The sequence below is a fragment of the Passer montanus genome, unplaced genomic scaffold (assembly GCF_014805655.1).
Source record: "Passer montanus isolate IOZ18808 unplaced genomic scaffold, ASM1480565v1 scaffold29, whole genome shotgun sequence".
NCBI lineage: Eukaryota > Metazoa > Chordata > Aves > Passeriformes > Passeridae > Passer > Passer montanus.
Genome location: NW_024367596.1, coordinates 106,824 through 250,261, shown reverse-complemented (window position 1 = coordinate 250,261; position 143,438 = coordinate 106,824). Strand labels below are relative to the sequence as shown.

General features: G+C 42.3%; 5 protein-coding genes across 10 annotated transcripts; 3 read left to right on the top strand and 2 right to left on the bottom strand.

Annotated features, from left to right (window-relative positions):
* The first annotated feature begins 41,442 nt into the window (after positions 1-41,442).
* Positions 41,443-46,143, top strand: PFN2 (profilin 2). 2 transcript variants are annotated; one of them, XM_039713508.1, is made up of 3 exons: positions 41,443-41,646; positions 42,094-42,286; positions 44,110-46,143. In XM_039713508.1, exons 1-3 carry the CDS (start codon positions 41,515-41,517, stop codon positions 44,205-44,207), a joined length of 423 nt encoding a protein of 140 aa, XP_039569442.1. In that variant the 5' UTR covers positions 41,443-41,514; the 3' UTR covers positions 44,208-46,143. The 2 variants fall into 2 exon arrangements, with proteins under 2 accessions (XP_039569442.1, XP_039569443.1); XM_039713509.1 differs by having other exon boundaries at positions 44,423-44,520.
* Positions 46,144-48,134: 1,991 nt separating this feature from the next.
* Positions 48,135-67,993, bottom strand: RNF13 (ring finger protein 13). Of its 3 annotated transcripts, none has more exons than XM_039713506.1 (10): positions 67,893-67,993; positions 64,428-64,555; positions 61,562-61,642; positions 57,363-57,488; positions 55,763-55,850; positions 53,950-54,040; positions 53,351-53,456; positions 51,308-51,401; positions 50,881-50,961; positions 48,135-49,603 (listed from the first exon to the last, which is right to left on the bottom strand). In XM_039713506.1, the coding sequence occupies exons 2-10, from the start codon at positions 64,539-64,541 to the stop codon at positions 49,239-49,241; spliced, it is 1,146 nt and encodes a 381-aa protein (XP_039569440.1). In that variant the 5' UTR covers positions 64,542-64,555; positions 67,893-67,993; the 3' UTR covers positions 48,135-49,238. The 3 variants fall into 3 exon arrangements, with proteins under 3 accessions (XP_039569440.1, XP_039569439.1, XP_039569441.1); XM_039713505.1 differs by having other exon boundaries at positions 67,862-67,992; XM_039713507.1 differs by lacking the exon at positions 67,893-67,993 and adding an exon at positions 67,425-67,745.
* Positions 67,994-69,389: 1,396 nt separating this feature from the next.
* On the top strand, positions 69,390-72,940 carry COMMD2 (COMM domain containing 2). 3 transcript variants are annotated; one of them, XM_039713800.1, is made up of 5 exons: positions 69,611-69,752; positions 69,839-69,916; positions 70,498-70,580; positions 71,828-72,001; positions 72,494-72,940. In XM_039713800.1, the coding sequence occupies exons 1-5, from the start codon at positions 69,686-69,688 to the stop codon at positions 72,689-72,691; spliced, it is 600 nt and encodes a 199-aa protein (XP_039569734.1). In that variant the 5' UTR covers positions 69,611-69,685; the 3' UTR covers positions 72,692-72,940. The 3 variants fall into 3 exon arrangements, with proteins under 3 accessions (XP_039569736.1, XP_039569734.1, XP_039569735.1); XM_039713801.1 differs by lacking the exon at positions 69,839-69,916 and having other exon boundaries at positions 69,660-69,752; XM_039713802.1 differs by lacking the exons at positions 69,839-69,916; positions 72,494-72,940 and having other exon boundaries at positions 69,390-69,752; positions 71,788-71,925.
* Positions 72,941-77,075: 4,135 nt separating this feature from the next.
* WWTR1 (WW domain containing transcription regulator 1) lies at positions 77,076-116,628 on the top strand. The gene is made up of 6 exons (XM_039713746.1): positions 77,076-77,464; positions 97,265-97,401; positions 106,468-106,646; positions 111,245-111,378; positions 111,929-112,041; positions 113,116-116,628. Exons 1-6 carry the CDS (start codon positions 77,076-77,078, stop codon positions 113,298-113,300), a joined length of 1,137 nt encoding a protein of 378 aa, XP_039569680.1. The 3' UTR covers positions 113,301-116,628.
* On the bottom strand, positions 115,888-125,446 carry TM4SF4 (transmembrane 4 L six family member 4). Its single transcript, XM_039713748.1, has 5 exons — positions 125,091-125,446; positions 124,758-124,847; positions 122,533-122,666; positions 119,804-119,993; positions 115,888-119,578 (listed from the first exon to the last, which is right to left on the bottom strand). The coding sequence occupies exons 1-5, from the start codon at positions 125,262-125,264 to the stop codon at positions 119,561-119,563; spliced, it is 606 nt and encodes a 201-aa protein (XP_039569682.1). The 5' UTR covers positions 125,265-125,446; the 3' UTR covers positions 115,888-119,560.
* Between the last annotated feature and the right edge of the window lie 17,992 nt (positions 125,447-143,438).

Sequence of the window (143,438 nt, the reverse complement as noted above, 5' to 3'; positions counted from 1 at the left end):
TGCAGAGGCGTGTGCTGGAAGGTGTGGCAGGTATGTGTGAGCTGTTAATGACCATGCTGAAGAAACCCTGGTGATGCAGAGGTGAAGGAGTCCAAGAACTGGAGGAGTCCAGAACCCATGCTGTAGGATCAGCTGAAGGATGGATCTGCATCCACAGCAGCTGCTGCAGGTTCCTGGCATGCAAATGCTGTACAGCAGCAGCACTTCTGAATCTCACACTAGCAGCAGGTATGGGCCTGCACTGGTATTATCTTAATTTTCAAAGACTTTATCATGCTTTTCAGAGCCATCCAATCTTTCATTTCAGACTTCACTGAATAGGGCACTCCACGGCTACTACCACTGTTCTCTGAACCAGCCTCTCTGAAGGTGACCTGCACTTACAAGTGAGGAAAGGCAGAAAAATTAGAGTTTAATGGGTAGAACTCTGGATGGAGCATGGATAAACCCAAGAGGTTTAATAGATGAAAAGTGGCAAAACCACTGGCTAGCATTTGCAGAGCTGAAATGCAAAAAGATTAAGTTCTGCAACTTGGAAAGTATGGAGTCTGTCTAGTTTGAGTGAAAATTGTGGCAGGATCTGACGCTGTCTGCTCAGCCCTGCAACTGAGGTTCTCTTCTCCATGTTATGGGCTTTAGCTGTAGCACAGCAAAGGGACCTGCACCATCCTGACATGAACACTGCTCTGCCTGCCCGCACTGCCTCACTGCAAACAGTGGCTCTGAATTATGGGTGGGCAAAATTCACCAACATGGATTTCCCCAGAAAGTTTGGTGCCATTCACCTTATTTGCTCCAAGGGCTTTCTTAACTCCCTTGAGGTCCCACGCCACTGGGGAGTGCTCTAGCACCCCTGGAACAACGTACACCTTGCTGGGGAAGTGACCTGTGGGCATAAGTGATCTTTCCTAACACCTGGCAGTTGTCCCACAAGGCCTCATCTCCTCCAGCCAAAGGAAGGACAGGGATCAGGCTGCTGGGTGAACAGCACGGTCCTGGCCCTGTGTCCAACCAACATGGCATGACCAGGCATGCCACCCACAAACATTCCCAGGACTTCCAGGCGGGAGACATGCCATGTCCATCTCATCTTGATTTTTGATATTTTTCCACCCTAAACACTTGGCCAGGTGATTGTTGGTTGGCTTTTTAAATTTTTCTGTGTGGTAACTGAAGATGTTTACTACCAGGCAGGAGTTTTGTTTCCCTACGAGCAGCAGGCTCAGCTCCTGGAAGCAGGCAGCTTCAGTGGCTGTACCAGGCATCTACTGACCTCAGGCCTTATTCTTTCACCTGTCTTGTCACTGACCTGTGTCTGCTGGGGCTGTGGGATTGAATATATGATGCCAACAGCCCTCCCCTCTGGGGAGGTGCAAAGGGAACACCAGACGTTGATTTCTGGTTGTCTCTGTTCACATTTTGTACTGGAAATTCACTGATAGGCATTGAAGCATGAAATGCAGCGATTGCTTGGAAGGTGGTCAGAAAACCCTGACATTCTGGGAGTGAGTTGTCTTTGCAGTTTGTCTAGCAGAGAGGCAATGTGCTTCAATGAAATTTTTCTGCCTATAACCCGAGGTGATGCTGGTTGCTTCAAGTCATAAGGAGCAAAATGTCAGGGTGAAACCCTCCAAGCCAGGAGTGGCATCTGTGTTAATACAGAAAGACACAGAGTTTGTTTCTGACTCATTTCCATGTCATAGGGTGTTATAATTCTGGGCTGGTAAGCTGTGCTGAATCTAGACATGGTTAATGGAGGGGTGAGGCAGCTGGGTGCTCACTGCAGGAGGAAGAGGAGGCTGCTGGGGCAGGGGCACCTTGGGGCTCACCAGCATGCTGGCCTTATCTCTGCTGTCACTGTGAACTCTTCAACCCCTGTGCCGAAGGGCTGAACATGTTCAACAGCTTCACATTTGTCTTCTCTCTCACAGACTTTCTCTTCCAAAATTTCTGACTGCTAGGGGCCACCGCCAAGCTGGAAGCCCACTGTCCCCTGGGAACTCCAGGTGGGGAGGGGGCTCTGTCCATTCCCAGGGAATTCCAGGCTGGGGGCAGGTGCCCTCTGTCCCCTGGGAGCCCCGGGCCAGCTGTGCAGGGCAGTGCTGGCACAGGTGGGATCAGCTGCTGGACTCAGCAGACACTGAGCATGTTTGCCCAAGGATTAAGCAAGGTAAGCCTCTGGGCTTGTCCATCCCCCATTTAGGGGGCCCAGTCCCTTTACCTTTCTCTGTCCACAGGGGATTTAAAGGCTGGTATTTAAAGGCCCTGGTCCCTCAGGAGGACACCTCGGGCTGGCAGGACGTGCTGTGGCCACGCTGCCCTGCTGAGCCCCTTGCTCTGCTGCTTTGGGCAGGCACAGCTGCTGGCGTCTGGTGTCTGCCCAGCTTCACTTTGAGGTATTTAAACTTAGCAAAGTGGCTTTTTTTAGATCCATATGCACAAATCAGGTGGTCACCTGTGTCAATATGTTTATTCACAGATCTTAGCTAAGGACCAGCCTTCTCTAAACATAATTAGGGCTATTTAAGTAGATTACCTCTCAGTTCACACAAAACACCGTGAATTCCCTCACTGAGCAAAAACTCCACGTGGCACGAGGGTGAAAAGCAACAAGGATTTTGCTGTTGAGTGCCTCAAATATTTCTATGATCGTACTGTCAATGGATGTTTACTTCTGAAGAGCTGCCCACTATGTCTACACTGCCATGAAGTCAGTTTTCAGACCAGCAGCTTCACTGGGCACTTTGGCAGCTGTTCCCACCTGTCAGCCTCCCTCACCCTGGCTCATACTAATTAGGCTGGAGGTATATGCAGTAAAGCCTGATTTGGGGCTGGATGTGAAGAGAGGCTTTTCAGCTTTTGTTCTTCTGCCTGCCCTAAAAAATTTGATTTCTGGGATTCCAGCAAGGCCATCACACTGTGTGTCTGTGTGAGTGTTGCTGAGCAGAGCTCAGCCCCACACCTGGCCCCAGCAGCTGCTGAACTATCGGGTCATCTGGAACATGAGTCTCATTTTCAGCACTGCACAATTTTCTCCACACTGATGTTATCTTTGCCATCAGCTACTGGCATGCAGCAGCTCACATATGCCATTAGCAGGTGGTAGAAGACATAAATGGAATTTTCTCTCAGAACATTTCTTCCATTCTTCCTCCCAGACTGATGAAGTACAAGTTCAAGCTAAAGGCAAGTAGTGACTACAGCTCGTTCTCAAACAGGGCCACACAGAGTTAAAAGCAGGCTCCAGGAGAAGCTCTGACATCTCTCAGTCTCTCTGCCGTGGTTAGCTGCTCAGCACAGTGCCCCAGAGCAGGGGGATGCAGCTGTGTGTGGCAGCAGAGCGGCGCAGTCGCTGCGGGAGCTGAGGCACTGCCCACGGACTCAGCAACCTGCTGCAGCTCTGGGCCCTGGAGATGGACACAGAGATTTACGGATCAGGCAGAGAGATCGCCACAAGAGGCATGAATTCAGGAACACAACATGTGCACTTTGTGTGGCCTCCAAAAGGAGGAGGCAGAAGCATGAGGAGCTCCCCATCATCCCACAGTTATGCTGCTGTGAGCTCAGGTTGGTCTGCCTTCCAGCACAGCCACAGTCAGAGGAGCCTGGGAGCTGCTGCTGGAACTGTGTGCCTGAGGGCACTCCTGACTCACCATTCGCTTTTGCATCTGGATGCCTTATAGAAGATATAAATGGCTTTTTGAAAAATCTTATTCAGGGTTCTTCTTTTATTTTTAATATGATTTTTTTTGTGTCTCCCTCAACTGCAGCAAATCCTGCTCAAAGTTGCTCCTGAACGTGATGGAAAAGAAACCATGGCTCAGGACCCCCTTGGTCTCCAGACCTGACATGAGCTTTTATTTTTCATCTATTTTGTTTTGTCCCCAAAGGACAATTTCATTCCAGGTTCATGAGCTCATAGTGAAAAACAATAGAACATTTCCAAAGTCACAAAATTCTGTGGAATTGCAAGTCTAATGCTTTGGATCCAAAGCTCAACTTTGGATTTTTTCCCCCACAAAGATACCTAGATACTTGACCAAATGAAAAGGGCTTCAGTGGTACAAGTGCCACATTGATGCTCATGTCTGTCTGACCTGTCTCAGGGACTTTGTTTTGTCAGATAATGCAGATGGGAGAGGGGACTGTCATATGCTTTTGTTCATGAAAATCTTTACATTCCAAGGTTATTTAAAATAATTTTCTTCCATACAAATATAGTTTCTATTTCCCAGTGTGCTCTCTCATCATATGTGGGAATGCCATTCCCTGGTTTCAAGAAGTCTTTGGGGTTTTGAATGCTGCTCCTTTCCTACGTGGGGGTACTCTCTGCCCCCTTCCCCCTGTGTTGCTGGGGGACAGGGCAGTGAAGAGAACACTGAACTATTGAAGCCAGGCTGCTGTGTGCACCTGGGCACAGCTGCCACTGGAAAGGTGCAGGGGAGAGGTACTTTTGTTCCAACCATGGAAATAACTTCCTTAGAAAAGCATTTTGCCTAAAGCCCACTATAGATTGCAGCCCCAGATAACTCGCTTGCTTTGGTCCAGGATCAGAGCTGAAACTCTGCAGAGGGGGCATGGCCAGCCCTGGTGTGAGCACTGGTGGCCACACAGGCAAGGGATCTCCTGTGCCAGATGACCCAGGGCAGAAGGGAAGAAAAGGCAGTTAGAAAAACAGGGGTTGTAATAATTTTGTTGTAATGTGGGGGGAAAAGAACTTGTCATCTGGCTAAGAAAGCAAATTCCACTGGATCCTAAATTTCCTACCTATCTCCATGGAACACCTTCTGTCAAGTGCTGTCAACACCTCACACTTCTCCCATGCTCCTTTCTTTTAAAGTTCAAAGTCAAAAGGTGACTTTGAGGTGGCTGAGTCTATTTGCCCTTTTCTTCCCTTGAAGCAAACAACCAGTAAAATTCCCTGGCGTATTTTTCTCCTTTCTGAAGTTTCTTTCCTCCATAAAATCAGACCCCTTTTCACACATGGGTGAACCTAGAAAATCATTTAGAGTGGGAAGCACGTGAACCACTTCAGTGAACACCAGGTAATTGTGTGTTAGAGGCCTTTTGAAAGGTCATCTATTTCTGGGTAATTTTTCCAGGTACTTTCTTAGTGAACTGAAGCTCAGTGGCACCGAGTGAAGAACAGGGTGGCTTTGCACACATCTCCAGCTCCCTGGCCCTGTGAACTGCCCACCCCGATCACTGTGGGAGTCCGCTGATGTTTTCTTTCCAAGATGCCATCCCCACGTGTCACCTGCTTGTGCCATGTTTGTATCACTCACCTGTGTCCTGGGAACAGCTGAGGTTTTCAAACACACTGTGCTCATTCAATTCTACACTTTTCTGAAAAAGGCTGACTTTTCAGTTGCATCAGGATAGGAAAAACAGCCTGAAAATCATGAGACACGCAAACAGACACACAAGCAGACAGAGCAGTGGAGTGCTGGTGAACCTGCCCATCTGTGGTTGCTCCTGGTGCATTTTTCCCACAACAAGGATTCCAGGTGGGCTCACGCTGCAGCTTTTCCTTCTCAGCATCACAAATTTGAGTATTATTCCTAACAAACCAATAAAATTTGCAATAATAAATAAGGAACTAAAACATTAATTTAAATGAACTGACAAGTGTTACAGCCACAAGATGTCACATAATCCCAATTTCCATTCAAAACCAGACAAAAAAAAATCAAGTGACACTAAAGAAACTTTTCGTTCTTTAGTAATGGAATTTCTACTACAGAAGTAAATAAATTTAGTTTATGCTAAGAATGGAAGCACAGAGGGACTTTTCTAGATAAAATTTCTATTTTAGCAGAAATTTAAATTTACTAAACTGATCTTGTTTTCTGAAAAACAATACAGAATGGAGAAGAGAACAATGACACCTAGGCTGTACATTTATTAAAGGCTTTTCTAAAATTGCAAACCTGGCAATCGAGGCCCTGATTTGTCCTCCTGGGAATGCAAGTACAGTCAGCTCCCAGTCCCAGATTCCTAACTGCTGCTCCTGACACTGCCCAGGTTCTGCCAAGTTTGCCTGTGCAGGGCTCTGCTCCTGAGGCTGCATTCCTGGGTTCTGACAGCAGCCACCACACAGCTCCAAACATGGCAGCGCTCACGGTCAGACATATGTGCAGAGGGCCATGTGAAGAGGCAGGAATAGCTGAAATTTTAATTAAGGAAAATGTAAGTGACGTATCTATTTGAGAAAGGGATGGTTGTGCAGTCTCCAGAGCTGCAGCCAGCAGCGCCTCTGCTGCAGCAGAGCAGGAGCCCAGCTCTGCCCCCATGCCTTATAAATCTTTTTACTAGTTATTGCAGTTACTGTTTGGAATGCACTTCACTGTGGAGGCAGCAAAGCCCCATGGACATTTTACATTAAAGAAACATTGATGTGACTCTGCTAAAGAGACCAAAAGGCATTTTGTGGACTTTTGAGTTTGCCCAAGTCCTGTATATTTGTATTTCTTGATACTGCTGCAGAGTATAGGAGCTATTGACAGCTGTGCCTTGGCAGCAGCACTGGCCCTGGCGGTCTGTGCCAAGGTCATGGCCAGTAGCCCCAGTCAGCACCTCCCTGACCCTGCACTGAGCCGCACTCTCACCGCCACACAACATTAATTCTGACTTATCCATGAGAATGAACGATTTTCCAATGGCAGAATTGCCTCAAATTGGGGATCTTGGCAGGCTCCAGCCAGGTGAAAGTTGACCCCCTTACAGTCTTGTGAGCACCAAGGAACGCCTCAGTCCTTGTTCTGACGTGTAACGGGGCCATAAAGCAGCTCTGACCCCTGGCACTGCCAGAAAATCCTACACTAACGTGTCTTAAACCTCTCTAGGCTGAGCTTGTCATCACTGATCTCTGCATGTTACTCATTCCAACGCAGATTCTAGGGCTAACCACACTAGAGAGAAAAACAGCTGAGGACACAAAACACCAGAATAATTTTAAGCATTCACTACTAAAATATTGTATAAATTAAAAATGCTGTCAGCATTTACACTAAAATCAAAAGCATCCCTAGTTTTAGGCTTTGTTTTACATTTCATGCTGAGTGCAACAATAAATATTCAATCACAAGAACTTAGTTTGAACATTCAGCAGTTTTTAAGACTGCCCAAAGAGAGTTTAGAGTGGGGCCTTTCCCAGCAGCCAGTGTGCAGAGGGGCTGTGGTGACACCATAGCAGCATCACCACAGAGCCTGCCTGTGGCAAGGGGGCTACGGGAGGATGAATCCACCAGGCTTGCTGTGCTGGCTGCTGTCACCCACCCAGGGCACAGCCCAGCATGAACCAGCCACTGCTCCTGTGGCTCTGGCAGAACCTCCTGCCAGCCGTGCACAGGACAAGGCTCACCCAGAGCTCATGTGGCACCATCCAGAAGGACTGGAGAGTGCCCGGTCAGGGATGGCTGCTCTGCTGCCCAGGCACCCCCCAAAGCCCCTGTGAGAGGCTGCACTCCCCCCATACACTGTGGATGGGAGAGATGTCTGAGCTCAGCAGGGCTTGAAGCACTTCATCACCAGTTTTCCTTGTTAATTAGTGTTAGTTATTGCTCCCCAGCCCCGGGGAAGCAGAAGTGCTTCACCAGATGAGCCACCAGAGGATGCACCCCTGTGGGTGGGACGTGGGGAATGTGGGCCCGTGGGAAGTGGGCACTGCCATGTGGGACACAGGCACTGCTTCAGCTGGGATGGGCACGTGGGACGTGAGCACCACTGCAGGGGAATCATGGCCATGTGCCCATTGCTTCCTCAGTAATTGTACAGACTTCAGGACCAGAAGTTCTCCAGAATGCCAAAGAGCAAATCTCCATACTTTCCTGCAGTAGTTAAATCTTTTCTTTATTTATCAAAGCAATATACTTCAGAAATCAAAAGCTCAGGTCCTTCCTCCCCCCGTGCAGAATTCATGTGATACCAGCAATACCCAGAACCAGAAACTCCTCTGCAGCACTCACCCCACACCACGGCCATGCTCCCAGGGCTGGAGACTGAGTCTTTGGGAAGTGCTGTCAGCCAGAAGTGAGTCTACCTATCTCATACATTTGCTGACCCCCTGAAATGAGAGATGAAATTAAACTCATTAAACTATTCAAAGCAAGGACCAAAAATATTACTCCAATGAGGAATACCTGCATTTAAAAGAAATTATACAGATATTATCATCTAAAGAGGCTGCTGTCTCTTCCAGAACATGCTGCTGCTGCTGACAAGACCTTACCATGTCAGCTGGTATCACCACTAACACCTGAGACAGCAAACAAGAGCTAATCCTTTCACCCTTCTTGTGCTAATGACTGCAGGAGATAACTGGTGTCCCTGGCAAGTGTCCCATTTAATTCAATTAACTCCAGCCAAGTCCTGTTGATTGCACTGGCAGTGCCAGAGAAAGCCAGAAGCCAGATCTGGAGTCGGATGGTAAAACCATGGCAGTCTCCACAACCCTCTGTGGCCCAGGGGTAACAACCCACCCGGCATCCACAGCAGCTTCCACAAAAGAGTGTGGAAAAGCATGATTTTTTCCTGAAAATAATATTTTTTTTCCCTGAAAAAATGCAGGCAACTAGTTTTGCTTATTTATTCTGAAATGCTGGGTTATGTGTTGGCTTAAGCAGGAGTTTCATAGTGTTCCCACCCCCTTCCATGGGTCCAAGCCAGTGGGAAGATCATGTTTCTCCTAACACAAGACAGATGTCTGCCAGCTGATCTGGGGGCACACAGAGCTGCTGTCCCCTCTAGGGGACCCTGACACTTGCAGAGATTGAGGTGTCAGAGGTATGAACTGAAACATTCTGATAAACATGAAAAATAAACTAACCATGAAAAATTAAGCTGCAGGAACAATTGGTATATTCCCTCAGTTGATACAATTTCCAGTTCTGTTTGATAGTAAAAAAATACTTTCCAAATATTTTCTTTTCCTTTTGAACATTTTTCAGCTGTGAGCTTCAACAGGCAGTGATAGATCGGCCAACTCACATTATTCAGTTAAGAAGTTTTGAAATAGAAAGAGATATGCAGAGAAGTTTCCTTGGTGGCACTTTTGAAGTGTAAGTCTGGGATAGCAGGTAAAATCCTGAGATGCCTGTACACTGCCAACATAAATAGAAAGTGTATTTAAAGACAGGAGATTATCCATTCCTTGACACGGCTGTCATACCTACTCTGTTGTCAGGTCTTAGTAACAGTTTTATTTGAAGGTCAGTCCAGCACAAATAATGCCCAGAAAAGCTCTTCTGCTGGAAAACAAAGCCTCCAAACCTTCAAAAGGAGCTGTAAGGACTTATATGTGACCATCAGCTTGGACATGTCTCAGAAGCAGCATGAGCCAGTGGAGATTTCTGAAGCTTCACTGAGTTTCTTTGTGGAAACCTTGTTGTGGCATTCCAGTCATCCTCCAGCCTTTGTGTATCCTCCAGGATGGCTGAGAGCACAACAGAGAAGCCCAGACAGTTAACCTGTCACTGTGTTGCACCTGCAAATCCACTGGAGAACAACAATTCTCTGCAAATCAAGCTCAGCTGCTCTATGTCAGCAACTGGCTTCCAAGTCAGAAAGCCTGTGCTGTGGGTCCACTCATTAACATTAAATGCGTGTTTAAATAAAATTCTACATCCTGTGGACATTTTTCCCATGCTGTGGCTCCATTGGATAAAAGTGCTGAGCTCCTGGTACAGATGTTGGCACTCATCTCCCATTTTTTCCCATCTATGTGTTTGGTATTTTCCAGAAAAGAACCAACCTGTGCTCCAAACCCAACCGTGCCCAGGTGTTTCCAGACAGCCCAGGCTACTCTGCCAGGCACCACTTTTACAGCAGTACCAGATCCACGAGGAATAACATGGGGAGACCAGAGCTGTGCAGAAATACCTGCAAGAAGAAGAATGCCACAAAGTGCAGCCACAGTTGGAATTCCCACCCCTGCCAGTGACGAGGAATCCTGGGCAGGCTGAGCTCAGTGCTACTGCAGCCCAGAGCAGGGGTGCAGGGAACACAGCACACATGTCCAGGGGAGCACCTAGCTGCACTCAGACCATGCCAGCACAAGTGGCACAGAGCTGGCCATCCTTCCTAGTGTCTCCCAGGAAGCCACAGGAGGTCACTGCCTAAAGAACATTCCAGTCCTTCCTTGCTGCCTACAGGTACAGGGTGCATGTCTATGGCATCCTGCAATTAGCAGCCTCCCCCCTTCAGACCCCCAAAAGGATGTGTTGAGCCTTATCTTTTGCCAGGTGAGGTGTCAGCCAAGGGGAAACTGTGCCTCATGAGGGCTGGTGCCCACATGAGCCGTGTGTGTGGCAGCAGTGGGACAGCAATAAAAAAAAATTGTATAAAAACCCCAGCGCCTTTCAAAGCATTTCCAAATGCTGACCCAATTTCCCTGCTGGGTTTCTAGGTTCTAGGAAGCAGCCACCCACACAAAGCAGCTGTGGAGCCACATCTAAAACTGCCTCACCTGTGGAACAGAAAGAGCTGACAATAGCATTAGCATGAAACTAAAATTAGAGGCTAATTGGGTTCTGCAGTCACTGAAATTGATGACAGCTCAGTAATTAACATCCCTGAATTTTCTTGACTAAAATAAACCTAAAATCTGCTCCCATTCATGCTTCTCCCTGCTCCATGAGCAAGCACTGTGGTAGCCTGGCGCGCTTTGCACACAGGGGAGTTCTGGCACCTCTGCCAGGGCTTGTGGGGCTCCCAGCAGTTACTGGGGCAGGCATAGCTCTGGGAAGAGCCTGTGTATCTCCAAATCAGCCCATTTCACAAAAATGGGATGTGCTATTCAATGCCAGGGCATGGGAACCATCACCAGTGCAGAACACACACAAGACACCACCCAACAGAACCTGTGAGAGGCAATGGCTGAAGGTGTGACCTTTGCGCAGGTACGTCTGGCAGTGATGCCAGACCAGTGCTGCTGCTGCTGCTCCAAGCTAGAGAGGGAGACACCAGCATTAAAAGTGAGGGACTAAAAGCATCTGCTCAGGATGTCAGTGGGACACAGCCCCAGCCTCTATCAGTACTTCTTGTAAGTGAATCAGAACATCTTTTGTTAAGGCGGGCAATAGTGCCTACCAAACGGCATAGGAACCTTTCACTGGACCTCCCTGGGGTGCATCACACATTTGGGGCACAGAAAAACATACTCTGTTTAACTGTACATGCTATTTTCAAGTTGAGTGGGTTGTTGTTCAAGATCCATAATGAGAGACCAAATGCACTGCCATTACAGCTGCAAGCAGCAATTGCTCTGCCTTAGACAATGTGCTGAAGGCTTGCTGTGCAGGATACGGCCACGTGCAGCCTCTTTCAGGCTTTCTGTGCACGTGTGCTGTGTGTGCCCATCTGGCTGTGCTATGCTCACCTGCCCTGTGCTCGTCCACAATTTGTGCAAGAGTTCTATGGCCTCATTTTCAGTTCATTGTTCTGTACAACATTTGGAGTCTCTGATCCATAAAAGCATCTTATGGTGCCACATTCGGAAATGCCACAGCATGCTTCTGCCTCCACTCACAGCTGAAGGCTCTGACTGCTGACAGAGCTGTGCTTCCAAAGCCAGCCCACCTTCCGTCCCTTCCTTCAGCTTGATTTTGCTGTGACCAGCAATTTTATCTGCACTCTCTGGTCCAGATGGCCTGTGGCTCTTCATGAGAACCTCCCAGTTCTGCAGTGACCCATGAGGCAAGGAAGGGGCATGCTACGAGGCCTGTTCCTCACCTCAGCTGTGATGAAGACAAGGCCAGGGCTGGGCCCCTGCTGCTCCTGCTCTCAGAGGGTAACTCACTGCCATCACCACGCAGCTCACTGCAGTCGCTTGCTCCCCTCTCCTGCTCCCTTCTCCTGCACTTGCTGCAGGCACTAAATGTTCCCAGGCTCCCACAGCCATGCCTGGGGCATGCCAAGTCCATATGTTGCTGTCCCTTTCACACACATTTCCAAGTAGCAAAAAAATTCACTCCTTGGAGATCCCCTTCTCTGTGCACAGTTCATCAAGCAGAAAGAACAAATATGGCCAAGATGGCCACAAAACCATGTCATTGTTTAGAAAGGCTTCACTTGACACCCAAAGACATCAAGTCTATTATTTTGGGGTAAAGTAGTATAACCAGTTTTATTTCCAGTTTTGTGTGTAACTTTTCTTAAGTAAATTGCTTTTGTACTCATTTGGCTTAAAAGTCTTGGTGTGCCAGGAAGAAAAATGTCTGTGTGTGTATTATATATCTTATACTACAGACATCCATTCCTTCCACTGTTTATATCAGTATTTCAGACTATGATCAGAGCACTCTTGGCTTTGTTCTAAACTCACCCCCACAGATTATGAGCAAACGAGTTTCTGTATTACAAGTCCACAGCTCACACTGTCCCTGGCTGTCCCTGGCTGTCCCAGCAGTTAACCCTGTTGGAGATGTCTGCTCTGTGCTGGCTTTGAGGAGACCATGACGTCCTGCTGTCTGTCCATGGCCGGAGGGGCACAGGGGCTGGAGTCCCTCCCTGTGGCTCTGGGGCCCTCGGCCTCCATGCCCCACTCTGCAGAGGCCATCGGGCTCTGTCCCCAAGAGCATCATCATGGGATGATGACAGAGGGATGATGACAGAATACAGACTGGGAAGAGTATGGATTTTACGTGCCAGATCTTTTCTTGACTGATGCTCCCAGCTGATGGTGAGTTCATATTTCAAGGTAACATCACATTCATCAGTGTCACAATCACTGCCTTAAGAATCAACAAAATGCTTCTCTCCATTAGGTCTCACCAGAAGAATCCCCACGTGCAAGGCATATGTCTGACAGCTCCCTGGGATGCCAAGGCATAAGCACCATAAAGACCCATGTGCTGGGTGAAAGCTCAGACCCAGAGCTGGAACTGTCCTGCTGAGCAGTAGCAATTGCAGCTCATGTCACAACATTCCCAATAACAACAGCTGAAGATCCCTGTTTCAAAGTGACTGAACCTTATAGCCAAAGCTGAACTCTTGTACTCATCACTGCAGCAGCCTCATGGGGCTCCTTCCCCTCCCTGTCCCCTAACATATGTGAATTATCCTCCCAAGTAGCTATTTTTCTATCAACAATATGCACATCTTTTCAAAGGCAAAGTGGAAATCCCTGCAAGCATTTCTGGTACCGCTTCCAGTCAGAAATAACAGTAATCTGATCCAAAAGTGAATTGCATTTCTGTTGCTGAATTCTTTTGTACAATTATCTTTGCTTTGAAAGAGTTTGGCAGCAGTGAGGCACAGGCTAATTTTACTTATAAGGTGTGAATCAAAGAAGATTTGCAAGTTTCTGAGTCACAGAAAGGAAGCGTCTGTGGCCTTTCACCACTTCTGTCAAGAGAAAATGTCACGGTTCAGCTATTTGAGATGCGACTTGAGACGGCTCACTGCGCCCTGCAGATCCCCATCTCCCACAGCTCACACTCTCCCCAGGCCACCGGGACAATTCCAGCCTGCTCTGGGGACCTGGGGAACTCCCAGCCTGGCTCAAACCTGCTGCTGTTAATGGGATGCATCACCACAGACTGCAGTGTGAAAGAGCTGAATAAATTATTAATTTGGCAGAATTCAGCAGACACTCTGTGGGAAAAAGGGGTGACCAAGGAAAGGGTGAGCTACCCAAGGCGGGGAAAGGGTGAGCTACTTCCCACATCACACAGCACTGAAATCCCTGGGAAGCTGAGAGCCTAAGCTACAAACACTTCTGCAGCAGCAGCAAACTTCCAGGGTCTGCACCGTGCCTACAGCCTGACTCTGCTGCCATGCAAACAAGGGACTACAATCAACCAACTCCTTCTGTGCTCCTCTGCTGCCATGAGAGCTCCCACCCGAGGCCAGGCTGTCCTGAGTGTGGGGACAGCTCTGCTGCACTGGCTGTGCTGGCCCCAAGGATAAATACAGGTGTTCAGCTCCACTTCCTCCAGTCCCAAAGATTTCATGTTCTCCGAGATGCTGTTGAGGCCACGTTTGGACAGCAGCTCCCCGCCCAGGGTCACTGGCTAAACGCAAACATGGGAGCTCATTCTGCCCAAGAGAGGAGGCTGGACAGCCTGTGCCCACGGTACCTGGCAGCGTGGCCTCCCCTGTGGCTCCCAGGGTGATGTGTGCAAGTGCTCCTCTCACTTTTTATCTCTTTATCTGCTGCTCATGGCACACCTGCTCTCCTCCAAGCCTACAGGGATATGCCAAGGACTGGCACGTTACATGTCATTACAGTGTCACCACCTGCTGCTCTCCAACTCCAACTGGTCATTGTGCTGCCCTGTCCCCAGCTGGGGGTGACAACACCATCTTCTGCCTTAAAACAGGTCTTCGGGGTTTACAGACAGCAGGCATGGTACAAAAACTGCACAGCAGTACCAGCAGGAGTGGAGGGTCCTCCACCTTCCAGCCATCTGTGGGATCTGTCCATTGAATATATGGATGAATTCTCCCATAAAAGTCAGTATTGGGCATGCTTATCTGGCCTAATTATTTCCATTCACTGCCACGTTCAGCCTCATCCAGCACAGCTCCATGGCTCCACAGCCACTGTCAAACCAAATTCTTCCCTGATAGTCTGTGGAGATGTGTATTTGTCATCTGCAATCTATCCCTTCATTTCTGGCATGTATTTTCAGTGCTTCCTCTTGAAAGCTTTTTCAGATTTCCCTGGGCTTCTCCCTCTAACCTCTGTGAGCAAAGCTTCACACAGTTTAATTGTTGACAGCTGTGTCAGAAGAAGTTTTTTGTTGTTTAGTTTTTTTTATGTTCCCCTCTTGCTGCAGCACACGAGCCACTACACAAAGGACTGCCTGGCTGTGTAGTGCACCAAAATGTGGAAAGCAGACCATGTCTTCTGAGAGGAGGTTTTGGGGTGCTTAACTGTTTGTGATGTTTTTCAGAGATAATTGCAGCTCCACACATGAAAATGCTGACAAATAAAAGGCAGCTGAGCAAACAGGTGAAAAGCTTTAAGTACTGGGTTGGATAAAAGTGAATTTCTCCTCCTTTCCAGGAGTTTGCATTTTGGTTTCACAGTAAAGAAAAATCCAGTTAAAAGGAAAAAAAGAACCTCACTTATGATTTCTTTTTTCCCAAGCAAAAGATGGGAAATGCAGGGGACTAGATTGATCTCCCTTTCCTGCCAGGCTGAACTCAAATCTGAAACATCTGTTCACATAACTTGGGACAAGCTCTCCCAGACAAATAATGTAAGCTAAAACTCTTCCTGCCATCAGTGCAGAACTATCAGTTAAGCTTTTTGTGGGAGCCTGAGAATCCAGACACTTCTCATGTTCCCTGCAAGCACTGAATAACGATGGGTTCTCACTACCAGCAAATCACTTGCAAAGATAAATTAGCACCTTTTCCTAGTATTCTAAATCCTAAAATCTGGCTTTTTTTTTCTAGAATGACACTGCACACATTATCCTTCAGGAGTTATTCAAACTGGGCAGTACCAGCTATATAAAACAGTGTCTCACCCAGCACAGTGGGTTTAACTCAGGTGATAGCAAATATCAAGGACGGGAATATATTTAGTTTTAGAATATAGAATCACAGACTGGTTTGTGTTGGAAGACACCTTTAAAAACCATCTTGTCCCCCAACCCCACCATCAGCAGGGTCACATTCCCCTATCCCAGCCTGCCCCAAGCCCATCCCTGGAAGTGTTCAAGGCCAGGCTGGGCAACCTGCTCCACTATTTAGCTGCAATCTGCAAGACAAAGAGTAGGATTTTAGCTGAAAGTATTGAGAACCAAATTTGCTTGCAGAACTTGCATACAGGGCAGGGTCCAGGGCTCACACCCCTCACTGCATCCCCAAGCTTGGCAGAACAGGACCTAAGGCTCATGCAGAGCTCCATTCTCATGCAAATGCCTGGGTATAGGTAAGTATAGAAGAAACATGTCGCTGGCTGTACAAGTGCAGGAGATTCAGAAGCAGAGCACTGGCAGATCACGAAAGAAGCCCCAGAACCGTGCACTATCCTGACCCTGCTCTTGCTCCTGCAGCCCTCCAAGAACTCTGTATTCAACATGTTTTGGAGCATGAACCCCATCCTGTCAGATAAACAGTCTGGAAATCAGGGTTCATCTCAGATTCTGCTTCTAATTCTGTGTGTGTGTGTACAAGTCACTTTCTTTCCATGCTGTATTCTCCAGCCTCATCTGACATGATGAACAAGTGGGGACTGACCCCAGCTATAGACCTGCACAATGTCCCAGTCAGGGAACTGGATTGGAAGTGAACGGCTCTGGAAGCCACAGGGGAGAAGAAAAAAAGAAGAAAGAGAAAAAAGGAAAATAAAAGCGCACGCAGCTTTTCTACCATAGCCGGTATCTTTCCCGTGCGGAGGAATGCCATCCTGGCTGGTTTTGCCTTCTCCCCACACAGCGGTAGATGGAGCCCTGCTCCCCTGCTCTCGCCAGGATGCAGCAGCACCAGAGATCCCCGCTGCACTCACTCTGCCAGGACCTGCCAGCGCTGCTGCAGGGGACAAACCTGGGCGGTCACACAGCCGGGAGCTCGGGCTCACTGCTCCTGCCCCACTCATCAAATTCTCTGAAACTTGTGACTAACAAAAGCATTTGACTAACCACAATACTGCCTTTTCTTCCATTTAGGCATTGGGTAATGTTTCTTTCTTTTGTTAACTGTCATCAGGATTACATGGAATTCACCAGTTTTATTTCTTTTGCAAAATAAGGAACGACAAGGTTTGCTTGCCATACTTAGAAAGAACATATGTAATATTTGTGTCATGGTTGTGAGCACTGGAGGCTTCTTATCCAGAGGATTTTACAGGAACCAAAGGTCAAGGGACCCATGGCTAATTTCTCAGCCAGGGCTCGCAGCTCTGCAGCTTGTGTGTGACAGCAGGACAGAGAAGGGATGAGGGAACACTGGCTGCCTTTTACATCTCTGCAAGATGGGAAAAATTATAAATGTGTAGGTTGATTTTCTCTCTCCACCTCCATCTCCAAGTGCTCCTGCAAGTGACACCAGTACAGCCTGCACGGATGCAGGCAGCCTCTGGAGTCATGCACCACTCGGCCAGAATTCCACTGCAGTTCCATCAAGGCATGTCAGCCAGGTCTTCTACAGCAGCAGCTCCAAATGGAACATTTCAGAGCAGTGAGAGCCAAATCCACAGAATCACAGAATCTGCTGAGTTGGAAGGGACCCACAAGGACCATGGAGTCCAACTCCTGGTCTTGCAGCACCACACAGTGTTCCTGAAAGTACTGTCCAAATTCTCCTTGAACTCTGTCAGGCTTGATGCTGTGACCACTTCTCTGGAAAGCCTGTTCCAATGCCCGACCACACATTTCTTTTAATATGTAGCCTAAACCTCCTCTGACAACTTCAGGCCATTCCTTCAGGTCCTGCCACTGGCCACCACAGAGAAGAGATCACCTTCTGCACCTCCTCCTCTCCTCATGAGGAAGCTGTAGACTGTGATGAGGTCTCCCTTCAGTCTCTTCTCCAGGCTTAACCCTCAGACACTCCTCATCTGGCTTCCCCTCAAAGCCCTTCAGCATCGTTGCCCTCCTTTTGACACTCTCTAACAGCTTCATGCCTTTTTTATATTGTGGTGGCCAAGACTGTTCCCAGGACTCGAGGTGAGGCTGCCCCAGCCCCGAGCAGAGCGGGACAATCCCATCCCTTGCCCTGCTGGCAATGCTGTGCCTGATGCCCCCAGACACGCTTGGCCCTCCTGGCTGCCAGTGCACTGCTGACTCATGTTCAACTTTCTATCAGCAAGGACCCCAGGACCTTTCCAGGCGCTGCTTTCCAGCATCGCATTCCCCAGTCAGTCTGTAGATCCAAGGGTGCCCCATCCCAGGTGCAGAATACAGCACTGGCCCTTGTTGAACTTCACAGGTCTGGTGGTTGTCCAGTACTCTCTGAGGTCTCTCTGCAGGCCTCTCTGCCTTCAAGGGAGTCAACAACTCCTCTCAGTTTTTTATCATCTGCAAACTTGCTTAGAATCCCTCTAGTCCTGCATCCAAGTAATTGATGAAGGTGTTGAAGAGCCCAGGGCCAAGGGTGGAGCCCTGCAAAACTCCACTAAGGGACTGGTGCCAGTCTCGTGTCACCCTCTGCACCTGACCCGTGAGCCAGTTGCTCACCCATCCCATGACATGTTTATCCAGCTGTGAGATGGACTGTTTGTCCAGAAGGATATTATGAGAGACAGTATTGAAAGCTTTACTGCAATCTCAAAAGATTACATCAAGTGACTCTCATTGATCAGCTAGGTAGGTTACTTTGTCATAAAAAGAAATCAGGTTTGATAAGCAGGACTTTCCTCTCATGAAGTTGTGCTGGCTCAGACTGCTCTCTTTTTTTTCTGAATTTTTGGAGGTTGGTTTTTTGGTTTGCTTGGTTGGTTTAAAAGTGCACCATGCACATCCTGCTTCATTCTGCTGCACATCCAAGTGCAGGCTTGACTGTGTATAGGAGCAATCCATGCTGCGAGGCAAGGCTATCCTCAAAGCCAGCATACAACCTGTTGCTCTCTGGAAACAAGCAATATATAAAACCATATTTTGTCTTGTTTTAGATTTTTTGAAGAAGACCATGTTATGCAGGTAGGAAAACTGAGAATATTGCAGTTATACAAGATGCTGGAGATTATATTTGCCAGCAAGGTAACTCAATATACATCTATTCTGGCACTCAATAATTAAAGAGAGGCCCCCAGCAGTGAATTGCAGGATGATCTGCTCACAGCAGCAGCTCTCCACACCAGAGAGGGGCCAGAACCTTCAGTCAGGCACTCACAACTGCACGCCTCATCTGCACAGTCCATCTGCAAAATGTGAGTGGGCAGTATTTTTAGCAGTACTGATTTTTCATTTCATCAAATAGAAATTAACAGAAGAAGGGAGATTAGATACCCATCCCTGAAGACAAGGGGTTTCTACTGATTAGCCTAGAAGTAACTGACTTTCTGAATTCAAGACCTTATGCTGCCTCTGATCCTGCCCCTGATCCTGACTAGGTCTAATGGTCTGTTCATACAGAATCCATGTCCCACCCTAACTGAGTAAAAATCTAGGTAAGAACTTTGGCATTTGATCTTTACAAAGCAGAAACTAACAACTGACAAATTAAATACTTTGGAGCAGTGAAAATTAAACAGTCCTGCAGTCACGAGTGCTGGCATATGGAAAGCTGCCACTAAGCTAATAATGGAAATGTCTGCCACAGCACAGAGGGAGGTCCCGGCATCCCAGAGCAGCCACACATCTGGAGACTGGGAACACAGCCATCAGCAACCTATGTTTAAGTAGCACATTCTTGCTGCCTGCCTGCCAGCTGCTCATCTTCTCTCACCACAGGCCGAGGGCAGAGGCCCACAAGCAGTAATGTGGCACTGGGGACAAACTGGAGCAGCCACATGCACAAAGGAGGGTCCCTGAGTAGAACCCTGCCTGTCTGCATACACCTGCTTTACTCATTTCACCAAAAAATGGGCACCTGGCTCATCCGTCACACACCTGCATTTGCACATTCAGGACACCAGCCACTTTCACTGGTTCTTTCTGGTACCTGTGAGGAGTGTAAAGTGCTGGGGGATGAATGTTCCTGGCTCACTCCAGCCTGGCCCCCGCACAATTTTCATGTGTGCAGCAGAGCCACACTGCTCAGGAACGGGAGGAGAATCAGAGCCAGGAAGTGGAAGATGAACCAAACATGCAGGTCTCACTCACAACCAGAGAAAGAGAATGATTTTCAGACGGGTGGGTATGGAGCTTGCACAAGGTACTTACCCATCAATAAATAACAGAGAAACCAAACCGGGACAGTGGATGCAGCTGGACAGAAAACACATCCAAAACTTTGTGAAGAATTGCTTTTACAGAACACAGGTTGTTTTGGAAATCACGAGCAAAAGACACTGAAGTGTGACAAGTTTTTGAAAGGTCAGCAGAAGATTCCTATGGCATTTCATACACAATAAAACCTTATGACTTCAAAATGTGAATCAGGAATACCATAAAGAAGCCTTACCAGAAACCACAAGTGAATCCCAGGGATTTTGATGTAAGCCTGAATCTGGCTGCTTCGAATCTTGCTGCAGAAAGCTTCATAACCCTGAAATCAACAGAAAGGACACAGTAATAAAGTACATGTAAGAATAAGACCCATTGGGTCTTATTTGCCCTAAATCTGATTTAGTAAAACCAGGATAAGATAGGATGCTAGTCTTGGCATCAATAGTTCTGAGCTGTCCCTCAGATATTACCCGTAGTAGAGGAGCTGTACTCTAAGATTAGACAATGAATTAGTTAGACTTTTTAAGGATCAAATTCTTTGTATACGTCTCACTGAAAGCTGACTCAAGCAGCCTTTTCTTTAGTGACTGCAGTTAGATTTTGGGGCATCACGCACTTGCATTGGGCCAAATTGCTACAATTTGCCTCTTCACTTCAAGTGAAGCTTTACTGGGGAAATAGCAGTTGCAGTAACGAGCCATCCCCAGGGCCCCAACAGCACAAACTGTAGTTCACTCTAACATAGCAGCTATTCCAGATTTCCCTCTAACCTACATTATACACAGGTGGAGGTTTTACCAGCTGAAATTTCACTTTGTGCAGAAGGTGATTGTCTGTCAGGCATGCAGCACCAGCCTGCACAATGGCTCAGCAGCCCCTGGGCGCTGGCTTCCAAGGCTGGGAGAGGCCTCCAGTCCTGGGGTGTTACAGGTATCAGATATTTGCATGAATGAGGCACACAGTTGCCCCAAATCTGGTATTTGTATGTGAAGCTTGGAAACATAAAATCAAAAGTTTTTTATAAAAAATTTGGCCATCAAAACAGGAAAGCAAAAGAATATATGGGCAGAAATCTAATTTCAAATGACAATCAATGCATGTTTGTTTTATGGATATCAGTTATCAACATAGGTCTTGAAAAATACTCAGAATAAAGCAGGGATGTCCCACGGTTTTCCTTTCCCCCCAAAGACAGCCTAAAGCAGCAGCTTTGGTAATTTGCTTTCCAGAGTTTCTCAGGTTATGACGTAAGGAGACAAAAGATATCTATTACTGATCCCTGCCTCTCTGCCTCTCTGTATTTCATCCCTCTCTCCACTAAGTGCTTTTTTAACCTTTTCTCATGACTGACTGACTACCTGCTCTGCCAGTCCTGGTTTTCCTCCCAGATGGCAAACGTCCATCTCCTGGCTGCGGTCACTCCCCACAGCACTGAAACAAGTGACAAACTAAGCCTCACTATAACCACCAAAGTACCTAATCCACTGAAAACTGTGGGGTCAAGCTTGCATGACAGGCTGCTTGCAGAAGTCTCAGACTTGGGGTACAACAGTACACCAGTTTCAGCACCAGTTTCAGGTGTATGTTATATGGTAGATGGAGAGCACTCATTCCACCGTTAGAGGTACATGAACACAGAAAAACAGAGTTAGGCCCAGCATTAGCAGCTGATCAATGCCATGTCAGGAGAGATTTATCCTGTAGCAACAGATAGATATAAATAATAAAGTCTTTACAGAGCATGCCACCTCTGGATCATAAGATCAAGGGACACACTGTAGAGATGATAAATAAAACCCAACAAAAAAAATTGAGTTACAAAGACATCCTTATTTCCATCATGAGACCTAGACCAGGATGGAGCCTCTGTTCTATGTGCCCCACAGTCATCACTACCCTCTTCCTTTGAGGGCATCTCACCTCAGTAACCCATCACCCTCTGGAGCAAGAATTGTGAGTTGTCTCATCAGGACACAGCAAAGGCCAGCAGAGAGCACCAAGCCTAAACCTATGAGTTTGAAGTTATTTGGAGACAAAAGCACACATCAAAAAACCTCCCATTTAAAACACTGGTTATAAAAGCCAAGCAGTTGTGCTCAGAACTGCAATCGAATGCCATCCTTATTCCATCACAGCTTGAAATAGATTGGGTAACAGGCAAACAACTGTAAAAATCCCGAGCTGCTGCCAGTGACCACGCAGCAGGCAGCGGCACCGTGCTGGCTCGCTTGCTCCCAGCACTGTGGCTCTTGGCCAAGGAAAGCCTCCATTATGCTTCAGGAGCACACTGACTGCCAGCACACCCAGAGGAGCCTTGCTGCTGAGCTGTACATTGCAAAGGCTCCACAGGCCCCAGCAGTACAGGCTGAGCATACCCAGACCTCCAGAGCGTCCTCAGGACACAGGTAAAAATGCCCTTATTTCCTTTACCCAGCCCATAGAACAAAAGCTAGGCACATGATTCACAGTCTTCCCAGATCATCTGAACCCCCTCTGTCAAGCCTAGGTAGTTCTCCTATTTTAGCTGCTGCCTGCACAGGCTTTGTAAGGGCTGGAGGCTGAGGCTTTGTACCAAGCCCCAGGAGTTCAGTACATTCTGTTCAGAGTGCCAAAGGCACTGAATAACCACTTACATTCACATTTGCCTAAACATAGCCTAAACATATTGCAAACAAATAGCAGGAATAAGTTCAGCACTTGAGGCACAATTAAAAGCTAAAAACACCCATCAATAATTTGGTCCTTTTCCAAAAAGACCAGAAAAAGCTAATAAGAATAATTGAAACGGTATTTTTGTACTGCAGAAAAACACAAAGAATAAAAAGCCTGAGATGTTTGCCAAGAACTTTAAAACCTATTTTTAACCAGTCAGTACATTTTATGAGCTTATCTGTAGATAAGATAAGCTGCTAAATACCATTTCTGGGGTTTAGACTTTTTGCTACAGGCATGTGCAATCTCTGTTGCTGCCTGAGCCTGGCTGTTTTCCTCTGTAGCCGCAGCAGGATCACAGAGGTAGCCAGGCTCACAGCAGAGCTGCTGCATTATGAATCAGATCATGCTCACCGAGGGAAGGAGGCTGGAGTGTCGAGGGTGGCTCGAGAGACTCGGGGCGCTATTCCTGGCAGCAGCAGCAGCGGAGCGCCCGTGGCCCCGCGAGCGAGGCTGGCTCACCGCGCGGCCCCGCTGCCGGACCGCAGCGCTGCCGCGGCCCCCGCGCTCGGCAGGGAGGAACGCAGCCGGACTGCATGGGAAAGAAAGGAAATGATGCCGTGCATGAGGATGCAGCTGCACTGCCGATTTCAAAGGCAGCTTGGACTGTGTTTAGAACAAAGACTCTAACCCACGTAATAAAAGAGAAATAGTGTTAGAAAAGGAGCAGCATCTCCTCAGTTATTTTATCCCTCTGGGCACTGAACGAGGCAGATATTACTGTAATCGAACGCCTGTGAGGTGTCTGGATGCTGCTACACCTGATGAGATTCATCCTCCCAACATGCCCGCATGAGCGGAGGAGGAGGCTGAGCCCTGTTTGGTCTGGAGCTGGGCTACGGAAGAACACTCCCACAGTTAAAGACAGCCCCTGTCGCAGTATGTGCGATGTGCACAGCGATGTTTTACCGCAGCTCTGCCTGGTAACAGCGCAGGATGCGGCCCACCCGTGCCAGAGAAACCCCCACCGCCAGCTCCGAGCGCTCCGGCCGGGCCGCGGCCCGGGAGCACGGCGCTGCCGACGATCCCTGCCCGGCCCTCCGGGAGCCCAGGGCCCGCGGGATGCCAGCTGGGCTGCCGGGTCACCGGGGGTTTCGCTGACACCACCCCAGCCGTGCCAGAGAGCAGGCACCGTGCGGCCGCGGGGCCCGGCCCGTGCCCGAGCCGTGCCGCGGGCCTTGGCTCCCTCACGGAGCAGGGGCTGCGGCACCGGCCAGCCCGCTGGCCCGCCCATTGTTCCTGTCCAGTGCACGGGAGGGCTGCGGCTGCTGTCCAAGCCAAGAGCCAGCTCCGGGTGACTTCAGGAAGCCATCAGCTCTGCTGCTGCACCACAGCAGGATTTCACTGCTCTCTAACAGAAGGCTCCAATTTGCACATCTTACCCCCACGTCCATACTTCAGGATCAGAACACACCACATAGCGCACCTGGAAACCTCCTATTTAATTCTGGAGATTTCTTCCAACCCAAACAATTCTATGAGTCTGTAAGACTGCTCTGCCTGGAACACAGGCCTCAGCCTCCACTGCAATAAATGTGAGTTTCCATCAAGGAGAAACCAGTCACCACCTGCTGCGTTCTGGGGTTGGGGTTGGTTGTTTTGTATCTACATGCACAAGGCCATTGTCATCAGTTATGCATGTCTGTGTCAAAGCTGTTTTTGAAAATACTGCCAGCCACAGCAGCAGAGAACACAACTGCCGTCCGATTGCCACATCCAGTTTCAAACCCAGGCAGATCCTAGATTGCATCCTGCAGCCTGGAATCACAGCTCCACCTCAACATGCCACTGCATGCTTTATTGGAATGAGCTGCCTCCTCTTCCTGTGCACCACATAATCTCACACTTGCTGTTTTCACTCCTTTTCTTCTAGGTTAGCTGTACCTTTGCTGAGCAGAAATACTGCAATTCCAAGGAAAGTGACAAGTCACTTCAGTGACATTAGCCATGACTGCTAACACATGGCATGGCAAGGCTGCTGAGCAGGAACCGTCATAACCATTTTACACACAGGAGAATGAACCAGTTCAGAAGACAAGGATGCAAACTGGCACTTTCCAAGTGACCAGATTAACTGTTTTTGAATGCCAATAATCACTTGCATTTGCTGTCCATTTACCACGGCATGTGTCAGTGACTCACTCTCCCCTCTGCCCCTGAACAGCCACACCTCTTCCCATCTCACCCCTTAATCAGTCACCAAACTCCCTGTTATTGGACAACCCCTATGACAAATCAGTTACCCGATTAACTCAATTTGAATAAACTCTGTACCTCGCCCAGACTGAGGTGGTGCACAAAGCCCTGCTCTGACACAGACTATTCACTGAATCCATCTTTGTTTTCTTTTTAATATTTTTAAGTGTTCCTTCATCGTAGTCTACATTTTTCTTAATAAATTTATCTTCAGAATAGGAAGAGGTGCTTCTACTAAGGTGTTTCTACTGTTGTGCTGAAGCCATTTAGGAATTCAGGCGAAGATATCCTTTTAAGTATTCCAAACACTGAGCCCCATCTTGTCCTTCAGAAGCACCTCGCAAAGTGACATTAGTCAGTGCTGCTCTATGCTCCATCACCATCCATTTGCAAGAGCTGGAAGTGCTCTGTGGGCGATATGGGATGCAACAGGCAGCAGTCCCTAGGGCACCAGACAAATGACCACGGACCCTTGTGTCTGCCTAGCTGACAGTTGTACGCGTGTTTTTTTCAAAAGCAGATAAGTGTATGGCTACAAATACACAACTAGCTTTTCAGGTGGCAGCTTTTAGGGAGCTGGCAATGAAACGCAGCCTGTTTCTGTGGCCAACACCTGCTTGCTGATGACGGAAAGGCACAACCAGATGATGCAGCTGCTGCAGGACAAGTCTGATCAGCACAGCCTTGCACTCAGCCAGTGAACACACCACCCATGCACAGACACCTCCTGTTGCCCACATGCCTGCTTTGCATTCGTCCAGTGCTCCATCCCACAGGGCTGATCTTTGAGGAGATCCCACAGCCTCTGGAAGCACAAATAATCACCACAGATCACCGCTGCTGGTCCTGCTGATGTCAGGCTGATCAGGGCAAACACCTGACTGAAAGGTGCTTTATTTGACCTAGCAGACTAGTAAACTGGGGTTGAAATTACGCACAGGTAGAAAATAGATAGACAAAGCCAACTAAAACCAAGTTATCTTTTCTTATGTAAAACATCAGTTGTTCCCACTCACATGGCTGACAGCTGCTGGCCTGTCCATAAGCAGGGACTATTGCTGAGGCTCTCCAGAGCTAGCCTGCCAAACTGGAGCTTTGGGGCTGTGCAAACTGACTCACACTTGAGAGCGAGCAGAGTTCTGTTCTGCCCTTTTGACAGTGGAAATAAAGCTTCACAAGGAAAGATGTTATGGGCCAAAGTCCACACATAGCATTAGCAAGTGGAACATGTGCCAGCCTGGGAGGACATTGCTGCTGCCCAGCAGAGACCCAGGGCTCCTCTCACTGCTCCCAACGCCCTCTCTCTGGCAGCACGGCCCCATGGCAGGGCAGGATGGCTCTGCTTCCAGGTGGAATGGCAGCACTGAGACTTTCTCCACACTGAGAGGTGAAACAGCTCTGCATCAGCAGGTGTAATGCATTTCTATACACTTCTGTTACAGAAGTGTACAGTACAGTTTCTCCTGTGCTGTCCAAAGACACAAGTTGTTGCCAAGATGCAGATTCAAATTAACTCAAAGTAAAAATAAATAAGTATCAGTCACTGCTTTATAATTCAAATTCATGTGAAGAAGCCAAACTCTAAATGCAAAATTAGATCAACCCAGATCTTGTACATAAACAGACCAAGTTTGCTCAATCTTGGATTCGTGCCACTTTCAGTGTTTTTCTAGTCTTGCCATGCTCCTCCTAAGCCAGGGACCCAGGAGAGCAATGTTTCTCATGTGCTACAATCACACACGCACCATGGTGTTTCCCTTGTGTTTCTGCTCTCTCTCCCCACAGGTACAAGGGTGTTGCAGATGCAGTGTTTGGAACAGCCCTGCCTGCTTCAGGGCTTCACCTCACAGCTGTCTCCATGGTTTATAGCACTGCCAGGCCACAAGTGTTCCACCTGTATTTGTCGTGCCAAGAGCCTATTCAAATGGAAGTATTTGGACTTGTGTAAAACAAATCAGCTAGTTTTAAGAACAGGGAATAAGACAGTGCTTTAATTAGACAAACATTGACCACTGCAGCTTCAGCAGAAGGCTTGGCAGATGAGGAACCAGCAAGCCAAAGAGGAATAAAACCCAGAGAGAAGTATTGAGGAATGATTGTACTGCACACACAATGCAAACTCTGCCCTGAGGAATTATGTCAGAACAAGGTTAAACATGTCACTGGGATGAATACTTTGCATTTAATATTTTTTTATAAATTAATCTGCATAATGTATGCTGGCATCCTTTATGTTTCAATTTTGCTTACAGTAATAAAACTAACTCTGCAAATCATCCTTGGCTGTATGTTATTTTTACATCCAAGAGCACCGAGAAGCTTGGCAGGACAGATCTGACTAAGAGAGAGAAAAAGCATTGTACTTCCCAAACATAGCAGAACAACCCTGATTTTAAAGCAGTAGGATGAAAATTATTCAGCCTGCAGTTAAAATTAGAGATATGGTGAGATTTAGACTGCAAGAGAAATACTGAATTAAATGTGTTTTTACTTGACTCCAACAAGCTTTTTTTGTTAGTCCCTGGTAAATGAAATACTAGCAACTTTAAAAGTCTGTGAAACAGTCAAATCCACACGGTGTTTCATGGAGCAAATGCCACCTGCCATTGTCACCACTGCAGGAAAGCCAGTGGTGACAGATGCCATGGGTCTGGCTCCCCGTGACTCTGCGGTCACTCGTGCCCTGCCTCCAGTGCTGGCATGGGAGGACAAGGCAAGCTGGGATAACAAGAGAAGTGGCAGCACTGTGCCACACACACACACAGCCTGCCAGCAGTGGCACCTGGGGCTCCGGACACTCCTGTCAAAAGCCTCTGCAGCCGCCTTTGCCTCCCTGAACCCGTTCACTGGAATGGTCACAGTGGCTTCCCCAGGCCTCCCCTCCCTGCAGCTGCCACTCCCAGCTTAGTGGGGAGAGGCCATGGGCAGCCACAGCCCCATCTCCCAGCCCTGCGGCAGCATCCCCGGGGCTCAACAACCACAGCCTTGCTCAGCTCAAACACTGACACCCTGCCCAGCCATGAGGCACCTGGCTCAGCCACCCTGACACCGTTTTCTCTATCTTCTGTTGCTTCATTGTGCTCAAGAGACAGACACACAGTACTTCTGGAGCCTCTTGTAATGAATAATTACAAAACCTCACCCCAAATATACGTATATGTATATGAATATGAATATGAATATGAATATGAATATGAATATGAATATGTATATGTATATGTATATGTATATGTATATGTATATTTTTTTTAATAGACATAAAGAAATATAAACCCCACAAGCATTTTGAATGCTAAATGAAGAAAATCGTTAACTGGAAGAGTTCATTAATCCAAATAACCAAATCAAGATATTCCCATTCCCCTCCTCCCATACACTATTTACAGCCATCAGGAATGTGTCACTGCTCAGCATTCCGACCCACTGCCTCCGCAGGCTTTTACTTTCTCCAGCAGGAAATCCTCCAGCTGGCCCTACTTGGTTCTGTAGAACATTTTAAATTCAGCTTCTTTGCATCAATTGAATGTAGGTGTATGCAGGCATGTGGTACCTTCATGTGGGTGTTCCTCCTGGTGAGATTTCCCTACTTTCAATTTCCTTATGAGCAAATTAAAAGGAAAAAAAAAATAAAAGAGTAATTCCTTCAGTGATTTTTCTGCTTTTCTGCAATATACACACACACACAAAATTCTTAAGGAAATGTAGAAAACAACAGCCACTGAAGGACTCTGCACCTCCCAATTGGATTGACCAAGTCCTGTCAAAAATTATGTTGAAGGGTTTGCTCAAATAAGTGTTGCAGATTTCTCCTTAACAGGAAAATCTTTGATTTCCCCAAGCCTTTATGCTTAGAAGCAATATTATTTGCAAGTTGGTGTCATACCACACCATGGGCCAAATGTTACCCTGCACAAGGTTCCGTGGAAACTTAAGGAATTGCATACTGTGTCCTCTCAAGCTTCCTTGGGCAAGCGCCATGCCCATGATGGCACTGAGCTTTTGGGGTAAGGGGCTTGATTCCAAGGCAGAGGGACAGAAAGGAGGCACAGATTATGGGTGAGCAGGGAAACCAAACCCTCAGTCTGGCTGTGGGTAGGGTTCAAGGAGCTGAATCACTCTTGTTTCAGAAGCAGAACCCTTAGCTTGGGGCTAAAAGAGGCAAAATAGTGAGTAAGGAAGGACACTTGCTATGCAGAGTATCTTTGGTTTGGTTTGGTTTGGGTTTTTTGATGCTCGACAGCTATTACCACTAAATAGCAGAACCTGTGAAAATACAGAGAATTTAATTGCTTTGCTCTAAGAACACGAGCTGCGTTTTCACCAAACAAGAATGGACGTGTTGGGTTGTTTTAATTCCTGGTCTAGTTGGGCATATCTTATCTCTGGCTCAAAAAAATGGAAATGCGTAATGAAGGCAGCCAGTTGTCTTGGAGGTAACTGAACGCAATTCCCACCACAGGATAGGATTGTTGGCAAGATGTGGTATCAGTACAGGAAACTTAGTACTGCCAGCTGAATAGATCTGTCAAGTTTGTTTCTGCAAAATGTTATGTCTACAACTACTAGAAATAGCACAGCTGAGTGATAAAACTTAAACAAGTGTGAAAAAAATATTTGCTTTATTTTCAAGTCTGTTTTCCTTGTGAACCTGACAGCATTTTGTTTTCTCAAAATTATGTTTCATGTGCCCAAGGACTGTACTTTTCCACCCCCTACACCTGTATTCTCATAAACAACAGCAGTGCTTAAACAGAGCAGCTTGTACAGGACTGAGAAGGCTTGTTGGACCCTTTCATCTAAAAAGAAGTAGGAATAAAATAACTTTATATAAGAATATTTCCCTTAAAACAGTGAAGTGCTCTTTAATGTCTGCTTGATGAGGCCTGGCCCTACAAAGACTGAAAGAATTTTCACATTGCCAGAACCTTCCTTCCATGAATAGGCACTGATTTCATGTACTACTTTAGGATAAGGTCTTAGAGGACACTATTTTTAACTATATGAAGAACAAACATGTCTAAAACACCTTAACCCTCCAGCTGAAGCTACATGTTCTTTAAAGCCACCTATAATATATGCATAATTAATGTGTATATTATTCAGCAAATGGTAAACAGCAAGTGTTGCAATCACTCTCCTGTCACTAATTTTAATACTGTACCAAAATATGCTACTGTAAATTAACTACTACATTATGGAGTGCCATAAATAATTAAAACTAAAATTATAACTGGCAAAATGAATGAAGCAAGAACATTTTGTAACTCAGTGTTCTTCCTACTTGACTTCATAATTTTCTAATTTGAGTTAAACACTAAATCTGATTCTGTCTGAGCACAAAAAGGAATTTGTTCATATAATTTACTAATTTGGAAAGTAGTTTGGTTGGAAAGAAATTGAAACGTGAAAACCTTCATATAAGCCATTCTATGATAGAACATCTGTCTCCATGCCACACAACACAAACTGCTCTTTTTGTCATCATTGCTGGGTCCCGAGGTGCAGCCAAAGGAAGCAGCTCACAGCAAGTGGGAACCACCCAGGACAGAGCTCTGCTGCCAACAGTGGCACATCAAGCCCTAAGGAGGAACCCACCCTGCCTGGTCTCAGAGGATGCAGGAGAGAGATGGGCTTCTCCAGCCACCCCACCCGACACAGGGTGAGTGAGCAGCACCTCTGTGTGCTCCACGAGCCAGGCTCTCCCACAGCAACAGTGCTGTACAGCACCCTGGGCCAGGACTGCTGAGTGCAGGGCAGGGGCAGGAGAAACAGGCTCTGCTTTGGCATGTGAGGTTAGACCACTTCAGCTTTGGACACCTAGGCATCTGAGAACTGACAGGTGAACAGCACAGGAATGACATCACTGTGTCTTTTACAGGGATTTTTAAAGCAGACCAAAGGTGCTTTTATGCAAGTTGGTAAAACTTGCTGCTCCATTACTTCAATCAATAGGAAGTGTCAAATTGTTTTTGCAGAAGTCTTCTTTTGTTCTGTATTGTTTGGCTTTTTAATTTTCATTCTTTGGTTTCACTGAAAGAGCAGGTCTTTTTTTTAAGATAGACATAAAAGAGGCTGACAGACAATGTCTGCTGCTTCATTGTCTTCAGGTGGATTCTATATTCTGCTCCTTCACACCTCTCACCTTCCTGCTCTGTCTTCTCTGAAGTACCATGGAACTTTCCACCTACCCATATTTTTTAATTTATTTTTAATTTGTTGGTGTTTATTTACTGGACAAAAAACTGCATCACTTAATCTGTTTATGCTGCCTGAGCTTACCCTGACTTCCACTGGAACAGAGCACCAGCCCTACCAACACACCAGGGCCAGACCTTGTGTGGCATCCTGACCATGCAGCCCATACCCCTCCAGAGCAGTGGGAAGAATGCTGAGGGGTGGTGGTGGTCCCAGGATGAACTCTCAGGGAGAAACCCCTATGGAGTTTGAGCTCTGACCTTGTTTCTGTAGCCTCCAAGAAGGGGGTTCCTGATCTCTGGAGCCCACCATGGCACAGAAGGATCCTTAGTGGCAGTGGCTTGGGCAGGTCCATGGGCTGCTGGCTGGCTGGTGGGCTGCAACCATTGCCCCACCAGAGGGAAAGGGGAGAGGCAGAAGGGAAAAGCTTCATCTCTCTGCATAAGCCTGACTTGTGCAGTTGCACTGCAGCAGATGGAAATCTTTGGAGAGAACAATCTCCCTGCTCCACAGGGTAAGGCAGCTCCCCCTGGCACAGCAGAGGCGGGCACAGCACTGAGAACATCCTGGGGGGGAAGCTTATTTAGAACTGCCCTCTGACAGTGGTAAAAAGGATCCTCCACCCATCTGTCCTGCCCACCCTGGCTATGGCACCCTCCCCAGGAGGTCGAGCAGGGGACACACAGCCTGTTCCTAGACACAGCCTGTTCCTAGTACAGACAGCCCACAGGCCACCCCACAGAGTCTCAGGATCATGTGAGGAGCTTTGTCAGGCACTGGGAGATGCTGGAGAGAATGGGATGCTCCTGCAGGGATGCATGTCCCCAGGAGATCTTGAGTTCTGGACAAAGCTGCGTAGGTGAGATTGTAATACCACTCTGCTGTGGACAAGGACACCAGGGGGTTGTGCTGAGTATAAGCAAGGACAGTTTCTAGTTCTCAGTTTTTTATAATAATGATGGATTAATCCTGTTCTTGCTAATCTGCCAGGACAGAACAGCTGACATAAAACTCCTCCAAGCTGCAACGGGTATCCTCAGCTGCAGGAGCCAGCAGTTGTTAAGCACACAGTTAACTCCCACAGACCAACTATTTCCTTCTTTTTTTTAATAACCATTTCTTTAGGCAAGTGTCTCCTGGTATTTTAAAAATTCATTTTAATCAATTTAAAATTAATAACAAACCAGCAAAATCCTTAGGGCCTGAAAGCTCCAATCTCTGCCACTCTGGAAGTGATGAGTCAGCTCCAGTGCAGCAGCCATGGAGCAGCTGAGGGCTGCCCATGAGAGCTGAATTAGGTCACTTGGTTTGCTATTCATGGAACTGTAGCTGTCCCTGTCATTCTGAGGAGAGCTGCTGCACTCCAAGGGCACTGCCACAGCACTGGGCAGCTGCTGCTGCTGCCATGGCTATATCCTGTGTGCTTACCAGTGGGAGCACCAGGACAGAGCGTCTCCAAGAGGAGGGAAAGGACAGTGGCTGCAGGACACAGCACACACAGAGCCCTCTCCCACTCCCTGGTGTCTGCATGGTGTCTCCTCAGGTTCCTGCCCTGGCCACTAACCCATGCTCTGCTGGGGCTAGGAACAGGAACCAGCCGTGCACAGAGCCAGACTTCTGGCTCCAGCCTCTTCCCAAAGCACAGCCCCCCCAGGCCCAGCAGCAGTTTCTTCCCAAGGGAGCACATCTGTGGGTGTGGAGCAGACCTGCTGCGCTCCCCAGCCATCACCTGTGTCTAACAGCAATGCCATGGCCCAACCACAGCTCCTATGGCAGCTCCTGCAAACGCTGGCTTGGAAGTTACCCACAGCACAGGACGCTCCTGGCAGCTGTTCTCATGCCAGTCATTCTGAAACCAGCTCAGACACGGGTGTTTTATGATCCAGGAAGACAAAGAGAACAGCCATCAGAGCTGCAGGACCAGACTCACTTGAGTCCAATTCCTGCTCTGGCAAATGTCCTCTTCCTCACAACAGCCTTCAGAAGAGTCTGGTCACTGCAGGGACTTGGAGCTCCAGCAGTCCTGTTTGCCAGCTGCCTGAACTCCCAAGTGCCCATGTTTCTGCAACTACAGTCTCAAGAGATCCAGAAAAAGATTTTCTGAACACCCTGGGAAGCAGATCTATCCAGTAGCTGCAGGGCAGTCCAGTGCCCATGTCCTGCTCAAGCCTCTCCTATTCAAGGAGTGGTTCTGTCCCTGCCAGAGGGGCACAACATGACAAAATGACTGCCTGCTCACCTACTAATAGTCAGCTGTGATAGAGATGAAAGATTTTGGCTCACAACCTCATTTGTTCACTGAAGAGAAATCAAAATGAACCAAAATGGTTGAATATTTTGTACATTAGTAAGTATTGAAGTTCCCCTTCTCTGTAAGGCTACAGAGTGACAGATGTAGTGCAATGGCAAATGATAGAATAACTCTATAAAGTTGCGGTGTAAGATTTCAAAAGACCTTCCTCTAATGTTCCAGACCAAGCACAACAGGCATTCCTGAGGTAAGTAATAGATTTATTTTCAAAAAAACAAGCAAAGCTTTCTTTAAGAGAACACAATGACAATTTCTGTGCAATCTCTGCAGGACACCCCAGGCACCCCACAAATACTCCCTGCCCTCCTGAGGCCTTCTGGGCACCCCACCTGTCCCTATCCTCCTGCTGGTCAGCACAAAGCTCTGAAGAAGACTGAAATTCAAAGTCAGATTTTGTAGTGAAGCAATAAAACAATATTTCAGTGCTTTAATGACAAAATCTATTATGAGTGTCACCATTTTGCTTCCCAACTTCAGTTTCTTTTATGACTACTTCAGTGCTTGGACAAGAGTTTTGCAGAGTCTCTTGCTGATAAGATCACGGGCACCCAAGAACAACTAAATCTACTTCCAGTTACTTCTGTGGAAGGAAAAGATGGTCTGAATTTCTGCTCTGTGTGTGGCCTGTGAGACATGGTACTTGCTAAATGAGAAGTATGAACATTACATTTTCAAAGCTCATTTTTGTTTGTTTCTATTTGTTCAATATTTTCAAGGGTAATACATGGAGGAAAAATGAAGTGACTTAGATGATTCTGAAATGTTAGTTTTGGTAGCACAAAGTGAAAATACAAGTGTATTTTTGCATGAGCATGACAAACAGAAAGGGTGGTCATCCCCACCACATCCTGAAATATAACCAGGTACTTTATTCAGAAAAGGCATTACCTTTATTCAGCACAGCCCAGGCATTACCTTAATTCTGCAGCACAGCTCCAGTACACTTAACTTACAGCAACTTCCACCGTGAACCTGAGAGTACATTAAAGGGTGTTAATGATTGTAATGCATGCACTAAAACAAGCAGATTCTGCAGCAATATTTTAATTTTCATTTAGATGAAATTTAAATTGTGGTTTACACCACTCTGCTAAAAACACGGAAGCAGGGATGCATATCTTCATGTATTCTTCCCTATTTTTATCTTGTCGTTGAACTTAACAGACTTCCAAGTGCAAGTAGATTGAAGCTCCATCTAGTGCCAGGGGCCGGGAAGTTACTGGGAGATTTTCATTCCAAAACCAGCAACCATTCTCAGAGAACTACCGAGGAGCAGCAGCCAGCCTGGCATCCCAGAGCTGCTGCTGCTGCTGCACAGTGAAAACACTGCGGAATTGCTCTACGGAATTGCTCTCACGGTTTTTAAAAGCTGCAGTACCTTAGGCCAAGCAGAGCACGGCACAGCACCTGAAACATGAGCCCACCACGGTGAGAGGGGTCCCTGCTCCATCACCAACTCGTTCTCCTCTCCTGGATCCAGGGAACCAGGATGCTGCTGGTGCATCCCAATTCACCCTCCTAACTTCTATCTAGAACCAGGCCATCAATGGCTCGGAAATGCCCTCGCTGTTTAATACATGGCTGGAGCACTTGTTAGCAAGTCACCATCACCTCCTCAAACAGCTGCTAATGGTAGCACAGAAAATGGGTGTCTATTACCAACACAAAATAGTCTAGCTGGTGCTAATGTTCCCTTCCTCTCTTTTTCTGTATTTTTTTTTTCTTTCTTTTTTTTTCAGTGGCAAGTGCTAGAACTGCACCTGTTTCTAGCTCTGTAACAAAGCCATGCTGCATGTCCCAGCTCCTACAGGCACACACTATTCTTACCCAAAACAAGGAGGAGGTTTATGTAGCAGAGGACAGCTGTTCAGATGGTTCAGTCAAAGCAGCAACATTTTAAGTTTTTTTACATGTGGAAGTAATGTTTCTTCGTTCAAAAAAAGTGGCCTTCATTGTACATTTTAGATTTCACTTTTAAAGACTGTAATGGGAGGAATCCTTTCACTGTCCTAGTCAAATGTAACCCACCTGAGTCATAAAGCTTTAAAAAGCACTATGCCAACTGGACACAGAGTACAGACAAACTGTACTAGATGCATCTGTCCCACATTTGTCTTCACATGACCTGAGCACAGACTGGGAATGGCACCGTTCGAAACAGGCGGGACCAAGCCGGGGTGAGCGGCTGAGGGCACGGCAGCACCCACGGATGGTGCACTGCAAGCACTGATGTGTCAGGATGTCAGCAGCACAGACAGGGGAGGATGCAGGTACACAGATGACGGGACTCTTCTTCTTCATGGTACCACCACCATGACTCTGCTCGCTGTGTAAAGGCTGACAGCAAAACCTCATCTGTCTGCTCCAAAGCAGCTCCCTGCCTGAGACCCCACGTTTCCTCCACAGGCACTCGCTTTGGTGCTGGGGGGCCGCCCACCCACAGCATGGGGGTACAGGCAAGATCACGACCTCCTGAAGCACCAGCAGGTCTCTGGGGATGCCACACGAGCTGCCCCAGCTGCACCGGCCCAGCAGTGACTCTGCTTGTCAAGCCTGCCGCACGCTCAGCTTCCACAATGAACAGTTTGGCTGAGAGACAGAACGATTTATTGTCTTTTGAGAGGTATTTGGAAAGAAGATAAAACCTTCTAAATGAAACGGCATCATTCTTAGGCTATTTTCCCCTTTACTCATTTCTACTTTCCCCCATTCCTCCCATTTTTATATTCGTAATGTTTCCTTTCACTCGTACCACAGTGGCTGCTCTACAGTTGCACAGGATTAGGCTTTCAGACTGAATAGACCTCTTCTAAGATTACATAAACAACTTTGAGAACAATTTCCATATACTTTGTTCCTCAAAAATGTGATATTTCAGTGGATGCAAATGAGAGAAAAGCACTACACCTATGGCAGAAATAATTCTCTCCATGCTGAAACTAAGTGGTACTTCAACGACCAAAAACTCATACCAAAATATTCTAAATATTAAATATACACTGACTCTTCTTTGACGAGCTAATATCAGGCAAGTTGACTGCTGCTTATAGCTAGGATCAAGTTTTTTGTGGCCAAAGAAAAATTTGGTATAAGGTTAGACTGTTATCATTTTGCTGGGAAAATATGGCTTTTTAGACTTCAGAATTATTATGAAATGCTTTTGAAGACAGTGAATGTTTTAGGTAGAAATTGTGCATCACAGATAAATTTATGTATCTGTGATTCCAAAATCCTTTGGATTTTTAACAAGTAACAAGCATTAACAGCAAAATCGTTTGTGATTAAAGGTGGAAACAGCACGGAGACAAACATATTTACAGATCCTATCAGGGAAAGCAAGTTGAATGAAGAAAATAACGCCCTGAACAAAGCTCCAGAGCTCCCCAGCTGCATCATGGGGGTGACTGAACGTGCAGCAGAAAGCCATGCAGGAACAATCACCTACAGTAACTGTGAGCCAGAAAAACAGAACCGTCTGTCAGGCCTGTCACCAAGACACAGGCGGGACAAAGCTGCTGCCTGGGATGTGTCCCATGGGACAGGGTCCCCATGCTGCTGCCATGCACCGTAACCCAGCACAACAGTCAGAGCTGGGCTTTCCTCTTAATGCACGCTAGCACGGTGAAAACATGCAGACCAGCTATGAAAATGATAAATTTGTTCTACCAGTCAACTGTGACAGAGAAAAAACCAAGCAGATGAAGCCTGTGAAAAGTTAAATGTGCTCTTTCATCTCCTATCACTTTTTGTTGTGGTCAGTGAAGCTTGCACAGGGGTCAGACTTTACACCACTGTAAAAATGACTGTGTCAAGAGCCTGTGCTTGCTGGGCTTCATTTTTCTGCTTTCTTTCCCTCTAATTTTGTGCTTTTCCAACCCTTTTATTGCATTTCTTAGCCTCAGTTTTGGCTTTTAAGATTAACTTCCCCACAGCCTTTCACCCACTGCCACAGAGGCATGTGATGAGTCACCACAAGTTTGGGCAAAATAACATAAAGACCTTAGACTGAGTATGTTTCCACCTTCCCAACACTGTGTCAAGCTATCTACAAACTTGTAGATTTCACAGTTTCATACCCTTTATTTCACAACTGAACAGTTAACAGTCACCTATTTGGGTTCTGTTTTCTTGACTTTAAGCAAAACAAAATACTACAGGATCTAAGCACACTGAGAAGTCCGACTGCTTGGCAACTGTGAGGCACAGAAAGCTGTTTCATATGGGCCAAATGCTGTACTTGTGACTCCTATAGGGACTCATCAAAGACACCATTATGAACCAGAAACCACCTATCCAATTTACATACAGTGTACTTTAATTTCTAGGAATAAGGTTTCTTTTCTGTTGGCCACCAGCAAGATAAAAAATTCACCTTAAAAATCCTAAAGCTGAGCAAAGTTCCATGACTTTAGACATCTTTTTCAGTGCTTTGGCTGGTCTATAAATCACATCCCCAAAGAACTGTCCTTCCTCTTATTTTAAGTACTTCTGGAAGCCACTGCAACAGAGGCAATTTCATGCTCTTATATGACACAGCCATATCCCTACTCCTGCGTCTGATTTTCAGAGTTACACTGTGGGTTTGTTCTGTTTGAACTTGATGGTTAAATAAAGAATAAGCAAGGGAATCCCCTCAGAACTGCTTACATAACTGTCTTACAAAGGAAGACAAAGGTTTTGCTGAGCTATCTTATTGGTAAAACCATACCAGGCCAAAATCCTCTAAGGAGATGAAACTCTCATAATGGAGAGTTAACATGGAGTTAAACCATTGTTCCAAACAATGCAAGATACACCAGAAAAGCACCTTTTTTCCAGAACTTTCTGGATGGTTTAAGTGCCATTGTACAAGACAGTGCAGCCACAGCTGTGCTGGCATGGGACAGGACCTTCATCATGCACAGCTCTAGTAGCTGTGCAATAAAACTCTGTACTGTGGTTTCCTGATTGTTGCATTTTGAATTACCATATTGTTTAAACCTAGTTTCATGTTTTCCACATATTAATATTTCACTTTCATCATTTGTTTCTAGCTAACACTCATCCCAGCTGCCCAGCTGCATTCTGCTGGTGGTTGACTGCCCTCCTGTCTGTACATAAGGGCTGGTTACAGCAATCTCCAAATGGTGAAAAACAGCAATTTGCTGAAAGACAGAACCTGTGACATCATAATGGTTGCACTAAATTATCTCGGGAATCTTTCCCAACCTAAACAATCCTATTGTGAGAAGTCCTGTCTTTGGCTGTCTCATCATTCCAAGCAGAGCAACAGTACTGGTAGCTGCAAGGCCTGACAGAAAAACCCAAGTTACACTACTCACAAAATATAACCTTCCTCCAAGTCAGTTTCAGTTTTTCTGTTAACAATACAAAAGCAGTTAAGTTTCTCACAAAGCTGTAAATAGTGAGTACACTGGTTAAGCACAGCCAGTACTTCAGAATTCTTCCAGATTACTCTTTTTCTTAGATGTGATCCAACATCAATTTTAGACAAAGTTCTGAACAGAAGCAAAAGACCAGGAATTGTTACTAGCTGCACAAAATCCTACCAAACTGTGGCTGGAGGGTGCAATTAAATTCCAGAAAGAACAACTACCAGGTGAAATGTAGGAAGAGACTAAAATGCAAGAAATAATGATTTCACAACTATTTATTATATTGCTATAGCTTACAGGCAGTCCATTTCCTGTGTGAGTCTAGGCACTGATGTTAAAATGACCTACTACATCTACCAATTTTAACAAGGATATTTTTATACATATAGAAAGATATTGCTTCAGGAGTGTCTCAAATTCCACTTAACTCTTATAGCAAAAAAAAAAAAAAAAAAAAAGAAAAAAGAAAACCCAACAGCCCTGGAGATCTCTGCTCTTACAATCTTTAACATACAGAGCATACCCTCCTTTTCTTAAATCCAGCAGTTTTAAAGGTGCTGCTGCAGTAGTGCCTACACAAACAGTATTGTAACAATTGTATAACATAGCACACAACCAAATGAGGCACCTAAGAGTGAAAATAAAATTAAAGATTCATGATTTTCAGAAACACAACTGGTGACTGCTGAATCTGCACATTATACAAGCTACCCGGTAGCTTTGAAACATTAAATAATAGCAACCCAATTTAGACTTCACTTTCTAAATATATTACTAGAGTTAGTTCACAAATAACATGACTAGAAGCTGAGTTACCAAGCAGGTGTGAAATCCTCTACTCTGATCCAACCATTTATGCTAAGAAGATCCCAGACTTCCATGCAGGTATTTCCAATTTGCCCAGCCTGGGCTGGCAGTGACCCTCCTGTCAAACAGGACTCGATGCTGGGCTGCAAGGGCTCCAGAGGGCACAGGTGCTCATTGGGCAGAAGGGATGCACAAATGTGTGGGAGGGTGAGATCCCTTCAGGCAAGAGGGGCATAGCCTTTGGCTACAGTCCTGGAAACCCACAGTGAGATTCCTGCATGCGTGCACCAAGCAGCCTGCTGTCCAAGACAAGCCCACCTCTTATTAATCAAAGGATAATGATGCTAGCATAGCAAATAAGCAGCTCCAAAATCCTCAAGGCCTGCCCCTGGGTCATGAGATGTCTGTCTCTATATCCATTAAACCAACTTATTAAAGTAACACAAATTGGAATCCTTATTGCAACGTGAAGACAATCAACAAAAAATCAAACATATTTTGGTTGGACTCTAAAACTAATGGGCTCATCAGCCTCCCAATCACTTCAGATGGATGCATTTCATTTTGTGCCAGTAAGAATGTTTAACTGGGACCTCCTACAGACCAGGAATAAATAGAGAAGTGACCCTCAATGACACTTTCAGACAGAAGAGAACCTTTTCTCTTTCCCACAGAAGGAATCTCTGGAGGCAGGATGATGAAAGCAAGCCAAACTTCTCAAAAAGCTTTAGCTATTTTAAAAGCTAAAAGCAACTTTAAAGACTGTAACTCATTGGTAGATACAGTGACATGAGAATATTTCTGGGATACATGGATGATGCTGTCCAAATTCAGAGGGGTAAAGGCACTGTGAAAACAAAATAGAGAAAAAATAACCTTTTATGGAATTAAGGTAAAAGATACAAATGAGCTCTTTTCCAAGTACCTAGCAATCCAAGCAATTAGTACTAAACAACAATCTGATGACAATGGAACTAGGTTGTTAAAGGACTATGAAACCCTGAGGTGTGCTGTAGGGGTATGCACTATAAATACCTGGGGACTTAAGGTAAAGGAAAAGAAGGGTAAAGGGAAAGGCAAAGGAAAGGTCAGGAAAAGGCAGATTCATTTACTGTATACTATGCCTTGGCATATTCAGGTATGAGATCTAACTTCTTGAATTATAGCCACAAAGCTACAGACATGGATGGCCAGACCACATCCCACCAGTCTGCACTGCCCCAGGAATCACAACAGTCATCAATAAAGCAAACCCACCCTGCTCAAAAGCAAGATGATCCCCCGTCAACTTCAATGTTATGGAAAACAGAACAATTGCCTGGAAGCACACCCTTAAGGTGCTGGTGGACACTCCTGCGACCCAGGACAGCCTTGGAGCAGCCCAGGCACCCTGCCCAGGGCCCAGTACCAGCGCAGCAAACCAATGGCACCAGCCTCGGGTGTTGTAAAGGAATGTGGAACTAAATTATTGCAACAATTATTGGTGGAACCTGAAACAATAAATCCCCAAATCACCTTGTAGAAAAAAACCGCAGCAGATGCTGGTGTGTGAGAGGGGGACGCAGCCGGGAGGTGCGGGAGGATGAAGGGCACGGGCGAGGCAGGGGCTCAGCCCCGCTCCGAGGGGCGCGACGGCAGACGTGCGGTTACAGAAACACCGAGTGCAGCGACTGCCGGGGGCCGCACCGGCACAGCGGAGCGGGGCACGGCAAGCACGGGCCAGACCCTGTGGGCACGGCGGCGGGCACCGCTCTGCCCCGCAGCCGCGACCCCGCGGGCTGGCCGGGGCCGCTCCCTCGGCCCGGCAGCGCGTCCGGCTAGCCTACTCACCCATCCCGGCCGCTCCCGGCCTCCGGCGGGGGCATCGGGGCGGCCGCACGGATGTCCGGCCCCGTGCGCTGCGAGCCGGGCGCGGGCAGGGTCCCGCACCGCCCGCTCCGCAACTCCACTGAGCCGGGCCGGGCCGGCCCCGCAGCAGTCCCGGGACTGCCCGCACCGATCTCCGACGGCCGAGCGCCCCGCGGCCGGGCATCGAGCACCGGGCATCGGTCCCGGAGCCGGCCGCAGCCCCGCCCCGGCCCGGGCCCGCTNNNCCGCCCGCTGCCCGCTCGCCCTCGCCCGCCGCCCCGCGATCATGGCCGGCTGGCAGAGCTACGTGGACAACCTGATGTGCGATGGCTGCTGCCAGGAGGCCGCCATTGTGGGCTACTGCGACGCCAAGTACGTCTGGGCAGCCACGGCCGGCGGCATCTTCCAGAGCATCACGGTGAGCGGGGCCGGCGGGAGCGCGGCCGGCAGGAGCGGGGCCGGGAGCGGGGCCCGCGGGCCGCGGCCGGGGGACCGGCGGGAGCAGCCCGGGCCCCGCGGGCGGGCCGGAGCCGGGCTGATGCCGCGGGTGCGGGCCGGCCCCGGGCTGATCTCCCGGGACAGGTGCGGACAGAGTCCGCGCCGGCCCGGGGCCAGGCTCCGACAGACGCCCTGCGGCGCTGAACGGGCCCGGGCCCCGAATCGCCGAGGCAGAGGCTCCCCCGCGCGCAGCCACCGCGGAGCAGCGCAGACTGCGCCTAACAAAGCCCTGTGTTCTGGAGCACTTCCTGCGGGTAGCGAGGGGAAATCACGGCCTCGGCCTCTCCACACGAGACAGGACCGGTTCTAAATAGAAATTACGGCAATATACCCTTCCGTGCTAACTCTGAACTCTTTCCTTTGACAGCCAGGAGAAATAGATTTGATTGTAGGAAAAGACCGAGAGGGTTTCTTCACCAATGGTCTGACCCTTGGTGCAAAGAAGTGCTCTGTGATCAGAGATAGCCTGTATGTCGATGGTGACTGCACAATGGACATCAGGACAAAGAGTCAAGGTGGTGAGCCAACATATAATGTTGCTGTAGGCAGAGCTGGACGAGGTAAGCACTCTTTTCTCTACCTTCAAATAGTTAAATTAGGAATGTGACCCTAAGCATAGACTCCAGCTATTAGGAAAACCAAACTCCTGTATTTAATGGCTAATTTTGGGAAGTGATGCAAGGGAGTGGATGGCAGTGCTCTAGCTGAGTTCTGACTGAGAATTACACTCATCCCCATTCCCACCTGCATCCCAGCCCAGCACCAGACTGTGCAGTAGTTAACAGGTCAGTGACAAGCAGGAAAAAACTGGCTGCAGCTCCAAGCAGGCTTAGCTGGTGTTCCATCACTTCATACCTGAAGCTCAGGAGGGGTCTGTTAATGACATGCAGTGGCTGCAAGCTTTCTCATTGTAAATTGCTTGATGGAAGGTTTGTTCTACAAAGTTGTGAATCTCATGTATGAGCTGCTCCTACTTAAAAAGTTCTACATTAACTCTTCTTGCACTTCCTATTGAGCCTGCTAAAGTCTGTCCAGGCAGAAAAAGCCTGTCCAGTTTGGTACCACTGAGAAATGTGCTTCATTCTCAGACACCCGCTCCTTGTGCTCTTCACTTAACTTCCAGTAAAATCTATTATGGGGCAGCCACTCATCTGGGATATGAAATACTGTCTGGAAGTGGTGTGCCTTATGTTGGGAACACCTGGGCTAGCATTTTTGGGCTGGCTGTGGAACAGGTTCATGAGTGACAAGACTTTTCGCTAATAGGTGTAAAACCAAAGGCAGAGCAGATGTCTGTAGGCTAAAACCCAGGGCAGGCATGCAGGAAGAGGGTTGGCAGCACTCAAGCAGAGTTCTGACTTGTGAAATGACAATGAGAACTGTCTTAAGCTTTTATGAGCAAATTGCTATGGAGATAGAATCATAGAGTCATTAAGGTTGGAAAAGCCCTCCAAGATCGTAGAGTCCAGCCCTTCTCCCAGTGCTGCCAGGGCCACCACTGACCCATGTCCTCAAGTGCCACAACCACATGGCTTTTAAATCCCTCCTGGGATGGGGACTCAGCCACTGCCCAGGGCAGCTGTGCCAGGGCTGCACAGCGCTTTTGGTGAAGAAGTTCTCCTAATATCCAACCTAAACCTTCCACGGTGCAAGCTGAGGCCCCAGTGTATGATCCCGTGTGGGTGGCCTGGCTGCAGCATTCCCAGCTTGGTGAGCAGTCCCTGGCCTGTGGCAGCCCAGTGCTCATTGTGTCCCCCTCCCTGCTGGGGGATGTCTCATGGCAGCTCACAGTGGCTGTTGCTAGTGAGCCTCCAGTGTTCCTTTCACCAGATAATCTGGGACACCTTGCTGGAATTGGGGGAGTGGGGAGAGCCTCAGTATGACAATTATCCCTGTGTTTTGTCTTATGTAAAAAGTGTAGTTTATAGTTGTGTTATTGCATGGAAAGTCTCAGCCCAGCTCACCCTTTGGGGTTTTTTACCAGCATCAGGGTAGTTACTCTGGTTCCAGATCATGGGAATTTTCCTTTGCCACTCTCCAGTCACGCTTGCACACACTGCACCCCTAGTCCACAGGGAGCTGCCAGGATTTCCTTGCTGGGTAGTGACTGATGGTGAGAGGCACCGTAATGCTTTTTTGATAGCTGGTGGCATTTTTCTTAGCAGTGAACTCTTAAAAATTCCACAGTTAGATAAAATCCCTGAGGATAGGTTGTACTTTCTCCCAGCCCTGTCTACATCGTGTTTTAACAAAACTATTGAATTAGCTTAATACTCAAATACTAAATCTTGAATTTGAGGGTTTTTATTGCACTGCCTAAAATTTGCATTATTTCCATGTCTAACACACTCTTTTTAAAACTTTTTTTTCTTTTCTCTTTCAGTCTTGGTCTTTGTAATGGGCAAAGAAGGGGTCCATGGAGGCGGATTGAATAAGAAGGCATACTCAATGGCAAAATACTTGAGAGACTCTGGGTTCTAGTTGTTAGGCAGACTGTTAAGTATTAGGGGAAGATTGCTATTAAACTTTCCTGGCCGTGAGCTTTAAACCTTACATTCTGGAAACTTTACTAGCAATGCAGGGTGATGGGGTATGAACCTGTGTCTCCTTTGTATCCCTTTGTTGGTGGGGAAAGGTGTTATTTTTTTTTCCCTTTAATTCTTTTCATTTCTGTTTTGTTTCCTTGTGTACTCCAGCATTGGTTATAGTCATGGGAAAGGAAGGTGTCCATGGAGGGACACTCAACAAGAAAGCATATGAACTGGCTTTATACCTGAGGAGGTCTGATGTCTGAGCAGCCTCTCCCCATCCACCTAGCAGCTGCCTGCACCACCACCCGCTTGTGCTCAGTGCTACCAGACCGTAGATGGTAGTTTGTGTTTTTTATTTACCCATTTCCTACTGTCATAACTCCAGTTTCCCCTTGTTCATCTCTGTAACCACTGTAGGTAACCGAGCCCATCTGGCACCACCATGATGACGATATGCACGATAACTTGAAACTTGGGAGGGGAACATGCCAAGTGTAGGCTCTGCTTTGTCTTAGCAATTAGTGTGATATTGACAGCTAAACCAACTGAGATACTAAACAAGGTGCCGATTGTACAATCTAATTTGATCAATGCCTCTTCAGCACTTTGAGCAAGTCACAGCTCACTAGTCTTCCTTTCACAGAGCACGGTTGGGAGGAAAAAAGTGTGTGCATATCTTCATTTCTGTCCCTCTCTTTGTTTCTGTTTTTTAAACCCATGTGTTTGCTTACACCCATTTTTATAGTGCCTGGTTTGTTTAACCAATTTGCCACTCAAAAGCTATTAATGTCACACTAGTTTTGTCATTGCACTTCACTGTAGGCTTAAGTCTCTTACTTTTTCTTGATGTTGTCTGAAGGTTGTACTGCTTAACAAGTGCAATCACAAAACTATGAAAGGGTACAGATGTACTTCCTCCCATGACCTTAAACCACCATCCTAAGGACTCCCCAGACATTCCATCACTACAATAGCTCAGGCACTTTTTTTTTTTTGCCAGCTCCTGTTCTGTAGTTGACTTGTGCAAGGCTGCCACTGTGGCCATTAGCTAGCCTGGTATAACCAGCTGGAGTGTGTCTGGTTTCAGTTTCTCATAGGACCAATTTTAATTTGCAGCTTGGGGGTCGGGGGGTGGGGGGTGGTGTTTTTGTTTTTTAATATGAAACTGCAATGTCATTGTGGAAAACTGCCACCTTCAGCTACCCTGGGAGCTCTGACTGACTTCAGTCTTTCTGCCAGATCACTCAGTGGTGCAGAGTTTGGCTGCTCTGAAGCCACTGTTTGGATGAAGGTCGGTGGTTTGTAAGCTAAACTGTCAAAATACCATTTCAAATTTAAAAATCTTCATCTGGCCTGTCACACCCTTGCTGCAGAAATGATGGAGTGAGCTGCCTTGTGCACGAGTCATCTGAAAATGTCTGTAACCAAACTCAGTTCAGGCATGGTTCTGACCTGTATGTCCATTGCAAGAACTGCAGAACTCTGTATACTAAAGAATAAATGGGAGATGGTAGTGGTTGGAATAACTGACTTGGCTGTCTTGTGATGAATTTTTTAATATGTATTCTGTGCCATACTATTGTTAAAAAAAAAAAAAATGAACTGTTGCTATTGTGAGATGGATTTTAACTGACTCTGAGGGTTTCTTTTGACTGGCACTACCTTAGGGACATTCTAGTATTTGCTTCTATTGTTGGGCCTTGTGGATAATGTACAGATTTAAACAAATTCTTGTTGCTGATTTGTCCATTTCTTTCCCTGCACTTTGTTACATCTGGGATACAGTCTAACTCATCTGATTTAATATGCATTTCAAAAAATGCCATAACTATTAAAAACACCTTGTTTACAGACAGATGAAATAAATTTATTCCAACCAAACAAAATCAGACTGTTGGTAATTTTTCTGCCTCACACCTAGGAAATCCTCTAAGGCCCTTCAGTGCATGGCTGGCCACACTAGCTGGAGGTCTAAGTACAGCTTTAGGTTTGGCAGGACAACAGTAGTATGATAATATAAGTAATGCCAAAAGCCAGGCAGTGTTTGGGACAGATCTTAAATTAGGAGATGATTTCTCATCTCTTAATTCCACATTTATCTAGCTCTCTGGTGTGGGGTTCCCCTGCCCTCTGAATGCCCTAAACAAGCTGAAGGCAACTTTGCATCAGACCTGGCAAAGGAGTCTGTGGTGGCCTGCCCAGGTCAGTACAGCCAGGGTGGAAATGTGCTCCCCTCACCCAGAGAAGGGGTAGATTCAAGGTCTCCATTACCTTAAAGGATTGCACCTGCATTTGTTTCTTCTACTGAGAACTCCTAAAAACACAGGCCCAAGGGGCTGTGATGGTGAACCCTGGAACTTGTGGGATGGGAGGACAGCTGAACCCAGATCATGGGAGGTGAATCTGCCTTTCTGGGCCCTCAAACTAGTCAGGTGCTTCTGTACAGGACCTGAAAACACCTTTGTTCTCCCCTCCTTCCCCCACACCTTCATCACTGGTGTCAGCTGCACCTGCTCCTCCGCTTGGCACTAGACCTGGGTCTAACTGAAACCTTCCTATATATAGTGTTCATATTCTCCCACTGCCAAGCAGCTCTGTGTCTGAACTGGATCTCCCAGGGCCAAAGTTAGAGCAGACCAATATGCACAGAGCAAATTCCTGTTCAGTAGTAACTGGTACAGAGGATGCCAATCTGCTTCCCTCATAAAACACATGTGAAGCTGTGCTCAGTGTCTGAACACAAAGTTGTACTCACCTTCTGACAGCAGAACCTTGTTTCTACCTAGTTAGGAGGAATGAGAATATATTCCCAGACCTGCTTCTATGGTAAGGCCAGAGTGGATGGAACTGACTACAGCAGCACCCCAAAGGCAGAGCAGCTGCTGGCAGCACACACCAGGTACTTACCACATTCCTTAGTGTGACCTTGTGCCTTTCTGATCAATTCCCCTCTCTTGAGGTGTATGTCACCTGTATAGTTCTGCTTGGTTAAGAATTAGATGTTCAGATTACTTTTTCAAATGCATTTGCTGGTGAATTTTCCTAGCATAACTGTCTGCAACTGATTGCAGGCACTAGAATTACATAAGAGCATATTACAAAGTTTAGGTCAATTCGTGGTTCTGGAACTTCAGATTTTGGGGACCGCTCCTGGAATACAATAGTGAATAATCATATGCACTCACAGCAACAGCAGGGACCTATTTTAAGAAAAATCTTTCAGTGTAGTAATTACATTTTCAGAAACCATTTTCCCATTTGGACTCACCTAGACATATGCATGCTGAAGAGGAATTTTGCCTTGTGAAAATATACCACTACACTGACTGTCATTACCCCATGGCTGCTGGCAGCAGTGGTTTGGAGATGAATCATCCTTTCGTTATTATCCTTTTGCTGTGCCTCATTGTACAAAATAAACTTTCCCTGCTCTCAGCCAGGCCCAGAAAACAGATCTGCACTGCAGGGTATGTGGCTGCATAGAGTGCAAGGCCAGAAACCACATCTGGGACCACCTCACCTGCCATCACTTGTTCAGGGTTCTAGCACTGGGCTGTGCTTCTGCAGGCGCTGCCAGCTGGGTAGGAATTGTTCAGAGCACCCTGGTCCTCCTTCACACTCCCCCAGGCACACTACATACTCTGGCCAGTCCAAACTCCTCAAGCTAGAAGTGAAAAAAAATGAAGGTTTTCTGCTCAGACCCTTGCACATAGCACTGGTCAGTGCAACCCCTTGTACTGTGATTCACGGCATGATGCAGGAAACATCTGCTCGGGCTCCCAGCAGTTCCATGTTACACATCTTCAAAAGCACTTCACCCTCAGTAATGGAGGCGAGTACTCAAGGTCTCAAGTGATGCAAAAGTTCAATAAAGTCCTTTTGATATTTAAAGTGGAAAACATGTTTATTAACATTCTTTCAAGCTTTCCTTAGTCAAGGCCATATAAAAAAAATCTCCATTTGAGTATATGCATGGTTTTACTTTCTACATAGTTACAGAGGTATTATATAGAATCTACCTTTTTTGTGATACACTGGTAAGTACTGAGTTCTGTGAGATTGGTGTAAGCACTTGTTTTCAAATCAGGTATTTGAAAAGAACAATTTTTTATATACAGTTTAGCAGACTAATGCAGCATAAAATGCTCTTAGTAAGAGGTATATGAGCCCAGGATCAATATAATACTTACCCTAAATTTCTTTTTCTATGTGGAACAAAACCTCTGTCTCTGTTATCTCCCAAGTCCCACCTCCTCACTGGAAACCAGACAATGAAGTAGTAGCAAGGAGGGATAATAATGTGCTTATGGCAGACCTGACCTTGTGAATTGCTCAAAACTAAACATATATTCTAAGTTTCCTCATCCTGGGAATTGCTCAATGGAACTGCTTAAACTCAGCTACCATGGCAAACTCCAAAGGACTATTTGGAATCACTGCGTTGAGATAAAAGTGGAATTTCTTCTGCTTTGTTTTAACATACCAGCACATAGAATATAGATCTGTTCTACTTCTTCCTTTCAGCAGTGGTGACAATTTTTAGGAAAACTATACAAACATGCAAATACAGTTTTTGTTGGGCCTAAGGGGTAACACATATCTACATATAATAAATATTGCTCTCAGGATGACCCAGTTGTAGCTACAAAATGGAAATAAAAGTACTTCCAGAGAAATCCCATTTCAACAGGAGACATTTAGAGTCTTTGTGATATTTCAATTGATATAAACTATTAACATTATTCATTAGCATTGTGAAGTCCAGTTTAACTGTTGGTTTTGAGAAGACAGAATGTGTCACTGAATACCTGAATCAAAAGTAAATCTACCTGTAATGATTTAACCAGAGTACTACTACATGAACTGCTGCTCCTATCAAAGAAACCAAATGGATTACAGATTAAAAGAGATTCCCTATGCAAAGGTTTCTAAATAGCCTTAAGAACCCTTTTGTTCATACACCTATGGGTCATTAGTAGTCTCAGACAGTGTTTGCCACTCTGTACTCCCTGTCCTCACTGGGCTGCAGCTGAACCACTACACTTTCTTCATTCATCCCATTTTCCGCATCACTGCTATCAACGTTGTCATTGTCATCCTCCTCATACTCCGAGGACTCGGTCATGTTCTGATGGGAATGGGACTCGGACAGAGCCCCGAAGGACTGTGTGCTGACCGAGGCCAAAGGCCTGAGCAGAGGAGTGTTCTCAGACACTTCATTCTCCTCTTGGCTGCTGTCTGTCTCCGAGTCAGAGTCCCCCTGGGAAGGGACCACTTTCTGCTTACACACAGGACAGGTTTTTTTTGTTTTTGTCAGCCATGGGTCCACACACTTGCAGTGATATGCTGTTAGAAAACAAAATACAAGGACATCATTATAACAGTGAAAAGGACAGGGAAACCTGGTAAACCATTTCTGTTCAGTGACACAGGAGAATTTTACAATGTAACTCACACAGAGAATTTTATTGCCAAATTTGTTGGCACATAGTCTGTACAAAACACCTGATGGCTTAGGGTCTGAGTCACATGGGTACATGCAATGAATACCTGTGTTTTCTACTGAGTGAATGAGGAGCAGCAGTACAACAGGCCACATCTGATGACAAACCTTAAAGCTTTTTGAGCAATTCCATCCACTTTGCAGCAGGCATGTCCACCATCATCATCCCCACATCATCCCCTCACCTCCACATCAACATGTATCACAGCACCTCATTATTTATGACATCACATTGTGGATCTTAAATTAGGTCTGCAGTTGGCACTGCAACTAGGCTGGCTGTGTTTAAAAAAAGTATTTGTCTTACTTATGGTATTAAAAATTCAGCTCTTCTTGGTAAGAGAGACTTCTACTTGGCAAAGACCTTGTATTTAAATGAGCCAGCAATGCCATGTCTAGTACCTGGTCAAGCACACTGGAAACACATTCTACAGATGAACTGATGGTGGGGGTTGGTGATGTTCAAATTAAGTTACCTCTGCTGTCCCCCACTTGGAGAGATGCCATGAACCTGTTCTTTCTCTTCTAAGAAATCTTTGTTTATCAGCCTAGTTTGAAACCTCAGTTTTATGACTGAGGTTCTAAAAAGCTCAGCCTGTCACCTGCTGTGCTGGCTGTGTATAGAAAGCTGTAACACATCTGCAGTGGGCTGGACTCGAGAAAGACTGTCACAGGGAAAAATTTTACTAACTGACTTCCAAGTGCAGTCAGGCAGTGGAGTGCATGGCTGCAGACTCAGGACAGACCCATCCCTTCAGCTGCACCTCTAAGTCACCAAGAGCTCCATTAAGTTTTGTGGTTTATTTGTCTTGGGGAAAGTGAAGGCCTAATTATTTAAATGTAAAAGTATTATAATAAATATGGGTATTCAGGGGACAGCATCAAGCCCGGATTTTCTTTCACGTGTATATCCAAGGAAAATGCAAAGTGGGAATGCTAGCTTTTTAGCTTTTAAAACGAGAAAGCAAGCTTTCACTTCTGTCACTTTGTACATTCATTCTTGCATATTAGCAAAATGGAATTTTATAAATCACTTGCTAAACATACGCGCTGTAGGTTTTGGACAGTGTTTTGGAAAGCTGTTTTAATCTAAATTCAAACCTAAAATACAGTTGCTTACCATGAGAGCACGGAAGGATCCTGAGCTTGTCTCCATCCTCATATTCATCCAGACAGATGGCACACACATCATATTCATCTCCTACAGCATGTAATTGAGAATTAGTTTGACTTTAAAAGACTTGCAGCAGACCCACCTGACACACACAAGGGCTCGGGAACTTTCATGCAATTTCTGAACCATTTTTTTAAAGCAATGTTTTAATGCTCAGCCATAGCCTGCTCTGCTCCCACTAAAGAAGTGTTAGAACTCCTCTATTTCAGTGAGAACAGGGTCCAGCCAAATATTTTGTATGCTTTTACTCAAAACTCTTTATTTCAAATGTACTCAAAATTGTCTCTGAAACTTAATACCCCTCTGATTTACAAGGTTTTTGGAGGTAAAAGCAGTATGGTCCAGTGAGTTAGACAAAGAATGATCCACTTGCCTTTCTTAAACTTATGTACAGGAAGTTTCTTAAGCTGATCCTTCCTAAGCCGATTCCTTCTTGCTCTGTGCCTGTCCTGAACAAATTTTGTTATCTGGAAACACACAAGATAACATGAACAGTTAGTTACACCAATAAAAGAACAATAAAAGTTTTGATTTATAAAGCTTTGCAGTAAGTTGATCGAAAGAGAACCCCAGCTAACACAGAATAACTTCTTTCCTTGCCTGAACACAAGGATGAAGCCAAACAAGCCTAAAGGATGCTCTCCATGAACATGACACCTGGAACTGAGAGTACACAAGGGTTTTTTTGAGAGGAAAGAGAAACAAAAAGGTATGTACCCTACATAAAATAATGGCCATTGCTGCAATCCTCTACTGAGGCCTGTGAAAAGCAGGAAGCATACTGCAGAGCAAAACACAATTCAGTAAGTTTGAACAGTTTGCCCTACAGATTCAGATTATTACAGCTCTTCTACAGGATTATTCCCACATTCATCAGAACTGTTTCCACATTAGCTAAAAGAGTAGGTTGAAGAGTAAAGGGTTTACTTTGAATTATCGTTACATGTTATACTATGCCATACTAAGATAACTCCGTAAAAAAAAACCAACTAAACAACTAAATACCAAGCTCTCCAAATAAGTATAATAAATATTCTGTTTCCATTTTATTAGTAGTCCCAAGTGCTATTTCTGTTCAATTTCTAAATTCAGCACCTGTGATATGACATTTTTTCAAATATGATGACAAGCAAAATTATGAACAAAGGATATTTGAATCTAAACTGTTCATTCCGGCTTTTTCACCACAGCTAAACAATAAGCTGCATGCACAAACTGCAATTTTTCTTCTGTAATTCAGATCCTTAGTGACAATCAGTCTCATGTAAATCTCCTAGTTGAAAACAAGATTGTCTCAAAGAAGCAGGGACAGAATGAGGATCAAATCCAACCTGGAAGCTCCCTGGGATCAATTTCACTGCACCAATTAATTGTCCAGTGCTCTAGTCTGTTGAGCTGTCTCTGTGAAGACCTCTCTATATGCAAGGCAATCAGTATCTCCTAGTTTAGTATCCTTGGCAAATTTACTCACTGTGTATTCAATTCCTCTGTCCAGGTTGCTGACAGCAACACAGCAGAGAACTGGCCATGAAGCTGAACCCTGATGAGCACCACTGCAGCCCAACCACCAGCCAGGTGTTACCCCTTTGCTGCAACTCCCTGAGCCTGACCTTTCCCACAGTTCACTCGCTGTCCTGTGTACACAATTAGCTTTCATGGGATGGTTTTGTACAGAAGGACACTGTAAAAGACAGTAGCAAAAACTCTGCTAAAAAAAATTTCATCTTTAGGTGATCATTCTGCTTTGTTTTCAGAGAGCTGCTGCAATTGCAATTGTGCCAAACATGCCCAGGATTGTCAATGAAATATGTAACTTCCAGTGCAAAAAACACTAATGCAGAAAAATATTTTAAGAAAGTGTTTATACCACAGTTGATGCATTACTTTTTATTAGAAGGTAAAATAATAAATTTGGCACAGATTACAAAAAATGGGATGCTGAGTATCCCAAAATATGTAGCTATGCTACTTTCCCACTTCAAGGAGAGATGTCCCAGCTGAAAACCCCTACAGGCAATGCATGTGCTGAGATCAGTGCTCTGTGCTCACACACTCATAGCTACACCTAAGTCCAGTACAAAACAGTGAGCACCCTGGAGCAGTGGGACTAATGATTATTAAGTTTGGTAAGGCAGGATATGCTCTTGGTGTACAAGAGCACAAGGACAGTCACTCTGTATGGGGCCAAAACACAAGCACCTGTGGAGTTAAGAGTGGCAGTGAGGACAATTCCTACAAGCAGTTACACACTAGGGAGAACATCCAAAAGGATCCTGATATCCCTTTGACAAGATCCTGCACCTGTCTGTTTTATTGATAAACTAAACGATTACATGTAAGCATGGCACAGATATGTGCAGTACACACAGCTTCACTCTTCCTTTACTGTATACCTTCCTTACCATACCATACTTACCATAAATATGACGATGAGAATAAGACAGATCCCTACTATTATTAGGAAAGGGATTAAGTAGTACTCCAAAGGAAGACTGAACTCTGGGATTAACACAACGTGGCCACTGTAGGGAGGGAGAGATAACACCTTCTAAATTAATGAGAACTTAATGAACAAGTTGAGGAACAATTACAATAAAAAAAAAGTAAAAAAAAAAGATTGTCACACAAGACACACTACAGGAACTCTACCTGTGCACAACAACATAGAAAATTCAGTCCCTACACAATGTAAAGATAATTAAATAAAATGATAAAACACTTTCTTAGAACATTTTTTGTGTTAAAACTATTTACTGACCTCAGTCAAACCTAGAGAAACCAGGAAAACCTCATAGCTGTTTTGACAGAATGAAAAAAAATATAACATGACTATCAAAAGATACAGTGAAATTATTCTTATTTACCAAAGTATTACAAGTTGCTCTCAGCCACAAGACTTCACCTGAAACACCTGTAACCTCTGTCATCACAGCATCCTACTTTAAAGCCATAAATACTGAAAAGAGACAACGATCTAATGCAAGGAGTAACACAGCCACACATGAGTCAACCTACCCTTTTTCGTAAGTAAATTCCTCTTTAAGAGAATTAGCTGATGTCTCACCAATAAAGACAGAAGGAATGTCAATCTTCTTTAAAACCTCAACTGTATAAAAAAACAGGTGGAAAATAAAACTATTATTACATGGACAATCTATGGGTACTTAAGATGCAAGACCTGAACATTATGAGACTATCACAACAGGAAGACATTTTAACACAGTGACATCCAGACCAATGCACATGCATGTTAAGCTCTACTTCATGTAAGTACTATTACTTTTCCTACACAATTTCTAGGGAATTTATTGCAGGTAGAGAAATTGAAATTCCTAATGGAATAAGGGGAGCCTAAAACCAAAATATGTTGACAAAACAGGATCATAATTTTAACTAGAATACCATTCTTCACTCGGTGATTCAAGCAAGTCACATAGCTCCATTTATTTCCAGAATTTCTGACAACTTACATGATTTTGTGAACAGGTTCTATAAGTTTTAATTAATCTGTCTTCCCTCCTTTTCACCCCAAACACAAATAAACATACTGGAAACAACTGTGGCTAGATAAGGTCAAAAAGAAGAAAGAAGAAAATTAACAAGTATTTCAGTCTCAAGAAATTGGATGAACTGTTGTGTTCTCTGTCTACCACTGAAGGCAGTAATAAATGCAAAACTTATTGAAAGATAAATCAAATATTCTAGAAAACCTTCTCCTCAGCTTCACATTATATTGATTTTTCCCCCTAATACTTCACATTTAAGGCTCAAAGTAACCTGAGTTCAGTCCATCTCAAAGCAGTCAGGTTGCTCAAGGCAAAAGCACATGTGGCTGAATGTCAGCTCACTCTAGGAGGTCTGTGTTTGTTGTGGACTTGTTCTACATTTTGGTTATTCAGTGAAACCTGAAAATAAGATTCACGTGGGTTGAGAATTCATTAAACTCACTTTCACATAACTGTCCAGGCTACTCAGCTGCCATGCAGTTTGTCAAAGTTCACTCCTAGTTTACTCAATGGCATTTCCACTGGAAAATAATTTATTTTCCTCTTATTTATTGTCTTCTTGTTCCACATTGAACAGGTTGAAAATTGAACAAAATAAAGAAATGCCACAAAGAAAGCAGTAACTGCACTAGAAACACAAAGCACATACCACAGAACAAACCTAGCTTTCTGACTAGATTTCAAGATGTTCTAAATATACCCACTTCATGAAGGTTAAAATTGGAGCTAACACAAGAAACAAATAGTAAATGGTTCACTGGTCTCTAAATACTCTCTTTCCAACTGAAAATTAGTGCATGTGATATGCTAGAATCCATTTGCCCAGAGGAACAGGAAGATGCACCCAAGAGTGCAACAACAAACTGGAACGACTATCACAGATGAACTTCATGATCTACAGTCCTTTCCAACCTAAATGATTCTATGATTCTAAATACTAAAATGTCCTATTATAAAGTTTGATTTCCTTCCAAATGTGCGTTTTCTACTTTTCCACTTAACTAACAACTCATCAGCTATTTTCCACATAAGTAATATAAATCTAGCCCAGAACACCTGAACTAAAATTTGAAGGAAAACCAAAAGAAACGTTGAGAGAAGGCACAAGTTAATATATTGGTTCTTATGAAAAAATCTCCTGTTATTATATCTTAAAAGCAGGAGGATTTATCTGGGTTTTTTGTTTAGTTAGGTTTTGATATTTTCTCATTTGTGGTGGTGGTTTTGTTGTTGATGTTTTTGTGGTGTTTTTGGTGGTGCTGCTGTTTCCAGTGGGTGAAATGATATTCAAACAGGAGAGAAGAAGTGATACCTGTACTTACTGTCGTTGGATCCCATGCTTATGAGGTCATCAGAATCAACATTGTGAACTATAGCTGCCTTGTATCCAGCTCTCTGGGCATTTAAGACCTGTAAGCCACACAAAATGCTTACTTTGATAATCAGAAGTAGAGAGAGGACTTTTAAGTTTTGTTAAAATATGCATTCTGTCAGTCAAGCAGCTGATAGGTAATCTAACTCACATCTCAGCAGACATGCCACTTTCTAGCAGAAACTTTAAGACAAAATGCTGTACTACGCATCCAGTATATAATGCAATATTGCAAGGATATTAACAACATACTAAAGTCGTAGATTTGCTGGGCGCAGGCTATGCAGATACTTCTGCTCACCTCAGAAATGCTGACTCACTTGCTACTTTGTTCTCTGTCTAACAAGAAATTAGTAGAACCCCCCTTTTCTATTAGTATCACACAAAATAAAAACGTAACCAAAAATTCTTACATACAGACCTAATGCAACATAAACCTTAAAGGACTGACTATGGAAATCCCTCAACGGCAATGCAGGAATCTCTCAAATTCAGACCCCTTCCTTTAACCATGTCTCCAGAAGCAATACTGTCCTGTCAGTGTATGGACAACAATTAGAAGACACAAAGCGGACATGAAAAAAAAAGGCCAGTAGCCATTTGCCCCCTTTCTTTTCCCACTGAGCCATATGCACACACAGTGGCAGGATTCCCAGGACAGACTACATGCCACTCCCAAGTCTGAAGTGGCAGTGAACCTGCCTCTGCAGGTGGAGTCTACAGTATAGGCAGAATTTATACGGTTCGATCACCACATAACTGAACATACCACACAGCAGCAAAAACAAGCACAGCTGAATCTCCTTTCCGTTCACAAAACTCAACAAACTGAAGAGCCCTGTTTTCCTTAAGACATCCTTAGCTGCCTCGTTGTATCAGATTAATTTTGAAGAAAACCATAGTCAAACACAAATCATTCTAATTTTGCATTTTTAAAATCACTGAAAATTAAGGGTTGGAAGGGACCTGAAAAATCAAGTGGCTGGAGCATGTCCAGAGAAGGGAATAGAGCTGGGGAAGGATCTAAAACACAAGGAATGGCTGAGGGAGCTTGGGGGCTCAGCCTGGAGAAAAGGAGGTTCACGGGTGACCTTCTCACTCTCTATAACTCAGCTCCCACAGGAGAGCTGTAACTCCTCTCACAGGAGAGGTCAGCCAGGTGGGAATAGGGCTCTTCTCCCAGGCAACCATCAGTAAGACAAGGGGACATAGTCTAAAGCTGTGCCAGGGAAGTTCAGGTTGGACATCAGGAAGAATTTCTTCACAGAAAGGGTAATAAAACATTGGTGGTGGAGTCTCCATCCCTGGAGGTGTTTAACAAAAGACTGGGCATGGCACTCAGTGCTCTGGTGTAGGTGACATAATGGTGTTTAGTCACAGGTAAGTCATTGGTTGGACTCACATTGGTGAGCTCTGGTTTATCTGTCTGGAGACAATAATAAAATTCTCCCTCCCCTCCATATCCATATCTATTCCATGTTACCTATAGAAATTTTTCTGAAGCACCAATAAACTCTTTGAAACAGAGGCCGGGGGAAACAAAATCTTACCTTGACATCAAAGTTGCACTCCAGCCTTCGGATTAACACAATAAAAGCACCAGAGGAGTTATCTCTCAGTGGAGGTGGGGCTATAGGCTCACATGCATTCTCTGGTTTGGAATTTATTAGAAATCCCTAGAAAACAGGAGCAGAAAAAGAAGTTTCATTTCTTTTTAAGAAAAGGGTCAGTAGTGAAGTATATAGAAAGAAAATGGCTCATTTGCATACAATAGCTAAAATAATTCTTATTTTCAGCTCTGTCCTACATCATAGTAAGATTTCTGCTACATATTATACATATATATACCCCGACTACATATTTTGATTAATCAGAATTTTTATGACTGTAAAGAATCAGAAAGTTTAGAAGAAAATGCAATTTTTTAAACCAATCATACTCAGATTCTGCAGTGTAATTCAAGAAAAAAGAAGACAGCATATACTACATTAACATAGTGTAACTATGGTTCTAGGACATATGGAAACTAACCAGGGAACCACAAATACAACAGCCTAAGAAGCACTAACACAAACTCAGCACTCGCCACCTAACAAGAACACAAGCAAAGTTTTATCTTTGGGCTTCATCCATGACCCCAGCACTGACCTAGCACACAAAACAGGTGGTTTGCTATGGTAAGCAACGATCGCTCAATAAGCTACAGCTGAAAGCTTCAAGAAGTAGGAAACTATGGCAATTTCAACTTTGAGTTGTTTTTATGTGGCTGAGATGGTGGCCTTCTGCCAGCAGTCAATAGCCACTTACTACAGAATCTGACAAATAGTTTTTTACAACTTGCATTACTAACAAATCTTAATCACAAGCTCTGAAAGAGTATACCATTTTCATTTTATTGTAACAAATAGCATAGCATTTTAAAAAAGTAATTAAAATCAAGACACAGAGCTGTCTAACAGTTAAAAAGGTCAGAATCAAAGCTCCTTATATCTATTTCTGGTGTATTAAATTGGCTCACTACTTGGGTCACTTAATCACCCTCTGACTCCCAATATAGTCAGTAAACAACTACACAGCTTTAACATACCTTCTCCCCATGATAACACTCACTGAACATGGAAATGAAGCCTGCTTGAGGGGAATTGCAGAGAAATTCCTGAGTTACAGGAATTCTTGCAATACTTTATTACCCTTTGGGATTAAATGGGCAACACGGAATTAAAGAGTGATCTACCCTTTCACCTTATCACCAGCTTTTTTTTTTTTTTTTAATAGAGGTTACTCTCAACACTGCAAAATTAACAATGCTGCAGAGCCAGTTTTTGGGGCCATACAGGCTTACAGACAATAGAAGAAACAAAAACAACTCCCTGCCCACATGGACTATTCACGGTCTCCATGTGGTGTACATGATGCAAATTCCCTTTCTCCAGAATTTGGAAGGTGGTCTGCCTAAATTTTTGTTTAAGAATTCTAACCTGTAAAAGCATACACATCTCAGTCATAAACCCTCATACACTGTTCAAAGGGGACAGCAAGACAAACCACTGCCACATGACTGATTCCATATAGCCACTTCCACAGCAAAAAAAAGTAAGGAAGCCTGAACTTCCCACACACCCTAAATTGCCTAGACAGCCAGGCACAATCTCCTTTCTCATGGACAACAAGTGTTTCAAATGCCTGAGTGGAACAGAAAATACATTTTATCCAAAATGAACAAACTTACTGACACTGACTTGTACAAACATGACTCTAAAGAAAACAACGGTTCCTGTCACTGCAGAGTACCTCAGGTCAGGCAGCCGGAGAGAGGGAGCCTGCCCCTTGATATGAACTCAATACAGCACACCAAAATGCATAATCTCAGCAACAAACTACCTCAGAGAATGTGAAGACTAGAACTGAACTGGATATTCATCTCACTTTTAAGTACTTTTCTAAGCAACAGAACTATGACACCAGTTCACAGCATTAACATCACCACAGAAAATTTATTTTAAAATAATTTTGTTTCTACCTCCTCTATCTTATATTACAGAGGTAGAAGTTATGAATAAAAGCCTCCACACCACTTACTACTGTCACCAGTATGCCTGGACAGCTACTATCACAACAGAAGCCAGAAAGAGCAGAATGTACCTTATCACTGCTGTCTAAGAAAGATGCACTTATTTAACGTTTCACAATTCCTTCACATTTTACTTTCAACTTCATCTCTTCTGTTAATTTCACTCAGTCCACCTACACATCTTCCTGTGTTCCAGCTGAGTGTACTGACCACACTAAAGACATGAAAAGTAATTATCCTGCTGTACAAAACATTCTTGCTGCTGTATTTCAGAAGACATTGGGTCTTCAGAATTTCTGATCCAGCACAAAATAATGATACAGCCTAACCTGTACTCCCATGGCCATATCCATCTTGGACAGTTTTTGTATATTAATCATTTTGTATGAAGTCAATATAGTTTTTCCCTTTCCAGTTCCACTAACATTTGCAAACATTTACATCTTACTTTTGTCTTCTCTAATACTAGGTGACTTTTACAATTCCATATGGTGTAATATTTATATGTTTTTCCATGTCAATGAAAATGAGATTAAGAAAATCTAAAAAAAATTAAAAGTCACCTGCATATTTTATGGTAATTCAATAGATTTGCCTTCTCTTGGTATTATTACGACCAGTTTTCAAGTCATGGCCCAGCATCCCTACCCCAACATGATTCCATTTCAAGAAGCAAGACACTCTAACAGATAAGTAACAAAAATGTATATGTCTATCTGCATTTTTCCCAATTATTGATACAAAGTAAAATAAAAGCGCATGAGTGTAACCAATGCCTTAAGGGGCACAGGAAGAATGAGGGGACCTGCTTACCTGCTACGGGGTGTGGATTGCAATTGAAATGAAAGCATGTAAGGAGAGGGCGCAGGATCTATCACATCCCTGCCCTGGACCCAGCGCTGGGCACAGCACACAGCCACCACAGCAGAGCTGCAGGCCCTGAGCCCTTTGGCTGCTTGAGAAACACAACAACAGTAGCAAACAGAGCGCAGCTGTAATTGCCCAAAAAACTGAGCTACAGTTGCATTATACAGCATAATGAATCTGCGTCACACGCAAGGAACCTTCACAGCGTGAAGGGGCTTCCCAATGCAGGACTGTAGGGAGACAATGAATCTTCCAAATAGGATTTTCAAAAAATTGTATCAGCACAAAACTCAGTGTTTCGTCTTCTGATTCCAGTGCAAGGTAACTGACATCATGTATCAGTACTGCCATCAAGACACAGAAAACAGTGGTCTAACTTCTTAGTAAGATTTCCATTCTTTACCTATTTTTAATATATTTGATAAAAATTCCAGCAAAATCTCCTTAAGTAGACAAACATTACCAAAATTCTCTTCTTTGCAAAAGAATCTGCCTTTTCACAGGCAACATCAGATCCTTTGCACATTTGTTTTGTTTGAGCAGTTGATTAATAATTTCTGTCTTTATTTTTCCTTGGTGGTACTACATTCCTTTAATTTTTATCTTTTTTGGCTTACAGAGGAAATGCTCAGCAAACGCAGTTCTCTTTAAATATACTCAACATTCAAATTCAATCTAGCACTTCCCAATCAAATCTGCCATTACCTCGAATCCTTTGTGCCTTGCATTGAGTGCCAAAAAGGATTGTGGGGGTTTCACCCCACCCAGCCCTCAAGCCCCCACCCGCAGGATCAGGGAGGGAATTGGAAGGGTAGGAGCTAAAGAACTTGTGGGTTGAGACAGAAACAGGGTAAGAAAAGCAAAAGCCACACACACAAGCCAAGGAAAATAAAGAATGAATTCACTTCCTCCATAGGCAGGCAGGTGTTGCAGGGCCCCATCACACACAACAGTGCCTTGGGAAGACAAACACCATACTCCAAAGTCCTTTCTCTTCCTTGCCCCCACTTCATACACTGAGCATGATGTCACACGCTCTGGAGCACCCCTTTGATCATTTTGGGTCCTTGTCCTGGCTGTGTCTTCTCCCAGCCTGCCATGCACTCCCAGCTTCCTCACCAGCGTGGCAGCAGGAGAAAGCAAAAGGTCTTGGCTATGCTGGCACTGCCCAGCAATAGCAAAATCACCTCTGTATAATCAACCCTGTGTTCAGCACAAATCCAAACACAGCTCCATACCAGACACTGGAAGGAAAAAAACACTAGCCTAGCTTAAACCAGCATGATATATATATATATATTATTTTTTTACCTTCAAGCCTTCTGCTGGCAGTCTGTAGCCAAATCTAGCAGGTAGATCATCAAATGTCTGGGTTCCATTTTCAAGGTTATACTAAGAAAAATAAATTTTTTAAAAAATTAGGTTTGCAACAAGAAAATAGTTAACAAGTATAAACAGAACTAAACATCACTGTCTATTTTTTAGATTATAATATTCATCAGAGATAGAACATCTTGTGACCACGTCAATGAAATCACAAAACTGCTTATTCCACCTGTCTTCTACTCACATGTGAACATCATTCTTTTCTTAACTGGCTGTCAAAACAAGAAAGTAATAGGTATTTTGTTGAACTATTTATATGGTAAATCTTTAAATTCAAACACTATCATATGTGCACAACAGAAACTACAAACAAACCAAACAAGCAAAAATCTGGAGTTGGGACATTTGGATGTGGAGTTTTCTTTGGATGGTAGTGGTGGGTGTTTTGCCCTGCATTCATCTGTGTACAGGGAAAGAAAGCTTTTAAGAGTTGCTTTACTGTAGACAAAGAATAGCCTCCATATGCCATCCCTTCCCAATTCCCTGCTATACATTCAGATTAGTAGCTGAAAAGTATCTCTACAGTTTTGTTTTATAATAACTATGAGTTTTAATTTTAAAATAGAGGAATACTGTAAAAGACCCTAAATGTGTGCAAGCTTTGTTTGCCCTTTCTTAGTTCATCTTCTCTGGCTGTATAACATGCCTGACCAACACAGAATTCAAACAGAAAAAAAGTACTGTATACATACGTCATATTTTTTAATTTAATAAAGTTTCCTGCAAAAGTTGTGAACTCCACAATTAACAGACTTGAATATGCATCAGTTGTTTTATTAAATGGTTTAGTGAGTCAGATGATATTCATCATATCATCCAGCTGTCACACAGAACAGCCAAGTAAGGATCGTGTTTGCTTCAGAGGGATGTTTCCTACCTGCCAGCCTTGGACAGGGGAGCCCAAACTACAGTTCAGAGCAAAACACAGCCATGATTTATCTGAAGTCTTCTAAAGGAGCAACATTTGGAAAGAGCTTTCTTCCCATAGACTTTGAGGGGAAAGAGGTAGGAATGCAGCCAAATTTCAAGGAAGCTTCTTTATTCTATGTAACCAATGTGACCCACACAATCTCTCCTCCTGACCTTCCATCCAAGAGAGCACCAGTGACCACCTGCCATTCACCTTCTTCAAAACATCCTGAGCTCGGGCTAATGTCAGTTTGCCCTTGAATCACTTGACAAGCCCCAGCTTAAGCCAGGAGTTCGACACAAGCCTATTTCTTTTTACCCCTTAAAAAAAAAAAATAAATCCTGTCTCACATGCACATAACACCACTTTACACAAAAATGATCCTTTGAGGCTGCAACTATATGAGAACACAGACCTAAACCACCACTAAACTTAAAGGGAAAATAAGAACTTCTTTCCTTGGTAGGAACCCAAAACTTTGGCCAGAGTTTTGCTAACAAATAGTTACTCATTAAATGGTGAAATCTCTCAAGACTGTAAGTGATCTGTATACCAGCAATTCCACATGACACAATGCAAACATTCCCTCTTCTGAGCATCTTTTAAGCATTCCACTGGCTCCTTTGTATAGCAGTTTAGTATTGAGTTACTCTCTTAATTTCTTACTTCAAGATATTCTCAGAATTAATCTGCAACTTCCAAATATCCAAGAATAAAACACACTTCATTTTTATACGGCATTGTTTTAGAATACTACACACAAAGATTAAATAGGAAAAAAAACCAACTACATTTCCAAAGTGCCCTATTTTTCTTTTTTTGAGATTGGGGTGGGTTGTTTGTTTTCTTTTAATTAACTTTTCTAAGAGAGGAAGAAGCAAGAATGAGTTAGGTTTTTATGAAAAGAGGAAGCTCAGGCTTGGTGACAGAGAAAAGAGGGGAAATGGGAAATGTGTTTACAGTAAAAAGTTTAAAATTTCACAATAAAATGGTGATGTCAGTGCCATAATAAAGCAATTCTCTATCTGCATTGTTTCTTTACTTTTTTTTCCAAAAAGCGTTTATAGAATAGTAACAACCTGAAAATCCAAATACCATACTTTAGTATTCAGCACCCCCACTTTATCATAAACTTTAAAGTATTATTTTAAAATTGGTCTCCAAGAGTTCGTCAGTCTGTTCTCCAAAAATGATATGACATTAACAACTCTTCTCCATATCACTGGAACAAGCAACAGGCTACAGTAATTAGGTTTAATTATTTCACTAGCTTAAGCTCTATCCTACAAAGACATTTATCATTTCCTCCTTAAAATGCCACAGTATATCAAAGTGATAATAAACAGCACAGCGACAGCTTTTACCACTGATCTATGCTCATTATACTGTTTATTATTTTCCTTAATGACAGCAGACATTTTCAGCTATTTAGAAATTTTATCTAGGTGTAAGATACACAAAACCCCTTACTGACAAGGCCTCCAGCCCACACAAATAAATTATACTAGCCATAGAATATTATTTAAATCCAGTAGCCCTAGAAAATGGCACCCATCACCAATATTTAAACTGCTGTTTAAACTGAAGAATGGAATTACCAGGGTTAGAACATGCTCCAGGACATCTGGTCAGAGTGGAACTTTGTAAATGACCAAGGGAATTAGGTGTTTTCACTGTCATGGTACCTGAACACCTACCATGTGTAAACTCATTTGAAAATGTACAATTTATTGTTTATTGAAGTAAATTGTTAAGGCAGTTCTATTCCAAGCAATCTGCTATAGTATTTATTGTATTGACTGATTTATTAATAGAATAATTGAAGAAATTATTCAATTTCATATATATTTCATCCACGTAGAAAAATATTATTATACTTACTGCTAAAATATCTGCCTCCACAGGTAAAAGATTCAGGAAGGCAAACAACTGCACAGTCACAATAGTGTATATCTGAGTGGCAGACAACATCAGCATTCCTATTGATAACAGCATATTTTATTCAATACCTGCAAGAAAAGAATCAGAGTCAAGGCACATAGCAAATATTTTCCTGTGTCATTTTACAGGACTCTTGGTTACTTACAACTATTCTGCTAAGGAAGCATGCAAAATGTTATTCAATATATACCTTTGAGAAACAAGTAATCTTAAAGTTATAGGATTATTTTAGAAGTTACACGATTATTTTAGAAGCTCCTTTTGCTAGAAGTATGTCCCTCCATGGGAGTGACAGCATGCATAAACAACAAAAATGGTAAGCACAAGACTTCAAACCCCTTTAGGCACCACAAAGCAATGCAAAGGGTACAAAGGGATGATCATTCACATTACATTAATCATCCTTAGACACTTCATTTTGAACTTCCCTTCTTCTAGCACAAACCCAAATCAGCAAAATTCCTGACGTATCTCAAATAATTCCACTAAAAGTACAGATTCCAAAAACACACTTGCAAAAGCAATGTGATACCAACTTGAAGGAACTTGAGATTTCTGTCAAGTTTAGCTACAACATCACTGTGGGCAAGCAACCTCTTAAGAATACAGAAAGCACAAAGCATCTTATTCCCTTTATAAAAGCTTACACCTAAACATAACCAAGTTAGAAAACCCAACATTCAGAATTTAAATATACACGATCCAGTACACCTCATACTCATGAGTACAAAACAAGCACCAATGAAGGGCTACATTCAGCAGGAAATGTAACCACTTTCACTCCTGAATGAGAATTGTAGGGTCCACAGATGTCTAAATCTCTCTAGAGATTCTTCCAGTCTCAAAGTAAAAAATTGCTGGAAATAAAATAGTCGCAACACAAAACAATGGGTCCATTTCTGGGTCCAATAATTAAAATAATTAACAGACAAGTTCCAAAAGTGGACAGTATGCACTTCATGTAATGATTTGAATATCTGGATTTCCTCTAACTTCTTTTACTAGAGTAATTAATAAAGTACTTCACAAAAAATTCAATTAGGTAATCCAAAATGCTAGTTGAAATTTTTTTGTCAAAACCCTCCAGACTGTGGCTTCTTATACAAATGGTTTCATGTGAATTTGTTTTCATTTGACTGTAGATATTTTTTCTGAAAACTGTCTGTTGACTTAACTGAGAAATTACAGCCAACATCACTACTTTATTTTTCAGAATCAAGAGAAAACTAAGAATTCCTGTCATTCTGACCTACCCTTCTTGGGTTTTTCAAGCAAAAAGCATTGTCCCATGATGTGAGGCTCTCAACATTAATTAAAGCAAATACCAGAGACATGGACTTGATTTAAGCTAACATGAAGATAATTAGAATTTATTATTAGTATTTGGAGGAAACAGCTGATACTGATACTTTCAATTGCAGTATTGAAAGTTTTGTCACTCTGTTCTTCAAAACTGCTATGCCATTAACAACTCTTAATGTTGTTAATTAAACATGATTCCAGCTTGGTCAGAAACAGACATATAATGCTTTGTGAAATTTTCAACTGGTTCACAGAAATGAAGTTACACTCACAGGAAAGAAATACTAGTAAGTTATAAAACTAATGAACTTTAATTACTAAATTAAGATTCACCACCTTCTCTCATCAGCCTGCCCTAAGTAAGAGGACATCAGTGAAACTGGAAGGATAAAAGAACCATTGTTTCAAACATACAGCTATTTTTACTACGACAAAAACAACAATACACTTGAAGCTACTAGAGCACTTTAACCAACACAGTAAAACCAGCACAGAGAAAAGCACTAAAAGAGTATTAACCAAGGTTAGAAAACACAAGAATTCAAGTGGTCCTTGCACACAAAATGCATATGCAGTGCACTCTTCCCCGTCAAAGTTACATGCACACAAATTCTTCTGTGCTCAGGATCAGTGGCCTCAGATGCAAGCCAAAAAGCCTTACAACTCCTGAAAGTCCATGGCTCTTTGGAAAGCATGCCCCTCTCAGCTGAGGGAGGCAGCTCAGAGCACACAGAAATGCAGGTGTGTGGAAAAGGGCTGCACTGTAAACCAAACAAAACAAGTTAAACCTGACTCTGCAGTAACCTTCCACACTTCACACCTGATTTACCAGTGTGTCCTTAAGGACAACAAAGCTGTCCTTAAACAACTTTGAGTATTTCTTTCCACTCTCCATGCTAAAAACCGAACTGTGCCTGAGGTGCTGCATCCCTCTGTCATGGGTCTGAAATGAGGAGGGGAAAATGTGGGGTGTGCTGGACCAGCACAGCTATGAGCAGCAAAACACCCCTGGAGCAAACACACTGAGCACGTATAAGGGAGAGGCCACAAAGGCAATACACAACTCGACACACAGACAAGAACTTTCATAGCTTTCGGCAAAGATTCACAGGTCAGGCTTCACAAATTATACCTAAAGAAGAAATTTTCAAATATTTGTATCTCAACCAACTCAAAATGTGTTTCAGAGCGTAATACAACACAAAGCAATTCCACGTTCACATGGTTATGTTCGCATTTCAACTCGCTCAACAGAACAACCTTTCCCTCCCACTTCTGACAAAAACCCAAACTTGTGAATAATTTGTATGAAACAAACTTAAATTCTATTCTTTTAAAGCCAAATGTGACTGGAAATCTTACAGCAATCAGAAAAAAAAAATACAAACATACAGAAACTTTGTAACAAATTCCAAATATTTTGGTAGATTGGGCTGCACCCTCCAAAATTTCATAAGCAGAGGATTAACAAAAACTAGACAGCTAATAACAGTAATTGTCATTCGCGTCCCCTAATCTCCCCATGTCTGAATTCTTGCATTTTGATGCCATCGCATCATTACTGACACAAATCTCCACCTCAGACCTATCACAAAACTGGACACTGACGGACGCGAATAAGAGCAGCAATCACACCTGTTCAGATGCAAGAACAATTACTCCCAATTGTAACGTTTTTACCAAGAACTTGGCTTTCAGCCAGTCAGACCCCACGCTTCTCATCATCCTGCAAGCCCAGCCAGCAGCTCCAGGCAGCCTCAAGAACCAAACACCCGGCAGAGCCGGGCCGAGCCCCCACCGCGCCAAGAGCCGCGCTCGGGGAGCGCTCCAGCGGCCTCCGCTCCGCTTTGCTCATCTCCCTCCCGCGGCTCCCAGCAGTCCCGGCACCGCGGCCGCTGCAGCCGCGCTCGGCCCCGGCCGGGCCCCAGCCGCCCACGGAACCGGGCCCCGCCTCGCCGCTCCCAAGGCAGAGGCGAATAAGCACTGCGCAACGGAGCGCCAGGCCCGTAGGTGCCCCGCCGCCGCACGGTCAGAGGGCCCGGGGAGCCCGGCGGCCGCGCCCCAATGCTCACCTGCGGCCCGGGGGACCCGCCCCGCGCTCACCTGCGGCCCGCGGTCCCCGGGCGGCCTAGGCCGACGCCATGGCGCGTTCCGTGCGATCGGCGCCCGCGCCGGAAGTCCCGCCTGCCGCCGCGCGGTCGCGGGCGGTGGCCCGGGACAGCCCATTGGCTACGCGGGCTGTCACTCAGCTGCGGAGGGGCGGGTCCGGTCCCGCCGGGGGCGTGGCTCCGCAGAGGCTCCCGCCCCGCCGCCAGGGGGCGCGCGGCACCTCCGGAACCAAAGCGGCGCCGCCGGGAGCGGCTGGGGACAGCTGGGGATGGCTGGGAACGGCTGGGGACAGCTCGGGAACAGCGGGGGAACGGCTGGGGACAGCGGGGGACAGCGGGGGATGGCTGGGGACAGCGGGGGAACAGCGGGGGAACGGCTGGGGACAGCGGGGGACAGCAGGGGACAGCGGGGGAACAGCTGGGGAACGGCGGGGGACAGCTGGGGACAGCGGGGGAACATCTGGGCACAGCGGGGGACAGCGGGGGGACAGCTGGGGAACAGCTGGGGACAGCGGGGGGACAGCGGGGAACAGCTGGGGAACGGCTGGGGCACGGCTGGGAACAGTGGGGGGACAGCGGGGGACATCCGGGCACAGCTGGGGACAGGTCCTTCAGGGCCAGAGGCAGTGCGTGTCTGTAATTCCACGGATGTATGGATGTGTATGTGGAGATCCTGTGGCTGGAGGATGTCTTGTCCTAAACAGCAAAGCCAAACTCTCAGATTAACCTGAGGGCAAGGACTCCCACGGCTTCACAGGAACTTGTGCATATTTCCCAGACATAACATTGCAAATATTTCCATGTAAATATTGATGAATAATGACAATTTATAAGTTTGTGAATCGAAAAAAAATGATGCTGAAATGCAGAGCATTTCACCTGGGAGTCTTGTTGAAACACTGCTTGTGCATGTATGATTCTGGAATTTGTATTGAGAGTCTGAAGCTTGAACTTGACATCATTTAAATTTACTCCATATAATGAAGCTTACTTCAGTCACGGGGATGGCCTGTGTCCATGACTGCCAGTCTTGCAGAAAAGTGCAGCAGGGTCTGAGCAAAAGTTAGTGCTTCCAGGTGGTGATGAAATGCAGTAATGTTTCTTTCCAGACATTCTGTTACTAAAAAAAACCTTCAAAAGTAGTCCAGCCTTTGTGTTTAACAAAAGCAATGATCTCTTAAAGGAAAAACAGTTATGAGAAGTTGTTATACATAATTGTAATAACTCAGAACCATGGAGGATTTTGTTTGTTTGTTTGGTTGGTTGTTGTTGACTTTATTTAACAAGGAACACGCATTTTTCTGTGGTTTCGACACACCGGGGCAGCTGCATCAGCGCCTGGGTGCCACAGCACGGCGAGACCTGCACGTTACTGGGCCTGAACGTGGAAACGGGCTTGAACTGCTGCTTGAAGGTGGAATAACAGAATCATCAGGAAGGAAAGGAAACACAGAATTCATCTGTTGCCTCACTTCAGCACAGGTCTGTGAGACAGGAATGCTTTCGTGGCAGCGAGGCGCACCCGGGGAGATCTGTCACTGCGTCCGTCCCGGGGCAGCCCCCGGGCCCCGTCCCGCAGCTGCCCGGCAGGTCCCGGCCCCGCTGCCCCGGGACAGTCCTTGGGAGCTGCCGCACCCCACGGGGTCCCAGCGGGCCCCAGTGGGTCCCAGTCTGTCACGGCCTATCCCAGTCTGTCCCGGGGTGTCCCGGCCTGTCCCCGGGCCCCGGCCCCGCGCAGGCGCCTGCGGGCGCCGCCCCTTCCCGGTAGCGGGTGCGGGAGGCGCGGCGATGCTGCTGGTGCTGTCGGCGGAGCACCGCGCTCACCTGGGCTGTTTGCCGCGGGCCGGCGGCGCAGGTCGGGGCCGCGACGGGTGCGCGGGCGGGGGGAGCCGAGCCGGGCCGGGGCTGCAGCGGGGTCTGCCCTCTTCTCTGTCCTTACAGCCGTGGGCGAGCTGGGGCGCCTGGCGCTGGAGCAGCTGCGGCGGGGAGCGGCACCGCGGGCCTGCGAGTCCGCCGCCAGTGAGAGCCGGGCCGGGGAGCGGGCCGTGGGGAGCGGGCCGGGCCGGGCCGTGGGGAGCGGGGGAACGGGCCGGGCCATGGGGAGCGGCCGAGCGGGCCGGGCCGTGGGGAGCGGGCCGGGCCGTGGGGAGCCGGCCGGGCCGTGGGGAGCGGGCCGTGGGGAGCGGCCGGGCCGTGGTGGTTTCGCGGCAGGAGGGCGGGAACGCGGTGGGCTCTGTGCCGGCCACGAGGGACCCCCAAGTCCCCGAGGCACCGAGGGAACGGGCTGGCGGCATGGAGCTCCAGCACCGCGGGGGTCGGGGCTTCGTGCCCGGTGTGGGGAGGGCTACGGACATCCCTTTCCGACACAAACCCTTCTCTGTACCATGCCATAAGAAATTAGTTTGTGTTTTTCTTTTTTTTTTCTTTTTTTTTTTTTGCGCTAATATTCTGCACATTATTATTTGAAGGGTGTTAAACCCTCTTTTTTTTTTTTTTTCTCTAAGCATATTTTGCACGTTAAGCATTGGATAAATTTGCAGCTTTGAGTCTCACTGCTGTGGCAATTAGCAAATAAACAGCACTTTGTGCTTTCTTTAAAGGAAAGCTGAACATTAGCGTTGACATCATTCAGCATGGGGTAGAAGGACTAGTGTATCTTCTTACTGAGAGTTCCAAGCTTATGGTAAGTATACTTTTTCATGAGGAATTTGGGGATACTCAAGAGACTTCTTCTGGACACTTAGACCTCTAAAAATACTGGTGAATGGGGAAAACATAGCTCAAAATTTAATGACATGTATTATTTTAGTTTCAGAAAAAGGTGTCTCATGTTGTTGTTTTATGGAAATATTGTGTCTACATGTATGACTCTGGAATTTGTATTCAGTGTCTGAAGCTAAAACTTGACAATGTTGTAATAGTGTAAGTTATTACATATAGAGAAGTTTGCTTCAGGATAAACTCTAAGTAATGAAACTCAAATGAAGTTTGTCGTTCAGCTACTGCACAGGATGTGAGCTGGACTAGCCCTCTGTTCAGCATTACTTGTCTTTGTCCAGTGTGGCGGGTTTGAGAGCTTTTTCAGCTCTTGGCATCAAAAGTTTGAGTGGGTATAAGCAGGTACGAAAAGATTAATAATTGGAAAACTACTGTTTCCATCAGAAAGACTAGTAACTATTGATATAGTAGAATATTTGAGCAATGAGTACATGGAGAAGGGATACAGAGACAAGGAATGCCAGGTTAAACTCAGGCAAGTGTTGCTGCCAAGAGTAGGTGGGGAGGGGATGGAAATGGTGCAGAGCCTTTTGTTGAAACAAGGGGTCTTGACTGCCAGGTTACAGTGTACTGGGGTAGAATGTGGGTGGTTACAGACTGTTATTGCCGGGTGCTGCATTGGAGAGGTACAGTGGTATTTTCTGTGGAGTCACTAACAGCTTCCCCGGTGCTGGGCCAGCCAGGCTGCTGCAGTAGGCACAAAGGCCTGTGAAGCTTCTCCTGCCCTTGGGGCAGGAGCCTGAGCACTGTGCTGTGTGCTGCTCATGTGCAAATCGCTGCTGGGTGTTTGTAGTCTGGTTATCAGTGCCACAGTAGCACCCTGGCAAATGCATTCACACAGCATGTCCTGCCTTGTGGCAAGACTGAGGTGCTCCCTCATGCTGTTTTAGTCTTTGATGTGAAGGCTTTCATGTGAGGGGGTTGAATGTTCTTTAAAAAATCTGTTCCTGAATCTCATACAAATCTGCAGTAATACATCAACATCTGTAGATCCTTTAAAACCTGGATGTTTGTTTTGTCTGAGGTATAGAATTGTACTTTGATATTCCTGCAGGAAAATAACTGCACCATAGCATATGTGATGTTTAGTTACAGTTTTACTTGGTTTTCAGGAAATAATTATGATTACGTGGCCTAAATTGCTGTTTCCAGATTTCTGAAGTTGACTTCCAAGATTCCATTAATGTTTTGGGATTCTCAGATGAATTGAACAAATCCTTGCTCCAGCTGTACCTTGACAGCAGGAAAGAGATCAGGAGCATTCTCGGAGAGCTGGCACCAAGGCTTCCCAGCTACCACAGTCTGGAATGGAGACTGGATGTACAGGTGACTTCCCATATGTTTTTAGTATTCCATCCTTTCCTTCACTTTTTTTTTTTTTTTGCATAATAAAAACCTGCTAAACAATGTAAAAACAATTGAGGCAGCAGTACTTCAGGTATTTAAAAGTGACATGACTTTGTTAGTGTCCTACAGGCAGCCAGTTGTGAAATGAACAGGATATGCAATGATGCAAAGTTCTTGTTGCCTGATGAAACTTGAATTTATGGTTCTATTGATGTTTTAAAAATATTAACATACACTAAACATATTTGGTCTTGATTATCACCTTATTTTCAGAGATATTATGAAATCATTGATTAAAGTGGGTCAGTATTACTTAATTATAAAACACAGTAGTAGTTTGTGTGTATCTTTAATGTGGATGAAAAGGGTTTCTGAACAGTCGTCTGAACAGGTTCTACAAAGCTGTTGAGAACTGTTAAGAGCATTGATAACCAATGATCATTTTCCTGTTCCACTGAACCCCTCCTGCAGCTTGCAAGCAGAAGTTTGAGACAACAGATCAAGCCTGCTGTGACTATGAAGCTGCATCTTAATCAAAATGAAGATCAAACTGCCCAGGTGTTGCAAACTGATCCTGCTACCCTTCTCCACCTTATCCAGCAGCTGGAGCAGGCGCTGGGGGAGATGAAGATGAACCACTGCAGAAGAATAGTGCGCAACATGAAATAACCTTGGTTTTCCTCTGCTCTCTTACTAAGCAGTTTGTTAAACAACTCAAAACACTGCTCACAAATACATTTTGAGGAAAAGCAAACATCTGGATCAGATGAACTGTTTCCCTGTGCCAGGATCTTGAGCCATTATATACTGGCCAAATATCCTTGGCTGCCAGCTTTGGACATCTATATGTGGTGACCTTTTTCACACAATCATCTTCATATATAGTACATGGTAATTAAATGTGATCAAATATTACTACTTGGGATTTTTGACTGGTATTTTTTATATAATTGATCTCTGTTTTCAGGTGGAACACCAGATGAGCCAATACATAGCTGAATGGTTTCCCTCATTCCACCTCTCTTCACTACAGCCGTAGTCTGGAACTGAGGGCAGCAAAGCAGAAGTTTTAGATAGAGATCTTAGAAACTTTTTGTGTCATCTCACTACTGCCTGATGAATCTGAACATATTTGCCTTTTCTCTTGTAAACATTTTAAAAAATCCAGCTGCTGTAGAGCTGATTGGCATCACAGTAAGTGCTGGCAGTCTACACATGGGTCGTATCCTGAAGCATGTGCTAACTGAGAAGAGGGAGGGTTTTCCTTGGGGATTCTGAGTGAAATGGTCAGTTTAAAGCAGATGTTGAGAATAGAGATTGTCACTGGAGAGCCTGCATGTTCCTTTGTGCAATGTGTTGCAATATTGAAGGAGAAGCTGCAACACTGAATGGTTTTGATTCCTTTTACAAAAAATTACCTCAGTTAAGGACGGTCAAAGATAAATTTTGAATCTGAGTGAAACTGAAAGGAGCTCAAACTCTAGCAGTGATCCACAAATAGACTCAATGAGAGAGAGGAGGAGAAAGATCCTTTATGCCAAGCATCTTACTTTTAAATTGTACCTTTCAGTTTGTTCTGGGGGAAGTACTAAGTCTGGAAAAGCAGCTGCTTGGCAGCAGGATTTGGGCTTAATTATTGGAAAAGCAGATTTGCCTTTAGGTGAGGTTGGAACTGGTCTACGCCTCTGCAAGTTCTTGCTTCTCTGTCTTCACAGCATCCAGGGCAGCTACTGAGGGCTTAGCACTTCCAGCCTGCTGGTGAGTGTGACTGCACAGCAAGCAGCCCGTGCCTCTGTGCAGCTGGGAGGCTGGGAGTGAAAAGGCACGTGTGTCAGTAACCCAGAGATACTGGTAAAATAGGAATTCACCCTTGGATACTACTGACTTGGATCTTTTTCTGAGCTCCCAAATTAAAGGTGGCATATAAGGCTACATTTAATGCATCTTCTCTAATTAATTTGCACTTCATAGAGCTTTATAGAAACTCTTGAACATAACGACTACAAAGCATTTTCCACAAGCTACTGAAAAAACAGTTATGGTGCTACTTTTAACCCATTTTATTTTTAACGGGGTTTTTAAACTTTACTACTGTTCCATTATGTTCATTGTTCTCTATTGCCATTTAGTTCAGAGGAACACAAGTTTTCTGTTCCTGTGTGGCTGCTGACAGATGGACAGGGATTACCCAGCTGTAGTTACTGCCTGCATGGAGTCTCCTTGCACAGAGCAAACCCAAAGCAGAGGCAGAACCATGCCAGGCTGTGCTGTGTGCTGGTCACTTGTTTACTGAGAAACAACAAGGCATGCTCCGTGATCCTGAATGTTTTATTTTATGACAGACATCACAGGTGTTGCTTCACCTATGTAGGTTTTCTCAGAAAAATGTTGATCTATGAACAGCTTTGATGTAGAGCAGTGATAGACCTAGATTAAAAACTACATGTGATATTTCTTTAACTCATTAGATGCTCATCATATAGGGGTACTTTTAAAAGTCCACTTAGTTCTAAGCTGTTTGCTTGGGGGTTCATTGAAGAGGTTGAACTTGCAGCTAGAAAATCCACAACAAATGGGGTATATTCATAGTACTGGGCTTTATAAATCCTTCGTATGAACACAAAATCTCTGTACTATCCAAAAACATTTGAACACCGTGTGAAATTGAGATAAAATTATGTTATTGAGTTATGTTTTTACAATGTAAAATCTTGCAATGAGAACAAAAAAATAATAAGGAGCTTTCTATGTCACATAGAAAGCTGTAATTTGGTTCCTTTATCACTTAATCCAACCCCATTGTGATGGAAGTGTCCTTGTCTTCCACAGACTTGAGCATATTGAGTCACTTGCCCTGAAAGCTGATGGTCATATTTTTTTTGTCCAAAGAAGGAAGTTAGTATTTCTAAATACTCATGACAACAATACTGAATGAAAATTTATTTTTGCAATTCTAATCACTTCCAAATTATTGGAAAAAAATCCTTTAGCCTATACCAAGTGGTACAATAGCAGATAATTGTTTTATTCAGTAAAAAGTGCAGCTGAAATACACCTTACTGAAGAAGACAGTTCTAACTGTAATAAATGTAGCTTAGGTTTAGGACAAGTGTGTATGTTCTTACTCATAAAATGCCACGCTTATGAAAGTGGTCTAATTAACATAGCTGAGATGGCCCCATGCATGAGACTGTCAAAGCCTTCCCTTGAATGGACATATCACCTGGAAAGGAATAGAACAGGTGTGTGGTTTGTCTTTACTCAAAGATAGAGCCCTGGAAGCAAAAAAAGCTCTTTTAAAGGGTGTATGAAAAATCACTCATGTTCAGATCATTATCTGTGCAATAACCACATGCACACATACCCAGAATCCCATTTGCAAAGGATTTAAATAAGGATATCACAGGAAAGGAAAAAAGATATGTGATGTCCACATAGCCCTGGAGCAGGTACTGTGATTAGCACTGCTCTGTGAGCTTGTTGCAGCAATGAACCCAGTACGAAGTAGAAGAAGAATGGTATGAAAATTCTTTGGGAAGGGAAACATAAACAAATCTCAGGAGTACTGGTTTTCCTGACCAGAAACACAGCAGATGTCAGGAAAAATAACCAAAAAAAACCCAAAAACAAAACCCAAAACTCTCAGACCCTCACAAAAACAAAGAACAATAAAACAAGACTCGAGGAGATCTGCCAAGCCAATGGAAATATGAACAGGAAATGTGATGAAACGTAACTGACAAGGAATATTTGTTGTAGCAAAGCCATCAGGAAATGCACAGGATCTGTTTCACAGAGCTAGCTGTAGTTTGTGTACAGGTTTAAACTCCAACTCTTGAGAATCTACACAACCAACATTATATGTAACACTGATTTGAGGGACAAGGGTGGTTCAGTCAGGCCCGCAGTTTCCACTAGAGAAGCCAAATGCAGTTTAGAGAAGTTCATGCTTTTAACGAAATAAGGAATAAAGTTCAGAAAAATAAATACTTAAGACTTTTCTAGCGTAGATTCTGATTACTGAGGAGGCTAATCTTATTCTGATTCTGATTACTGAGGAGGGTAGTCTTATCAATCAGCATAACCTGGAGTCTGTCCAAAACACAGAAATAAAATAACAAAATACATTACTAAAATAAAGTCATGTTTGTTTAGCCAGTGTGTGATATCTTTATGTGTGTAGTCATAAAAACACTGGATGCTTCCCTCTGTAAAAACCAACACTTAAGTTGGAAAGTGAACAATATTATTCTTTATAGACACAGCTTCTGAATTTAAACAATTTTTGGTCACATCACTATTCAAAAGTTATTCCAAATGCACCAAAAAGAGACAAGATTAAAACAACAATTGTATTTATTAATTATAGAAAACCTTAGGTATGCATTTTGATGACAGCTCTTGTTTCTAGTATAGGCTAAATCAAAGGCAAGTGAATGGGCAGTCAGCAGAGATCTACAGAGCATAACGCCTGCATTTGAAACTACCCCTATGGACAGTGAGCTGGAAGGACTTAACATACAGCTCGGCACAGGACTCCTACTTGCCAGCAAAAGGCCAAACCTTATCCAAATCACAGCAAAGTGGTTGCTGTCCATGTTACTACGAATGCTTCATTCCTCCCCATCGCCATAGCATCACTAAATCATGCAATAAAACTTGTACGTGAACTAATTTAAGCATCATTTTGCTTCCAGAAATTAGCATCGCCCATTAACTTAGTGAACAACGGTTTTGGAGCAAAGCTCCTTTAGCCTGGCAGGGACAGAGCGCTCCGAGGGTTCCCCGGGGGCAGGAGCTGGGGCTGGACGGGCGCAGCCGCTCCGCTCGGGGTCCCTGGCGGAGAGGGCAGCCGCTGTCCCGGCTGGGAGCGGCGCGGCGAGCGCGACGCGAGAGGGGGCGAGGGCGGGGCGGGCTCGGGGCCGGCCCGTGCCCAAAGTTTCCGCGGCAGTTGCATAACTGCGGGCGGGGCGGTGCGGAGGCCGGGCTGGAGGGCCCGCCCCCCCCCCGTCCCGGGACGGCTGCGCCCGCCGCCGGGCCAGAGGGGCGGACAATGAACCCCGCGGCCGCGGCCCCGCCGCCGGGGCAGCAGGTAATCCACGTCACGCAGGACCTGGACACGGAGCTGGAGGCGCTTTTCAACGCGGTGATGAACCCCAGGCCCAGCTCCTGGCGGAAGAAGATCCTGCCCGAGTCCTTCTTCAGGGAGCCCGACTCGGGCTCGCACTCGCGGCAGTCGAGCACGGACTCGGGCGGGCCGCCGCCGCGCCTGCCGCCCGTGCACGTCCGCTCGCACTCCTCGCCCGCCTCGCTGCCCGGCGCGGGCGCGGCGCCGCAGCACGGGCACCTCCGGCAGCGCTCCTGCGATGTCACGGACGAGCGGCCGCTGCCGCCGGGCTGGGAGATGGCGCTCACGCAGACCGGGCAGCGCTACTTCCTCAAGTGAGTGCGGGGGGGAAGCGGCCGGGGCCCGCGGGTGTGCGGGGCGCTCGCCGGGAGCGAGCTGCGCCGTGGCGCTGCCGGGTGGCCCCGGGTCCGAGGGGTATGCGGCATTCCGGGGGAAAATCCCTTCCCGGTGGGAGGAGAGAGGCGAGGGAGAAGTCCTGCCGTATTTGTTGATAACGAATTTCTTTCCTGCTTGGCCACACGTCCAGGAGTCTGAAACTTAATTTTTTTGCGGGGGAAAAAAAATCAAAAGCAGTTATTCCAGGGAGGTTCTGGAACGTGGGAGCAGAGCTCTGCATGTGCGTGTCCTGCCGGAGGTAGAAGGGGCTGGGGATGGGGGGAGCTGCGCGGCCCGGCTCCGGCCGCGGTGTGTCTGCAGCATCGCCTTGCTCCAGCGAAAAGGTTTTGAGAAATGTGGTAACACAACTGCCGCTGTCTCTTCTGGCCAGTCATTTTCGCCACAGTGTTTTGTTTATGACAATTGACATTTGATTCAAAGCCGTTTAATAGGCCTGAAAATACGTAATAGCTGTAATAAGTGGTAAGGCAGCAGTGCCTTATTTTGGTAGATTCTGTAAGTCAGCTACAGATTCATTGCAAGCTAAGTCGTACTGCATTAACTTGGTAAATAAGATAAAATGTTTGCTAATGAAATAAAACATTTACTGGTGAAGCATGTGCCTGAGGATATTGAGGGAGTTAAACCTGCTAGGGGTCCAGGACGTCATTTACTTGTAGGCTCACTGCAGCCTTCTTGGTCAGAAGAGTGAAATCCTGAGTTCACATATGTTCACCCATGTGTGGGTATTCAGCCATCATAAATGTCATATAAAAAATGTGTGAGGGAAAAAAAGAGACAAAACTGTTTAGAAAAGTGAAAAAAAATTACTTGATTGTATAATGATTTCTTTGCCTTGTGGGTTTGGAATCTCTAATGGATTACTCAAGAGCCCAGTCTCTGAATAACTTTGCAGAGTTTAGATTCTTTGCCTTTTGTCACACTCTGAGCTACCAGCAAAGCATGTAAATACCTTTTTGCATGTTGTTTATGATACTGTGTGCATATGCCCCAGGGTCCAAACTTAGAAGTTTGTTATTAATCTGGTTTATCACCTAAATGAGAAGATCTTCTGTCTCTGCACTTAGATTGTATTTTTCTCAGTAGAACAAGCTACAGAGAAGTAGCGGACAGGAACACTGTAACAGGCCATTCATAAATAGTTATTCAATATAAATTCTTGCTAGGGTTAGGCTAGGGAGTGTTTTCAGATACCTCTGGCTAAAAATTGCATAATATAATCTTTTTATTCTCTCTCTTTTTTGAATAATATCAAAATGAGCTCATGTGGTTTCACCTTCCTGTCGTGCATTTCTGACCTAGAGATAGTTTTCCAAGTCAGTGGATTCTTGTTGCTTAGGCCAAAAATAAAAGGCCTTTAGTAAATGAAAAGCATAGGTAAAAACTCCAAGTGGTTTTAATTTTTTTTTTTTCAAATCCTGTCAACAGTAATACTCTGATTAACAGCATCCTTTTAGATATAAAATACAGTATGCATTGTGTATGTAATTTGTTACGTAAGTTAATATTTGTTTTGTTTCCCCAGTTTTATCTGTCCCATAGAACTTCTCTCGTTTATATAAAAATTAATTGGAATAATGCATTTCTTTATACATGTAATGTATTTTGTTATACTTCAATGCTTTGGGGAGCAATATTTAGCTATAAAATGCTCACATGTGAATTATAGTATTTTACAAATGGTGTAATTTTCTTCAGTTGAAAATACAATTTAAGGTTGATTATGGAAAGCAGCATATAAAGCTGTGTGCAATGAAATAATAGAGGATTTGAGTCAGGTGATGTGCTAAAAATCATATTTGATTAAACTAGGCATACAAGATTGCATTTCCCTATACTCGAGGGGGAAAAAAAGCCAGTGCTTTCCAGCATAATGATAAAGATTTGTTTCTTGGCATTAGCAAAAAAAATTGAGAACCAATTAAAAGTAAATAGCCAAATAAGGTCATATTAAAGCCTTTAGCATCTATTGAAGTTTAGAATGCAATTTGTTGTATTAAAACATATTTAAAATAATTATTTAACAGAAGTACTAGTGTGAGTTTCAATGAACAGTGAGCTAACCTTGTTGATGGAGAACCAGCTACAACTTGAAGCAGTTGCAGTCCTGCATGTCAGTTCCTGAAGAAATTTTCTGGCTGTGACTGGAAGAAACATAAGTAGCCTGGGGACCACTCCACCCTGTAATTAAATACCAAACCGCATAAGTGGGGGCTGGAAAACAGGCTAATGAACACACACTTGCAGCAATGTTATCTAAAGCATTTTTCTGTGTGAGCATGTGTGGAAAAAAATGTAAGTGTGATTTATTTCTGATAAAAAGCATTTCTGTAGAGACAGGCCTACTGCCTGCTCTTGTGCCGTGAGCGGGGAATGTCAGTTGCATTGAACTACATGCTGGGCTATGTATACATATTCTGCAAAAAGAATGTTTCAAGTATTACTTTATAGCAGTTTGGGTTTAGGTGGTACAGCCTCATATTTCAAATGAAGACTGAGGGTTTCATATTTTCTCAGTGTGTGTAGAGATCTTCTTGGTCAAACTCTCATAAACAGATTTGTGAAACTTTTGCCACTGTTATCTTTATCACTGTTATTTTTTAAATGCAACATTAAACATTTGCCATACCAGGACATATTTGCCAGTAAGTTCTGCTCAGGGATAAGGAGGCTAATTACTTACAATATTTCATTTACTCAAAATGTTCAGATTTTTTTCTTACTGGTTTCTGTTGGAATAGAGCTTGATTTAACACCTGATCAGTTTTATATAACTAAGTTCAGCAGGACAGCAGAAGAGTAATAAAAATAATATAAGTACTATAAAAAGTAATACTAAGACAATGAAAAACTTTTTTCCTGAGAATGACAAAACAAATAGTACTAAGATTGCTGAACTGCTGAAGTGATTTTCTAATGCAGCCTTTCCTTGAAAAGCATGAGTGTTAATTCTGTAGAGACTGTTATTTTACATCAGTAATTTACATTGTGCTTGGTCCTGTACAGCTCACATCATAGAGAAACTTTCCCATCTTGGGAGTGTAGTTACACAGCTGGCACTGGGGGAGGAGATGGACGTGCTTGAGGAGGTGGCTCAGGTTCTGGTAAGGATGTGGGAGGCACTAACGCCGGTGCCCTGCTGTGCCTCAGGTGCGACCTCAGCCACACCAGGGTATGATGGGTGTCTGCGAGGGGGCTCAGATGGATTTGGCTTTCCTTGGGCCTTGTAAGGTGGTGCAAGGCGAGAGGCCACGCATCCCTGCTGGCTTTGGTGTTGGGCAGTAGAGAGAGGCATTTCACAGATTCATGTGGCTTTTGGAGCATTTACTCCACACCTTAAGTGATTTTGTTTTAACCCTTTTTCCAGTGGTTATTCCTGAGGGACTTAGAACCTGAACTGTTCCCCTTTCCAGCATCCCTTTATAAATTGTAATGTGCTAGACAGCACCAGGATGTATTACTGCCAATAGCTTTTATCCAGAATTGTTGAGCGCATTAAAGAGTTCTTAACCGGCAAGAAAACTGTGATGCACCACTGAAGTTTAATTGTCAGAAATTCAACTATAGCTCACATTTATAACTCATTTTAGAGATACTTAGGAAGTTCTGAGATTGGAATGCACACATCAAAACTAAATTTTCAATGTGTAATTGACAGCGTTCGGGATCTGATTGCTCCTCAAATGCTGATTTAACGATGATGGTGTTGGAGTTCCACTTAAAAACTCCTAAGGATCCATGAGCTGCTCTTCTCTGAATTTGGCAGTAGAACCAGCTGCAGAGTTTCTGATGAAGGCTGGTATTTATTCATTTTCTGGTCCAAGATGATGTCTTTCCATGATGAACAGACTGTTTTTTTTTCAGAATCTAAAAATGTCATCAGTGCTCCTTTAAAGGATTTGGTGGTTAATGTGGAGCTTAAGCAGATATGGAATAAAATTGCTTCAGGGACACATTTGATTTGCAGGATGTCATCCAGTTCTCTCTCCTGTTGAGTTTTCTGAGTTAGGATACAAGCTACATTTTGAATCCTAAAGTATCAGCGAAGAAAGCTTTAAGCAAGACTGCAGTGACACTAGAAGTATTTACAAGAAGGGTTTCCTTTGAGGAAATATTTAAGAAACTTTTTGTAAAGGGCTGTCTAGAAGCAGAATTTGAATTTTGCTGTATGCATTTCTAAATTATTTAAGGAATCAGTGGTAGTTTTCCTGTACAAACTACTGTGTTCATGTAGAATTTGATATATTTGACTTATGTACAATTTTAAGATAATAAATTAATAATGTTCGCATGGAATTATTGGTTTAATGTAATTTGTCTTAAGTTAGTCCGTAAGTCATAGTGTTAAACTCAAGTTCTGGAGTATTTGCGCATTAATGGGTAATGACTGTCATGCATTCATCTCATTAGATGAGCTGAAAATGCAATTGCTTTATGCATTAATGATTAGGAAATAGTAACAGCATATTCTTAGAAAGATATCTATAGAAGTGATACAGGTGTTAATTAAGAATGCTGCCATGAAAACTAGATGTTTTCTCTAAACCATCTGAAAGGGTTTTGTCTTTACAAATGGTTTGGGTTGTGCAAAGAAAGAAAATGAATAGTGGGTTTATTTTTATCATGTTTGTGAACTGCTATAGTCAGCATCTAAAAGCTGGTCTGCCTGGCCATCTTTACTCCATAATTAGTAAGTGACAGTGTGGAGAGCTGTCTGCTCCTGAAGGTTATGGATGTGTTCAATTTTGAACAGGCTTGACAGTATGGAATCTGTAAAGTCTTACTTTCAAGCTTTTTGCTGTTCACTCTTCAAATAGTGTTGGAAGAGTCAGTGGTTGGGCTTTGGCTTGTTTCTTTTTGGATGCCTTGGCTGAAGTTGAAAATTCTGTCTGTATTCTGTCAGTAAAGGTATGTATTTGTAAAACATACTTTTTCAATGGTAGGAGAGGTCCTGGTTTGAGATTTGTAACTTTATAAAAGCCTTAGCAATTTTACTCCATAAGTTGTAAATAAAAAAGTAGCTCTTGGTGTTAACCATGCTAATGCTCACCCAAATATATGAAGACTATTATTTTAAGCAGTCATCTGCAGTGACTGGATAATTCACGTTATTATGTTTATTTTCTTTCTGTGGTAGTCTTACTTTGAGGACAGAGGGAAGATCTAAATTTGATCCATAAACTGTGTTTAGATATAGATATATATATATATATCTTGTGAATTATTTGGCAGATTTGCCATGATGTTCCATTGCCAGATGTCTGGATGAAGTGTCGTGCTGCCGTGGCAGGTCCCTGTTTTGTATTGCAGCGTGGAAATGAATGAGCAGTCTGGTGCAACAGAAGTGGTTTCAGGTGCTGTACATCCCGGAAAGCAGCTCCTGTGCTGATTCTCTTGTCAAATAATTGCCAAAACTTAGGCACTGGAATGATCCTGATGTTTATGCTCTATATTTATGGTCAAATACAGCTCAAAACATTCATTAAATTTTGAGGATTTTACATGGTGTTTTTTAGCAATCATAACAGATCTTTCTTGTAACAAAAAGTTGGACAATAAAGGGCAAAAGAGCATAAGTTTGCAGATGAAATAAACTGGGATACAGTTAAGACACAAGAGCACTGTCAGTTTCCATTTTGTGCTACTTTTCCTGCAGAAACAGACATATGTTTGCATTTATTTGAGTCATTTTGTGGTACTGCCTGGTTTGCTTTACTAAAAGCATGCCTTCTACTGAGGATATTGTCTCATGAACATTTCCTTTTTCTTTCAGGATGGTTTCTACTAGAACAATGTTTTCAGTGGTCTTTTTTTATCTCAGAGAAACAAATGTCTGATTCATTTTTCTAGAAAAAACAGGAAACTGTGAAGTAGACAGACTGGAAAAGAAATGCTTGCTGTTACCTAAAATGTAATTTCTAAAGGTATAAGGCAAACTGGAAGTAACCCTTTGTTAGATTCTAAGGGGATATTACAGTTTCACTGTTTTTTCTCCTATTATCTGAACCTCATGTGAAGAACAATTTAAGATGATCTTGTTTAAAAAAAACAACCCAAACCCCAAAAAACACCTACTCATATGCAAACTTCAGATGAAAGCAGTTTCAGCACAGCAGCGTGTATTTTTAAAAGCATGCAGCCTCTGCACTTTTGTGAGTGATGTTTTCTGTGCCCTTGTTCACTATTGCTGCACTGGGTCTGACAGATTTTCTCCACAACTAACTACTTTTCAAAGCAAGAGAAAAGACCAGATGGGGAGATTGAAGTTGGGAGTTCTTTCTGGCATGTATGAGGTTGAGATATTTTTTAAATGGAATGACATGATTAATGGATAAAATGCAACAATTAATTTTAATAGACTGAAAAGTCCTGCATATTCATAATCAGATTAATAAGCATGGCTCTTTTTTTTTCCTATGGAAATGATTGACCCTAGAGGCAGATTATTCTCAGATTTGCATGCAGATCTGTTATTATGAGCTTCTTGGGTGCTGGAAATATCCACAGACATTTTGCACCTGTAAAAAGCAAAATGACTACATGTTGAAAGGGAAGTGAAGCATTACAAATCCTATACCACAGTAATCACTGCAGTAGGATTATGGTTCTAAGTACATGCAATCCCCAGTATTAACTCGGTGATGAGGTGTTGATGCTGTGCTATATCACTGGTTCTAGTCTTGACCTTGCTGTGAATAATCTGGTCCTCTATCCCTGTACCTTTGTTACTGTTCTTTCTTCTCTGGGGCTGTAGTCTTTACTGTTGCTGTAAATACAAAAATTAGAAATTATTGAAAAATCATTCCCTTAGCACAAGCATTGTGAAAATTTGAATATTTGTCCTTCATGTTTTAATACCCATGACAGAGGGATGCATCCTAAGGAAAAGTCAAGCTAAAAGACTTCTGTTTTTCTCACACTTTTGTACACTGACAGATAGGAGATGAACTTGCTCAGAACTGTAATGAGATAGCTCTGTTGAAAATATGTGAAGTTCAGTTTTGGCTTCTGCAGCTAGGTAAAATACTGTGTGAAAAGATTATCTTAACTCCATTTATAAAGCACCTGCAAAGTGCAGAACCATCAGCAATGCCTCTTTCTTATTTGAAGTGGTGGTTTTTTTCTTGATGTCTGTACTAGGAACAGCAGAGAAGAAAACTCTGAACTAAAATTCCTCTTGGGGCCATGTGGAAAAAACATATGACTGCAAGAATTCCATCTGATACAGACCTGAACTTTTCCTGACTCTGTTGGTCAGGTCCCTGTGGTGGCTTGCATTTTAGGTACTGGCAGAAGGGAAATGTTTTCTAATCATTCAGTTTCCATTTTTTTTAATCAAAAAGAAAAGTTGCAAAGGTGTTTCACCATAGGGTCTTTGAGACGAAGCTATGTCAGTTTTTAAAATTTAATTTATATGTGACATTTTACATAAACCACAGCTTTAAAAAAAATTATTTAATGTTGGCTCCTGAGAGTTTGCGGTTTACAATTTAATTATTTGAGACATTTGAATAACTATTCCTTTGATAGTGTAATTCTAAATGGCATATGCAAGAGTCTTGACCTGTCAGATCATCTCTGCTAAGCCTAAATAAATCTTGAAAATATTTAATTGTATTTTCACTTCATGCTTATTATTTAAAGTAATCTAAAGCAAGAGGATGATCACTTTAAACATAGATGAGGCATACACAATTGTTCTTCAGTTCACATAGCTTTTCTGTATGAGGTCAAACCTAAGATATCTGGGTTAACTGTGCCATGAAAAAGGCTACAAATTTAAATCCAGGGTTGATAATGATATACCTCCTGTTGCTTAATTTGGTGCAGTTTTTAGTTCCCTGTGCAATCTTTATTTTGACAGGACTCAGTGTAAGCACTGACAGACAGAGACTTCCATGAAAATAACAGGTAAACAATGTCTTGGGTATTGGAAAATACAGTGACATGGGAAATAAATAATACCAAACCAGGTATGGTGGTTGAACCCAGGGGATGAGTAAGATGAGAGCAGATTTTAAGGGAGATGTAGAAGATAATTTTCCCCCTGCTCTTGGGGGTTCACTTGGCAGGGCCCACAGGCTGCACTCGGGCTCTGATGCTCTGGCTCTCACTTGGCTTTTGCCGAGCTCGTCCCTGGGAGGAGCAGAGAGCTGGCCTGGCTGATCTCCATGCCTGCTTCTGCGGGAGAGAAGGGACTGGGGAGCGGCTCCTGCTGCCCTGGCTCTGTCTCCCCTCGGTGAGGCAGCTCTGCCTGGCTCTCTGTGCTGGCTGCACTGTGTGCCAGAGCAGACAGCTGCACGCAGCTCTGGCACAGCAGCCAGGCAGGAGCCTCTGACTTCAGCTGTGCTGGAGCTCTGGCTTCAGGGGTGTGAATCTCATGGGTAGCTTGAGTCCCAATTCAGTTGTATTCAAGAAAAAAGACTGTGATTTTGTTTTGGCTGATGTAAGCTGAACTGAAAATGAAAATAGATGATGATTGCTCTTACTACTCAGGTAATAATCTGATTATTTTCATTATTGTGAATTATGAAACTGTCAACATGTAGTTAAATTTTACAAGTTAAATTTTTAATAGGATTGCTTTATTACTCTCCCCTGAACTCAGTATACCAATAAAACATCACAGATTATAATAACTCCAAACATCTCTCATTAAGAGAAATGCCAAATGCCAAACATCTCTCATTTAAGATGATAAAACATTTTTCATTAAGATGAGAGAACACCTTGCAGGTCATATCTTAATACGCATTCTCATTAAGTTTCTTTTGCCTCCTACCTGTTTATTTTTGGTCAGAGGTTCATTTTCACTTGCTGTTTGACTTTGGATATTACAAAGTCTTTGGCCTCTTTTGAAAAACCGTAAAGGATTTTAAGTCTTTGAATAATAATAATAAAATACAGTCCAGCAAAATATTTATGATGTGAAATTGTAAAGGTAGGCAGACATACTGGATTTGTGCTGCTTGGGGAGGAGGAGGCTCAGGGGTGACCTCGCGCTGTCTGTGAGCTCTTCATGGGGGGAGCAGAGGGAGGAGCTGTGCTTCTCCCCATCCCTGGGGATAGGACACCAGGCTGGCTGAAAGCTGTGTTGGGGAAGCTGAGAGTGAACATCAACCTAAAGCTCTTCACTGAGAGGACAGTCAGACACTGAAACGAGCTCCCCAGGGAAGGGGTCCCAAGCCCATTGTTGGTCAAAAAGTGTTTGGATGACTCTCAGATGGCTGGTTTAACTTTTATATTGCCCTGTGTTGAGTCAGGAGTTGGACTGGATGATCCTCATGGGTCCTTTCCAGCTCAGGATATTATATGTTTCTATTAAATAATTTTGCATTTATTTAATAAGAAGTCCAGTTGAAATACAGGGAGACCTTTTCAGGTAAGAAGCTGGTCTGAAATATTTCATACCTACTAGATTTAAAAAACCAGATGTCAGGTACCAGATTTTAAATGGTCTGTTAGGAAATTTTACAGCACTTAGGACACTGCCTTTCAAATTCTATTTTTCAGTCAGTGTCAGCATTTTTTGTAGCTATGATACAACATTTTAGTATTTAAAAAAATCCACACCTTTTCTGAGGGTAGCAAATGTTTTTCTCCAACCACACCACATACACACACACACCTGCCACACACTACCCCCCAGTCAAAATTGTATTTGTTAGTCCAGTTAAATGTCTAGGCTAAACATTGCCTGATCAGTCACCCTCTTGCATTCCGTAATAAATAGATTTAGGGTTTGTATCTGACTAGCTAATAATGCGTGTGATTTGTGCTGCCTCCATTTCACGGCATTATTCCTTTTGAATACAGCACAGTGTATTCCTGTGGCATGTGCCCATCTTCTCATCCAGTAATCCTCAGGCACGTGTTCCTTGCACCCCATCAGAAATCAGTGAGATGCACCTATATTGGTAAACTTCTGATATTTTTATACATTATTCTGAGCTTAAGGGAAGCCTTGCTTGTCAACATTTGTACTTAAACCTTAAAAATATTTCTTTTCCAATAGACTGTGTTTGATAGAAATATTACTGCAGTGTGAGAAATGACAGAAATTCCTTATGTTCAGCTAAATCTTATTTGAAATTCTGGTCTTATTTTAAATTCTCATGTACAGAGGACACCAATGCAGAACTGTCACCCTTCCTAAACTCAGGTCAACTGTCAGTTTTGAGACATAATTTCTTTATTTTGGAAATGTTTTGTTTGAAAAAACGCTTGGTCTTTTAAGCAGCTCCTGCTTTTCATCTGTTTTTCATGGCAAATGATCACATTTCCCAACCATTTGCAAACAGTGACTGTCTGGCAGGATTTCCTGGATACACATTAGTTTTGAGATTTGAGTAAAAGGTCAACTTTCTGAACTCTGGCGATTAGTGTGGTTATTTGTCCTGCCTTTTCTTCCATGGGAATTAATCAGCTCGTATGGAAGGTAGAAATAGTGTCCAAAAAAAATTCATCTGCTAGCTAATCACCTCCACCATGAATCATAATGAAAAAAATAATCCAAGTAGGACATTTCCTGACCTTCGTATACGAAACCTTTCTGAACAGCTGGAACCAATATGTTTGGAGTCAAGAGTTTTGTAATAAGCTTCTGAAAAAGTTATTCATAACCTGATCCCATTTTTGTCTCTTAGAGTGAGGTACTGAGGTGCTGGCAGCACATAACTCTAAGTTGTGTGATCAGAGGGAAGTGGATAACTAGTGCTGACTGTGAAATGATCTTTAAGATCATCTTTTTATATTCTAAGATGATCTTCAAAATTAAGAGGGTATAAAAACCGGTAAACCAACAGATGTTTATAGAAATTTGGCCAATTTTAATTTGTGTCTTGTGACTCCACTGAAAGAAGTGATGGGATTTTTCTCATATGCATATGCTATGTAAGACATTGAAACCATGGAAATTTTTCTATGTTGTGAGAGAACCCTCTAAACGGGTAGTAGGGAATAGTAGAGAAGATGCTGATGTTGATAAAAGACAGGGTTTTGTCATTATTTGTGTAGAATTCATCAGACATTTCTTCAGACCCTGAAAGTGAGGGGTGTGTTTGAGTATCAGAAGTCCTAATGGATTTCTTAATCTTATAGGGAAGAGGAAAGAGCCATGCTCCACATCCCTTAGCTCCAGCAGTTGAGTTTGGTTGATTGCTTTCCTTTTCCTCACCTTCTGGGGACTTACAAAGAGGGCAACATTCTTTTCTACATTTTGTGTGTTTAAAAAATTATGTATCTCCTGAATTGTCTGTTTTCCTTACGGTGTTCTCAGTAGTGATTAAATGGCCCAAATGGAGGAAGTAAGATAAGTCCTGATGCATTCAAGGTCATGGTTGTCTCAGCATTCATTTAAGTGAAGCAGATTTTTTCCTATTGAACTTATTTTGCAGAGGAAATGCCAAAGGCATCCTGATAGCTGCTTTCTCTGCCCGTGGTGTCTGGAGCCTTTTTTCTGCTATAGGAATGAGATCTGAAAGTTTAGGATTTGTCGAGTTGGGGCTGGAGGGGAACAACAAGCAGCTGTGTTGGTTGTTTTTTACATAGGTGTGGATGCTCACCCCCTCTGGTGCCTGCAGGAATTGTCACCAGTGCCGCTGACTCACAGGTGGGTCAGTAGAGACCTACCTGAGTGGAAGGTTTTTCAGACCTTGCAGAAATGCTTGGGCAGAACAACTCCATCAAGTAATCATGTCTTCGTGTCCTTACTGCAGGTGGAAAAGAAATTTGTGGTGTTTATTTTACTTTAAACACATAGGTTTGAAAGAACGGTTCTTACAATTCTGTGATTAATCTTCATTATATAACACTTGAAAGGATAGCAGGGACCAAGAACCAGAATTTGTGGTTGGATAAAAATAGAAGTGTTATGAATCATGAGCAAGTGAATAAAACTTCAGTGCTTACAGGTACCAGTCACAAAGTTGTTCCTGTTGATATTTCAATAACAAATTATTTTCTATAATACTGAGAGATTTGAGTGGCTTGATATTTTAAATAATTCTATTTACCTCATAACCATTACTGAGGTAAATAGAGCCAAAACAATTTTACTCATCTAAATAGTTATGTCAGTTATATATGAATTAAATTTGTTGCCTAAACAATATTTTTAGTTGGTTATGTTGTAACTAAATCACAGGAGAAAATGCTTTTCCATTTGCTCTTTGGCAGACCAAAGTCTTATTTACAAGATGTAAATCTTGGTTTGAAGAGTTAGGGATTTGGGTCATGGAGGGGAAAAAAAAAATTAGTATCTATTTTGGCTCTGCATGTCTGTTGTGCTGTAGCTACTGGCATTCATATTAAAATATAAATATTGCTGTCTGTGAAGTTCAGTGAACAGAAGTTATTTTGGCATTTTTGGAGCTTAATAATTACTGACCTGAAAGCTGAGGTTGTGAGAATGATCTCTGACTGAGAGCTGCAGTACCAGGAACTGCTTTGCACAAATGTGTGTTCAGTTTCCAGTGATGGAGGATTGTCTGTTTGGGAAAGGTATTCCTCAAACCAGTCTGTGGTATTGTTTGGAAATCCTGACCTAGCAGTTCAAAAGCTTGTCATAGGAAAAAGTTAGAACAACTGCTGTGCATTTGTGGAAAGAAATTCTAGAGACTGTGGTAACGATATTTTGTTGTCTTTTGAAGAATGCTGTTCTCTGTATGATTTCAAAATCAGAAGGTAGGCAGGATTGCAGATGGGCCTACTTATGGAGTAGAAAATAGTTTTATTCCTTTTACAGACATGTACTTGAATATATTGCAATGATCTGAAGCTCTTGACAAGTAATTCTTCAAATTACAAAGGAAAAACAGTGCGTAATTGTTAGTTAAGTAGCAAAATAGAGTGTTATTGGTATTATGGCAATTAATTCAACGCTCTAAATTCTCTGATTAAAAAGGCACCAGAGCTAGAAAAAACCCTCTTAATTTTATTTTTTAGTGAATTTGTTTTTTTTATGTTAATGAACATGCCAAAATGCACAATGCCCTGGAAACATTAACAGTCATTTTCTGACAGACTTAGAAACCAAAACATGAAACAAAAATTTTGATTACAGAGGAGAATTCTGAGACTAAATTCTGTGGAGTCATACATGTCTCTGCCTCTGGGCAGTGTAGTAGAGAATAATGTTAGGTATTTTTTCTATAACTTCAAAGGTATTTTGTGCCCTGTTTTGCTCTGGGTTCTTTTTCTATCCTGCCATCTGTTCTTGCCTGGGGAAGGTTTTCAGTGTGTCCTTATAAGGGCACTCTGCGTAGCTGAAGGGGGAGTTCTTGTTTATGCATTCATTTCTACTAGAATGCAGAATATGTTAAAGTAATAACAGCTTGTCTAGAAATGCCACCTTGGTAGTCAAAGAGTGTTTATTAGGTTGGGCCACTTCTCCCATTCTTGTTACAAGACAGCACCAATTTATATTTTATGTATGCAAACCCTGATTGTTCATAAATATGGTCCCTTTTGACATGGCTTTTATACTGGTAAAGTGAGACATTCACAGCAAGACCTGGTGATAGCCCTCTCGCTCAAGTAGAGGACAGATAGAACCTTTCATTCTATAACCTGTTCAACAATTTCAGAAACTGCACGCATCTGAAAATGTCATGTATTGCTCACAAAAGAATGCTTTGTCTTCAAATTGCTACATTTTCCCCTAAACAAAATAAACATGGTTTTAATAAAATCCTTATATGTCTCTTTAAATATGAGTGCTACAGGCGCTCAAGAAAACAAATGCATTAATGCTATTATATATTGTATACTTAAAAAAACCCTAAGAATGTTCTATATAATAGCTTCATTCATTTTTTTTCTTTCCTTCAAGAATTGGGATTTCATCCAAATTCTAAAGGTTAAGTTGTCAATAGAACTCAAAGGGTGTTTTGTTTCCATTTGTATAACTAGTTTAATGTTTTTTAAGGCCTCCATGTACACCAACAATGGAATCAGTCAGTTACAGGGGAGCTTAGCAGGACATTCTCGAAGTTCTCTTCACAGCAAATTATGCTGAAACTAATTCAGGAAAAGAGCAACTCTCTTCACTGAAGGAGTTGCTTAGCATAGTGTAATAAATATTCAAATACAGATGTAATGTTCCAGCTTCAAGATCAGAGATGATGATGAATACGCAGCAGGAGAACAAAGTCCATGGTTCAGTCAGTTTAATAATTACATTGTGGCTCCTTGTTAAAGCTTCATGTAATTTTCATGAAACATTATTGGTGTCTAAAAAGCAAGTGCCATGAATTTGATTAGCTCAAATTTGTGAGCTGGAGTACTGCAGGGCATCACTTAAACTCCCACAGCAACAAGTGGCTGAACTACTGAGTGTTATTAATTTCTACACTCTAAAGGAAAGTGAGAAATACTGGATTTTATATTTGTGTGCTTTTAGTGATGTAAGGAATGATATATTCTTATTCTTTCCAACTGCTGAACAGCAGAAATGGAATCAGGAGCATGCAGCTCTAAGCTCTTCCACCTAACAGCTATTTTAGTTTCACGTGTGTATACTGGGCACATGAGTTTTGCAAAATATTATTAACATTTTTGCTTTGAATAAGGCAAAATTTTGTCCATTCCTTATTAATAGTGAGTAATGTTGGCATATAATTAAATTGCTGAGGCAGCTGTTTGGGCTGAGCTGCTGGTTGTTTTGAGGTGTCTGTGGGGGCAACGTGAGTGCTTTGCAACAGCTGTGGACTCACAGTGGCTGCACCAGGTTACTCTGAAGTGCCAGCAAGTGCTTTGGAAGTTGCCTGAAGAATAGGCAAAATTCTTCCTTTTCCTGATCTGTAGAATGGGGGATAGCCTTGCAAAACTAAATGGAGATGTCTGAAGTTTCACTGTGATGATTTTCTCATTATCTTTTAAAGATAGTTTATTACACTTGTCACTAGAATGGAGTTTGAAAATTTTGCAATAGGCGTGGGATGAAGCTGCATGTTAGTTTAAGAAAATACTTCATAGCACATCAGAAACAGAGCCTTTGAATAGTGAAATGCACTTAGTGAGTAAGACAGGTACTCTCTGGAAAAAGCGTGTGATTAGATAATTAACTGTGGTATTACAGTGTATGACTGCAGGGGAATGAGGAGAAGCTAGCACTGAGTTAGCTGTGTTCATTGTGTTAAACTTTCCATGTTACTTTTTTGGGGGGGTAATGTGAATATAAACTGAAAAAAAGTATGAGACAACTGCCAGCCTAATGGCATTGATGCTTTGTCTGCACAGTCTGGCATGTAAACTGTTGAAGCCAATCAAGAATTTTCTCCAAACATTTTCTCTGTGGGTTCATACCAATGTGAAGCTCATTGTCTTTAGCAGGATGTGATTCAGATGATAATTTAACTCAGTCCCATTTCCACTTAAGTTTGAACTTAACAGGGCTGTAAACATGTTACAAGCCATAAAAATTGGGCTGACCTACTGAAATGGCAGGATTTTGTAGGAGAAGTGACTGTCTATATTGTGTTTGAAGGTAGCTCCTACATCGCAGGGACTGCTGTGGTCTGCTTAGAGTTTTCAAATGTACAGGTGAATGTGTAACATTAGGACATGGTGCTGTACTTTGTGAAGTCTTTTCATGTTGTAATGAGAGCAGAACAGAACTTGACTCTTTAAATTTTCCAGCCTGTGGTGAGAGAAGGGGAAAAGAGGCGTGGCAGAGGAAGACATCCCACTGCATGTAAGGACAGAACATTGTATTCTCATGCAGTTGTTAGACCACATCCTGCCTTCCCAGCAAGAAGCATTCACAAATTCTCTTTCAATATGCAGGAAAACACCTAGCATATGTGCAGGTGTTTTTGTAAGAGGTAATCTAAAGTATTTCTTACCTACTGATTTCTAGTGAGCAATAAATTCCTCCTGCATTTGGGTTAGAAGGATGGCAGTAACAGAAGTGCATCCCCAGGTCTGCAGAGCCAGCAGGTGCTGGCACAAGGTGACCTTGGTGGGACAGGCACAGGGCAGTGCTGAGGGTGACAGGCTGTGTGAGCAGCTCTGGCAACAGTTGTTGTGGCACCCCCAGCCAGTCCTCCCACCAGTTCCAACAGCTGCCATAAGCTGCTGTGAAGTACCACCTAATTATAGCATTTTCTTGATCCTCTTGATCCCTGTCAGAGATTCCTGGCCCTACCCTTGGCCAAACTCACCACCTAAAGGCAAGGCACTCATGAAGGTATGACAGTGGCACCACTGCTGCTGCCATCCTTAGGGAGGAGGTGGTTCCATGGGGAGGAATGGGTTTGGAGGTCTCTAAATGTCCCAATGAGTGTAACTACTGCTGGTGAGCATTTAGGCCAGTTTCATAGTGCAGTGTCATATATACACACACAAATTCCATTAGTTTCTGGGAGAATTGGACATGTGCACATAGGGTAATTGTTTCTAAAGCTAAAAATCATTCACATCTTGCATTTTCCTCACCTGTGATGTAAGAAATAAAGATCACATAAAAAAAGAATACTAGAGATAAGGTTTTTAAGAAGTAGATGGTACTAAACTTTTACAGATGCCCAATATTTTGTGAGTTGGTACACAGTTCCCCTTTTGCTGCATCCTGCATGGTGGTGGTTACTGGAATAGTGTGGGGCCTGGCTCTTGTAGTTTTACCAGAAATTGCACTGCAGTACCCTGAGCAAGCTCAGACAATAGACTCAAATGTTGTGTCCCTGAGGTAATTTTCTTAAATTTAAAAAACTTCCCATCTGTATAAAGGCGTATCTGCCACATCACACAGTGTCAGAGCAGTGTGAATGGCCTCTGACTTCCAGTACACTTTCTTTCTGTGCTGTTTTTGTTTACAGGGAGCAGAGGGACAAAGAGAAGGTTGGGCAATGCCATGGCTCTGCTCCAGGAGATGTAAACAGATTTCCCAATGTTTGGCTTTGGATGGCTGGGGGTGCTCCAAGGCGGTGTGAGCGTGGCTCCCTCGGAGGGGCTCTGAGTCAGAGCTGAGGGCTGTGCGTGTGGTGAGTCACCAGCTTCCCACTCAGCAGCAGCTTCACTTTGATGTGGCTCAGTCACAAAACCCACACTCAGTCCCTGTGCTTAAGCCCTGATAAAATACCAAAAAAAAGCTCTACGCTGTTGGTCAAATTCCATGTTGGTGTTATTTCAGGTGATAGTACACTTACAGAATAATCAATTTGTCTTTCTCAGTTCCCCTACAACCTTTTTAGATTAGTTGCTGAATTAGTTGTTGAATTTCCTAATACCAGAAAAAAAAAAAGGCAAAAAAACAAAAAAAAACCCAAAAAACCACCCAAAAACAAACTACAAAAAAACCTATGAAAAAAAGGTCTGAAAATAGAACCCACTGAGATACATTGGTTGTTGGAGTGCATACAGGCAGAAAGAGAATTGGTGTCCCTCATGCTGCTGCTTGCTGATTGAAACTCACTGAGATGTCTTGGCAAGGCTGCAGTGGAAGTCAGGGATTAGAGCCTTGCAGTTACAAAATGCGGCAGCACAAATTCAGGAGGAAGCTGACACCCAAACAGGAGGCATTTAACAAAAGCCTAAGGTGCAACAGGTGGAACAGAATCCTGAAGTCTGAGTAAAATACTCAGCTGCTTATTTCTGAGCTTTGTTTTAATTTTTCTTTAATGAGGGTCCACTGTTGGGATACAATTTGCCTCTTGCTGAATTGGAGCACTGCAGGACTTTATGGGTGGGAATGCCATGATCTGAGCAGGTCAGAGAAGCAGTTATGGTAGCACGTTCTCTGTCCTATTTGTGAGATTCTTGTGTGTCTCATCTGAATTTTTTTATCATTGAGTTTGTAAATATTTAACTTTCCCTGATTTTATTGGAACATGTAAAATTCTTGTTTGCATATGGAGAACCCCATCAGTCTAACTTGTGATGCAGAAACAGAAGCTAAAATGGACATCTCTGCTTTTCTGTTCTGCTTGTTTATGAATGGAGACCTTGTTGAAAAATGGCCAGCTCTCATATTAGGATTTATAATAATAAGAGATGCAAAAATTGCTTATGAAAAACTTGAAAGTGAGAATTTTAGTATGGATTTTTGGGGCAGCCTTGTCATATATTTGAATATGCCTCACATAATCTTATAAAAGTTATAGAAGTAAGTCATAGAAGTTCTTACCTACATAGTTCTATTTCAATATTATAGATGAGGCAAGATATTAAAGTTTGAGGCTCTGTGATTTCATGCACCATATGCAAGAATTCTTATACTTGAAATGTAAGAGTAAAGAGAATAAAAGCTAAAATGTAATAAAAATTTACAGTAGCAGCAGAATAAAGTGTTTTAATCCTAGAGAGAAGCAATGGTGAGTGGTTTCATTGTGAATAATAACAAATACTCTAAAAGCTGTGAAGAAAGGAAGTGACTCAGCAGTTTGAGGCTGAATAACAATCATGTAAAAGCGTGATCTTCCGTTTGAGAGTTGTACATTCAATGCAAAATATTAGGAAAAGAAAATGGCTACAGACTGCATAAAGATGTCACATTTTCCTATTCTTTAAAAAATGGTCTAGGTTATTTTCTTTTTTCTTTTCTTGTAATTCACACTATTTTTGGTAATACCTGAGATATACATCACAATATAGACTGAAATTTGGTTTTTTAGGCTATTCTTTTATGAAAGTTGGATCAAAATGGTTTTCAAGACACAGAATGTTTAAATTTTTATGCCCCTTGACGTGTTCTTCTTAAAGACTTTCCTCTTTGTAACAAAAAAATTGATAAAGGAGAACCCACTCAAGTACAGACAGTAACCTGGTTAGCTAGTTGGGCTTGGAGCCAGGCAATCCCATGATAGATACTAGACTATTGATTGCTTCAACATGCTTCCTTTTTCTTTTCTTGTTTCAAATAGAATTACATGCTCATCTTTAAAATGCTTCTCCTGTTAAGTTTCTTACAAAACAGATGCATTTCCATGTAAACTCTCAGTTGCAACAAAACCATAGTTCTTTCACCGCTGAATTCTGTGGCCAAAAATATTTTACAGTGATCATTGTTACTTCACTGTAAAATTTATGTGGATTTGTGCATGACTCCACTGTTTTCAGGAGAATACATGTATATGAGAGTTTGCATACTGAAATGGCAGGTAAGTTGTTAACTACATTGCAATAAAAACTCTTGGTGCCTTTACAGAGAAGTTGGTGATTACACATGAGTCATAAAGCTGTAATCTGCCTGGTTTGGTAGTGGGAATATATGCTGGTATTCTTGGAGACCTATAGAAAGACTAGTTTTCATAATGTGGAAAGCAAGAAAGTGGTTGGATTTGGCAAGACAAATACTTATCTTTTCAATACTCAGGAAAATCACCGTTGGTGAGTGAGGAATGGCCATATATTGAGTATGTAGAAAAATGACTGGTAGGACAAGAGTAAACAACTTTCAGACAATAAAATAATCTGAAGATGAGTGTGTACAGATTTTCAGTACGACAATAGAATTTTCCAATTGCTCAAGTAAAAGTAATTGTTCAGCAGTAGAGCAAAAATAAATTAGAACAGCAGGGGCAGAAGATCAGAAGAAAAAGTGAGCAACCAGATGATAGATAATTCAAGTGGGTGAGGGTGAGTTGACAAGGGCAGATGTGGAATAAGAAAACCAAATAGGACTTTAATGACATTATGCTTAACTGCCTATATAATATACCAGGTATTGTATGTTAAGCTTGTATCTTTTTTTTTAAGCTTTTATCTATTCTTTTTCTCAGTCATATAGAAAAAATTACAACATGGCAAGATCCTCGAAAACCTATGAGCCAGCCGCTGAATCACGTTAGCCACCATCCTGCAGCCACATCCACACCAGCACCACAGAGGACCATGGCGATGTCTCAGCCAAATCTCAGTGAGTACTGGATGGCATCTCTCTGGTGAAAACACAAAAGAGATAGGGGATAAACCTCCTGATTTGTTTGGTAATTTTTGGTTCAAGAAAGTAGCTCTGGTTCTACTATCAGACCGAACAGTATGTTCTCCTCTTCATTTACTTAGTTTTTACCTCTGTAGACTTGGCAGCAAGTGAATTTGTACTGTTTAAGGTGAAGTTCTAACATCTTGTGATCTATTTTAGAGCCTCCATGACTTTTTGGCATAGTGTTAGACATAATAAAATAAATTCTGTCTGTGCTTTTCTGTTCTGAGGTGTATAAAACCCCCATAAGTCCTCCATAGCATGTTGGATAACTTGTCCACAGTTAGTCCTATGTTTCTTCAGGTCACAAGGTGTAGCTGGTTTGCTTGTTAGTTTGTTTATGGTGGTGGGGCTTTTGCATAGTGAGCGTCTGCACTGCAAGCAATTTGCAAACTACTAAAAAGTCTTTGCAGTATGAATTACCCACAAAATTCTTATTACTGGTGTGGTTCCCTTGCTGTTTCTGTTTAGTACTTCAAGTGTGTAAATTCAATCGTCCACTTACATAAATCTGATATTGCCAGATTTAAGCCTTAGTGAAAATAAAGCTATTAAAACTCAAACATTTTAAAGAAAAATTGTAAATGGAAAGAAACATTTTCACATATAATTGAGAATTACAAATAATCCCTAATATTTCACTTCTGGAGCTTTAACTTTTCTGCTACTCAAGGAAATGAGCTTACAGGCTCAAGATTCAAAAAGGGAGACTTTAGAACACATAGCAGTTTCTTGTTCTGGTTAATTTTTGGTAAGTTGATCTCATGATTTCTTGATTGTCCACTTGCAGTGTGGTTCATGAGTGCTGTCTCTTCACATGCCAAGAAAACGCTGAACATATGTCTGCTAATGATCACCAATAGAAGTAGTGCAATATTTACTTTGGTCTTTAATTTATAAGAAACACCTAGGACCTCTGAGGTAATTAGCTTCAGTTCTTTTTTCTACCTTTGTCTCATCGACTGCTTTGCTTGCATATATACAGTAAGAGTGTTGGTTACATTAGTAAGATGTAAGGTAAGATTTAGTGGGCAGTAGCAAACCATAATATGAGAGTGGATATCTGCAGAAGAAACCTGAATAAAATCTGAAAGGTTAGGGTATCTGCAGAGTGTCGTAGCACATGGTGAAAGTAACAATTGCTCTGCTGTGGCTTCAAACCACAGCTGCGTGTGGGTCAGTCTGTTTATAGCAGTGCTGGAATGGCTGAGAGGTAAGAATAGGACAGCAGGGTTTTTGTTCATACCAACTCCTCCACTTATGTTAACATCTGTTGCATTGTCCCTAGTTAAAAAACAGCAGTGCCATAAATCAGGACAGTGTACAGAACATTTTTCCCCTCAGTTTATTAGTGGAAGTGAATGAAAGCCAAATCCTGGACTAAAACACATGTATACTGAATTTTAGAGGAGGGTCTTCCTTGAGAGTCAAAGGATTAGAAATAAAAGTCTATACCTAATGAAAAGTCTGTTCTTGAAGGTATTTCATGTGCCCAATAAGGGTATTTCCATAGACTTCAAAATCTGTCCCATTAAATATAGTCTGTATTTCATTCAGTACCCTTCATATACAAATATATATATATATAATATGAGGTTCTACTTTTTGTGTAGGTTTATATGCAGTTTTTGGCATAGTGATTCAGATGTGTGATTGAATTTCCCACTAGAAATAGTATGTAAAAATCTGGAAAGCATGCATATTTATTTGATCCAGAAAATGTTCCATCAATATGTCTTGATGAGCTTTTTCTCATTTTGATGGCTTTCAAAGGCACGCTAAATGTGACACTATTTTATTAAAAAATATGACTTGTAAGATTTAATCTAGAAACTGTATATATACCTGTAAATACACACAGAGGAATTACACAGAAAGATTGCAGTAATCTGCAGAGAACACTGCAGCCTCTGAATACTTCTCGTGGCAGTTTAAAATGCATGTGACTGTCGTTTCCAGTGCTAAAGTAGAATGCCTCTATTTTTAAACGGCCGTGGCCAAAAGGAAGGGCCTTTGTGCTCCCCTGTGCTGGCAGCAGTGCAGCTGCTCAGCCCCAGGGGCAGCCAGGAGGGATCCTGCTCACAGACACGACAGGCGCAGTGGGAGCTGCATCCACACCACTCTTCTGGCCCTCATTTTGTGACCTTGCAGCAAATGAAGTCTGTGCGTCTGTCTTTTCCCTTAGTAGTTTTGGTTTTTTTGTACTGTAGGAACTAAAAGAAGTCTTTCTTTTGAAGATGTGCCACTTAAAATAAAAGGATTTAAGTATTTCAGGTCTGCACACTGGTCTGCACTTCCAATTACTAACACGTGTTTTTCTTGTATTTCTTAGGAAGAGGAGGAAAATATGTTTTGTACAGCTTGTTGCTTTGTTTTATAAACTTCTTTCAGCAGTATTTGCTGGAAATTCTACAAAGGCATTTACAAACATTTTATCAAAGCACAGAGTGGGACTAAGTGATACCAAATCATAGTATGCTTGTGTTGGAGGCATACAAAAGCATATAGTGAAAGTTGGTTGAAGTTAGTAGTCATACTTGAAAAAAATCTGCTGTATTTTTCTAGCTTTTCTCTTACTATGGTTTTATGTTGCCTACTTATGAGCTATAAGAGAACGCTTTATTAGTGTAGTTTTCACACTGACATTTAAAGCACTGCCTTTGTTATAGAGCAAAGGTATCAGATATTTTTTCCTTTGATGCATCTTGTTGAATTTGCAGGAAAGTAACATATGCTAGGCAGGTTTCTGTGCTCATTTATATACCACAACTAAATTCAGTGACATTTCATGAATTAAAAGAAATATTTGTCACAAAGATTGAAAACATGTTCTTGAAGGTTAGCATATATTTAGACTTGTTCAGTTTGTTTTTTCTTAACATTTTACCATTGTTGTTGTTCTAAGATGGTTTGTAGATGTATATACTAAGGAAAGCACAGCATTAATAGGAATGTTTTCAGTGTATGTTTTGATGTTGGAAGCAAAGGGAAAGTGATTAGCATCAGACTAAAGACAAGCAGAAACAGTGTATTTCTTGCATATTCAGAAACTTCGTTTACCGTGATGCTGATTCTGCAAAGATCCTTATTGTCCGCCCATTCTAAAACAGTCTTTTCCAGCTGATTGATAAGGTATTACCTATCTCCTGCCAGTCAGTTACTGCATTAGAATCAAGGGCCATTTGTGGAAGGAGAGGTTACTCGAAGTCCTTGTTTTAGCTGTCAGGCTGAGGTCCCTGAGCCAGGAGAGCAATGTCAGGGACACTGCGCCTGAGAGGAGGGCGAGGGCTGCAGCGCACGAGCTGAGGGTCACTGCTGCCTCAGCCTGAGCCCCACACGCCCTCCTGCCTCCGTGGCATTCCCTGCTGTCAAAAGATCGGGGAGGATGATTTTGGGCTACATGTAGCAAGATTTAGAGGAAAATCTAGGTCCTTACAGGAGTTTCTTTTGCAAGATTTTTTTAAATTAAATGCTTCTTGTTTTGTAGTCTTTCTCTATTCTACATTAAGCAACACTCAAAACCATTGTTATTTCCATCCTTGTCCCTTCAAAGTGTTTTAAACAGATTTATTTCATGATTGTACTCTTCATCCAGTGGGTAAACACAATCTGGTCTTCATTAAATATTTTCCAAATTTAACAATTTGCAACTTACTTTGCCATAAAATAATGAACCCCTCTAATAGCATTTATGTTTTCTGTATAAGTTAGCTTGAATTTATATGTGAGTTCCTTAAAAAGCTCATACAAAAAGAACATACTATCTGCAAAAAACCTGGGTAGACTTCTTGCCCACCCTGTGGCACAGCTGGATGTGGGATTTGCGCCTTGGAGCAAATAGCAGTTGCAGGCTCCAAGGCACAGTTACTCTACGTCCTGTGTGAGTGACAGAAATGTGTGTTAAGCAGTGCCCAGAGTTTGCTGGTTTGAGGGGTTTGGACATTGCCACTTTGTGAAAGGCCTCTGAGTTTGTTTGGGTGTGGATAGGGACTTTCAATTTATCTAACTGTGGTTAAAATTGGTGTTTGGTCTAACTCAAGCTGCCAAATCCCAGCCAGGTGGGGTGTCCCTGATGCTCCCTACTGCCCAGCCACCACCTTTTTTTATTGTGAAGAGCCTCTGATGCTTGTTGTTTAATAGAAAATCATCCATGAATCTAAGCAGTCTAGCTTTCAGCTGTATTGGTAATGGTATTTCAAATGGGTCTGGACAACTGGGTGTTATAGCACTTTATCTCTGCTTTCATTTTTTTTAACCAGCCAGGAAATCCAATCAATAAAACAATGCCAAAATCCTGTCTAGGAACAATAAACACATGAACCAAAGTTTCCATATCCTGCCATGATAAAAGAGGTGTAGCTACTATTGTTTAAGGATGATAAAAGGCAGTTTTGGTAACTATGTCAAAGCAGTCTCTGGAGATAAGAACACAGAAACTCCCAAAGTGTTCAAAACCAGATTTTATGTATTTTAGTGTTCGCTGATGTCCATGAAGAGTGTTCACTAATGTCTAGGATTTTTCAAGTCGTGGTTTGTCTTGGGTGGAAATGTGTGACGCTGAGAGGAATACGTTTTTCCCTCTCTGTAGTCTGTACCCTCCTACCACCTGCGTGGTGGAAAGGCTTCCTGTTCCAGATCATTTTTAATTACTGGATATCCTGAAAGAAGCAAACACAATTCATTTGTGGTCAATGTGAATAATCTTGGCACCTGCTTCTGATGATTACTTTCTGAGACCTGAAAGTATTATAGAGGACTTGCATGTTCATTTGTGGGAATGAGTGTTTTGTGATGCAGCTCTCAAAAGAATGAGGGGATTTTGGTAGTTTGCAATTAAAACCTCTAACAAGTGATTTATCAGTCAGATTTCAAATGGAGTAATTTATATATATTTAAGGACAGTGGTTAATAGGTCCAGAGTCTAATAGGAAGTAACTTCAGTATCAGGTAAATTACATCAAAGAACATACACCTTTAAACCAGCAACTGACCATCTAGTAAATCTGAAATGCTAAAGGTTGATGTGTTCAAGAGAGATGTTGGCATTTTTTCAAATTCTAGTAATTTTTAATTTTGACACAAAGAAGTTCCTGTTTGTGTGAGCATTTCCCTTCAAGGTAAGTAATCCAAACATGTGCCAGTGCAAGCGTGGAGAGTCATTTCCATAGTTTCAAAGTGAATGAAATGTAAAAGCTGAAGACTGCATGAAGCAAAAATAAAAATAATTTATTAAATATTTTAAATCTAACAGTTGTCAGTAATTAATCATTAGCATTAAAGCTGTCTGTCTACTCAAGCAGCTCCCATCATGACTTTTTGTTACTGATTTATTGTTAAATAAATAAATTTATTTATTTATTGTTAAATAAATAAAGTGCTTGCAGAGTAAATCTCCAATCTTTTAAATAATTTCCTGCTAAATCATAGCTTTGATGTTGCACCTGCAGGTTGTTTGTATTGGTTTTTTTAGTCTTAAATCATTGAAGACAGGCAAGATTAGTTAAATGTGGATATCACAGGCTTAACAGTTGAAACTGTTGAGAAACTTCTGTATAGCTAATTTCAGTTCAGAAATCTGAATAAAGGAGTCTCTGTGCACTGGGATAGTGCAACTTTTTGCTTTAATACTTTACAGATTTTTGGAACAAAATGCACCAGAACTGAAAAGCAGCATTTTTTGCTGACCTTGTTAGAAGGCTAATGCTTCTTTCTGGGAAGTAAATGAAACAAGCAGTTCTTTGTTGGCTGAAGTGGAGTGAGAAAAGGAGGGGAGCCCAGTCTTTTTTTCTTTACAGTGTCATGACTAAGTCAGAACTTTAGTATGGCTGGTTTTTCTGTTTTTGGGGTTTTTTTTAACCTTTGTAGACATTTGTTTTTCATCAGACTGTGTTGCATGAGACCTGGCTTTGGCTAGTTCATCTGAATTTGGGTCTGGGCTGCCTATAAACAGAGCAGAAAGACCCACACTTGCACTTCTGACACTTAAAATAAAAGTAGGTGCAATCAGTTCAGTGCATATGTCAAAAATTATTGACACTTGCATGTTTTGGCTTCTTCAGCTTGCATGTCTCTTGTCCATAAAATAATCCTTGCCTAGTATATATCCAGCAAAGTCATGAACAGAAAGGTCTCCTACAATGTCAGAAAACCTAATTCACTAGGATATCATTATTAATTTAAAGGCAAACAAAAGCAATACAAGAATTCTTTTATTTTTCTTCTAACTGGAAAAAGAAAACCACAGAGGTCTAACTTGATGTAAACTAAATAATTGCAGTTTCATGGACTGCAATGAAATTGTGCTTGCATAGTTCAGGTTTGGAGCTTAGCTCCATGTTATTTAGTTGCTTTCATTTGGACTGGATAATTGCATAATAGCTGTTTATTGAAAGACTTAGTTCATTTTGCAAAATAAATTAGATTTTCCCCAAGAGAACTGAATTTAAGGCCACCCTGAGTCTGTCTGCTGTAATGATGATACTTTTCTCCTCTTATGTTTGACCCAGTCTCCTTTACCACAGAGTGGTAGATTTGAGCTTTTGAATATTTTTTTCTTTGCAGAACTTTAGAAATGTTACACTGGAGTCACAGACCCTGCCTAGTGGATTGAAGCTTACTGAAGACCAATTGTTTTTCCCTTTAGTAACTTTTTAACCTCTCAAAACCAGCCTGATGGTCCAAAGGCTCTGCAGAGCTCTGGCTGAGAGGAGCTGTCAGGGGTCCCTGGTGTGTCTGATGGTGTCAGAGTGGGGCCTGTGTTGGGCAGTCTAGTTGGAATGTGAACTGCAGGTTGTTCTTTTTTAATCCAAACTCCCTTATGTTCCTCATACCATTCAAGTACAAATTCAGAGCTGAAATATTGAAAAATTAAAGCAGGAATTACTAAAACCTCATACACAGCACAACAGATGTGCCATATGATTATATCACAAGGAACAGAGATTTGTAGAATGTCATTGTTTGTTAAGTTGCTCACTGGGGCTGACACAAGACTTTCCTTTCAGTGGGCATGTTCAGACCATTAGTGACAAGAAGTTACCAGCTGTATACCAACCCACTTCTACTGCCTGGGTTCAGTTCTGGTTCAGTTGAGCAGTCCTAGGAAAAGCACTTAGGTAAAATATTTTTCACAAACTAAGCTCAAGTGTATACCACAAGGGTAATTTGTCCAGTGTTGGGACACTTTTTATTCTACCAGTGTATTTAAAGATTCACTATTAGTTTGAAGTCTAGACAGTATCAGACATATCAAGCATGCTTAAAAGTATTCCAGATAAAATATTTTTTCATTTTCCCTGTGCATATCATTACAACTCTACCATTAAGAAAAGCAGCTTAGTTTATTCTTTTTCTTGTTGTTTGAAAAACTGACCCAGTGAAAATTGGTAAAGCAGTAAAAAGTCTTAGTCCTGTAATAAATGTATCATCACACTTTGCCACACTTCTTTTGAAGAGGCTGGTGTTCTGCCTGGGTGCTAGGGCTTGCCCAGGTAGGTGGGGTTGCAGGACAGAACCTACCTGACGTTACCTATAGTGTTGCATGTGAAATTGTATTTAGATCTAGTCCAGATCTGATAGAATTGGAGTCAATGAATCATTTGGGTTGGAAAAGCTCTCAAAGATGTTCAAATCTAACCATTAACCCAGCACTACCAAGGCCACCAGTGACCCAAGTCCTCAAGTGCTACAACCACACAGCTTTTAAAGTTATCAAGGGATGGGCCACTGTCCTGATCAGCCTGTGCCAGAGCTGGACAAACCTTTTGGCAAAGACATTTTTTCTAATCTTCAATCTAAACCTCCCATGGGATGACACACTAGCATAAATCTGTGCTGTATTCTCCAGAACACCTGCTTCTGGAAGCAAGTTGCAAAGATGGTTTGGATCTGCCTGCACGCTTTCCACAAGGTCCAGAAGGATTTATTAGTGTAGGCTTTGCACCACCTACAGGTAGTAAACCTGCCCTTAGATCCAGACTGGCCCTGGAGGTAACCCAGGACTAATTCTCACCTGGTCCATGCAGCTAGGCCTGATCTGCATCAGTAATAAATCTAACCTGGATCCTGAACAAATCATAGAGTTAAAATGTTGAAAATTCACTGTGTTTCACTCCTGGCTTGTCTGGAGGATTCCAATGCTGGATGCTATTCTTAGCAACATAAACGGGAAGAAATTTGTCTTGGTAAGTCAGGAATGATAACTGCTGTCTGAGGAGAAAGGGCATTTTATTAGCTTTGTGACATGTTGGCACCAGAGTGACACGCAGAGAGCTACACAAACTTAAAGTTTCTTTCATAGCAGTTCTGTGAATAAAAATGTCCATCTCACAGAGAATTCTGCTCTGATTTACAGTTTCTGAACTTGATCAGAAAAGATGATGCTGATTTAAGAAACATTAACAATCTAAGCAGCATTAACTTGCTCATCAACAGCCTTCTGTCAGCACAAGTGATGGGGTTTACCTGCGTATAACTCAGGTTTGCTTACTAAAGGTCCTGTTTCTAACCCTGCCATCTATGATGTTCTTCTCCTGTCAGCCTTGAGAATACCCTACCAAAGGTGGGCGACTGATGGGTCATATCCTAACGGAAAAGGTTTCAGTTGTTAATTGGAAATTACTTTTGGTAATAATAGATTTAAATCTGTCAGTAAAGAAAATGTTAAGTTGAAATATTTTTACTAGTTTACTGCCTATTATAGGCACGTATTTTTAGGAATATTCAATTTAAAAAATGTTATTTACTAGTTCATTAGGTAAATATTTGAACATACCAGGATAAAGACGTGTTGTATTGTAAGTATTACTGTTTGATACACTCAGAACATTAAAAATCATTTATGAAGCAATTGCTAGTGCAGCTCTTGGCAGATGGAGCAGTTCTCTCAGTCGTGTGAAGCACAGCAGTTCTAATAACGCGTTCCTGTAAGAGAGCAGCGTGTCCTGGGCCGGTGTTGGCAGGCCGGTTGCCCCGGGTGCCCTGGTTGTTGTGTTCCCGCAGTGGTGCCCGCGCAGCCGCAGCTGCCCCCCAGCGCAGCCCTGCAGCCGAGCCGCCCCCCGCAGCCCCTGACCCTGCCCGGCGCGCTGGCCACGCAGCAGCAGCAGCAGAAACTGCGGCTCCAGAGAATCCAGATGGAGAGGGAGCGAATTCGGATGCGTCAGGAGGAGTTACTGCGACAGGTAACACCAAAGATACTCTTGGTTTGTTCAAGAGCTTTTAGTTCCATGCAACCAAATTTTTAACAAGTATAATTAGTAGTTCTGTTACTTTATGTCAAGACTAACTATGGTTTTACAGAAGGGTCACCAAAAAGCTAATATAAACAGATAATTTCATTTTTTTTTCTCAAAACTGAACAGAACACGGGATGGCCATCAGTCAGAAGTTACTGACCTGGCATCTTTCTTACCAGTCTTTCTTAATAGTCATGTAAGGGCCCAATTCTCTTCTGTGTCTGTCCATAAGCAACTAGGGCAACTAACACTGATTCATGTGCAGTTTAACTTGGTTTGCATAGGAGACCATGTTCATACTTCACTCAGGATAAAGGAAGAGCATATGGAATTGTCCTCGACTCCAGTCTGTACTCTCTTGATTTGCACCCTTTGCCTTTTAGTTAAAATAAAATCACATTCACATCTGACATGAATACCTCTGATCTGAAGACTTTTCAGAGTTGGTTATTTGTGGATGTTTTGCTTATTGTTCTATTTCTTAAGTTTCAGCTCTATATAATGACCTCATACTGTACAAAATAGATATGTAATTTCCTTTATACTGCCTTAAGAAAACAAAGTTTTAAGAATTGTGTTTCATCTGTTACAGACAAGTCCACTAGTGGTGTTGTCTTTGTGTGGCGTATTAATCGGCTTCCTTAGTGGAAAAAAGGAAAAGATAATCTGTTTCTCTCAAAAACAGCATGAAAGAAGTACACTTTATCAAGAAACATATAATTATTTGTAGCCTTGTAAATGCTGCAGTTACCAATTCTAAGTACCTTTAAAAACAGCAACTTTCACAAGATTAAAGTGGCAGTCCCTGACATGAGCGGTGGTCTCAAGTCTTTTGTGTGGCTTCTCCTTTCCCATGAGGAGCTCATGACAGAGATGGATGTGAGAAGAGAGTGGGGATATTTGGTAGGAGCTTAGTCATGATTGTCTTCATGCTAACAACATGTTTAGTTATTATTACTTTCTTTGGCTCTATTATTGATTCAAGGTGCAAATTGAAGCAAATTAGGCTTCAAAACAGTTGTGCCATTAACACAAGGGAAGGTTTTGCTGCTTTGCTGACTTTGAAACCAATACATTCACAGCACTCTGCAGCTGTGCCATACTCATAGACTTCACTCACTGTGCCCAGTGCCACCCTGTCCTTGTTGTTTGTTGAAGCTCCGCATTGCATGAAGCAGTACAGCATCACTTTGCATTACGAAGTTTTGCAACTGGTGTAACTCTTAGGGAGGGAAGCAAGATGCAAAATCTCTTCTTCCTCACAGAAAGTTGTGAACTTCCTTCCAGTAACCTCAGAATCCGGAACCCTGGCAGCTGAGGGTGCAATTATGCTCTTGGGTCATCATTGTCCAAGTACAGTTACTCCTGTCCTGGCCTTCCCTTGCTGTTTTTGCTTTTCTAGTGTAACCTATCTAAGGGAAAAATGCTGAGTAAGGGTGTATGCTGCTACTAGCAGCTGTGAGGAAGAGCTGAGCATTTCAGTGAGAGGGGAAGGATTTTTTGGAGGGTCACAAACCTTTCAGCCCAGTAGCAGCTGCTGGCTCTCCACAGCCATTCCTGGCAGCAGCTGCTGGGGTGGAGCAGCATGCCCAGCCAGGAAGAGGTCATAGCTCTGAAACTCTTGGCTTAGGGAATTTCTTTCCTTCTTTGTTCTCCTCTTCATGTAGTTGCTGAAACCCTAGAACTCTAGATTCAGTACATGCCAGAAGGGCAGAATTTCAAAAAAACAGTATGATAGTGTCTATTTAAAGGTTTCCTTACTCAGTTTTATTATTCTATAAGGAGTTAATGTTCTTTTATACTAATTTGGTTCTGCCAGCTTTCCAAAGGAAAAGACAGAATCTGCTTGCTACTTAAGAGCTTCTTGGAAATGGAAGTTGGTAGAGGTAATGTCAGTCAGAAATCTCTGAAAGGTCCTTCAGAGAAGGTACCCCAGCACTTGTCTGTGTGCACCAGGGCCATCATGCACTGTATTTGTGCATACATTTGAAGTGTACAAATAGTCCCAAAAATGCAACACTTTTCAGATGCTTCTTTCTGGTCCAGGGCTCCTATTGCATAAATTGTCCACAGAAGGTTACAGGGCCTTAGAAAAGGCTGAAGAAGCAGTGGAGGAACATGCAAAGGAGCATTTATTACTGTTTGTCCTCGCAGAGTAGACTTTACTGGCCTGCTACAACCTGAAGAGAAAAGTAACCCGCTGTGCTCCTTCCACTGCACAGACTGGCTGAGGGTGTGATTTACTGGTGGCACAGGCAATGTCTACATCTCTTGCTTTCCACCCTAAGTATGAAGACTGGCAGAAGAGGAATTCCACCTACCAGCAATGTAAATGCACTGTAAAAATGCTCTCACTCATCTCCCCCAGCTGGAAATGGGGATTTGGCAACTAAGGATGGAACTCAGGTCAGCTCTGCTGAGAAGAGTTCCAGGAAATTTGACAAGAAATTTCTGTGCTTGTCTGGCATACAGCTAAAAAAGGGTTTACATCAGAACTGTGTTCTGAGCCAGTGAATCATTCAACTCACTGTTGAATGATTTTAAAGCTGTGAAGCTTTAAAAGTGTTTTGAAGATAACCACTCATGAAGTTTTTGACATGACTCTTTGATATCAGAATACTGTGGGGTTTTTTAGTTTATTTTATTTTGTTACTTGTTTTGAAAGTCTTCTTTGGGTTTATGTGTATCACAGTGCCAAGCAGATAATTAAAGGCACTTGGTCCTTTCTTAGCTGAATGCGAGAGATGGTCTCTTCTGGCCACAGTGGAGGCACCCTCCTGAAATGAAAGACTGAGAGCTCACTGGCATGGCTGAGACTGATATTGCTGCTCACAGGGCTGCGGGACATCTCTGCCATTTTTTGCCAGTCTTTCATCCTAGGGTAGGATATTTACAAATATTCTTCTTTAAAACCTTGTAGTCATACTTAGAATAGAGAACAGGACATAATAAGATAGCATAAAGCTCTGGATATTATGTAGTTTCTCCATTACCATTGCTGTAATAATGTCAAAGGAGCAAAGGAATCTGACATCTGTAGCAGTACTAAAATTGTAATGTGACTTCTGAACAAATGACCTACAGCAGAAGAACATATGTCATGTATGGTGGAGCCAGTGCTCTGTCTGCTTCCCCAGCCAAATCTGACTCCAGTGTGCAAGAGTCTGTTGTTCCACATTTTAAAAGTACACATGCAGTTAATACTACAAGCAACAGGCAATATGTTGAAATAAAGACATGGGAGCTGAGCCATTCCCCAAGGGAGAGTCAATCAAGTAACTCCATAATAAATGCGCTGGGTTTTGCAACAAAGAAGAGACAGGAAGTTAGATTATGTAACTGATAGTGGGAGTTTTTCTTTATGGTGCTGCAGGCTTTTCAGCTTACAGATGTTTTGCTTTGGATGGCCTGTCTAAATCTCGTGTGGCTGTAGATGTCATTCTTATATTTTAAAAAATGTACTGAAAATATCTGCATGTGGACAGCTAAAAAAAATACCTTCCCCTTCTCTGAGGTTTGTACATTTTCACAGACTCCAGCTGATCAAATTCTAAGTAGAAATGTCACAATTAAAATTGTCACTTCACAAATTTAATTATAAACCTATCATACATAAGCTATTAAGAATCTTAAGAATGTTTGTTCTTAACACTTGCTAAATACCGACACCATCTAATGTAAACTATAATTTATCAGTGAATATATTGATAATTTTGTTATAAAGGGAACTCTGCCTTTATGGGCACCTATATATGTTACATTACTCACAAAGAGACTAGACCATTCCTCCTCAATGAAACAAATAATTGAAAACATAGTACAACATCACATTCTAGCTTTGAAGCCCTGTTGATCCTTTCTGTGCTGGGGAGACCAAATGATTGAATCAGAGAAGAGAAGTTTTCTACTAGGATTTAAATGAGATATTTACTTTGCTTGTTTCATTAAAAAAGTAACTTGAGTTAATTATGGCAAAAATAAGTACAGCTTTATTATTTTAAGATCTTAGGATTTTTGTTTGGAACACCCAGTTGGAGTCAGACAACTTCTATATAGAACTCTGTACCACTAGATGTCATGTGTGTTTCACAGAGATAATGCTGGAAGAATTTCTCTTTCAGGAAGAGTTGCAAAATAAGTTTCCTTTGGCTCTGATTGCTTGTTTGTCATCCTGCAGATAGCAGACATGAGACAGGTCATTAAGCAAATGCTTATTATTAGGCAGAGTGTTCATTCTAAAGATTATTGAGTCACAGTCTTGGTTCCAGTGGTTTTCTTGTAACATGTTAAGTATTTTGTGGTAGCTGAATTACAGGACTGCCTTCCAGACATGGTAGGACTGATAGCTAGATTCTGTGGTGCTTTAAGTCAGCACAGGTGGGCATGAAAGACACTGTCTGTCTACAGAATGGTTTTCTTCATATCAGTGTAAACGAATACTCATCAATGACATCACTCAGAATTACTTTCCTTCAGTGTATATGTTAATGTGTTCGCTTATTACGTGACTACGGTATTTCATTTATATTTATTTGTCTTTTCAGGAAGCTGCTCTTTGCAGACAACTTCCTATGGAATCAGAAAGCATGGTCCCAGTTCAGACAGCTGTGAACACCCCTGCCATGACACAGGACATGAGGCCTATTACAAATAATGGATCTGATCCTTTCTTGAACAGGCAAGTTCATTCTTCATTAGGCAATTGCTTCTGGTGCCTTCTCAAGGCTATTATAGGTGTCTCTCTAAAATAGTTCCTATATCATCTTCTTTTTTATTTACTGTAAACAGGGGTTATGGCTGAGTGGTGGGCCTGAAATCTTTCAGTTTATGCTTCAAGAAGGAATCTTAAAAAAAAGCAATAAATTGTAATAGGTGGTTTTAATTCTATTGTTAGTGTATATGGAAGACTAGGTAGAATAAGTATGTTACTTAAGTGTAAGTACACACAACCTTTTAGGCTGTCAGAACTGATTTCAATTAGAGAGTTATTTATGCGTGTGTGTATTTCAAAATTTAAGAGTGACCTCGCTTAAATTACTTTGTTGTTTGGGGTGATGTGACCCAAATATTATGTTGGCTGATCAGTGGCCCACAGTTACAGGATGAGGCTTAATGACTCAGTATCCATTTCTGATATGTAATCTCCTGTGTTCTCTTCTAACACTGTGCTCAGGAACTGTGTCTATCAGAGCATCTTTACTGAGTGTTTTTCATGTTTCAATTTGTAGTGGGCCGTACCACTCCAGGGAGCAGAGTACAGACAGTGGCTTGGGATTGGGATGCTACAGTATACCAACAACACCTGAAGATTTCCTCAGCAACGTAGATGAGATGGATACAGGTAGAATACTCAGACTTAGCTTAAAGTATAATCCATGTATTATGACTAGTAATGTTTTATAATTGCATAGCTGAATGATAATCTCCAGCTTTCCTAATCAAGAGAACAGACCAACACTGTGGGGGAAAATGCCTAGAAGGTGCTTAGTGCCCCGAGGGTTCTCAGCTTTAACTTAGATCCAGATTCTGCCCTTTTACCTCAGTCTGATATTAAACAGAATAAATAAAACCTGGAAAATGCAAGCCTTAATTTCTGTTTTCGTACTATTGTCCATGGTAGGGGGACAAAAAAGCTTGTTATGGGTTGCATGTACAAATCAATACATTTTCTGACTGGGAAATAAGTCTTGCTTGTAAGTCTCTTACAATGGCAAAGTTGCATTTGCCTTCAAATAGAATGTATTTAGCTAGCTTACATTTTGATACATATTTATTTTATGTTACTGTCCTCATGGTGTTTAAAATATTGAAATAATTTACTAGGAAATCAAAGTTTTTTTTTCAGAGAGTGAAATTCTCAGCACTTCCTCACCTAAAGTTCCTTTTGAAGTCATTAGAAATTCAGTATTATGCAGAGATTGAAAGATTTATCTATTAAAGGTTTTCATGCTTGTTCTTATTAATTTATGGGGGGAAAAAAAAAAAAGAGTAATATTACAGACCTAAATTGCTGTAAAGCACTTTTTTCAGTTCTTCCTCCAGACAGCATTGCCCCTGGTGCAGGGATCAGGATGGAAGTGTACATGAGGGTCCTTTGCTGCTTCTTGGGCAGACCAGGAAACAAACTTGAAACTGTCATGCTTCCCACGTGGAAGACCAGAGCTGGATGCTTTGAGCGCTGCTGGAAAGGACCTTTGGACCTTTTGTGCTTTTGAGATCAAAGCAAGAATGTGAAATGTATTCTTAGGAGAATATGTACTCTATACCTAAATGCAGTTTTGACATGTGTGTGTTGAGTAGGAGTGCTCCCAAGTACTCGTGGGAAAGGGGGAATCAATTTTTATGTCAATTTTGTTGTTTTAAATTACTCATAGTAAGACTTTGTACTTCAAAAGTTCTTCTTTATTTTTCCTAGGAGAAACTATAGCACAGACAACAATGAACATAAATCCACAACAAACACGTTTCCCTGATTTCCTCGACTGTCTTCCAGGGACAAACGTTGATCTTGGGACTCTAGAGTCAGAAGACTTGATCCCTATTCTCAACGATGTGGAGTCAGTGCTTAACAAAAACGAGCCCTTCCTTACCTGGCTGTAATCAAGCAATGCTTGTTGGGCCTACAGTGCAATTCAGATTTCTTTTTCCTTTTGAGGTAGGCATAGAATATCTGAATATCCTCAAGAGATACAACATGCTGCCTTATTGACTTTTGTTACATCATCTTTATGGTCAGTTTAATATCTGTCTGAATTTGATTGATACTAATTTAAGTATGAAATACATATATATATATTTATATATAAAATACATACATGGATATATATTTCTTTAAAAAACCCATACCACTTTACACATCTGTGTACTTTTTTACCTTCTCAAACCAGGCAGAAATGCTTCACTTTTAGGACAGAAATTGGCTAATGTTTGTGCATATCCCTGACTGATCTCCTGGGTACTGATTGACATCACAGACCCTTTGTGAATCAGAAAAGCCAACTCCTAGGTCACTTGGTTCAAAAATAGTGCAAATCATCAGGACATGAGAGCAGTTTTATTATTATGTTTATGACAATACTATCTGAAGCTTTTTTAAAATCAACTTACTTAAGCCTTAAAAAGCTTTTTTAGTTCTTAGTGACTAACTGTTCTGTGTAGAATGCAGCTCAAATATGATCCATATCAAACATAATAATTTGTGAAGGCACAAACAATACTATAGCAGTTTCTTTTTTTCAATTACTGTATAGTTTTCAGAAAATAATTACTTCTAGTCTCAAAGTACCAGAATTGTTTAGCAATTTTTACATTTTTACACTACAATAATGTTACAAAATAAACCAGGCTGGCACTGACTGTTGCCTTTTAAAAACAAAGAAATGTATTATAAACAAGCATTTTCTAAAAATTCTTAGATTTTTTAGTTTATTATATTAAGCACTACAGTTTTGTAACTTAACACATGAACAAGCAATTTTTTATATATATAAAATCTGTGGCAAGTATCTTAAGTGCAAAAATATTCTTTTAAAATCAGTTCTGGAAAATGTGGCACAACTTGTTAATGTCATACATAGGGGGAGAAAAACCTTCCTCATACTATTTTCAGTGATGTTTTTAACTGACAGTGTGAAAATACATGTAGTTCTATACATGAAAAAGAACCAGGAACTTCATCAGGGCACTGCTAAAGCAGCATTGGGACTCACCTGGTAAAGCTGCTTAGTTTTCATGTCTTTCACTTACCATAACTGGTGCACAGGACATGAGGCATGTGCTGTGTGTTCTTGCCTGTTATATATCCTACAAAACTTCCTTCTCAGAGGTTTGGGACTGAGAGACATCAAGAACATTAAACCTGCAGTTCCCCTGAAATGCAAATGAAGTCCTGAATATTCTTAAATGTTTTGAAATTATCTTATTTATAATTAATGGATATAAGCATTTTGTATTGAAGAATAGGTAATTTTATGAAAGGCATTATAATTTCTCTCTAAGCTTAATCCAGGCTATGTAAAGAGAAGAGATGTAGCACTAAGTTTAAATGTGTGTTTGCCAGGTCAGATAACACTTAGCAAGATCTTACTGATGCATCAGAATATTGACCCTTAAAGACTTTTTTCCATCTGGTTGGGTGAAGGTAGGTGAACAGGTCAGCGATGAAGTGGTGGGAATACAGAGTAGATTTGGAAGATGAATGATGAGGTAATAAATGTAGATCCTTGCTGGGAAGAATGGCTACAGACAGGGGTACGTAGCAAATGAATCTTCGGTGTTCAGTGAAAAACTTAAGAGAAGCACTCAATAAAGTAAATGACCATGTCTGTGATGAACTTCTAAGTGTACATGATGTTACAGGATGGAAAATAAAAAGCACACACACTGAAATTTTGAAAAAAGAGATATTAGGCAAAGACCTACAGTTGTGACATTTTATGACATAGTAAAAAGTAGCTTTTAAAAAAATGTTTTTGGGGGTTTTTTAATAGAAAAAGAGATGTAACAGCAGAGTAGTTGTGTCTGCACAGAATTTAATTGCTGAATGGGCATTGTGTTTCTTTTATAATTTCGTGGGGTTATTAGTTGGGGTTTTTTTTTTATTCTGGCTAGTTTTGCTAACTGTTGAGATAGCATAAACTTCTTTTCAATAAACAGGGGACCGGGCAGGGCTGACCAATATTACTGTAATTAGTTTTGAACTCTCTCTTTTAAGGATTTCTTCAGGTTGTCAGCCTAAATGAAAAATAGATGGTCCTAAGGCTTTGTTGTTTAGTACCATGACTGATGTTGGTAAAGAATTGGAGATCTTGTGGTAAACTTTCAAGGCCATGTCACCAGCACTGCTGATTTGGCATAAGGAGCCGACAGGCACTGTGCTGGGATGACCCACAGCAGCTGTGGACCTGAGTGCTGGTGTGGCCCAGGTGGCAGTGCCTATCAACAGGTTATGCCTAGGGAATGCAGTTTGTTCATTTGCTAGCCGGTCTGCACCATTGAACATGCAAGTTTGTCATAACAAAGGATATTCTGAGCAGGTTGGCTAGCAGCTCTGTGAGATAGCTGGTGCTGATTCCTGCCCAGCCATGTGCATTGTTGTCAGCCAAAGGCTGTTCTTTGTATGGCAAAAACTAATACAACTTTCTAGTGAAATCGCATCAGGTATTTATCAGAATTGTGAAGCTGAAGGCTGATTCCTTTTTTATTTGTATTTCTGGTGCTTGAGTGTCTTGGTGCAAAGACCTTAAAAGGATAAAGCAATCATAAACTGTGTTTCTGTGTTACTTGCCTAATAAACCAGATCTGAAACAGGAAGGTACTGTGTGGGGCAGCACTCCAGGCTGAAACAACTGCCAGAATCTTAGGTTAGATCTTTACTCAGTCATGAAACAAATCTTGGTTAAATTAAAAGTGATTCTTTACACTGTCAGCTTTTAATTTTTGTTACGGAGATAATGTATCTGATGAAGTGCAATGACAATAAAATCTATTTTTCAAAGTTACCTTTTAAAAGAGTTTCTGGCTTTAAACAGGCTCATGGCAGAATTTTTCAGTATTCAAAGCGTATGTAATATGAAAATAAATTTATTGTTGACAATATTTTACTGTACTATTTCAGGTTTTGAGCATTTACTGTACTAAATTGTACACTGTCTACTTGTAGTATAAATACAACCAATGTGCCAGCTGGACAATTTTGCTGTGACCATTCCTGAGGGGGAATGTGTAAGTCTTGATGATACAGAAGTAATGTGACATGGTTAATTACAGTTTGTATTCTGGTAATCCTGTTAGAATGTAACTTGGGGAGGGATTGGGTTTGACTTTTTGTCAACAAATGCTGTTTGGGGGAAAGGAAGGATTTAAATCTCTATTTTAATTACAGGAAAATGTGGGTGGTTGTCCAAATAAAATTGTTTCCTAATACATACAACCATGTACATGCTAGTTCTTTAACTATTTTATTTACTTTTTTCATTTTTATATGACTTGTGTGAGCATTTATTTTTAATTTTTAGTACCTTGCAATACATTGTACTAGAGGCAATCAGATCAAACTGTTGTATCCTGGGTTTGATTCTGTTTTGTTGTTTTTTTTAAAATTTAATTATTTCTTTGATCTTTTACATGAAAAAATACAAATGAACTTAAAAGATTTTGGATGCATATTGGTTATTTAAAATAATTTCTTTACGGGAGGGGGGGCTTTGAGGGTTTTAGTATGGGCTTCCCAGGGAACGGTAAAACACTGCTTAGAATAAAGGTGCAGACATACTATTCTGTAGAAAAGGCATGCATTTTGAATTAAAATATTCAATTTTATATTGTATAGTCAATTATTCATATATGTATATACATATTCAATATGTATATTCAATTCAATATACATTTGAATTAAAATATGGGGGCAAAGACCCCACCCATGTCAGGATAATGGAAGAAGCCAGCCTTCCCACCCTCTGACAGCTGGAATGTCTCCGTGGTTTGGCATTGTTTGCCTTGCCACTGGTTATACTGTGAGTGATGTACAGTTGATGAAGAGGGAGCTGAAGCTGAACTGGAGACAGGTGGTGGACATTCAAGACTGGAATGCTGTGAGGAAACATCCCTTGTTCTGGGCTGAGCAAATAATTTTTCAACATTGTATATGTTACTTCCCTCCTTTAGAGCTGAACCTTTTGCAAAGAGTCTCCAGTTAATGCATCATTCCCCGAAAGGTGACACTGTCCTGTGGTGAATGTATCATTTGTCTGCAGTCTATTTATTGAAGACAACCAAAAAAGAGAACTAACTGTATGTAGTTCAGTTGTGCAGGGGCTTAATCAGTTTTGTCCCACTGAAGTGCATGGGCTCAAAATCACATGCTCATACTCCACATGTTGTAATCTGAGTTGTTAGATAACCAATGTGTATCCTTTTATGATAGCTCTCAGCTAAAACAGTGCCATTCAGTGTTGAATTTGCCATGCTCTCAGCACCCTGCTCACCCAGCAGGCACTCCTAATGGGTGAATAATGAAGCTTCAGCCAGCATGGGTATTTCTGAGATTTTACAAAGAATACTAATATTCTTTCTTTTGGCTACTATTTTTACTTCTGTCGTAGTGTATGTTCATATTTCTACACACTGTAACACAATGTGATCTTTAAGTTGGTCAGGGTTCCTGTGGTCTGTTAACACTTTCAGTTATCCTTGCTTGTGGCTTCTTTCTTACCATCATCTTTCTGTCCCTTCCTAGTGCTGCGCTCTATCTGTGCCTTCTTTTCAAGAATTAATGCTGGCTTTTTACATCATTCTCTGTTATGAGGTTCTAGGATTAATCCCTCTCCTTCATTTTTCTGGATGCTCTGCTGAGTAAAAACACAGAACAATCTCCACTTACTGCAGAATTGACACTACAGATGTGAGATTTGCTTGAACGTCACTGCTAGGGGAGAGGCTCAGATGTTAACTGAATAGATTTTTGAAACATCATTGTTGGCACTTCAAAGTGTGAGTTCAGCTGGGCCGTTGGTTCTGGCTCATTTACCCTTTTTCAGTACACCTGAAGGCCAAGGTGTGAATGCAGTCTGGATCACAAGATTAAATGTGTGGGCCTTGTGTCAATATCAGTTATATATTAGCTCATATTAGAAAGCCATCATGTAGCTGGGTGTCTCTTAGAAGCAGGAGCTCATTGATTATGGTTTTAGGTATCATAGCTTGCTGCCTGTTATTTCTTATCCCATCTCCCACAAAGATTTATGTACTCTATTTATTGATAGATATATCAAAGCTGTGTGCTATGCAGCTACCCATCCCTTTGTTGAATGCTGATGAGAAACATTCCTTGTTCCCAAAGGCATCATAAAAATCAAACAGGACAAATGTGAGATGAGGTGCAGGACAGCTGTCACCACAGATGAAATAATAGATGTGAGATGGTTGCACAGTGTGTGTTGAATTAAAGGGTGCTCTCAAGTTCCTGGGCAATGCAGTAGAACAGGTGGAACAGACAGCTGTTTCTGAAAAGGGTTTTTTTTTGTAATTTATCATCTTGTACAACATAATTCTCAGTACCTATATTGAACTGTTTAACATTTCTGCATAGTGCTTTCAAGTAATTCTGGATTCTTCAGATATCTCCTAGTGTAAATACACAGTACATGGCATACATTTTCTGGAAGCACAGGCCACAGAATCATTTTTTCAGCAGTAAAATTTTAGGAAACAGATATGGCCAATATTGAGAAGCGTTGAGACATCCAGCCTGGCAAGCTGGTATGTGAAAATTTGTTTCAGAATTTTTTTGAAGAAGCAAATTAGTTTATGTGAATCCCTCAAATGTCTCCAAACCCTTCTGTTTTCTCCTTGATTCCTTCGGGAAGAAGCTTTTTCTTTTAAAGTTTTAAAAGGTCTTTCCAAAAGGTACTTTTGCCTTTGAGCTAACTCTCTATTGTCTTTCCTCTCTCTTTCATAGTACTGTGCCAAATACAGCTAAATTGAACTTATACAAAGAGATTAATAAACAGCATTTGTGCTCATGTATAGATTGCAAGCTTTGAGGATTTACAAGCTACTTAACTGACCTGAATAAAATTGGAACCCAAATTTGTGTCTTGCCTGAGAATACCCTCTTTTTAAATGGAAGCTGTTTTACAAAAATAAATATAAATGTGAGAGTTGTATTTCACTTATTTTATTCCATGATGAGGGATTTCACGAGGGCTGGAAAGGGAGTCGGGGCTTCATAACACTGGTGATAGGAGGAGCCCTTCATTCTCATCTTCTTAGCCAGAGCCAGTGCATCTGAGGGCTGCTTTGTGGAGCAGCTGCAGAAGGGATTCTCCCTGGAGAGAGGTTGTCTGCAACATTCCTATTCATTAGACAGTTCCATCTCCCTGGAAGAATAAAAACATGGAGGTAATTTCCTGGCTGCTATTGCTATGACTTTCAAAGGCTTGTATTATTTCCTAATGGCAACAGTGTATGGTTTTGGCAGTATGTTAGAAAACATGACCATGGAGCTGGGGGAAGGCCAGTTTATTTTTCCTGGTTGTCAGCTAGAGGTGTGTATGTAACTCATCAGCACACAAAATAACAAAGGAGAGGCATCAGTTGCTCACCCCACAACATCCACAGCATTTGCAGTCCCCACAGATGGTCCCGAAGAGGCCGTTCACCACCTGGATGCCACAGAGCACTGCCTGGATCCCGCTCATGACCAGCAGCAAGGAGAAGAGGGTCAGGTGCCATGGGACAATATTATCAGGTGATGTACACTTCACCCACAAGGTGTGGTCAGCAAGGTAATCCCTACGTGAGAACACAACAGTTAGGAAGACCATGTTAGCTCACCAAGGAGTTTCTCACCACTCAGAGGTTGTCACTGCTGCGACATGGCCGAGCTCCTGTTCACTTCGGTGCATTTCCACTGTCACACCAGTGCTACTTATCTAGAAATTGACTTCAGTTTAGCTTCTAGATAAGTTGAAGCAAGTGATTTGGGAAAAACAAGACATCAGAAGGGAGCAATTAGAGACAAGTATGTGTTTGATACAATTGAACCATTTTTGTGTTTTGGGAAGAAAAGATCTTAGCCAAGCATGTGCCAAATGGGTTTTATCTGTTCCAGTGTTTTGTCAGGGGCATTTTTCCTGCTTTCACTTGATTACAGCATTTTTTGTGTGCGGGGATGGGTGGGGGACTGTGATCAGGACATATAATCCAGTATCTCAAAGTACAGTTGAGAACAAGGGAGTACATTGTAATCAAAACAACTGAATTATCAAAACAAATAATGAAATTATGCATGTCACCTCTTGCCCACTGAGCTGAAAATAACAGCTCTTCTATTTTAGATGCCTCATCTAAAGTAAAGGTAATAACCTCCATAATTGTTACCTTCACATTTTGATTTAATTGTAAACTGCTTAAGCACTGGCTATATTTCATATGCATATTCTTAGTGCTGACTTGTGTTCTTGTCAAGTGATTTCTGGACTGCAATCAAAACTGTGTTTGAAACAGAGCATATTTCCAAAAACTCAGAATGAGACCAAGGGAGTTGGTTTCTGGCCCTCACTGGCCCATGAGCAAATAATCCTCTACCTGTACACTTCTTGTTTTCTTTCTTTTCTTTTTTTTTTTTTTTTTTTTTTTTACCCTGAAGTAAAATGTTTTTGTATATTATGTAAGAAATGCTGCCAGGTCACTCTTGACTGAGTCAGACTGTATTAGAGGTTCTGAGGTAATGAAGAGTGTACTGCAGCCCTTGCCATTCTGTTCTGATCACATCTGCTCTCCTCAGTAGCACATTGTGCTGTTTGTTGAACTTGTCTTGACTTTAGTCTGAGCAGTGGGATAGGTGGGGTTAAGTGATAAATATACATGACAGTGAACATGTCTGAGTAGCAGAGCATGAGGAAAAAGCAGCTTGCAAATGCCATAGCCAAAATAAAATTATACATAGATTATTAATATTATATATATTATTATTAGTAGTTATTTGAATACCATTAAATTTCCATATAGTCATAGAATCACAGAATGGTTTGGGTTGGAAGGGGCCTGAAAGATCATCTCGTTCCAATCCCCCTGCCATGGTCAGGTCATTCCACCGTCCTAGATTGTTCCACACCCTCTCCGACCTGGCCTTGAACACTTCCAGGGATGGGCCATCCACAACTTCTCTGGGCAGCCTGTGCCAGTGCCTCACCCCTCCCACAGGGAAGAATTTTTTTTCCTAGTAATTGATCTAAACCTACTCTTAGTTTAAAGCCATTATCTTGTCCTGTCATTACATGCTCTTATAAAAAGTCCCTCTCCATCTTTCTTGTAGGCTTCCATCAGGTACTGGAAAGCCACAATCTGGTCACCCTGAAGCTTCTTTTCCCCAGAATGAAGAATCCCATTTCTCACAGCCTTTCTTTACAGAAGAGGTGTTCCATCCCTCTGATCATCTTGGTAGCCTCCTCCATCTGTGTCATTAATGAAAATATGAAATAACACCAGTCCCAGCAGGGATCCCTTAGGAGCACCTCTTGTCACTGGTGTTCAAGGATCCTGAGCCAGTGACCACCACCCTCTGGATGCAACCATCCAAACACTTTCTTCTCCATCTAACAGTTCACCCATCAAATCCATCTCTCTGTAATTTAGAGAGCAGGATGTTGTGGGGGATTGTGTCCAGATAAATGACTTCTGTAGTCCTTCCATTATCCACTGATGGAGTCACCCCATCATAGAAGGCCCCTGGATTGATCAGGCAGGGCTTTCCCTTGGTGAACACATTCTAGTTGACACAAATCACTTCCCTGTCCTCTATGTACATCATCAGACCTTCTAGGAGGAACTGCTCCATGGTCTTCCCAGGCACAGAGGTGAGACAGGTCGATGGCTCCCAGGGTCCTCCTTTCAACCCTTTTTAAGGGTGGGTGTATTGTTTCCACTTTTCCGGACACCTGGGGCTCCACCTGACTGCCAGGACTTTTCAAATATGGAGAGTGGCGTAGCAATTACATCAGCCAATTCCTTCAAGACTCTGAGAGGTGTCTCAATGTGTCATTTCTGTTCATCGAAGTGGAATTTATCCCTGTATGTTGCTTATCATCCCAAGAATAACCTAGGAAGATGCTGTGCATTTCTCTTTATTTGCCCTTTTGAAACTCGGTAGTTTTTACTTGCTCTTGAACCTTATGAAGTCTTGCTGTGTGCTGCAAGCACTTCTAAGAGCTTGTATAATTTAGACAAGCAGTATCATTCCCATTTTTATACAATGGATTTGGAATTTGAATCATCTCACAAACTTAAAACATGTATATATATATTTTTTTTTCTGATTGCCTTGTCTTACCCAGCCTGGAAAGGGTAGGTCCATTCTTTTCCACTTTGACATTTAGGGCCCTTGTTTAGGGCTACTGCTGACAAAATAAAGCAGTATCCAGCTCCCAGGACTCCAATGGCAGCAAATATTATAGAAGAAAACATCTGATGAAGAAAAAATAATGTTATGTTTGTTCCCTAAATTCAGCTGTTCCCTGAATTCAGCTGTTAATAGTCAAATAATCAACACCTGAACAGCTGAAGTCTATTAGTTTTCATTGCATAGTAAATGGATAACGCTTTCTTGTACTGGTATTTTAAAGCTTTGGCAGCATTGAACCTGTGTTCCTGAGGCAGAGCAGGCAGGGGCTGGCAGCAGATGGCACTGCTCCCCTCTGGGGCCTCCTGCTCCCCTGCGGCCAGACGTTCTTCTCAGGAGACTGCAAGGAAGACTGAAGTCTTGGACCACTTAAGGCATTAAAAAAATCTACAGTATCCTTTACAAGTTAGCTTTGGTATCTTGGTTATATTTGGATCAAATAATTATAGTTTTCCTTCCCAAGTCTCCCTTTAGGTTTCATATTAGTATACTTTATCTCCTCACAGGTAGTTATCAGTGTAAGCTCTAGTAGTACAATTGGAACAGTTGGGAAAGTATGTATTTATTTTTCTGGTTTTCTGTTACAGAATTTTCCATATATACTAATACGTAAGTAAATCGTGCAAGAACTAATGCTCTGAATTCTGAAATACTTGTAGCCACAGCAGTTTGTAGGCTAAGGTTATGTTCTTTATTGGAATAAAGTGATACAGGTGAAGAGAAAAACCCAATACTTTCATGTCATAGAATCATTTGGGTTGGAAATGACCTCTAATATCATCAAGTCCAATGTGATTTTTTTGTTCAGACCTCATCACAAGACTCTTGTCTTGAGCCCTGGCATGCATTTTTATGTTGATATATCTATCAGGGCTAAATTAAAAATTACGCTTTTGTAGTAGACATCATAATAATGGATTTCAGCTAAAATACCAAATTTGGTTCTCAGATATGCTGATGGTGATAAGGCCCATAGGACTCTTGTAGTACAGTGTACTTGGTACTCTTGAGTGTATTAACACTCCCCAGTCAGCTGCACTCTAGCACGCTGCCAGCAGAGAAGGCAGGCTGGTTTGCAGGCAGCACCACACACCTGCAGGCTGCCCCCACTCAGCCATGCTGGCCCTGGCCCCTGTGTGTGACCCTGGTCACCCCCTGGCTGGGCAGCACAAACACCACAGTGCTTGGGTGCTTGTGGAGTGGTGTGTGCTCTGCAAAACTCAGCTAGCTTCTCTTCACTGCTTGCAGAAAATGGATCGTGCAGTGTTGTAAAGATAAACACATGGCTCCGTTTCCCCCTTCTCAAAGTTCAGCCTGTTTTGTTGGTATTGCATGAAGACAGCATCGAAGAGAGAATTTAGGGAAAGCTCTTTGGTCAACCTCATAAGCATGAATCTTTTCCTATTTGTTTTCCTCTCCTTTTTTTTTTTTCCTCAGTGGAAAATGTGTTCCTTTATTTAAAAACTGTAATGATCTACTTGATCCAGAGAATTTATTTCCAAAAGACATATTTTCCTACTAGAAATATTTTTTTTTCTGACTTAATTTTTAAACTAAAAAGCTTGAGATATTTACTAGTGTCTGAAAGTATTCTTTGGAAACTTTTTGATGTGAAAATAAGCTATAAATTCAAAGTGGAGCCTCGCCCACACTGCATTGAAGTAGGAGGTTGGATTAGGTGATCTCTCGAGGTCTATACCTTCCTGAAAATCTTCCTGTGAATCTGAGATACAGCTCATTTTGTGGGCCTGCAGTGAGTTGGGAATGTAGTGTCTAACTGCCAGGGTGATTTTAAAAGCTGCCAACAAAAAATGGCTAAGGAGAGGACTGTTGTACTCTGCAAAACAAAATGTAGATCTTTCAGCAATAAATTTTAATTGTGATAGTAACTATAAGTATCTTGATATCCTTCTGCTATCCTGATAGCAAAAACCAATGAGGCCATACTGTTGTGGTACCTGTGGTAAAACATCAGAGGCATAATACAATTTTTACAGCCTGCTGTTTCTGCTTCCCAGCACTCAAGCAAATGGCAGGTCTCTTTGTCCCACACTCAAGACAGCCTCTATCTAGACTCACAATGACTGTGAGAGGAAAATACATGTATCAGTAACAATTTAGCTTTTACTTTTTTTGCCATGTTTCCTTTCACTTACCGCAAACCTCTTTCCACAGCTCCGATTCCCACAGCATCCACAGCAATCATTATTCTGAAGGCCCAAAAATACCAAGGCAGGGAAGATCATCTACGAATAACAGAAATATAGTTTGAATTGGGATGAATTCAAATTACATCTTCTTTAAAATATAATAATTATATGGGGGGTTATATTCTTATCATTAGTTTAAGTTACTTATTGCCAAACCTTTGGATGGTTTATAACTTATTTGTTTATCAAAGAGCAATTTGCAGTCCTGAGAAAATTTAACAATGCAAGTCATGGCTGCGGGTGGGGGGAAGGTAGAAATGTCTGAATTTAGACACTTACCAATATGCCTGATCCCAAGATCCCTCCAAAGTACCAAACTTCATCTGTAATGTGTGTACTGTCTTCAGCCACTTTTCCTCCAGGGAAAAACAACAAAATGTTAGCAAGGGTGCAAAGCACGGCCAGGGGGATGAGAGTACCTCCCAGGCACTTGGCACAGCCTCCCGTGCACATGCTTCTTTAAATAATTGCAAACACAGTTGAAGATAAAATAAAATCTTTCAGATGTTCTCAGAAGTGATTTATAAAAAGAAGCTTCTCAGTGTACTTTGCAAAATCCAGTTTCTGTTGTGCCGTTAGAGGAGTTGAGCCTGTGGAATGCTCCTGTCAGTGTTCCTGCAGTCAATCGAAAATGCACTGTGCTGGTTTTTTATATGTCCTTGAAACCGTGATGTCAATTTTCTGAACGTCCGTAAATGAAGTTACGCTCAGGGCAGCCTCTCATTTTACTATGACAACCCACAAAATCTGTTAATATTTTACTAAGGTGGCTGACACACTTCATAATCTGGGCTCAGGTCATGGGTTGATTCCTGTCTTAGCTCTGGATCATCATTTTTACAACACATGATCTTTCTTCATACGAGAAAATACTTCTTTTGTATGGACTGACATAAAAATGCATAAAAATCAGCTTATATGAATAACATATTCATTGTCCAAGTTTTTACATGTCGTGACACAGTTCTCTAACTGAAATAGTAGAGAAACTAGCTAATACAACGATGAGCCATTTTAGACCAAGAAAGATACACATCCACAAACCCGAGAAAGTTCTCGGGTTGTAGCAAGATGAGAAACATTTATTGGTGGTAGGTAGTTGCACTGTGCCTCAGGGCATGCGTTTCTTCTCTTTCTTTGGGATTAAAGGTTGATTTTATATTTATTTTGTCATTTCGTGCTCTACATGATGGAAGACTGCAGGAAAGACTGAATTAGAAATGCTCTAATATTTAATAGCCCTCTTCACCAAATATTAAGTTATATGATGAAGACAAATCAAAACCTGACAGTATTTTCCATAGATTGTATTTTGAAATTATGGCATATGCCATGTTTTACGATAACTCACACATTTTTTTTACTTTCATAGGAGAATATTTCGTATCAAATAAACTTAAGCTTATTCAATAAAGGATGGCAAGAAATGATTGTCACTACTGCCAATCATATGCATTTGTTATTATATTAGGAATACCAGAGGATGATTTTTTTGTGACGACCAGTCCTAGGAATTGCAGTGACTGTAGTGCTGAGCAGAGTCATGATTTCTGAGGAAATGACACTAGTTTACTTTGTAAAAGGTTTTATTCAGGTATTTATTACGACAAATTTTTGAGTGGCTTCTCAAGTTGGCACGTAACACAACACGAATAAAGTAACAGGTTCTTGGTATGAAGCGCAGATCTAGCAGAACAGCCTGGACAGTGACAGTGGTTGTTCCTGGTGGACTGGAAGATCCCCATTCCATGTTCTTGGCACAGGAGGCTGCAGCTGATGATTTACCAAACAGTTTCTGGAGGTTGTGCTGTTTTTGTTTTTCATGTGTCATCATGATCCCCCTTAAAGTTTTTGCTAGAAGTAGTGTTTTCGCTAGAGCAACAGATGCTGTTTGGTACAGTTGGGAAAGCATGGCCCTTTGCAGCCACACTGCTCAGCCAGAGCAGCTGTCTCTGCCAGGCCCTGGGAGCTGCCAGTGTGTTGCCAGCCGTGTCTGGGTGTTGGCGTGTCTGACCCTGCTGTTCCTCTGCACTGAGTAGACAATGCCCAAGGTCATGAGTCCTTGCTCTTGTGATTTGTGTGGCTGCTTCCATAGTCTAAATGTAGTTTGGATACCTGGAGCTTGATAAGCTTGTGACAAGAACTGACCCTCCCTGAAACTGAGCCAGGAAGGAGTGGGACGTACAAATTTATAGGTAGGATGGGATTTACACTAGCCTAGTAGAAAACAGGTCTGCTCAAGCCTCTGCTGTTTCTAGTAAACTTGTGTGTATGCATTTACATATATACATATATAATAATTTATAAAATATATATGATGACACATTGGTGTCAAGCAAGAAATACTGAAGGATATTCCTGCATCAAATTGCTCTTAACACAAATTGCTCTTAGCATCTAGCACAATGCAAGCTTGGTGTTGTGCAGTTCCATTGAGGGCTGGAGAGAGGCTGGTAAACTGTGCACCAAGTTTCTTCCTTTTGAGAGAGTGCAAAGGAATATGAGCTGAAAAATGTGTCCCTTCATGGGACCCAAATCTTCATTGCAGTGAAGGATCACATTAGCACAAGCTCTTCTTTGGAGAACTCCAAAAATCCCTCCAGCTCTGACAGCTGTGTAGTAAAGGGGTACATCCAGTGGGGTGTACTGAGAGGGCAGAACCTGCTGCTCTTGCTGGAAAGTCAGCCACTCCTTCCCCGTGAAATGCATGGATGTGCAATGCATGTCAGTGAGAAACTGAGAATGGGGCTATGTATGTACAAAAGTAAAAGCCATTATTGCATCCGTATACACAGCTTTGGCATGAGAGAAATTAATTCCCTTTCCTATTCCCAGGCTCCTCTGTCAGACGTGGGGCCTGGCTGTATGTGAGGCACCTGAGAGCAGAGAGGGGAAGATGCCTAAGGAAAATCTAGGTCTCATGGGTTTTCTCATGACAGGTTTTCCTGTCCCAGTCCCAACTGCTGGACTCTCCCGAGCTCTGAGGACAGACTGTTGATGTACACAGTATTTCCCTCATATCTTTTTGACCTTTGTCAAAGCTCAGATAAGAGCTTATGGCAAATGTAGCTTGGACTGGGTGGTGTCCTCAGTAACACACAAACATCACATCACCATGAATACAGAAAAGCCAAGTATGCTGATGATGAGTGTCTAGGAGAAGTGGGCTGGAAGGCACATTAGAATTACTGTATTCAGCTGTACTGTAACTCAACTTTATATTTTGCTGTTCTGCAGTCATGTTCTGTTTTACATGTCTGTGTTTTACATGTCCCCACTGCCCATTTGCCAATTTTCCCACAAATGCTCTTTTCAACATGGAGTGTGGCCTGTAAGGGTTTTAATAGAATTCCATTCCTTCATTCTCCTGAAGACGTACTCTGAACAGTCCAGAAGTAACTGTCAACCAGTAGCAAATGGGCATGAGGGCTCTAAGCAGTCTCTGATGCTTCTCTAATTTATATTATTTTAAAATAAGCAAAAATTACATAACTATAAGTACGTAATCTCTCTCTCTTTCTACTGTTACATTTCTTGAATCTTGTTATATTTATATTTGTTCATTTGTATGAAAAGTATATTGTTATGTATTAATGAAATTGCCTTTTTTGTAATCCACAATGTCTGTAAGAGAAAACAAAGGAACTTCAGAATTGCGGTGGACCATCTAAGCACCACTGAAGTACTTTTAATAATGAGGACAAAAATTCCACCTAAGGTATTCTAAGGTATTTTCAAAAATGAAGAGAACAAAGGAATTGTTTCCTTTAGGGTTACCTGTTACTTATTTCTCTGTGGGGCTGCGTGCTCTTTATTGTCATGTTACAAGTTTTTGCCAAGTCGCACAAATTATTATTTACAGTGGTTATACAGCATTTGCAATTATGTATTCTTCTTGTCACTATGCATGCTGAAGTGCAGAACTGTCGATTAGGTACCATCATCCTCCTGCTGTAATTTAGTTTTTCTTCTTCCTCTTGACTTTACAAAAGCAAGCAAACAAGCAGGAGATACCTAGGAAACTATGCCAGTTGCTTCAAATTTTAGAAACAGATGAATCTGCCTCCTATTTTTACCATATACATTTATTCTTTCCCCGCTTTGCAGGGAAGCGTCACAGGATGCTATCACTGGGCTTGGTTTCCTGTAACTTCTTTCTCAAAATGACCATTTGTTACTTACATGTCTTCAGAACCCAGTGTTCATCCTGGTTCAGTGTGTTTCTGAAGAGTGCAGCAATATACAGTGTGTCTCCATGTGTATTATCCTCACAAAAGCACAGTGCTTTTCATGCTTTGGTCTGCTTTTGGTTTCATTTTCTAGCAGTCAGCATACCTGATTTTTCACAAGAAAATTTTAGTTGTGAGTAATTTGTACAAGGACTCTAAATCTTTGAAAATATGATAAATTGAAATTAGTGTTGCTTGATGAAATCTTGACTACAACTTGAAATACATAGTTCCCATCATGTTCAAGGAGAGCAGATTTTAATTCTTGTGTTGTTGGTTTTGACAGGCTTTTTATGTCTGTATTTTGAAATGATCCTATCTCCGTGTCTTTTGCAACAACAAACATCTTTAAGTTTTCACATCACATCCTGGACCTAGAATTTCTTTCTTTGCTTTTGTAAGCACTCAGATTCTTATAGTGTGTGACAGGCCATTCAGCTGGCTTTTTTCTCTCCCACTCTCCTTTCACAGACTCTTACAGACAGCCCAGGGTTTTACCAGCCTTTCTGGTGCAAATATCTGATAGAATGCCAGGAGTGCTGCTGTGGCCACTGTGGCTGTGGTTGCTGCCTTCCCTGTTTCCAAACCATTAGTGCTGGTGCAGGTGGAGACTGCTTCTGTCTTTACTGGGGTGCAAACATCAAGTGTACACATAGCCTTAAGGGGAGGTAGGTGCCAGAGATAAAGCCTGTGCTTTCTTACCCCTTTTTAGATACCAGTGTAATTAAGATGCAAATCCTTTTGTGAATTCATTAACTCACCATAGCTAGGAACCTTATGTGGCCCCAAATGCAAAACAGGAATAATGCTGCAAACTTTCATGGAGTTGCTTTGGTTCACCCTGGAAGAGAATACTTACCTCTCATCTTTCTTTCTAGTCTTGGAGGAGATGGGAGTAGAAGAGATCCAGCTCTTTCTTTCTACAGCTTGTGTTGTTGATGAACAGCTTTCCCCATGTGCTGGTTCCTGTGGTAATGAGGAGATGCAAGCTCCAATCCATCAAACCCAGTCTCTCTGTCCTGTTTCATCCCTGCTACTTTGTTTCATATTCTCCACTTGTGTTGTCCAGCTGAATTGTTCATGTGCTCCATGAAAATGACATGATTGTGGCTAATTGGCTCTTTACTCTCTTGCTTCTCCAGAATTCTGTAAGGCATATGTCTGCCTTAAGGCTTGTGAGGGAGGCAGAATGAAGAACTAAAGGAAGGAAGATTATCTTTTCTGAGGAAGTAGAACTGTTTCCATTTTGGGTCAAATCTGAAAGAGTGTTACAGTTTTGAGTGTGTTCGAATTTAAGGATGGCTGTGGGTCATTCCAAGCTGTATGTGTCAGGTACTTAGATACAATTCTATACAGATTTTGATTGACAGTAAGAGTGTTATATACACCATCCCCTTTAATCCATCTGATGAGAGACTGGGATGCATAATGCCTCATATTTATCTTACTCATAACTATAAGCATGCCTCCAGCTGGCTAGTCCACCTCCTGTGCTGATTTCACCCGGACATTTGTTAAGAGTGGGGTCATAGTCCAGGTTTACAACTTATTTCCTCTTCAGTTGTTTTCTTTGTTATCCTCATGCTGTAATTGTGTTACAGAAAGATTTTCAAGACTAAATAGTATATTTTTCTATGCTGCTCTCCTCTGACAGCAAGAATCAAGAAATTCTAAAGGAAGCAGCTGGTTGGGCTTTTATTTGTGGAATGCCTAAAAGTGACAGCTGTGGTTTTTTTTTTCTTCATTTTTCCAAAACAAATAAAACATTTAGTTTTTAGTTAGTACATAAAGAACATAGTTGCGTGCCTTGAGTGTATCCATGGCTCTCTCAAAGTTCTGTGGGAAGCCTTGCTGTAGAAGAAATGAGGAGTTGTCTTACCCAAATCCTTCTTTACCCACAATTTAAATGCTATTAATTTACCCAAAATGCTCAAGTTGCTGGTGGCTTGACCTTGGAGTTCTGGTATTCCTATTGTCAGCAATAGACTCCACAGACTCGTGAAGGGCAATGTGAGACTTCATGTTTGTGGCCTTGCCTGCAGTGGATTTATTCCCTTGTCACTGCAGTAGTGGAGATCTGAGGCTGAGCATCTGCTTTTGCACCATTGTAGTAATTCATTGATTTCTCAGTTAACAAATTTTAAAACTGAGACAGACCATGCAACATTAAGTCTAATTTCCAGCACATTTTTTGGAAGTTTGTGTTCTTTTTATGAACGGGTTGAAAATGTTTGAAAACTTGGGGGTTTTGTGAATTGTATGTTGTCTATTGACAGCCCCAAAGACAACTCTCCAAAGAAAAGCCCACAGAGCAAAGACATGTCATGCTATTCCTGTTATCAGACCATTAGTGCTTTTTTTTAGCTTGTATTTCTTAGTCAGAGTTTCAGAGGGAAGATGGGACAACCTCTACACCTTCTCCCAGCATCTTTGCCCTTCAGTTCTTTCTGTGCTGTTGCAGCTTTGAGAAGCTTGTCCTGACCCTGTGTCTGGAGAATTCACACGAGTGGGGGTGCATGTTCCATGCTGCTCCCTCATCCTCCACTACATCCCTTTGCAATCATGAAATCTACATTAGGTACAGCAACAAAGTGATTGCTCTGTAAATAGATATCCAGATGGTCTAAGGCAACTGTTTTATATTAGACACCGCTTGTGCCTAGTGATTATGGATTAGTTGCTATTAAATTTGCTAGGCTAGGAATAGAATTATACTGCTGGTTACAGTATCAGCATTAAGCTTGAAACCTTTCCATTACATGAACCTTAGCAATGGAAATCTTGCCGCTGGGCATGCCCTGTCCCTTCTTACAGTATAATTCTTGTCATTGTCGTTATGCAGTATCTTTTTCGGGTTCTGTTGTTGTTAGTAAACAGAAGGACATTCTAGCTCTCCCTTCGTTTGATTACACCTTCCTATTTTTTTTGCAGACCAAGTTTGTCCCAGCTTGAAACCAAATTAGCTGTTACTCCCTCATGAAAGCCCACATGGTTTTTAGGTGTAGTATGTCATACACAGAGTTGGAATGTGTTAACTACTTCACAGATGTGTCTTTTATTTTACTCTATAGTTTAAAGTTCCGTTTATTTTCTGAGACTTACATGGACCATTTCATTTTGTCAACATAGTGACGACAGGCATGATATATGTTTCCAAAAGAATTTGACAGTCTTGATTTCAAAAGTGAAAACAAACTTTAAACCTGTATTTTAAGTCAGATCTTTTTGTTTCAAAATAAGTAAAAACCTTTATTGTCAGGAACAAGTTATATTCAGTGACCTTCACTTGGGTTCTCAAAGTTGACACAAATAATGAATTCCTTTTCACCACTTCAGTTTAAACTCTACCACGAACTATAAAAAAGTGGTGCAAGACTGTCTACTGATGCCTTTCTCCCTTAAGCAGGAAATCTACAGAAGAGAACAAAAGGTTTTCTTGTTGTGTCACTGAAATAATACCAGCTACATTTATTGAGAGGAAAAATTGCTGTACCATAATAAGTTAATTAATGGGGGTCTTTCAGCAGCTTTTGTTAAATTGTTTTTATTTCCATGGCAACTCTTTCTGCTTCATGGACACCTTTGTGTCAGTAAGGCTGAACAGAGAGGAAGACAGGCCTTTCTCTGCAGTTGTAAGTGGGCAACTACAATAAATTTCCATATCATGAACAGATTGTTGTATAGGAAATGTACTGTTACAGATTGCTGAGAACCAAATGTCAGCAAAAAATAAACAGGCAATCGAGAATGAGCCTGTTGATAATGCAGGTTCATCCAGGCTAAAGGCTCATACAGGATCTCAGCTGCAGGAAACATAATGCAATGATCTCTCTCTTTCTCTCTCTCTCTTTTTTTCTCTTGAATTTCTTTTGTGTTTAGGAATGTGATAGAGCCAGGTAACTATTAGTCTATTATGAAAACTAACCTCTTGCTTCTGTTTCAGTTTGATGCTTCTGCATCAAATTTGATGTTGGCTCCCAAGTAGTTGGAAAACCCACAAAGACATTTACCAGAATGCAGTTTATTTTTGAAATTTATCGTGTAGGGGCTAGTGGTTTATTTTGTTTTCTAAAGGCATGGAAGTAATCCAGTTTGAATGCAAAACACTAGGTTTTGTGAAATTGTTAGAACTGCAAACTCAGGGTTGGTTAAGAGAGTTTTTTTCTTTTCACTTTTTTTCAAACAGCAAAATAAAATTTGGATCTTTTTCACATATATGTTTTCCCACAAAACTATAATGTAGCATGTTTTAGGACAATTTATGTGCTTAGTCTTAATTTATTAAACTTTTTTTTTTTTCGTAAATGGTTAAAACGGTGGTCAGAGTTGACTCACCTTGAGTAGATTAGTTATCACTTGTGTTAATATTTAATGGTACGGTACCAGGCTGTACCCTGTTCCTTTCAGAACACTCCCATATTGTTTTGACAGATAATGGATCTCCTGCATTTTTACCAGGGATCTGGGATGAAGTATGCTGTATGATCTCAAAGGTCCAGTGTTTCTGCTGTGTTTATCTTTATGTAAGGGCTGCCATAGATCCTAACAGTGCAAACATTCAGATTCCAAGAGCCTAATCCTGGTCTTACATGCTTAGCAAGAAATTAGAATTTTTATTTTTTTTTGAGATCATTCTAGTTAGTTATCTGTGTTTCATTGTGAAAAATATGCTGAGCGTTTGAAGCTGGCCTGAGTTCAAGGGACTGTGGCAGACCTTAGAGTTCACATTTTCTGTTTTCCTGTCTGTCCCTTAAGCTGTCTTTTCTACCATCTCCTCCTGTCACCAAGGCCAGAGATCAATTGCACCCCTGAGATGTGCTGCCTTCTGCTGCTACTTCCCCGTGGCCATGGCTCTGCCTCCTCAGCTGTCTCCTGGTCATCCCCCATGTCCCCATGCACAGCACCATCACCTCTGCAAGTGGGACACTGATGCAAAGAATACTGCAGCAGGTGTCTCTGTTCTACAGAAACAGGGATCTAAAAAGATACCACGACAATACACAGACTCATCCTCTCTGACACTTTGTTAAGACTCTCCAATTTCTTCCCCTGCTCCCTTTGTTGTGCCTTTGGTACTTCACAGAAAACACATTTTTGGCAGCGAGGAGTGCCTTGGCTGCTCCAGACTGCAGGGCTCCTGTCCGTGGCCTAGGCAGCAGAGCTGGACCTCCTTGTGGCTGGGGGCACAGCAGTGTCCGCCTGAGCTTCCACCAGCACCCAGAGGAGCTGGCATGGTGCCACTGCCCTTTGCAGATGGGCTGAACACAAGTGGTTTGAAAATTTGTAATTTGTCATTTCCACCACTGGGCTAGTTTTCATCCTCATTAGTTCTCTGATCCAGTCCAAGTAAGACGACAGGAATGCTAGGACCAATATCAGGAAATGAGTGTGAACAGGATCTCAGAGGAATACATGGAGTTTACTGTTGGGGGCTGCACTGGTGGCCTGGGTTGCATCCAGCTGTTATTGACAAGAGAAGTCCCTGGTTAGATTAAGTGCAAATAGTTTTAAACTCTTTTTGAGGTATCTCTCTGTTTCAGTTTTTCCTCTTGGACTTCTAGTGTTCTGGAGTGACTTTAGGACTCCAGAATGAATTTACATATGTGGTACTAAGGGTCTGTTTTAATAACATTTCTTTTCAAGTTCAATGTGTAGGATACTTCTATATGTTTGTCAGCTTCTTGGTAGCCAATTGTCACACCATTTAGAGGGGCTGGGAGTAACACTACCTTTCTAGAATGGGGACTAAAATTACTTTTTAGCTGGTGAATATGTTTCAAAATCTTAATATACCTTTACAGCCTAGTTGTAGCAAAATAGGTTCTTTTAGATCATCACCACTATGTGTCATAGTACCTACTCCAGGTTGTACTTAAGTGGCCTGTCAGGATTCGCCTTGGCTCCTCTGATGGTTGTTGTTGTACCATCTTGTGCAAGAGCTTCAGCTCTTGTCACACCCTAGCCTTTTTTGAGCAAAGCTATTGTATACTCTTGAAATATACATATCAATACTAGCTCAAAAGTACCTGACTTGCTACATGAGTTGTCATCTTAATACAATGAGGTCTTTATTCCCAGCTTCGTCTTTGTATTTTGCTGTTTTTACTGACTTAATAGTCTCTTTAATTACAATGTAGAGCTCATCCTGTGAATTTGACAACAGCTTTGAAAGTGCTAAGCCCTTTTATATGTTCTTTTTCATGGGATGAAATTGCCATTTCTCTAGCATTGAAGAGCAGAAGAAGCTCTAGCTGAATAGCTGTTTCAGAGCCATTTTTACACTCACAGGTAGAACCAGTTTCTTGCAGACATAGCAGATATGCACTTCGATTTGGTCAAAACTCCTGGCTTAGTTTTTGTCTGTTTTTAAATGAAAGTCACTGAGGGACATAGGCTGTTCTATTTCTGATTTCTATTTAGGCAGCAGAGTAAATGACCTGAATTTGAAGATGTTGAAAATCACAATACACTAATTGAAATTCCCTTGGGATTTGGTGTGTAAACAGCAACCAATTTCCAGCATGAACAGCAATTCAGCAGGAATATGCAAGTTATATGTCTTTCCAGGAAACACACGTAGTCCTCATGCAGAGATCTTCCTCTGCAGTTAGTGGTGGTAGTAATTTGGTGCTTAGCCTGGCTCTGTGTTCCTTCACTCTTTCTGTGCGGTTTCTGTGCTGTGCTGCTCACACAAGAACATTCTGTTTCCTCCCTGAAAACAATGCCCTTTTTGCCTGATGCTCTTTGGGACAAGCTCAGGTGCTGATTTTCTGTCTGAAGCTTTGACTTGACGGACAGCAGACATATCTGCCCTGCCTTCTCCCTTGTGGAGCCTGTGGAAATTGCCAAGGAATTCCCATGCCTGTTCAGCCGTGTTATGCTGGAAGCAGTCACTAAGAATGCACTGTATTTTTTAGATTTAAATGGTGAGAAATCTGCCACTGAACTTGATGGTGTGTACTGAGTGGGTATTTTCCCCCTGTTCCACTTGAAAACAGGAAATCTTCTGAATAATGCTGGTAGACAGTAGAAGTGATACTTCCTTAGTGAAGGAAGGTCATATCTGTAATGATGCATTTAGGTCATAACTGTAATGATGTGGAAACAGGTGTTTTCAGAACTTCTGTTAGTCTTTAAAAAGTAACAAATATGGGAGTTTTAAGACAAAGGCTTTTTAAAAAGTGATCTCTGTTTTCTTTACTGTCGCAATCATTATCCCTAATAACAGGCATTTCTGCTAAATGCATAGCGGGTGTTACAAGGTAGTAAGACTATTATTAGGAAAAAAACACCAAAAAAAGACCAATATATTTAGTTCTACATCATATTCTAGGGCATTTGATACACAGAGAGTTTGTTCCCAAGTTATTTTTCAGTTGGAATACTTCTACCCAAAAGGTATAGATTGAATGTCTAGGTATGCCTTATAAGTACTAAGAAAAGCAGAATTGCATTTTAAAATTTTTATTAGATATTTATTTCTTATTAGATATTTCAGTTTTGCCTACTTATTCTTCATACTATTCCTCATACTTCTGAAAACTTGTGCATTTCTGTTTTATAGTGAGGCTATGTAATGATAGTTGGGTTGCAAAATGTGTAGGAAAAGGGAAGGCTTTTATTACAAGTTATGAGCTGCATTTTCTCAGTAGGTAGGTCAGCATACTCTGCACACCTGCCTCTTACACGCAGTACCCTGTACACCAAGGGCGAACATTCCCTCTAATCCGGGGCTCATAGGAAAAAGTTCTTAGTCATTCATTCAGTGGCACACATTGCCTATTAAGAGGTATTTTTAGAAAGAAGCAGAAGTCCACAACATGGCTCACAGAGACTATTTTGAAATACCTGGCTACATCCACACCCATGCTTGTAGCCTTTACTTGAGGAAACTTTTTAATTCCATCCATGATAGTTGTGTCCCAGTTGAGCAACAGAGGACAGACTCTTAAACATAATGGGCTACCTGTTGGGCAAGTGAATCAACTATTTTCAAAGAGGGAACATTTGTGTGCTGAGCAGTACTAAAACCAAAACATCCAGGCATATAGCATCTTTGAAAGCAGACACAAAACTTCACAAGATTTTTGTAGACTTAGCAAGATAATTTGGGTTAGCTTGAGGTCAGGATGATGTATGCTGGAAGAGGAATGGAAGTGCTTGATCTGTCGTGACATGGTTTGTAGTGACACCTGCAAAGGCACCTCAGAACTGACACTAATGTCCAGCAGGTATGGGGATAACTGTATCAGAGCCTTGCACAGGGACAGGGAATTCCTTCCATTGGGATGGATTTAGCTGGCTACTTGAGTTTGTTTTGGCTAGGAGGAGTGAGTCATGCCTTGATCCTGTCACAGAAAAGAGGTAGATTTTGGAGGTTGGGGCAAATCAGTGTGCGCAGAGGCACATTTTAAAAGTGGAATCAACATCACTACTTTTAGTGTACAGATGTAGGAAAAGTTGGGACGCCCAATTCTTGACAATAGATCATTATAACACCTCCTCAACATGAGGAAAGTCACAGGCCTTCCTCAGCCTGAGGGCTTACTAGACCACATCTTTTTGTTAAACGCCTTGTCAGTAGGCAGGTCATGCTGGCTGTGCTGTCTTCTTGTGTGCCATCTCAAGAAGCAAAAGGTTTTGAGAGGCGCCCAGTACAGCTGAGCAGCAGCAGCCCAGGGAGCTGTGTCCTGGAGCTCAGGACTAGAGGAACAGTTTTCCCACAAAGTAAGTTCAGGTGTGAGTATATTTGGCAGAATTTATGGGGCACCTTGCTTCCACTGATGTCCTCATATGAGCAAGCAGATTGGCACTCCAGGCTTTTTATTTTGTTTACACATCCTGTGCTGAAGGTAACAAAAGGGCTTTTCATAACTTTACATATTTCTTATAAACTGTTTTGACTGTTACATATAAGCAAATTTCAAGTGCATTATGAAAATCACCCTTCTGTAACTCATCTGCAAGTGAAATCTATTCTGTGTGAATGAACAAGATTTCCCCTCATGTGGCAATAATGACAGTATTAGAACTTTCTTACATTGGATTGGGCAAATTTGGTTGCTATTGCAGAACACTGTGCTAATTCATAATACTTATATCTTATTCTAAAAGATTGATTTAGAGAAGTGGGGAAAGACTACCTTGCTTTTGGGAGTTTGTATTATGAAGAAATACATTCACTCTGCTGGTTTTAATATAAATTTCTAATAACACTTTTTTTTTGTCGTTTTGTTTAAGGTAGAAAGAAAAAGGGTTCTTTTCCTCCCTGCAGCATGTGAATGTTTGGGAAATGCCTCCAAATAGAGAAAGAATCATAACTTTGACTCTAAACATTTTGAAGAGTTTCAATGTTAAAGGTATGTCTTTTATATCCAATAAATAATTTCAGAGGCATGTATTTGTTTTTCAAGTCCGATCAACTCTAAAAGTATGATTCAGACACAGAGGAATGAATCCATAAAAATTTTCAGCCACTTGCAGTTCAAAAGGCATATTTCTTGACACAGGTAAAAGGCAAGTTTCCAGATCAGGTAAACTGTACAATGAATAGTTCTCTACTTCTAATCATGGTGTGATTTTATTGAAGAGACATTCTCAGTATGAGACCATTTTGAATTCTGTGTTGAAAATATTATGTTTTGCAAGCTACAAAATAAATGTTGAAAAAAATTTCCGTTATGATTTAACCAATTTTTATAAATAACTTTATACCTTTTCAGAATTTCTCATTGCTAACTACTGCACAATGCTGTGAGCAATATGATGAAATTAGTACCTTGAGCTATGTGAATAATGCCTGGATACACAGTGGTTTTTACTGCTCTTCACATGGCAGTGCAGTAACGTGGGCCATGTCACAAAGTGTAACGTGTAAATGTGTAAATCTATTGCAATTGTAGCTTTGCTGCTGCTGTTTGCAGGTACTGAGGCTGTGGGACTCAGCTTCACTTCACTCAGTCTGTGCTGACAGACAAGGTACCTAGAAAAACAGCCTGCCCAGATCTGATGCTAAGGGGTGCTCTCAGCTGATTAACTTTTAGAGATATTTTCTGTTCCCTTGCATACTCTGTACTATGAGGAGGAAATCTGTCATTGGGGACTCTAACCATATTTGTACATGTGATGGTTATCAGACTTCCCTCACAAGTATTTGAAGTATGTTGCCATTAAATAATTTGGCTAAAAAAGTTGTCCATTTTTATAACATTAGTCCTGGGATTTTTATAACATTAGTCCATGTGCTACTTAAAAAAAAATAAGTAGTTAGAAAAAAGAAAATAACTATTGTTAAAGTAGTAAAGCAGTAAAGACCTATTAGAAACAAGTACTCTGTGGATTGTAAATCAGCTAAAAAGTAAAGAAAAGGAAGAGATGCAGTGATATCTTTAATTTTAAGCAAAAGTTGGAAAGTGTTCAATTAAAAAAATTACTGTGTAATGACTTCATATTTTCCTCTTGCTGAACAGTAACATAAAAAAATTTGCCTAGACAGTCAGAGAATAGTGAAAATGAAAAAGAACTGTTTTCAACCTTAGATCTCAGTCATCATGATCAGAGAAGCCAATGAATTCTACGGCACAGCTTGGAGCTATTAAGTCTCTGTATCTTTAGGTGTTGGTACCTCCTGGCAGCTGTTTTGTTCAGAGATGATCTCTGTCACATGGGGCAGCACGTGCAGTCCCAGCAGCATCCCAGCCAACCTTTCTTCCTTGGTTGAAGGGGAGAAGAGGGAGACTGTCTTCAAACACAGAGGACTGCAGCTCTCCCAAGAGCTCCTCTGCTTTCTGTGGCAGATGTGCAGGCCCAGAGTTTCTGTTCCCAGCTGAGAGCCCAGCATGGCAGGAACTCTACAAGTGTGTGTGGAGCAGAGCATGGAAGGAGGACTTAGTGATGCTCTCCAAACACCCACCACGCCATTCTGCTTCCCAACGAGCTGGCTGTCAGCAGTCATCTTTCTATTTAAGGGTTTTGTTTCATTAGTGTGTTTGAAGGGCAGAAATGTAATATTGGAGCTGATGGGGTTTGCAGTCAGGTTAAATTCAATAAAGTCCATGCTTAGTAAGATCTTGTAGCTAAAAATCATCTTAATGCTTTGCATAATCACAGCTTTATAAAAGGAACCAAAGAAAATCCATGAGCACTGTGATTACTTATGCAGAGGTAGAAATTACCATGTGTGTAAGTAACAGGCGGTGTTAGTCTGGGTTTGTGTACTTTAGATAGATGTGTTTATTCTAATTTATTGTCAGGATTGTATTTGAACCGAACCAATTATTAGTTATAAAGTTGAAATGTCTTATGGATACAGGCATTATATAACTATTGGAGGACTTTGGCTCCTTACAACTATTAGAGGACCTTGGCTCCATGTAGTATTTTGTCTTTCATATGACGACACCTATCATTTCCAAGTGTCTATCTAAACCTTGGTGTGTCTCGCTTGTTTCAGATTATCATAGAGGTATGGAATCAGTTTATTAAAGCCCTCTGGGACCATTGAGTCCAATGATTCCCCCAACACTGCCAAGGCCACCCTAACTGTTGTACCCAAGTGCCACATGTACACAGCTATTTAATCCCTCTGGCGATGGGGACTCCACCATAGGGCTGGTCAAACCTTTTGGCTAAGAAATTTTTCCAAATATCTCATCTAAACCTCCCTTGGCACAACATGAGGCCGCCACCTTATGGCTTATACTACCAGTCTGGAATTGCTCTCCTTAAAGTTCTCCATTGCAGTACTAGTGTGAGACATCTAGCCTAATACAGTCCTTTGCTTTAAGAAAGTGGGTATGGATTAGGATCCTATTTTTGTCATTTGCCTTTATGAATATATCCTTTGGTTCCAGTAGGACAGTTTACAATACAGGGGAAAGTTTTGTCTTATAGGTATATAGTAGTTAATTTTTAACTGAGACAGAACTTTTATGTGTGCTAAGTTTTCTGTGTTCCAAGCAGTAAGAAATCTAGCTCTGAAAATGCATTGCCATTAGAATTGAGATTAACTACTTTACTGTGGTGGATCCTCAAGCTAATGGCTTGAGGCCTGCTCTCTAGTCAAATGCAATGGCATGGGCTTTAGAACAGGACTGGTTCCAGACAACTAAGAGCTTAGACCACAAGTGAGAAAGTACTTACCAATAAAACATGTTCTAGTGCTGGCAAAGACTGTTTGAGAAGACGTTAAGAGAGTCCAAACTATACTGCTCTTACACGACAGGACAGTTAATTTTCAGATCTTTAAAAATATGTATTTTCTATTGATGTTAAGCTCTGCCTGACTAAAGGAACTCATTTTTGTTTCACACAAAGCCTTCTTAATGCAAGAGGAGAACAGGAATGGAGTCCCAGCCTCTTCTGCCTGTTTTCTCATTCTGCAGAGCAGATGAGAAATTCCAGGAGAGGACAGACTGTCAGATATGCGTTGGACAAGACTAGGAGGTGAGGGTGTTGCACACCTTCACTAGCCTCATCTGCTCAGCCTTTTGTCTATAGTTCACAGTCTAAGTTCCACCTTGTGCCATAGTTACATGCAGAACTATGTAAATGCAATGTTGGTGGAGTTATTCTTGCAGTGCTGTGGCCACAGGTGAGCCTTTTTTCTTTAAAGCAAGGAAAGATAGAACTATCTCTCATGACTTCTAAGGTACTGGGACTCTTTATCATTAAGATAAAATGACTCCATTAGCAGTGCAAAGTTATATAGCCCTGACAACTATGTGCCCTCTAACCAATGGTGATTACTTTTCTTTTTCCTCTTTGTGAGTATAATTTACAATGTTAAGGATGATCTTTGAGATCTTTGCAAGATGAGCTTGTAAATTTTAGGTCTTCATTTTATTTTAATAGAAAAGTAGAAATGTCTTATGTTTTTCAGATTACTGTTTTATAATCTTAAATAATTAAAAACAAAATCCAGATTCTATCTTGGCAACATTCATTCATTCATTCATGATCCTAGTGTTATCAGAATTGAGTTAATAGCAATAAAATTTAATAGAACCTTGTTGTTGACATTACTTAGGAATGTACTGTTCAGACACTTGTCATGGTGTAACCCAGCCAGCACAGAGCTGCTTTCTGACTCTGCCCTTGATGGGATGGGGGTTTATAGTGAGAAAACTGATGGGTTGAGATAAAAAGAGTTTAATAATTAAAATAATTATAATAAATTGTAATGAAAATGGACAGTAAACTAATTTCTGTTGGGATAATATTTTTATTTATTGCACATTAATCATAGGCTGGATTAATCAGCAACCTATTTTAAAAGTCTGCATTTGAAGAATGCTGTAATGGCTTTGTAATTTTAATGATTTCACGGGACACATCTTAATTTTCCTTGGGCCCTTTGTATGTCTCTAAGTAGTGCTCCTTTAGTAACCCTATGTCTTCATCTTAGAGCAGAGTGTAATTTATCAAAATCCTGGGAGTCAATGGAGTATAACACATAAAAGCCCAGGACGTTTTGCCAGACAGGTAAATACTATTGTTGACATGGTTGCAGTTTCCTCTGCCTGACAGTGCCTGCCTTTTTGGAGGGAAATTCTATCTGATTGAGTGCAGACGCTGGGGAAGGACTGTGGTATTTTGATTTTTTGAGGTTTTTTTTCCCCTCACCTTTAGAGGAAACTTCTGGTTTGTTTTGTTTCCTTTGTCTTTGTGCTTATGGAGAGCAGAGAGCAGGACTACTTTTCTGTAAAAGAGGAAAGTTGGTTTGTTTTATTTTTTAACTTGACGTTTATAAGTCTGTTCTAGGAAGAACTGTCTTTTCTAACTAACACTTGAACAAAATCCCACCTGTCCTGTCAAAGCCTCAAGGTGTGACAGGTGTGACTTGGTGGGCATGATGCCTTAGATCAGTTCCTCTCCCTGTAAGAGTGCCTTGTGCCTGGCTCCTGTGCCACCAGGAGCTGTTACTGAGCATTGCTGTCTTCCAGCAAAGGCAGATGCCTCTCACCTGAAGATGGTATTTCAGGTGCCATAGTGGGAGCCCTGAGAGCTAGAGGTCACTGAAGGCAAAGGCCCGCGAACGGGCCCAGCAGAACCTGCTTGGTGACAGCCTGATTATCACTAGAGGGAGCTGGTGGAATCCTTGGGGTGGTCCATCTTCTGAGCACTGGCAGAAAGTCCCATGGGCAGGATCTGACCCCTGGGAGTCAGAGGAGGTGGTTGCAGGGCAGAATGCTGCTCTGGAATGAACACATCTGTATTTCTGCAGCGCTAAATTCCATGTTTTTGTACACAAATGACACAGCTACTTTTAGCTGTAATTATAGTACAAAAGAATAGAAAAGTTCTGATTCAGGAAATAAGTATTTCCCCATCCTCCAAGCCAATTGCAGTTCATTAGAAAGGCATCATGTCTGTGAGTTTGAAAACCCTTGTGAATGGA

Bases quoted from the DNA above. Each gene is read 5' to 3' on its own strand.
- RNF13 (XM_039713506.1), bottom strand. From the start codon at position 64,541: ATGCTGTTATCAATAGGAATGCTGATGTTGTCTGCCACTCAGATATAC. The intron at 51,402-53,350 runs GTAAGTATGGTA...GTGTGTTTCCAG, and splicing joins TTCTCATCGTCATATTTATG to ATAACAAAATTTGTTCAGGA. The intron at 49,604-50,880 runs GTAAGCAACTGT...GTTTTCTAACAG, and splicing joins GATCCTTCCGTGCTCTCATG to CATATCACTGCAAGTGTGTG.
- PFN2 (XM_039713508.1), top strand. From the start codon at position 41,515: ATGGCCGGCTGGCAGAGCTACGTGGACAACCTGATGTGCGATGGCTGC. The intron at 41,647-42,093 runs GTGAGCGGGGCC...TTCCTTTGACAG, and splicing joins GCATCTTCCAGAGCATCACG to CCAGGAGAAATAGATTTGAT. The intron at 42,287-44,109 runs GTAAGCACTCTT...TTTCTCTTTCAG, and splicing joins TGTAGGCAGAGCTGGACGAG to TCTTGGTCTTTGTAATGGGC.
- COMMD2 (XM_039713800.1), top strand. From the start codon at position 69,686: ATGCTGCTGGTGCTGTCGGCGGAGCACCGCGCTCACCTGGGCTGTTTG. The intron at 69,753-69,838 runs GTCGGGGCCGCG...CTGTCCTTACAG, and splicing joins GCCGCGGGCCGGCGGCGCAG to CCGTGGGCGAGCTGGGGCGC. The intron at 70,581-71,827 runs GTAAGTATACTT...TGCTGTTTCCAG, and splicing joins CTGAGAGTTCCAAGCTTATG to ATTTCTGAAGTTGACTTCCA.
- TM4SF4 (XM_039713748.1), bottom strand. From the start codon at position 125,264: ATGTGCACGGGAGGCTGTGCCAAGTGCCTGGGAGGTACTCTCATCCCC. The intron at 124,848-125,090 runs GTAAGTGTCTAA...TGTTATTCGTAG, and splicing joins TCTTGGGATCAGGCATATTG to ATGATCTTCCCTGCCTTGGT. The intron at 119,994-122,532 runs GTAAGACAAGGC...GTTCTCACGTAG, and splicing joins ACCTACCCTTTCCAGGCTGG to GGATTACCTTGCTGACCACA.
- WWTR1 (XM_039713746.1), top strand. From the start codon at position 77,076: ATGAACCCCGCGGCCGCGGCCCCGCCGCCGGGGCAGCAGGTAATCCAC. The intron at 77,465-97,264 runs GTGAGTGCGGGG...TCTTTTTCTCAG, and splicing joins GGGCAGCGCTACTTCCTCAA to TCATATAGAAAAAATTACAA. The intron at 97,402-106,467 runs GTGAGTACTGGA...GTGTTCCCGCAG, and splicing joins GATGTCTCAGCCAAATCTCA to TGGTGCCCGCGCAGCCGCAG.